The sequence below is a fragment of the Amphiura filiformis genome, chromosome 8 (assembly GCF_039555335.1).
Source record: "Amphiura filiformis chromosome 8, Afil_fr2py, whole genome shotgun sequence".
In the NCBI taxonomy this organism is placed as follows: Eukaryota; Metazoa; Echinodermata; class Ophiuroidea; order Amphilepidida; family Amphiuridae; genus Amphiura; species Amphiura filiformis.
This window is the reverse complement of record NC_092635.1, coordinates 70,557,960-70,662,183: the sequence shown is the minus strand read 5'-3', so window position 1 is coordinate 70,662,183 and position 104,224 is coordinate 70,557,960. Positions and strand designations below refer to the sequence as shown.

Genomic DNA, 104,224 nt, shown 5'->3' with positions numbered 1-104,224 from the left:
GCAAAATAAAGTCAATTGAATTTATTGAACTGCGTCATTGAAACAGTTTGTGCCTCGTTCTTCATTAGCTTTCATCCATATACATGTACAAAGGTTATTTTCGATTGTTTTATAAAGTTCATTTTGGAGTAGAATCAGTCTCAAATGGTTTATGCCAATGACAACCCGTTGTTAAGTGACAAAGGACACAATCAGGCTTGATTGCGCTTCCAGTTCCGATAATAAGGGCAGACAGACAGACTCACAGACAATGCTACCAGTATTATTGTTGAATTATATCTTACCTTGTGCCTTGTTCAAAATGACAGAGAACAGAAAAAACACAAAATAATATTGTCCTGATGATTGTAAAAGTAATAAAACCGATAACGATAACGATTTACACGGTACACTGCTGTGTAGTTAGCGATAGATAATGTGATACATGTAGACAAATCCATGTCAAATCAGCCGTTTTTTACCTAAAAATAATCATTTAGTGTTGTTGCTTATGATCAGGGGGATCAAGGATGTTGAGGTCTTGCAGCTATAAGGATCAATGATGTGAAAGAAGGTATTATAATCTCTTAGTATTGTAGCTGACGATCAAGGATGTGAAGGAGGGTATTAAAATCTGTTCGTGTTGTAGCAAGGATCAAGGATGTGAATGACATTATTATAATATTTTAGTGTTGTAGCTGAGGATGAAGGATGTGAAGGAGGATTTTATAACCTCTTAGTGTTGTAGCTGAGGATCAAGGATGTGAGGGAGGGTATCTCTTAGTTTTGTAGCAAGGATCAAGGATGTGAATGAAATTATTAAAATCTCTTGGTATTGTAGCTGAGGATCAAGGATGTGAAGGAGGATATTATAATGAGTTGCTGCTAAATCAAGAATGTTGAGGTATTGCAGCTATATTAAGGATTAATGATGTAATCTCTTCGTGCTGTAGCTGAGGATCAATGATGTGAAGAAGGGTATTATAATTATTGTTGCAGCTGAGTGAAGGGGAATATTATAATCTAAGGAGGGTAATATAATATCTTAGTGTTGTAGCTCAGGATCAAGGATGTAAAGGAGGGTATTATAATCTCTTCGTGTTGTAGCTGAGTATCAAGGATGTGCAGCAGTAGCGTAGCCAGCGGGGGGGCAGAGTGTCCCCCCCCCCTGACAAAAAAATGAAAGAAAACGTGCCCCTCTGACAAAAAATGAAAGAGAAAATCAGGAGGACAAAGAAAAAGAAAAAGGGCATCGAGCCCCTTTTCTAGCAAAATTCAGGGCCAAAATAGTGTAAAATACAAAATTTGTTCGCGCTACGCGCGCACATTGTAACAATAAAGCCCTTTTTAGCCGGATAATGGGCGAAAATAGTGTAAAATACCATTTTTCCGCGCTACGCGCGCACATCATCCAAATAAGGCCCTTTTCGGGAAGCTCGAAGACATACCGTCTCTATGTATTGTATGATGCAACTGCAATTTTTTCGTCTGTGCCCCCAAAATTTTATTTTGCCCCCCCTGACCAAGAAAGCTGGCTACGCCCCTGATGTGCAGGGGGCATTATCATCTCTTAGTGTTGCAGCTGAGGATCAAGGATGAGATGGAGGGTATTATAATCTCTTAGTGTTGCAGCTGAGGATCAAGGATGTGAAAGAGAGTATTAAAACCTCTTATAAAGGAGGGTAATATAATCTCTTTCTGTTGTAGCTGAGGATCAAGGATGTGAGGGAGGGTATTATAATCTCTTAGTGTTGTAGCTGAGGATCAAGGGTGTGAAGTAGGGTATTATAATCTCTTAGTGTTGTAGCTGAGGATCAAGGATGTGAGGGAGGGTATTATAATCTCTTTGTGTTGTAGCTGAGGATCAAGGATGTGAATGAGGATATTATATATAATCTCTTAGTGTAGTCGCTGGGAATCAAGGATGTGAAGGAAGGTATTGTAATATCTTTTTAATTAATATTGCATCTGAGGATCAAGGATGTGAAAGGGGCATTATAATCTCTTAGTGTTGCAGCTGAGGATCAAGGATGTGAAGGAGGGTATTATAATCACTTAGTGTTGCGGCGATAATGATCAATGATGTGAAGAAGGGTATTAAAATCACTTTGTGTAGTAGCTGATGATCAAGAATGTGAATGAAAGTATTATAATCTCTTAGTATTGTAGCTGAGGATCAAGGATGTGAATGAGGGTATTATAATCACTAGTGTTGTTGTTTATGATCAAGGATGTTGTGGTTTTGCCGCTATAAGGATCAAGGATGTGACGGATGGTATTATAATCTCTTCGTGTTGTAGCTGAGGATCAAGGATGTGATGGAGGGTGTTATACTCTCAGTAATCTCTTCTTGTTGTAGCTGAGAATCAAGGATGCGAACTTGCGAAGAAGGATATTATAATCTCTTCGTGCTGAAGAAAGGATCAAGGATGTGAATGAAAGTATTATAATCTCTTAGTACTGTAGCTCAGGATCAAAGATGTGAAGAAGGGTATCATACTCTCTTCGTGTTGTACTAAGAATCAAGAATTTGAATGAAAGTATTATAATCTCTGAGTGTTGTAGCTGAGGATCAAGGATGTGAAGGAGGATATTATAATATCTTAGTGTTGTAGCTGAGGATCAAAGATGTAAAGGAGGGTATTATAATCTCTGAGTGTTGTAGCTGAGGATCAAGGATGTGAAGGAGGATATTATAATCTCTTAGTGTTGTAGCTGAGGATCAAAGATGTAAAGGAGGGTATTATAATCTCTTAGTGTTGTAGCTGAGGATCAAGGATGCGAGGGAGGGTATTATAATCTCTTAGTGTTGTAGCTGAGGATCAAGGACGTGAGGGAGGGTATCTCTTAGTGTTGTAGCAAGGATCAAGGATGTGAATGAAATTATTAAAATCTCTTGGTATTGTAGCTGAGGATCAAGGATGTGAAGGAGGGTATTATAATGAGTTCCTGCTTAATCAAGGATGTTGAGGTATTGCAGCTATATTAAGGATTAATGATGTGAAGGAGGGTATTATAATCTCTTCGTGCTGTAGCTGAGGATCAATGATGTGAAGAAGGCATTATAATTAATTATTGTTGCAGCTGAGGATCAAGGAAGTGAAGGTGGATATTATAATCTAAGGAGGGTAATATAATATCTTAGTGTTGTAGCTCAGGATCAAGGATGTAAAGGAGGGTATTATAATCTCTTCGTGTTGTAGCTAGGGAAAAGGATGTGAATGAGGGTATTATAATCTCTTACAATTGAAGCCGAGGATCAAGGATGTAAAGGAGTTTATTATAATCTCTTAGTATTGCATCTGAGTATCAAGGATGTGCAGGGGGCATTATCATCTCTTAGTGTTGCAGCTGAGGATCAAGGATGAGATGGAGGGTATTATAATCTCTTAGTGTTGTAGCTGAGGATCAAGGATGTGAAAGACGGTATTATAATCTCTTGTGAAGGAGGGTAATATAATCTCTTAGTGTTGTAGCTCAGAATCAAGGATGTGAAAGAGGGTATTATAATCTCTTAGTGTTGCAGCTAAGGATCAAGGATGTGAAGGAGGATATTATAATCTCTTAGTGTTGTAGCTGAAGATCAAGGATGTGAGGGAGGGTATTATAATCTCTTAGTGTTGGTTGTAGCTGAGGATCATGGATGTGAATGAGGATATTATCTCTTAGTGTAGTCGCTGGGAATCAAGGATGTGAAGGAAGGTATTATAATCTCTTTTTTAATTAATATTGCATCTGAGGATCAAGGATGTGAAGGGGGCATTATAGTCTCTTAGTGTTGCAGCTGAGGATCAAGGATGTGAAGGAGGGTATTATAATCACTTAGTGTTGCGGCGATAATGATCAATGATGTGAAGAAGGGTATTAAAATCACTTTGTGTAGTAGCTGTTGATCAAGAATGTGAATGAAATTATTATAATCTCTTAGTATTGTAGCTGAGGATCAAGGATGTGAATGAGGGTATTATAATCACTAGTGTTGTTGTTTATGATCAAGGATGTTGTGGTTTTGCCGCTATAAGGATCAAGGATGTGACGGATCGTATTATAATCTCTTCGTGTTGTAGCTGAGGATCAAGGATGTGATGGAGGGTGTTATAATCTCAGTAATCTCTTCTTGTTGTAGCTGAAAATCAAGGATGCGAACTTGCGAAGAAGGATATTATAATCTCTTCGTGCTGTAGAAAGGATCAAGGATGTGAATGAAAGTATTATAATCTCTTTAGTACTAGGCATGTCACAGTGGCTGCACAATACTTATGCCACACTGTGCATGCAAGCATAACAGTAAATTGAAAAGCGCGCGCATGAAAGTTGTTCAATTTTGACAAACATCCATGCCGAAAAATTAATTTCCTCATATGTGCTATTTATCACAATTGTTTGAATTTTTGATATATGGTGTGTGAAACCTTTCTGTGACTACCATCGGTTTTTTTAAAATAAATATTGCTTCGTTTAAGAGCTACTACCTGTTTTTATGGATTGTTGAAGATCCCTCATAAATCAATAAATATAGGAATTTTGAAAAATCAAGATCTACCACCATTTAGCTGAAATACTAATCTTTCTAAGCATGTAAATTATTTCCGTCGACAACGAATGGCACACTTGAGGAAAACGATTTGAAACAAAACATTTTTTAAGTGAGTTTAAAGGGAGTAATATTCCAAACCACAATAGCTCTAAGCCATTGTGTGTGTCCAAGGCCACACCATTTATGTATACACGCTATAGTAGAGGGGCTGTTCCTTTTACCGTTTCTATTCCCTTGTTAATCCAGATAACAAAATGTTAATTTAAAGTCTCATTGCAAATGAATTTTTATTTTTACTTTTCGGATTTGACTTTGAGCAATGGTGGCACATACCATATTTACAGAAAAATTTAAAATTCTATTCCAGACACCATCAAAATGTCAAAGTTTGTATTTTTTGTATTATATTAAAGTAATTAACTGCAGATTCTTTACTCAACATCATAACAGGTTCATACTTGACAAATTCATGATGAATGAAAAGACTTTCATTAAATATTGAAAAAACAAACAAAATTACTCATGCCTAATTTACATAATAATATCATGAATACATAATTAGCTGTAATAAGCTAATTTGCATAATTGATTACTTTTTGTGTATTTTTTTTTATCAATTGAAAGAACTTTGTATACATATGTTTGTGAAAAAAACCGCACCCTGATATCATGTACGGTTTTCTTTTGGCATCAATTTTGCATATTAATTAGCTGAACTTAGTCATTTTTCAACTTTTATTTGTCTGCAGATTGGCCGGAATTGCTAAAATAGTATATTTGGTTAATTTATTATAATTATTTAATGATAGATTTTTTAATTTTGTTTTCTTTGGCGAAGTTAAAAAGATAGGCAATTAACCTGTGATACTTAAATTAACGTTGCTTTTTCAAGCAAGTGTCCAAATAAACCTTCAAAATCTCGAAATGTGTCAATTTTGTAATTATAGCAATTTGTGGCAGATTTGCATTCCATTTATGAGCATCTTAAAATTGAGACTACGTCACAATGCATTGACCGATTTCAATTCGGTTTTTGATTTTTGATGCTTTAATAAAGGTCATTCATGTAGAAACATTAAATAACGTGTTTCTGCTGCCCTTATTTTTGAGGTGATATACCTATTAGTACTGTAGCTCAGGATCAAAGATGTGAAGAAGGTATCATACTCTCTTCGTGTTGTACTAAGAATCAAGAATTTGAATGAAAGTATTATAATCTCTTAGTGTTGTAGCTGAGGATCAAGGATGTGAAGGAGGATATTATAATATCTTAGTGTTGTAGCTGAGGATCAAAGATGTGAAGGACGGTATTATAATCTCTTAGGGACCGTTCATAAATACTTTGGTGAGGGGACTGGGTAAAGTGTGGGGGGACACAAAAAGTTTTGAGTTGCACAAAGGGGGGATGGCCAAAAAGTTTTGGTTACTAAAGGAGGGGGGGGGGCAAAAAAGTTTTAAACAAGAAAATAGCAAAAGAACAAGAGCATACAAAACTTTTGCGCGCTACGCGCGCATATGTACCAGTAGGTATATCACCTCAAAAATAATCGCAGCAGAAACACGTTATTTAATGTTCCTACATTATTGAGCTTTATTAAAGCATCAAATATCAAAAAACAGAATTGAAATCGGTCAATGCATTGTGATGTAGTGTCAATTTAAAGATGCTCGTAGATGGAATGAAATCCTGCCACAAATGGCTGTAATGACCAAATCGGCACATTTCGAGATTTTGAAGGTTTATTTGGACGCTTGCTTGAAAAAGCAGCGTTAACTTAAATATCACATGTTAAATGCCTATCTTTCCTGACTTCGTTATAGAAAACAAAATTTTAAAAAATCTATCATTGAATAATTATAATAAATTAACCAAATATACTATTTTAGCAATTTCGGCCAATCTGCAGACAAATTAACTCTCAAAAAATGACTAAGTTCAGCTAATTAATATGCAAAATTGATGCCAATAGAAAACCGTACATGATATAAAGGTGCGGTTTTTTTGCACACATATGTATACAAAGTTCTTTCAATTGATAACAAAAATACACAAAAAGTAATTAATTATGCAAATTAGGTAATTACAGTTAATTATGTATTTATGATATTATTATGCAAATTAGGCATGAGTAATTTTGGGGTTTTTTTTAAATATTTAATGAACGTCTGTTCATTCATCATAAATTTTTTAAGAATGATCCTTTATGAGGTTGAATAAATGAACTGCGGTTAATTATTTAAAAACAATACAAAAAGTTTGACATTTTGACGGTGTCTGGAATATAATTTTCATTTTTACTGTAAACATGGTATGTGTTACCCTTACTCAAAGCCAAGTCCGAAAAGTAAAAATAAAAATTCAGTTGCAATGAGACCTTAAATTAACATTTTTTCATCACGATTAACATGGGAGGACAATCGGTAAATGGAACAGCTATTTTACTGTACCGCGTATACAAAAGTAGTATGGCCTTGGACACACACAATGGCTTAGAGCTATTGTGGTTTGGAAAATTACTCCCTAAAAATATCATTGATTAATGTTTTGCTTCAACTAGTTTTAGGGAAGTGCTTCATTCGTTGTCGACGGAAATAATTTACATGCTAAGAAAGATTAGTATTTCAGCTAAATGGCGGTAGGTCCCTTTACTTCAATAGGCCTATATTTACTGATTTATGAGCGATCTTCAAAAATCCATAAAAACAGGCAGTAGTTCTTAAACAAAACAATTTTTAATTTTGGGGACCTGATGGTAGCCTCAGGAAGGCTTCACACACCATATATTAAAAATTCAAACAATTTGGATAAATGAAGCATATGAAGAAATTCATTTATCGACATGGATGTTTTCTAAAATTGGCCAAATTTGAAGCGCGCCCTTTTCAATTCACTGTTATGCTTGCATGCACAGTGTAGCAGAATTATTGTGCAGCCACTGTGACATACCTAGTACCAGTAAAGCCCTTTTTACCCCGATTATGGCCCAAAATAGTGTAAAATACATTTTTGGGCGCGCTACGCCCGCTCATTACCAGTATCCCATTAAAGCCTTTTTGGAATCTCAAAGACTTTACATGTATTCTAAAGTCGCCATTAGAAAAGGGTATATGTAGGCCTACAGCCTGTCTCAAAAAAAATTGTGCAAGTGAAAAGCGCCCTCTCTGGCAATTAGACAATACCGTTATGACATAATGCTTACATCAACGTCAAGGGCGTAGTCTTAGCTCTCAAATGCCGTTTGTTCTGTTCAATTTGCTTGTTTTAATCTCGAGATATGTTTAGTTAAAGACGAAAGGGTAAAATCACAATTGTGCCACTTTTACTAGGGAAGATGGCTTTACATGTAATAGTGTTAGCATCAAGTTTATCAAGAGTTCCTTCGTAAAATCAAAAGAATGCATCAATTACACAATACAAAATGTTTTTGACTGTTTTTACTGTTTTATCATGATGCAGGAATGATGATTCTCTTTTTCATTTAAAAGAGATTAAAAGATAAATAGATATTTCACATTCTGCTGTAAAAATTAAATACATGTGCATGCCAATGATTTTATCATGGTAAATACTGTTCTCTTAGTCACTTAAGACATGTTAAGGGCAGAGTAATGGGAGAGAACATGGACCTTTTCGAACTTCATTATTTCTGAATTGTATGTCCAAAGTATATAAAACTATACATTTTTGGAAAGGAAATGAGTCAAGGAATCCCATGGTGACGTCAAATTTGTTCAAAAATCTCAAGTTTTTGTAAAAATCACAAAAATCCACTTTTTTACCCCAATTTTTTTGTGACAACTTTGAAAAAAATCCGTTCGGAGTAAAAAAAATTCAGTTAGCTTTTCATGAAGAAGAGACATGAACTTTAGGGAAGGTTTTTTTATTTTTTTTAAATTCGTCTCTTTTTTCGAAATATTGAAAAAAAAAAGTAAAAAAAGCCATTTTGTCACATTATTAAGCTAAAAATTGCGCATAATGGTGTATATTTTTGTTTAAAACAAATATTTTGAAAAATGAAAAACCTTCCCTAGACTTTGATGTACTCTAAAGGATAGTGCAAAAAGTTTACCCTTTGCTTGCATATTTTTCGAGTTATCTTGTCACAAAAATCGCGCAATATTGTCAAAAGTGAACTCTGAGAAATCGACGTTTTAGTAAAAAAATGTCAAAATTATGCATAAAACGTCCTTAAAGTTTAAAACGGTAAGACTTTCACACTTGTAAAAGCTGTATCTGGTGCATGGTCTAAATATGCATCTTTTTGCACCAATGAATCTATAATCTCTGCTTTCAGTGCGCCAAAATTCAAAATAATTAAAAAATCTAAGTGGCATTTTGACTGCAAATTTTTGTTTTGTTTACACCACATTTGCTGGCGTTAACAACATACCGAATGCGTCTTGACTGCGTTGGACATACGCGCAGAGTTGCGCCGCGTCACGCGACGCGAATCGCGCGCGTAATCACAATATTTCGCATTCGCGCATTTCTGACTCATTATTTCCCGCCAATTTACTAAGCTGTCTTGAGCCATGTGACTTTTTAGAGTTGAAAAGAGTGAAATAAATCAAGCAAAAATACGAATAAATATTAGCAAGTTGTATTTTATCAGTTTCAAGTGAAAGAATACATCTTAGTGTTGATAAATATCAAAAAATCTCAAATTCGGTCGTGGACGAATGTGTCTTCCATTACTCTGGCCTTAAAAGACAAACAAATATTGTGCACTTATACATGTTATAGGTTAATGAACGCGTATTACTTGTTGGGAGAGATATTAGACAAACTAATGCACGCGTGCTGATGTTGATGCGTCTAATGCATGCGCCCCGAAAGGGAGAGTACATTAGACGCATCAACATCTGCTATCATTGATTCACATGTACAGCTCTCTTCCCTGGTAAAAGTGGCACAATTCTGATTTTACCCTTTTGTTGTTAAATAACATATCTCAAAATTGGAACAAGCAAATTGAACAGAACAAACGGCATTCGAGAGCCAAGACTGCGCCCGTGACGTTGATGTAAGCATTATGTCACAACGGTATTTTCTAATTGACAAAGAGGGCGCTTTTTACTTGCACAATTTTTTTTGAGACAGGCTGTATGTATCCCACTGATAATACCGGGTCAAAATGATGCAACCAGAATTTTTGTGTGTCTTTGCCCCGAAATTTATATTTTGCCCTCCAGACCAAAAAAGCTGGCTACGCCCCTGATAAACCAGTCTTAAGTATTAAAAATCTTGAATATGTGCCCAGATGTTGCTCTCAATTTCCAGTGGCATAGCGACGGGGGCAGGTGGGGGCATGTGCCATGGGCGCCACTCTTAGGGGGCGCCAAATTGGCCAATTCAGCATCGATTCTGCGTCCCTCTAAGCGATGAAGGTCAAAATTTTCTCGCGCTTCGCGCGCATTTCAGGACAAACTCATTTGAAAGACCGATATTCAACTTCATTATAACCAAAATTAATTAGTGGTAGGCTCTATTAATTTGTGCTCCGGGCGCAATATTTTTTCAAGAATCGGGAGCAACACTTATCCTTAGCCCTGGGTGCCACAAGCCCTAGCTACGCCACTGTCAATTTCCCTTTTTTGTGTTACTTTTATTTATTGGTTGTAAGAATGAAACATAATTTTCAAAAAATTAGAATGCATAAATTGAAATTAAACTTCATGCAAGTCACAGCATGTGATAAACACCTTCAACTTTCATGTTTTTAGGAAAAAGGCCTATTATAAATAAATGTATGAACAAACATGTAGGCCTAAATTGTGACTGAGTTTGCACAAATGGAGTAGCCCCCTCCCCAGACTGTTTTTTAACCTCTTGGGAAGGGGTGGTCAAAAAAAGTTCTGCATGTCGAAAGAGGGGGTCAAAAAAGTTTTAGGTTCTCTGGAGGGGGTCAAATAAGTTTTGACTCAAAAATTTCCAAGTGCCCAGCCCCCCCCCCCCCCCACCACCAAAGTATTTATGAACGGTCCCTTAGTATTGTAGCTGAGGATCATGGGTGCTGGAAATATACCGGTAAGCGTCATAAAAACTTTTGTTTGTTTATTTGTTTGTTTGTTTATAGGCTATGTATGAAACAAACGATGTATGATGATAGAGATGAGCTGAGATGATTTGATTATGAATTAGTTTATTGTCCCCGGTAAGTACACCTGGGCTCCCCTCTCCCCACCTATATAACCTCCTCTTCCCTCTCCCCAATGTCTTCTTTCCCCTACCCCTCGCCTCCCCCTACATTCGGAATCTCCTCTCCTATACACTATTCCACTCCACATCCTAGTTGATGCAATCCTATCCTTATTTGAACTGTTTTATCAAAACGAACACTTTGGCACCTCTTTTGTTAAAATCAGATCACAACGATGTTTCCTTTAACATTGTCGGTTATAACTCAAGAACGGTACGTCCTAGATAGGTTAAACTATACATATTCTGAATCCTTCTGTTTCCTTTAACATTGTCGGTTATAACTCAAGAACGGTACGTCCTAGATAGGTTAAACTATACATTTTCTGAATCCTTGTGACTAGAAGAATACAATGAAATGGTTTTTAATACAAGTTGATTAAGTTTGAAATTTGACCCTGTGTAAAGTTCAAACTATACATTATCTGAATCCTTCGGACTAGAGGAATACAATGAAATGGTTTTTATAATCAATTTGGACCCTGTGTAATTTCAGCTGTAATTTTTTTCTGCAGGGTACCGGTATAGGCCTAATGAATTGATAGGGTATGAGTCAAGGAAGCTACTGGTGACGTTTTATCTCAATAATTATGTATTTGCAGTAAAGCCTACTTGGCCTATTATATGCTATAGTCCTATCCCTATGAAATATTAGGCCAGAAACAGGTGGTGGTCGCCGTGCATTCTCTAAATTCAGTAAATTTCCATCGTCAACCGTGTATAAATTGAATGGGATAATTTTGAAATTTTAAAACGCTTGAAATGTCACAAACAAATAGGTCTATGTTAATAAATAATATAAATACAAGTTAAAACCGTTGGGGTTCGATAATGAGCCCCACAAAACTAACCGAGTACCGGTATATGGAAAATGAATGCCATACGGCCGGGCGGCGGCCGGCCCGGGGGGTCACTCCCATTGGGGCCTGTACACCATCCGCGATAATGAAAACGCGTAAAAAGGGTAGTTTTTCGTGGATAGGCTGTCAAAAACATGAAATATTATAAAAAAACGTAGCAAAATTGCAATTGCTAATACGCGGAAATGAAATTTAGGGTATGAAATTTGATGCAAGGAATAAAATCCCTGTTTAGGGTATTGTTTTAGCCAAGGGTTAAATCCTTGTTTAGGGTGCTTTTCAAAAGTTGATTACCGGGGCGGCCGGGCGGTTTCACACCCGGGTTTCACAAGTTGCCGGCTCTATCATTTTCTCCTACACCTTTGATGACGTCACTTCATTAATATTAAAAACCTGCTTTATGCTGTTGTGTATAAGTATTTATGAAAAGCAAGAATGGCGAGCAAAGAGAACGTTGTTTGTGTCAAATTTCCCGAAAAGGCTGGCCGTTCTCGGCTTCATGGTGTGAATTTCTCAACTTCTGTGAGTGACTTCAAGCAGCAGGTGTCCGAGGCAATTGGTGTACAACCTTCTGAATTACGTGAGTTAATATTTCACTGTCACTCGATTTATAACTTTTTAAGCTTACTCATCACAGTCATGATCATTACTCATTAGTTCACCACGTAAACTTATCATGCTTATCAATGCTTATATGTGTGGCTCAAAATTCGGACCGCTCGCCAATTAGTTTAGGGTACATAACTACCTCTCTGTTTGTAAACAGACAAGGAGGTCAAAATTGTCATCCTCGCCGAACAGGAAAGACAGCGTAATACTAGTACGGCACTACATTGTACATTATATGCTCATGATGATGATGACAATTCATGCAAATGACATGTATACAGTACAAACTACAATCATGACAATCAATGTACTGCTACTACACTGTAATACTATAGAAAAATTATTTAATTTGTGTACATCGTGGACGTGGAACTCTTTGCGTAGCTTTGAATAGTAAGATGTTGTACGCAGATAACCTCGCTATTCTGTCGGTCGGACATCCGGATCCGGGCCGAACCGGCTTGACAATAGCACTGGAGTGAAAACATCAACATTCACATTCACTGAACTCTGGAGTGTATCACAAGCTATCACACTATTGTGCCAGGTTTGACTCTCTGCAAATAAAAGTATGCGATAAGTTGTTTTCACACCAATGCATGAATTCAACATGACGTGGCCCTGACCGAGAGAATTAAATAGTAATATAGATGCGTAGAGTTGCATGGTCACTGATGGTAGCGTTTTACGATCGTGTATTAGCTTGATTAGTCGCGGAGCTAGCGCCGTACGCCCGTACACATGGTACAAATGTACATGCGTAGTTGAATGTTTCACGATGTACATGTACACAAATTAAATAATTTTTCTATATTTTAGTAATACTGGAGCTACTAGAAGGAGATTCCACAAAAAAATCCTAATCCACTCAAAAGGGATAAGCCAATACGCTATTCAAAGCGAGTCATCACTTGAATGGATTTAATCAGTGCAGTCCCTCAAACGCGGCCGTTGATGTTTATGATCGTTATAAATGCGACCATATCGATCATCTATTTTAAAATTTAATTTAAACTGACCCCCAATTCATGTATTGTTTCTGATCATAATTTTAATTTAGTAAATACTGGCGGATGTCTGCGGGACTTTTAAACCAGTGGAAATGATTTGGAAAGGTTTTCCGAGACTGGCAATGTTATTTCTACGATTCGCCAAGCTTGGCCATAAGATTAAGAAATATTGGTGTTATAAAATTACCGGAAGTAAATTGTTTTCCTTGGTTTATGGTCATGGCCAAAATGCTTTGTGGGTAAAAATGACGTTATTCTGCTTAGAAATCGTGATAACGGTGGTTCATAACCAGCCAAGCTCAATAGATAAGAAGCTTAGCAAATCGATAGTGCACCATTCGTACAGGTCTTATTACTCAGGTTCGACTCATAATGATCATAGTACACGGAACTGGGTTCATGGATTCTCCTTCTAATAGCTCGATGGTAATACATTTACATTTTTAAGTTACGTGCACTACTACATGTATGCCCGTACGCAAATTATTTTGCTGTTAGTTAACATTTGAAATTGAATAGAGCCTGTTTAGCTTGGCAACTGTGTACTTGGTGTTCCGCACAATTTATGTATACAATGTGTACATAAATGGAGTGGCACAGGAAGTCATCATGAATTATATTTGGCTTTCTCGAGACTGTACTACTACTAGCGCGTTTTACAATGTAGAGTGGGGGTGGTGTATACTATAATATTTTGCAGTAAAGTACCTTTGTTGATGAGCGCATACTACCGTGATTTTACAAAGTCAGAGCTAACCGTCTCTTTCATCCATTGTTTGACATATTTAGCTGTTATACCGTAATATCTTTCCAAATTTAAATCGCCCCATGGTGAATGCATCCCAATCGACGCTCAAGCCTTGAAATAAGCAGACTGGAACCAGGAGCAATTTGTTTGAACATTGCTCCTGGTTCACTGAGATTTTACAAGAACCAGGAGCAATTTCTGAAGAAACAGGAGCAATTTTCAAATATTATATTTTTTTCTGCATATACAATACAGCATACCAGCACGACTGCATCAAGTGCAAAACTGTAACCAGGAGCAATTTATTTTAGAAAATTGCTCCTGGTTCATGTGAATTTTTCAAGGACCAGGAGCAATTGGTGGCTTTACGAGAGCAAATTTGCTCCCCGTGCCTGCTTATTTCAAGGCTTGTCGACGCTTGCATTAAAGACCATGACATTTCTAGTTCAGATATGGATTAAGGGTGTTTAGTGCATTTTAAAGTGGTAGACTGTGTGTGTGGGAATTTTCATAATTGGTGCAGATATCATGTTTTGACTGAATTATAGGGCTGAGCATGACACCTTCCTATTCGTACCACATGCTGTGCATAAAGTACCTGTTTCATTTTTCCATACCGCGGAAACATGGCATGTTGCCTCAGGGGATCGACGCTAAGTCAGGTACCGCGTGAGCAAACTCAAAAATAAGCGCAAACAGTGCGAAACACAAAAAAAAACTTCAGCAGTAAGATAAGCGATGTCGCCAGGTCTGTACGCTGTACCGGCGTCAGCTGAATTCGAGTACGCTTAGAGGGCACAGGCATGGAAAATTCCAATCTGTGTATTAATAATCTAAGCATTTTTCATTTTCCAGTTCTCCTATATTGTGGCAGAAAACTGCAGGATGCAGAACCATTGAATTCCTATGGATTGCAGGGAGGATGTACGGTGCATGCATTGAGAAAAAAACAACCGGAACCAGAACCAAAGCCAGGTATGGTAAACACAAACATCTTTTGTTTACATGTGTACTTGCACCACATCTTAGCTTTTGGTAGAAGGCTTAACCACGATAATGTTATTACATATGATATATAATATTTGTTGCGATAACGATAAAGTTTCATTATTATATGATTTTTAAATGATCCTAGCAGATCACAATATTGGCAATATTTATATGAGTCTTTAAAAAAATATGAAATTCACCACAGAGTGTAGTATTTTACACTATTTTTATAAATGTAATTTTGCAAGAAAAAATTGTGAAAAAAAACCTGTTACAACTTACATGTACCGTCTTAAATTGTGAGATTTCCAGTTAGCCATATACTTCTGGAGTTATGATGAAATAAGATTATCAGGTGACTTTTATTGGGACAACCAGTATACTATTAGTGCTGTAATCGATTGTCGTAAGTATCGATAGTCGGAAAATACATAGACTTCCGACATGTCGAAACACTCAATGTCAGTATCGATACACAAACGACATGGCACACATGCTTAGATTATCTCAAATTGCGGATTTGCAATACCACTTTCGTTTGTTTGATGCATGATCCATGTAGTTTTAGCTGTTAGGCTTCAATACACTTGTTGTTAACTTGTTTCTGGAACTTACTGATAATAAAATTGGTAAACTCAAATCCGTGTTTCAAACTGCGTGAGTATCGATAATAGTATCGACATGTCGGATGTTTGCCTCCCGACATATCGATACCCAGAAAGCTTATCAATTACAGCACTATATACTATGTTACCGTATTCGTTCCAATAAGCGCCCATGCCCCAATAAGTGCCCACCCAGGGTATTTTCAATTTGCTAAAGGGTACCATTAACGTTGAAGTGACAGATAGATGTCAATACAGTGAAATAGCTGGAGGACTACACATCCTGTGTAAACTTTCAATACATTTTCTGCATCAGAAAAACGTCTCGGGACCCGTTTATAGCATACGTAAATTTGTCTCTAATAAACGCCCCTTACAAAAAAAATTAGGTAAACCAGGTAAAAAATAAGCGCCCACCCAAAATGACTTTGTTAAACTTCATTTTAGTATGTAATGATTTTTGGAGTTGGAAAATAGTAAAATTTGATTTTTCCTGATCAATACCTATTGCTACCATCTGTATTTTGTCCACAGAACCTTTGGATGATCTAGCCATCAGGCAGTTGATCACTGCTTTTCATGCAGCATTATTGAATCCTGCACACAGGCAGACTGTAAGTATACACATTCTATCATCCCAGTAAAAATTTAAATTACCGTACTGAATAGGCAGGGTTAACTTTCCAGCTACATCATCGACACACTTATTTATGACATCTATACCTGTAAATTACTTAATTCTATTATTATTATTTATTTGTAATCTTAGGCTGTGGGCAATTCATCTCACGCCCGGTGTTTAGCAGTGTCCTTGTCCATCATATGTAATGTGTCATGTCAAAAGGAGACACTTTTGGGCAGGATCGTAAATGGAAAAATAGCCAAAAATCTGCCTGGGGGTGATTTTTTTCACAATTTGGGTTTGTTGTGAATTTGTGATGTTAAAAATATTGTCTGATAGTTTCAGACCGAATATAACTGGCATCTTGTATTTTTTGAGACATTTTTCAAGGTAATTCCTACTCTCAACATTGTCAATAATATTTTAAAGGCTGATATCTCAATTTCCAATTTTATAATACCATAACTTACGAACTCAATATCTTCGCTGTCCGATTTCATTGGGGAAACGTCCTTGTGGAGCAAAATTTCTCTCTATTTAAATTGATAACCTGCCCAAAAGTGTCTCCTTTTGACATGACACGTCACATATGTACATCCATATCAAAACGATGCACTTGTCGGGTGCTACATGTGTCTCATTTCACATTATAGCTTGGAATAAATACCAGGCTCATCTCCAAAGTGGAGGTCACTTCAAATCATCCTCAAGTCGCAATGTTCTCTGTATTTCTAAACCATGTGACTTAGAATGATTTGAAGTGACCTCCACTTTGGAGATGAGCCTGGTATTTATTCCGAGGTATTATGTGAAATGAGACACATATAGCAGCCGACAAGTGCATCGTTTTGATATGGATGTACACATATGTATTTTATAATGTATACTTTGAGCTGGCCAATAATTGCTTTAAAATTTGATAATCAAAATATGTCATATGGTTAACTGTATTTCAGGTCCGCAAGATCTTAACCAGCCATGAGACTATAGACAATATCATTGCTGCCACACCAGGGATCTCATCAGATCACATTGCAGTGTGTAAGTAACTTGTTTGGTTTCCTTGTTACAGTCCGCTATGTTGAAGTTTTTGCTTTAGCAAAGATTCGCTATGTCAAATATAATACATATTTTACATAGCAAATCTATTTCTTATTTGACATAGCGAAACTTCAATATAGCAAACCTGGTGGTATATTCAACATAGTATATGAATCTTTTTTTTTAAACATATTTGAAATTACAAACCCTCTGGTAAACATGTAGAAAAATACCAGTTTGACATAGCGGAACTTCGACATAGCCGTCGTGCACAACTTTTTGCAAGGGTTGTATATTCTCTTCTTTAAACAGCCATGTGACAATTATGGACGTGTATACAAAAATTTGTCGGGTGCATTACATAGTGACGGATGTCAAACCCAGGGTGTATTACATACATGTAGTGATGGATGTTGATCGCAAATTTATCAAAAAATGGGGATCGGGAAAACGCTGAGAAGGTAAATTGTATTTGGCATAGATTAATGTTTAGCAATTCATGTGTCTCTTAGTAGACCCTTGAAAGATATTTTCAAAATGTTAAAATGTAGTAATATCATACATCTCACATATGTAATAGATTGCCAAACTTATCCGTCACTATGTTTTTATTTTGAGAGCTCAACATCACTATGGATTTTACCGTAAAGTGCAGATCGGTCACTATGTAATGCACCCGACGAATTGTTGCAACATCAGCAATAGCATCAGATCATGTGCAAGTCACAGTAACTTCTGTTAATGTTCTATTAAATTTAAGTAAAATTTTCCGTTTTACTTTTTCTCTTCTCTCTTTCTCACTTGTCTCTTCTCTTATGATGCTTTTGGCACAAATCACTTTTTGCTTTAAAATAGTATGCAGATAACACCCAGTAATACATAGACAAGACCCCTGTATAATATGCTACATTAAAGATTAGTATGCCGGTCTTATCACTACATGTAGTATCACAAAAAGCACAACCTTTTGTAATCATGTTGGGGAAACATTTAGAAAGTCCTTCCTTTTTTTTTTTTTTTTTTATTTAGCCATGCTGAGGGACCCAGAGTTATTGATACAGATTGCAGATCCCGAAAATGTACATCAGTAAGTATTCAATTGCCTGTATGGTTTGACAGATTTAGTCTTATCAAATTAACTTTCATCATATGCATTACTAGAATCAGGGAATAAATAAAGATTGGGAAGCGTCACTCGAGGATAAATGTAATAAAACTGTGGATGCCGCCATTATCTGTATGCTTCTGTATATCATACCGTAGCGTGCAAATTTGGCCAAATTTGGAGAATCGGCGAATCACTGTCAACCCCTTGCTAGAATCAGATGCACATTTACTGTGTGAAAGTCTGGACTGTATAATGCTTATAGCTTAAATTAGGATTAGCTGCACAGTAATTACGCAACAGGGATCTGGTACTTGGGTTCCGCATGAACAATCCTCGTATCTGACATTACCAAAATGCATATCGGCAAAAGTTGTCTGCGACAGTATCTGTGATGAAGACCAGCTGACAATCTGCGCAAACGCATTCGGTTGTTGAGGTCGAGGGGCTGTATCCGGGAATAACCATGGTCATATCAAATGAATAATTTAGGACACAAGATAATATCTTGGTAGGGGTGAATTTACCTGGGAACCAAGGGAGAACAGTGCCAGTGCATTGATGGGTCACCCAGGTTAAATAATAAATAAATAAGTAAATAAATTAATTAATTAATCTGGTGATGATTATAAAAAGTTTCAACAACAGATGCAGAGGCAGAATTTTGTTTCACCATATATGCACTACAAGTCTGTTAATCCAATTCCACCTATGCATATGCCCAATGGTTGTTTTTGCTCCTATTGTCTATTCTGTTTTCCAGGATCGTAAAGGCTCATCCAACCATTGGCCATGCAGTAATGCAGATAGCTGCATCTGTGAATGAAGAAGGGGCAAGGGCTGGGGCAGCTGGTAGTAGTGGAGGAGCAGAGGGTAGGTATTGTGTGCCCATTGTGGATCTCAATCTTGCACAAAACATGTGGGACTTAAAGTAAAACTGACTACTGGAAAAAGCACACATTCTGTTCATCTACTGACCTGTGATGGGGTTGGAGCAACCTCACGAGACAGTTATCAAGGAACATTATAGATGCCTGCTTGATTTAAAGTCCTGAAAAGGTGTTGAATTTGCATGTTATCTTGAAGAAATTCAAAAAAGGGTTTCTAAATCAAATTACTTCAGAACTGCAAAAGTCACTCAGGAGTTAACTATGTAAATAATAATGTGTTTTGTCATTGGTGCAGGTCGATACCTACCAGACTTTATGTCAGGCGATGAAATGGACACATCAGAGGTGAGTGAGTTGTGTTCCCAACCAGTTGTTTTAGTAAGAAGGTACATATGGGGATGTGTTGCAGATTTGGGTGCATTTTCAGCCTTCTTGTTAATAACTTTGGGTTGCAAATTTTCAGAAAACTGGTTTAGAGAGTAAAGATTCTTCAGCAAAATTTGCAGAAATTTAATTAGATTTGATTTCAAAACAATGTTTAGATCGCATTTAGCAGCCACAAACTCAGCTATAATATTTTGCAGTAAACCTTTGATGAGAGCGTGTTTTAAGCATACATCGTGTATTTAGTACATTGAAATGCACTTGTATTTGATTGGCTAATGACACGATCTGCTGTTGCCGAGTGGAAATTTATGAATGAACTTTGCACCGGATGCATTGTTAGCTCCGACTTTGCAACATCAGGGTAGTACGCGCTCATCAAAGGTTTGCTGCAAAATATTATAGTGAGTCAATTGATGTCAACTACATGTTATTAGCCACATGTGATTGAAATGTGACAAATGAATTGTATTGTTGCCAAAAAATACTGTAAACATTATCTTATGCAGCATTTGCATTCATGAAAATGGCACAAATCAACTGCACTTGCAGCAAAATTTGTGAAAATTTTCATGCATGCAAACATTTTACGCTTTACAGTAGTCTTATATCTTAATATTTAAAAAAATACTGGTCAGGGATGCAATTGCATTCAATTTTGTGTGAATCAAAATTAATTCTCAAGTAACTTACTGTGTGTGGAATAAGCATGATTTCAGGAGAAAGAATGTTGATTCTCACAAACTAAGTTAGAAGAATTGTTGCGAGAATGGATTCACTGATTCTCGCCAAATTTGCTTCCCTGCTGGGTGTCTGATATGCTGATGTTTCATTATTTGTGTGAGTTTTATGGTGATTAGGAGAAAGAGGCAGTGCCAGTAAACATACTTTTGTTTTGTTACCAGGGTGGTGTAAGACGAGGGCAGCAAGCAATCACAGCAACTCAGTTAGCTTCAGCGTTGGCGGCTGCAGGGGTTGGTTCAGGAGGGGTAAGTCACTATTTCTTTCTTCTTTTTTGTTATTTATTTATTTAAATACATTCAAAGGTATAAAAATAACAATAATAATAGGAAAAGGGTTATTTTGAATCTTAGGGATACTGAACAATTTTTAAAATGTACACATCAAATTGAGTGACTCAGCTCATTGTAAATCAGCGTGTTGTTCAGACATTCCTCCGAATATTGCTCATGATACATCACTATGTGGTGTATCTGATGATACATTCTTTAATTATGCAATTTACTCACCATAATAAGTAAACCGCTGAACTATGACCTACATCAGGAAATTGCTTTCATACGATTACAAAATACTGTTTCGAATGTTTGACTAAAATAACAACAAAAATAATGTAATCTCACAAATTCATTATTTAAAATATGTTTAATTAAACCATTATTAGAATAATAATTGAGTGATGAATAATTCAAACAATTTTCCTGATAGGTCAGAGTTCAACTACCAATTCTGTCCCACAATGCAATTGTGTTTGTGAAACTCAGGTTTTACTCCTTTATCTTTGCAGACATTCAGACCATATGATTCACCCGTAGTGGGTGCATCATCAAACCCTTCCACATCATCTCCTGCCCAGGCATCAACAAGTGGTAGCAGTAATTCAGGCTCCAATAATGGTTCAGGGATCATCACCTCGGACCTGTTTGGCCAAGCTATGGCACAAGCGTTACAAGTTGCTACTGGTGGTAGCGTCAGTGGAGGTAGCAGTCCCGCTAGATCATCTCAACAACAGGGTGGAGAAGCGCTGAACCCAGAGAACTTGCAGGTTGGTTTGAGAATTAACCCCATGAGAACTACCTGCCGATTGGCCAAAAATAAGTTTTCATTATCAATTAGCCCAATCAGCAACATTGTCAGAATTATTTCACCACACAAAAAATTGGGGGTGAATTATTTGCAAAGCTCCATTCTGATTGGTGATTAAAGTGAAGATATCATGTAATTGACCAATCAGAGGCAATGTTAGATCGGCAGGTAGTGCTCAGGGGTTAAATGAATTATTGGTTATGATAACAGGGACTGCCTTTTGGAATTTGCAGGAGAGCATTAAATAGCTCTTCTGGGGCCTTCAAGGAGGGCTGTTTAGATCATTTACAATAGAATGCAAGGAGAGAATGGTCAACCTAGGAGAGCTAAAACCTTAAAAGGCAGTCTCTGGTTATGATATGGATTGACATGCTTAGAGACTCAAGCTGAGACTGCTATACCTGAAAAGATGTGAATCACCGCTCGGATATATTGAGACCATTGACTCGCATTGCATCCAGTTATGAAAGCCTATAATAAGAACCCAAACTTTGGTACCGGATGAAAAGCTGTCTTCAAGTAGATAATGTAACTAAATAGATTCAGATTATGCTAACCTTTGTAACATTCAAGTTCAAAGGCTCAAATTATCATTAAATTTTGGCCTCTTATGGATAAATGCCAAGGGTACACTATATTGGTGTCCAAGCATGGTGGATTACCACAGGGCCATTCTGAGCCAGTACTCCTTGGTTGTAATCTCTTCGGTTTTACCAGTAATCACCAGTTTTCATCTTGTTAATATTGGTCTTGTTGTTTTTATTTTTACCTCACACTAGGCCCAATTACAACAACTACGTGACATGGGAATCACAGACGATGCCAGAAGTCTACGGGCACTACAGGTCACCGCGGGAAATGTGCAAGCAGCTTTAGAACTTATATTTGAAGACAGAATATGAACTTATAAATAGGAATGTCTTCTCAAATTGTCTTTATTTATTATTACAAAGTGTGCAAACATGATTATTTCCTAAAACAATAAGAGAGGAAAGTTATTTTTTTCAATTTTGGGGCCACTTTATAGTCTGTTCAGTCCTATACTAGTGGAATATGGAACCTACATCAAAATGAATGGATTTTACACAAATGGGCCAAAGGTGGTGTTGCCAACCTATGGTAGAACATGTGACATGATCCAGGGGAATGAGTCATATGTCGACCCTGGTCAAAAATGAGGTTTACATATGTTTCTAAAGAGGACATTTAGTGCTTTCAGAAACTGAAAACGCCATGTTCATACGACTTTTCTTTGCGAAGTTACATCAATTTATCAATCGCTGAAAACAATATAAAACAAAAGAATTTTAACACTTTCTTTGCCAATATCTTAAAATCAATATTAGCGACATCCAACTCATTTCCCTTGATCGTGTCACATATTAGAAAGATGGAACATGGCTTTGGACCAAGGTTGTGAGATGGGAAAGGACACCAGATCGGGTCATACTAGACACACTACAAAATCCGGGTAGAGTCATTTTTGCAGCATCCGATGTGCATTCATATTCCAGTTGAAATCTATACACCCCTATGGAAGACATTCGACCTTAATTCCCCACACAGTGGGAGTTTCAAATGGGTTTACCTGAATGGGCGACTCCATTTGAAATCTACACCCTTTGTGCAGGAGAAGGTCATGTCTTCTATATAGGGCTTTATGGATTTCAACTGAATAGCCCATTGCATGAAAAGACCTGTCAGGTCATACTAGGTTTTGCAATTAGAATTTGCTTGTTCACTGAATGTTATTTGTTTACCATGTGACACTGCATAATCGAAATAAAAAGTCATGAACATTGAAGTTGTTTTACAAGGTCTTCTTTAATATTGAAATACCTGACATTTCATACAAAGTACTTGAACATAGTGAACATTTTGGAGTGTTTTGGAATATGGTGGAAAACAAGGGAGAAATGTGATGGAGTGTAACAGTGCATCACACAAACTAAAGAAACACTCATAACATAAAATTTCTCAACAGACTCGCCCCACAATTCGCCAGTGAAGTGTAATCTGATTATCACTGTCAACTGGATCACGCTTTTGAGTTCTGCACCACAATGGAAATGATCGCAACACAAAGTCTATAGCATGTACTACCAATTCCAAAAGGTGTGTGATCCAGTTACCAGAGAGTTATGTAACCACTTCGCTGGGGAATATATCAACTGCTCAGTGCCAGAGGTGGGTAAGTGCAATAGCTGCCATGTGTAGATGAGTACAATATACTGTGTGTAATTTGCCAAATGTTCACATGGCAGCTATTGCGCTAATCCACTTCTGACACTGAGCAGTCAGTATAATGAGCAACTTTTCAGTGCAAAGAGCAAATGAAAGTGTTGACCAGAAAGAGAAAGAGAGAAACAACAGAAAACAGCTTGGCTGTGGTGTGAGAAACATCAAACATTCATTTATTAATTCATTCATCGTATTTCATACAAACAAATATGTATCTTGATGGATTAGTGTAAGAATGCCCCATCAGAAATAGCTGCTACATGTACATCTACATGTAATATTTATAGATGTGTATAATATAGAATGCAAAAATAGTCAAATGGGTATATGGCAGCTATCAAAGGCCATTCTTACACTAATCCCTTGGTATATCCACATAATTATTTTGTTCCGGTTCAGGCACTTATTGGCTTCTTAAAAAAGACTTGTGCAGCATTTCAGTTTGCTATATATTCATCATTGTCCATTGCTGACAGAAACTTATTTGAACCTCCCCTCCCTCCACCCCAAGGATGCACACCCACCCACCCATTGAGAACAAAAATTCACTTTACATTCCGCTATTTTTTGGAGAAAATACCAAATTATAGGCATATTTTCTGATTTAGGAAAAATTTTCTGTCCCACATTTCAGTGATTCCACATACATGGGCATAGATAAAAATTCATTCAATCAATCATCTTTTATTTTATACTAACAAACATCTTGATGGGTTAGTGTAAGAAGGCCCTATATACAATAGCTGCCAGGTGTCATATTTTGAGATGTGTATAATATAGAATGCAGAAATTAATCAAATGTTTATAGGGCAGCTATTGCAGATGGGCCTTCTTGCGCTAAACCCTTAATAATAATATGTCCATGTAATTATTATTTTCAGGTCCAGGCACTAATGTTGGCTTTAAAAAAAAGCAACATTTCAGTTTGTTAATATAGATTCATCATTGTCAATCGCTGGCACCAAAGGCATCTCCCCAATCCACCCACCCCATCCACAAGGAGGCATTTAAGGGTATACAATGTATTGTTGGTCGAAGCAGCAACAAAAAAAATGTAGTTCACAGCATCTTGCGAATGGTAGTGAGCATTAAAAAAAATTGCATTGCTCAATTCATAGCGAGCGTGTAGAAGAATTCAAATATCACAGATATACTTTTGTAGGTCCTGTGGTTCTTGAGTTATGTTGTAAAACGTATATAATTCATTAAAAATAATAAATAATGCAAGTTTTCAAAGTATATGATTTGTAGAATGTAAATTGCAAAACACCAAAGTGTTATTTTTCAATAATATATTGATTCAGATAATGAAAATCTATTTTTTTTTTTTTTTGGCTGCTTCACCAACAATACCTCGTGATACCCTTAAACATACCCAGGTAGAACAAAAGTTCATTTTACATCCCATGATTGTGGGGAGAAAATTACCAATTTTAAGTACATTTTCTGATATGGGGAAATTTTCCCTCCACATATTTCACTTGCCCCCTCACCCCCCTTCATCCCCGGTGCTGCCACTAAGAGAGTTGACAGGCTTCTTCTAAGGGAACAAACCAAAAGATCGATGACGTAACTAGTTTCGTTTCTCGGCTGACCCCCTACCTCCTAGCCTTGATTTCAAGGCGTAAGTGCTTCTAAGATAGTGGTTTCTACACAGATACTACTCCGAGATATTTTGTCATTATGCTGATAAACAAAAGCCACAGTTAATCCATGAACTACTAGTGTTTTCATGGTTTTTATGATATTAAAATAATAGCCACAAGTCATCTATGGTAAACCACTATGACTAGGACCATATGTCCAAATATGTCAACTGTCACTCTCTCCTTCAGTTTGCACAACAGCAAGAACTCCTTGAAGGCCTGTCACTATATAAAACAGCTGGAGGGAGGGGAGAACATATCACACCTATTAATCTTCAGCACTTAAAAAGAGATTAGGGCAATTAGCAAAGATAACTAAAGATTATTGGCACACGACAAATATTATAGTATAACCAGCATGATCAGGGACTTTGGACACTGGCTGGGTATACATGTACCAATGGAGTAATTTGGTATGTATATAGGCCTATTCTCGTAGGCCTATTTTAAAGATGTTAAAGAACTGTGGCTTGGCGATGGAGTGACCAAGGCCATATAAACGAAACAAAAGAACAAGATATCATATCACAGACCTCAGGTCCGAAAGGACTTGAGCAAGTCTACCTACCTCCCTGCCAGAAACGTAATAAAGAAATGTTGAAAATTTGACATAATAATAATAATGACACATTCTTCAGACCGATAATTTTGTACAAACGTAATCAAGTATTTTTACCCCCTCCCCCTAAACGAAACTAGTTTCATTTATAAGACGTCATCGATCTTTTGGTTTGTTCCCTAAGAGAGCCTCCATCTGCAATAGCTGCCAGGTGTCATATGTTTAGATGTGTACATGATATAGAATGCCCAAATAGCTAAATGGCAGCTATACTGCAGGAAGGGCCTGCTTGAATCAACTCCTTGAAATGTTTCAGAGAATTGGCTAGGCTTCTTCTAAGAGAACACTAGAAAGCACCATATGGCCCTTCAAACTCTATTTCCTGTTTCCCGATACTTTTTTTTCAGCTCATAATGAGGCAACTTTTTCATTATTCATTATTTGGGCAATTTCTATTTATCGCAAAACATACCCCTTTGGCGCCACCCATACATGTACATGTATCACCGAATTGTTTATTCCCTGCTTCTGAAATGATTTTGCAGTCGAAGAACACTAAAATATTAGTAGTAAAATATTCTAAAGTACAATTTTACCATGTAATGATTTTTTTTTGTCTGATTCTTGGTTCACAAACACGGGCGAGATTTCATAACGCGTGTAGGTGACGGGAAACATGAAATCAAGTTTCAAGGACCCTAGTAATACAAAATAAATTCTGTACTATTACATTATTTGATATAAGACACAGTTAAAAGGCACTTGTTTTGTAGGCACTCCATCCTTCATGTATGGCCAAGTACATCTTTAGCACCATACAGTAGTATTAAATAAATTTATGCTGAGATCAGTGTCCACATTATTTATTGCTGGTATTTGATGTTGCATTGGTGACAAGTTTGTAGGCAAAGTATAGTAGCAGTCCTGCTGCAGCAATTTGTGCCCCTCTTCTCAGGTAGTCTATTGAAGTTGCCAACACTGCACCCTGTATGAAAAACCAATGAAAACAAAAAATTGAAATGATCCAGTGCTTGAATCTGGGTACCAGTTCTTTACATACATTCATTTCATTAAGGTGGTACACCCCTTGATAAATTTGTGACTATTTTTGCATTTTTCTAAAAAATAATAACACACTTCCAGTAACAAAAGTTATGTATATAGGGGCAAGGAATCCAGTTACTACACTGGAATTTCAGTGACTCAAACAAACGGTACGTTATTTATGATAAGAAAAGAGGTACCGCTAGAATCATTTCTTAACAAAATGAACTACTTGTCTTGAATCACTGAAATTTCAGCGAAGTAATTGGATTCCTTGCCCCTATAATATACATAACTTTTGTTTCCAGTGCGTAGTTATTTTTTGAGGAAAATGCAAAATTAGTCACAAAATTTATCAGGAGGTGTATGTAGTACCACCTTAAGGTTAGTGTATTTTACACTCCAGTATGTAAATCTTAATGCTTTTTCATTAAAAATGGACACTATGATTTTTTTTTTTAAAAAGGGTTCTTGAACCATGTGTTGCCTGGGCAACAGACGTTTTACTGACAGTATGAAAAAACATTGTCCCTTACAATTCCCTGAAAATCTTATCTTATATACCAGTACTTTGACCTCAGTTGAGTACTGATAAGCCATGCTAACCATGACATTACAATGTACCTTCTAACTTTTGAAGTGGTTGCGGAAGCATTAAAAAATTTTAAGGAGACTGTGAACAGATTAAACATCTGACATTTAGGTGGGAATTTTAGGGCGATGTAAAATTTAGGGGGAATGGGCCTGCTCTGTTCCCCTCCCCTTTCCGCTACAATTTTGGGCCCCATAATAGTACAGAAATATACACTTTGGCTTATTTTTTACACATCAGGGTCAAAAAATAGTCTGAATTGAATAACATTATTTTGATTGATGTTTGCAGAAGAAAAGAATGCTGGTCAGAGAGTAGAGCTTATAAAATCAAATCAGAACTATTTAACAAGGAGTCATTAGGTAACAGCATACAAAACACAAAACAGGATTATTGGGTGTGAGTAAGTTGAAAGGGGGGTAATTATCAGTGAGTGACCCCTTCCCCTGGCTACTTGAGTATTCAACACAATATTAAATCATATACTTACCCATCCTCCTTGGTTAGCAACCCAGGTGCACACTGTATTTCTTATGTACTGTAACGTCCATCTCACAAAGCGATGGAATAATTCTAGATGGTCCTGTTGGAGCATACAGATGGCCAGATCTGTGCAGAAGAAAAAGAGTACCACAATACGCTCTCGTGTTATGATGCCACGGGGAAAGAGCTCGGAGAGAAGATCTTGGAATTCCCGCCAGCTGATGCTGTCAGCTTCTACCTATATGATGATGAAAACAAAATCAAAATATGAAAGGATAATAATCAAAAAAAAAAAAAAAAAAAATTAAGTTCTTTATGCTTTATTTTTTTGGTCAAAGAAGTCCCAATATTTTAGAAAAGGTCCACTTGGGGGAAGTCCACTTTTTCAAAATCCCCCTTCCCCCCAAAAAAAAAATCCTGGTTCATCCCTGCCTGTGTGCTGTGACTCTCTTCTTTTAGATAAACAACAAGAGTTCTTACCTTACTCTGGTATAAGCCCACCCCCCCTGGGCAATTTTACTTCAAAAATAGGGGTGGGCTTATAACTGGGGAGGGGCTAGTAGTTGAATTTAAAATAAGAACAATCTTCCCCATTTGTATATATGCCTGATATACCAGTAATTTGAATCATCTATGTCAATTTGTTTTTAGGGCTCATATTGAAATTCCCTTACACAGTAAGGTGTGCACCATCCTGCAGCTTTCCTGTGCTAGCCTTCTTTTGTTAAAATCCTGGGCAGGGTGTATCACTGATGCATATAATCCATCCGTTTATGACCGAGCTTTCCTGAGGCGCGCGCTTAGCGAGGGGAATCCTGCCTTCTTTCTGTGTGAAAATGTGGTAGGGTATTTCAATGTGAGCCCTTAATTATAAGTATGAAATGTTAATTTTTAACTGATTTTTTTTTTTATTTGTTCTTAAATGTGAAAGAAAAGCTTTGATATGATTTAAGAGCCTAAATTACTACTGAGCCTATACCCGAGTGTACCCTGGTTCCCAGAATGGTTAGAAAAAATAGGGGGTGGGCTTATAGCCGAAGGTGGGCTCATACAAGGTAGAGCTTTTTAATTGCTAGTTTTTTTTCAGCGAATCAAAAAGGGCATGCGATGTTATCATTGGCATACGGTTTGCATTGAGTGAACGGAATCAAAGCAGCAGCACAGGAGACCATTAATAAACCTGTTGATTTTGTTCACAATCTTTGGTAATATTATTTTGAATATGGCACACAGACTGGTCAGGTTGGGGGATATTGCCAACTTGCAGTTAAGAAACATTGCTTGTATTCAAAGGTACCCTGACAAGGATTCATGTCACCATCCCAGCAAACACAAAAATAGCTGCAAAATATTTTTATTTTTTTTGGTTTGGCCCAAAACATCATCAATCTTTTGAGTTGGTCCCTAAGGTGCTTATATCTGTGATATATACATGGATGTGTAGGCCTATTATATGCAAACATGGCAAAAAATATCAAAAATAATTTTTCTAGATATGTACGTACTCCGCTAGCTTTCTCTTGGACCTTCTTCCTCTCCCTGGTTTGGGCAAAATCATCTGCTAATTTCCTCAGTCCTTTCCCTCTCTTGGCCCACTGGGGATGTTTGTAACCAGTAGGCGTGGCTGTGGGTGGACCTGCTGCTTGCATAGATGGAGGAGGATCAGTCTGGGAGCCTGTGTGCTGGACTCGTGCACTGAAAAGAAACAATGGATACAAGACAATAATATTATGCCCCATCAAAACAGATTTTGTACAGAAATATTCAAAAATTAGCATCTTTTAGAGTCTCTTATCCATCAACTTTGATATATTTTTGGGGTATGTTTTGCACAAATCCAAGCCACATATCCCTACCTTATTCAAAATAGGCCTTGACTTTGATGTATGATAGAAATCACAATTAAAATAGATAAAGATTAGTGAATGGATAGAAATGAAAAAATAAAACCAAAGGGTTTACAAGGCCTTATCTGCAATAGCCACACATTTGACAAGTTCTGCATTCTATTGTTTTTAGTGTGTTTTTGTCTGTGCCAGTTTTTATTTGTTTTCATGTGGTGTTATGAAATGCTGTTTTGGGGTTGTATTGCAATTCTTTATTTTAACTTTGTGCATATTTAATTATAATCGTTTATGTAACCAGTAGGCATGATATTTTGATATTTATTGATATTTTCTTTGTGTCATCTCTGAGTTTCACGCTAATGCGATCATCAGAAACTCAGATTTGTCTGATGATCGCATTAGCGTGAAACCCGGAGTTACAACTTTCGTTCCACAAGTTCTACTCATAATTGAATTAAATATTTAATAAAGAAAACACACACCACACAAACAAATATAGAAACAATTTACATTTGGAGAAAAAACCCACAGTGCATTGCAATATATGTGTGTACACACTGTTTACATGTATGAATGTATACAAACAATTATTGGAAATCTAGCATGTCCTATATTTAAAAGGGATATTTTTAGATAAACATATTTACCACAAATCAAATGTTTCAGAGCACAGGTCTGGACATGTTTTTTGTTTGTTGACAAAGTCCCATTCAATAATTTCTATTATTATCAATTGATATCACATACAAAAAATATGTATCACGAACATTAAACAATGCACCTATGCCTAAGAATTTTATCACCGAATGAATTGAGAAGTTCAAAATAACAGTGATGTGTAAATATTTGTATACAGGGCACTGGCCTGTTTCAAATCTATTGTATTGCATAACAATAGTTCCCCATTGTTCTACCAATCTATTGTTGGATTCCAGACTTGTTAGACAACTGGCTATCCATTGACGTGTGCTCACAGATGCTTGGAATATCCCCAATTATGAAATAAAAAAATGGAAAATTTTCTTGACATATCTACGACATATCTACATCTCTCTAGTGTCCCTAAAGTTGTGAAATTCAGAATGCATCTAGTGTCCCTAAAGTTGTGAAATTCAGAATGCAAATGACATGCCTCTTTCCCTTTGTTTTGCTTTATTATAGCCATTTTGTAGGATATGGAATAACTTCAGCAAAACCAAATTTCCTTCCCCATTGTCAATTTGTTCCTGCTTGTTCAAATTTCTGCCCCCATTTGCCACATTTTTGTCTGATTTTGAGTAATTTTAATGGCATTTTTTATATTACTCTTTTCCGTCCGCATTTTATTCCTGAAAATTCCTCCTGGCTACACCTTTGAATAAAGCAAAAAGCTTTGTTAAATGAGACAACCCTACATACTCAAGTATGGTAGGTTAAATGAGACAACCCTACATACTCAAGTATGGTAGGTTAAATGAGACAACCCTACATACTCAAGTATGGTAGGTTAAATGAGACAACCCTACATACTCAAGTATGGTAGGTTAAATGAGACAACCCTACATACTCAAGTATGGTAGGTTAAATGAGACAACCCTGCATACTCAAGTATGGTAGGTTAAATGAGACAACCCTACATACTCAAGTATGGTAGGTTAAATGAGACAACCCTACATACTCAAGTATGGTACATGTAGGTTAAATGAGACAACCCTACATACTCAAGTATGGTAGGTTAAATGAGACAACCCTGCATACTCAAGTATGGTAGGTTAAATGAGACAACCCTACATACTCAAGTATGGTAGGTTAAATGAGACAACCCTACATACTCAAGTATGGTAGGTTAAATGAGACAACCCTACATACTCAAGTATGGTAGGTTAAATGAGACAACCCTACATACTCAAGTATGGTAGGTTAAATGAGACAACCCTACATACTCAAGTATGGTAGGTTAAATGAGACAACCCTACATACTCAAGTATGGTAGGTTAAATGAGACAACCCTACATACTCAAGTATGGTAGGTTAAATGAGACAACCCTACATACTCAAGTATGGTAGGTTAAATGAGACAACCCTACATACTCAAGTATGGTAGGTTAAATGAGACAACCCTACATACTCAAGTATGGTAGGTTAAATGAGACAACCCTACATACTCAAGTATGGTAGGTTAAATGAGACAACCCTACATACTCAAGTATGGTAGCGTTCACATGAATGACCAACATTGTTGACAACACACAGTAAATGAGTTTTAGCCTACCAAAATGTTGCTCCAAAATTTGCCCCCTATGCAAGTTTTCCACAAAAAAATGTACCGTTTTGAATATTTTGAACAAAATACCCTTTTTTTTATCTCACCAGTGGGGGAAGGTTTTTTTTTTCAAAAAACTCCCAGGCAATCAAACTGTGCGCCCCCAAGCAAAACATATCTTGGGCGTTACATTTTACTGGGGTAATTTGAGAAAATGTATATGCTTTATTCTGATATCAGAATCTCTGATTTGAATGATGAAGACAAATTTGGGACAAGGCTGTCGCTTGGGTCACACCCCTTTAAGACAGTCAGCACTCGAAATGTAAAAGCAAAATTGTAATCTTCATCTTTATCAGTGCATTATACCGTACCTTACTATATCTTCTTGTAAGTCAGGTGGTGGTTGCATTCCATTTCTTTCAATCTCATTGACTAAAAACTCTGTAAAATGTTCAAAACCTTCCTCAGCACATTCTTCCACCTCGGGATCACTTGCAGCAACAGCAGCAGCTGCTCCTGCTGTTGCACCACCAGCAAACTGCTGATTATCAGCGGCTGGAATCTTTAGTGGTGTTAAACTTAATGATGAAGCTCTTCTTCTGGCAAAACTCTCACTGTTAAAAGGTGGGGACGGCTCTGGGGTAGACCTCAAACTATCCGAGCTGGCTGGGCCACCGTTCTCTACCGACTGATGGGTCCCACTCTCTGAATCAGTACCTCCATTTGGGATGGTGAGTCTGTTTATATTTTTATGCTCCATTGTTCTCATGTAAACCTTTGATTGACACAGTCTTTCACACTGGACGACACGTCATCAAAACTTACAGGATTTCATCGTGATCTTCTTCTGTTACTTCTGTAATTAAAAATTTTAAAAATAGGACAAATGATCAAAAATAATTTATTGAAGCATTCAATATTTTGCGGACCATCATTATTGTGTACTAGATATCTAACGTCTTTTAGTTTATTTTGTGATATATTATTAGCACGGTAGCTATTACCTGTAAATAGCAAGTAGTATTTCATACTATGTATGTGTACACACAAAGTATCAATTGCATACCTTTATCCAGAATTATTAAATTGCACTGATCATTATTTTAAAATTTATACATTTTAGTGGCGCCCTGTATACACATAAACACTGATTACAATGTAGATTGTATTCAGTCTGAAGTACACAGTGACAAAGAGACAATATCACAGTTCTGCACAGGCCAATGGGATTTACCGAAAAGGTGTATTGCATCATATAAATGTACATGTATGAACATGCAAATTGTATGTCTGTACATGAAGAAAAATGCTTCTTTTTTTACGAAATATTGATTTTTGAAGACCAAAGCAAGGAGCTAACTTTATGGTCATTTTTACAAGCCAAAAACTGATAGAAAACTGAGTGAATAGCACTAGTTCTTCGTAAACCCTGATGTACTGAGACCATAAATACCTAGGTATTATGGTCTCAGCTGATGTACATGTACAATAACACATAGTTTTTCATACAATTTGCACATTTAATGACATTATGGTTGTTTTTTTAAACATACATTGTAGAGGTATTACAATTTACAATGATTATGTTATGCACAAGTTCGCTATTAAGACCTTAATTGTCCTTTTAAATTATAACATTTGTCATTTGAATATTAATAAATATTATCTAAAAATGATGACTGCTTTTATGTTGGTGTCAAAATTTAATGATGGGTGAAATCAGACCATATTGTTTGATATTTTGATTTTAAATATTTTGACACACCCTGCAGTGTATGTTCCACTGATTGTCTCTCTGACCAATCCTGATCGAACCATTAAGACTGGCAGTCCTCAAACCTTGAAGGAGATACTCGAAGAAGTATTTTATTTTGTGATCCTAGTATAAAAATTAACATCCACGTTTTATGACATTTTCAGTAAATATCCATACAGTTTATTCCCAAAATTTCAGTTAATTCTGATTTTGCGTAAGATTTAGATTAAGGGTCGATTCTTCATGGAATTAGTTCGTGTAATCTAATCCTAACTCTAACCCTCACCCTAATCCTAATCATAACCCTAATCCTAACCCTAACCCTAATCCTAACCCTAATCCTAACCCTAAACTAACCTTAACCTAACCCTAACCCTAATTTCGTGTAAAATTACATGAAGGAATAACCAGATTAAGTTATTTTGATGAGTCAACTTAGTATCTTTTGAGTAAGATTTGCCTATTTTGAATAGTCCAAAATTTTGTCGAAGCGCAATTTTACTATTAGCAATATTTTTGATGCGAACACCCATCATCATCATGCTGTATTTACTTCTGAACTTCCATTGCTTTGTATGGTATCATGCTAGATTTCGAATGCAAATCATGGTTTCTAGCATCGAATGCTGACAGTTTGAATGTGAAGCTCATTGGTGAGTACCGGTACTGTAAATTTGTGGCTAGACTTCTCGAGCAACTATATGGCTTTGACGTTTTCCGGAGGATTTCATCCATTTTCCACTAACCTTTGCTTTGTAAAAAATGTAGACTGTTATTGATGCATGAACAATGCAATGCTGCATGTACATGTCATGTACGGTACCATGTGTGTACAGTTCAATTCAATTCTCTTCTTTTATTCAACAAAATATTTATGCTTGTATTTATCCACAGCTTGCCTTGGTTGAACTTGTGCGTGACTTGTTGACTGATACTCAAGTTGAATCTAAGCTTTAATATTTTACAAATACCCAGCTGTATTGGGTCGGGTCATGATTAATAATTGTTATTGTAAAGATATGTATGTATGACATCACCAATATTTATAATGATTAAATGATTGATCACCACTTCACTTGTTCAAGTTGTGGCAATACAAGCACAACAATAGACTATTATAATAACATGTAGCGTCATTTTTATTTATAGCCTATATGGATGGGCTCTACTACTCAAGTGTCCAGGGTGGTGACTTACTACTTTATGACTCATGTAATCAGCTTAAAAATGCCTATGATGAATTTGATCAGCGTCCCCTGGTGTTGCCCAGAGTGGATGTGAATCACACATACACACAGTCATGACAGTGTGACATACACACACGATGGTGGTATTATATTCCAGGGATTAGCAGTTTACGGTGTGTATATAAATATTAATGAGCTGATGTCATGCAGCGTGAGGCTGTGGCAGGTGGTGACGGGTATGACAAGCCAATGGTATCATAACGTAATTGCTGTAACGCTTCGTGAAAATTCCCCCCGAAGGATTCCCAGCCCAAGAAGTTGCCAAAACAAGTGGTATTACCGTTTCGGTATAGAGTGTATGCAATAAAGCAACCGGAACGGTATAACAATTGAAATGGCAGCCATGCCGGAGGACACTTCTAAGGTAACTTAAAGCAATATTATAACATTATCATACAAAATAGATTAGCAATTCTTTGACATATAATGTAAGTAGTTACTGTCAGATATATCCCCTTTTATTTTTGAGCGAACAACTACGGCAAAGCAAAGAAAATTGGAATTTACTACCAGCGCGTATGTCGCCAATACGTACCACTCCTTCGGTCATGTTATGGTACGACCCTTTGTTGTGTAGATCACCGTCACATACGCCGTGTGCGTACTGTGTGTTGTGAACATCGTGTATGCGTTCGACTAATAATTCCATCGTAATAATAAGACGCCGGTTCCGGCGCTTTATTCAAAATCTCGGATTTTGACAAAACTACAGCACCTAGAGTCTTGATTTTTGCTGGGTATATTGGTTTAATAAAGTACAATATAATCGTGTAAAAAATGAATTTTAAAAAATCAGTGAGGGCGTCCTCAACAGCAAATGTTATAATATGGCTTTAAGATGACAGGGGAACAGGTCTCTAGATCGATTCCACAATCATTCATACCTATCACACGTTTTATTGTATTATCATGCGAATTTTCCCGTGGTACCTTATGGGGGACAGAATTTTATTTAAATGAGAATGACTTTGCTTGTCACGCCTACTCGCACATAATTATGTTGATGTGCCTGGGTCACTTATTTGCAAGAAAAATCCCTAAATATGGGTCCTGATTTGAGAAAAAAATTGTCAAAAACTACCATCAGCCGTTCACTAGTTATAGAAGAATTAAACACGGTCCCAATTTGAGAAAAACTCCACATGTGGGTCCCATTTTGAGAAAAATTGGCAAAACTGTCAAATCAGCCATTTTTAGGTAAAAAAATCCCTAAATATTTGTAGGAGTTTCAGAGCCTCCAGCGGCACACCCGGTTAAAAGGTAATTTGAGTACCCTACCCCTCCCCCCCCCCTACCCCCGCCAACACGGATAGGATTCCGAAAAAACCGTACAGGTCATATATACCCAACAATAATTTGATGGAAGATAATAAAGTATCACGCTTGTCTAACTTTCCGCTATATAGGCCCCCTATTGGGAATTTTGCTCAAAAGATAGCTTATAAAATTGACCAAAATATTGAATATGGCCTCAGTACCGGACTACCGGCTGAGACTAGTCTCAGCAGAGAAGATTCTCATCTTCTCTGGTCTCAGGTACCGGTACTTAGGCCTATCTATGAAAATCTGTTATCATTTATTCAGTACCTTCAAGTTCCCCGGACCCTTTCCATGTTATGTGTTTTGTGGCCTTTTTAATAGGCCTATCAGCCATATATATATTTACGGTCCCAACTTTAAACCCCCTAAAAAAAAAAAAAAAAAGCAGAAAAAAGAAAGTGCTGATATTTAAGTTCAATTTGACCTTGAAAATTGTGTTTCATGCATGGACAGTTTTGGGGAACAAAGGGGATTTTTTTCCCTGTTTTATATTTTAAATAAATGTTAAAAGGATATAATGGTGTTGTTTGTTTGTGTTTTCTATCTTCTTGGATTATTTTTTTAAAACTGAACTGCATTGCACGGCAGGCCTGCTACTGGAAACAATTTTTTTTTCTGGCATTGAGCTTCTTTACTGAAATAGGCCTAATATTTACTTAGTATTAAAAAATACAGTACAAATAACAAATTAAAAGTAGCCTATATGCTTAATGGCCTAAAAAAAGATAATTAAATGTAATAACAATAAAATAAATAGGCCTACATCAGAATCAATCAATCACGATTTTTTTTTGTTCAAACCAATCTCTTGTATCATCTCATGAATATTAATTACCTGCTCCACGTGGTGGTGTAAAGTGTTTACCCACAGATAGAGCCAATGATATAAGAGCTCCCAAGGTCAGTGTTATTTTGCAGGTCGGCAAAGAGAGAAGCAAGTGTTTATAAAAACCCAACATCAATCCTTTCCGTTGCATATCTTACATTGCGTGATTTCGTTATAAAAGCAAGGTGAGGATCACATATTTTGCTTAGTGATATTTGAAATCTTTTGCTAATTTCGTAAATCATAAATGAGTTCTAAAATAATGCTTTTGCCATTTGCTAACGAAACGGGCAACGTTAACGAAAGCGAAACGGCAACAATGTGGCACATGAATGATCATTGCCACATGAATGCAATGCAGCATCATGAGCATCATTCATCACATGCATCATGTGCATGAGGTATATTTGTCCATGCATGCATCATGATGATGATGAACATGTTTTGATCATCATGTTCAATATACCTGATCTCATGTACCAATACCTTGTGTATTGGTACATGATTCGGCGGGTATACTTCAGCAATAGCGAATAAGTGGTCGTTTTTTACTCTTTTCAAAACGTCACATGTACACCAAATACAGCCCCGAAATGGTCTACTTTTAGCGTGCCTTAACTCCGAAACAGTTTAGTCAAAGTTAAAATGCGATCCCCAACCCTTTGCTTACCTTGGCTTGGACGAATTTGCAGTATTTTCCGCTAGCTCCGTGTTGAAAAATGTCCGGTACTTGCCCGGTACAAACATAGAAATGGCCACATTTGCTTCAGTCCTGGTATGAATATTTCTTCCGTAATCCAATGGTTCCAACGTGGGCATCGCGATGATAGTCTCCTACACAACCAGATTGTGTCGGCCTGACGCTCGTCGATCCTAAAAGTGAGGACAGCGTGAGAGCTCTTACCTGCGTAAAAGTCTGTTCGACAAAGGCAATAAGGATGATTGACAGCGCTGTTCATTGGGCGGAGCCATTATATTACGTCATGACAGCAGACAGGTTGCGCTGTTCTCTGACCTTGACTGTTCGTCACGTAGACATACCGTGACCTGGGTACACGTACAAAGCTGGGGGATGCGACTGCGGCCGCCATTTTGACACGCGGTATCTACTCTTCAGAAAAATTACTTTTGGTGACGTTTTATATCAAACAATTTTCGATAACGGATTTCTACTAGGATTTCAATTTTTTATTAATGAAGGTGCATGTAGTTTTGAGGAATAACACGGGATGTTTCGAGTTTTATTTCAACTGGTGGTGTAGGAAGGTGAATGAATTCGTGAATGAGGCCGGGGATTGAGGTTTCGTTGTTTCAACGATCCGATAGTAGGATACGAAACGTAGGCTAAAAATGTCTAATGACGCCATGTTTACATGAAAACATTAGCTGTTGCGAGGTCAGTGTCGTTGAATTTGTTACCTAAATTCCTTTCAGGATATTCTGATTTCACTTATTTATGATGTGTACGAAAATTCACCATATAAACTCAAAAGTGTGAATGCAAGCTGTTATTGCTGACAATAGAAACATTGTTGCAAAGTCATTAAAAACAGGTATGTATTACAGACGTACTTTGGCCGAAACGAGATACAGGCCAGTTAGGCAGTCTACATGATTGAACAGATTCATCAGGATCGGTATAGTAAACTGGTTAACAAAGTTCCTTGTATCTGATCCAGAAAGTTCACTTACTTGTGTACGTTTCAACAACACCTGTTGTCTTTATCAACACTTGATTGGTAGTGACTGCTACTGACAACCGGCGCTAGAAGTAGTTCCAGCGTTGATCTTAGAGTTGCCAGTTGATTTTCCTCCAAGGGATTTTTTAGGTCCCTGTTTCAGAAAGTCATCATATATGTGAGATAGTTGGTACTGTCCTTCATCTCTAAAGGGTCTTATCAGAGAGAGAATCCGTGTGGTAAATTACAAAATCAAGAACTTAAAAGACAAGAAAGATCAGTTGAAAGAAGATGTAAACAACATAATTCCCGCGAAATCGGAGTTGGGACAAAGGATTGAGCGTCACCTAACGACCGTCGCTGAGACTACTTATCAGGATACTAAACGACGTCACCTACAGAAGTTAGAAATTCTGAGTGAGAAAGCCGCCGCGAGAAACAAAAAGTCCCTGGCTTCTAACATCGATTTGTCGGGTTCTCAACTCAAAAAATGGGTCATCAATCTCTCGAAATACAAATTAAATCCTGCACAAACCAGTGTGTTGTCAAAAGGTCTCAATTTTGCTATTTCACCACCAGAAATATGCGCGGAGGAATTTGTGATAGCAACCGAATTGGCGTGCACCCACCTACATGAGGACGATAGAATCCAACTTCGAGGTAAAATAGCAAGCACGTTGAAATCATCGAAAGTACCGGAACAAAACATCACAAAAGAGGAAAGGAAAGCTATTAAAGACTTGAAGAAAGTGGATGATATTATAATACTACCTGCTGATAAAGGCAAATCGACCGTTGTTTTGGACAAAGCTGAATATGAGGAGAAGGTTACTACCATGCTTGGAGACAAGAAGGCGTCGAAGAACTACCGGCAGACCCGACACAGAGGTACAAACGAAATTAGTTACCAAGTTGACAGCACTCAAGAAGGAAGGTAAGATCACCGAATCGAAGTACAAACAGCTTTATCCCACGGCCGAAAATGTGCCAAGATTATATTGTACGCGAAAATTCATAAGCTTAACACCTTTAAGCGCCAATTGTTGACTATACGGCAACCATCGGTTACAGTACTTGAGATGGCTCGCTGATATTTTAGGTGCTTTGGTCGGCAATACTCAACACCATGTTAAGAATTCTAAGCAATTGTCGGAAGATCTTGCAAAAGTGGTTATTGATGAGGAAGACATTCTCAACTCCCACGATGTGGTGAGCTTATTCACTAACACACCCATCGACCAAGTGTTAGACATTGTTCAAAGTAGACTGGAGAAAGAAAGCGTGTTGCGAGTTTACAACAAAGAGACAGGGTTTAAGTTAACAAGTGAGGATGTGGTAGAACTTCTTGAGTTCATACTAACTACCACATATTTTACCTTTAGAGGTAAAATTTACCGCCAGCTGTTTGGTACTGCGATGGGCAGCCCGGTATCTCCGATTGTGGCTAACATATTCATGGAAGCTCTTGAACAGCAGGCGATCGCTACGGCACCCTTAGATTGTAGACCAAAGCTATGGTTGCGTTATGTGGATGATGTGTTAGAAGTTATCAACAAAGATTGCGTCCAACAGCTTACCGACCACATCAACCAAGTTGACAAATCGGGGTCAATAAAGTTTACTTTTGAACAAGAATCCCAAGGTAGCCTCCCCGTTCCTAGACACGCTGATAGTGAAAAAAGACGACGGCACTGTAAAGCTACTGGTCTATCGTAAGCCAACACATACAGACCAATACCTGAACTATCAGTCTCATCACCCGTTACATCAAAAACTTGGTGTGATATCGCACATTGTACAACCGGAAAGACAGCGTTGTGACTGAAGAGGAAGACAAAGTGGAAGAAGAAGAGAAAGTCAACGAAGCCCTTAGAACATGCGGGTATCCTGATTGGACCTTTAAGAAGGTCAAAGACCAATTACAGTGTGTCAAACCCAAGAAAGTTAAAAAAAGACTGATGACAAGACCAGAAGTAAAGGCATGGTTGTGCTTCCCTATGTTAAAGGTGTTACTGAAAGAATTTCTAGAGTCATGAAGAGTTACAACATTTCTACTGCGATGAAACCGCATACGACACTCTCAGAAAACAGCTGGTACATCCTAAAGACAAACGCGATCCTAACAACACCACGGATGCGGTATACAAGATACCCTGCAAGAACTGTGAATTGTCCTACATAGGCGAAACAGGTAGGAAGTTTGGCACGAGACTTGAAGAGCACAGAAGTGAGGCAGAGAAAATGAGCAAAACGGTTACCACCAGAGCAGGTAGAAAGGAATCGCTGTCAACTATACACAAGTCGGCCATCACTGACCATGTCGTCGACAAGAATCACATCATTGGATGGGGGGAAGCTGAGGTCATCGGCACGGAGCAAAATAGATACACTCGCTGGATAAAGGAGGCTATAGAAATAAGAAAGAGGAGGGCACCACCATGAACAGAGATGAAGGACAGTACCAACTATCTCACATATATGATGACTTTCTGAAACAGGGACCTAAAAATCCCTTGGAGGAAAATCAACTGGCAACTCTAAGATCAACGTCTCATCAGGATCGGTTGTCAGTAGCAGTCACTACCAATCAAGTGTTGATAAAGACAACAGGTGTTGTTGAAACGTACACAAGTAAGTGAACTTTCTGGATCAGATACAAGGAACTTTGTTAACCAGGCAGTCTACATGTTCAATCAACAAGGGCATGGCCTGGTTTCAGAAAAGAACGGCAGTCCCTTACACTACAGGCTTCCTCAGATTGTCGTGAACGCCCTGTTAATGAGCGACGTACGGAGAGCTTTGATTTGTGTTCACTTGATATGATATGATTTTATTAACCTGCACAACATCGCGGCCAAACGGCGCCGATCTGTGCCAACCAATGAAATTACTGGACATGTATTAGTCCTGCCAGCTAGTTCCAATAATTGAAACTCACGGCTCTGACCGCGAGTTCCAAGGAGCTATGTGTATGTGCTGCCGCGATTTAGCGTGCATTCATCACCATATTCACATGTACACAATCGTGGAGTGGACTTTTTGCTGCTCATAAAAAGCACTCAAAAATCATCTTTTTAAATATTTTTTTTGGACTAAAGCTGATGCATAGAATAAGTTGAGCAATCACAGATGACATACATCAGTGACACAGGTTTCTAAAGTGAGTATTTTACTAGATATGCAAACTTGCAAAAATAAAACCCTGGACGCACCTTACAGGAGTATCTACAACTTGAGAACAAATCCTCAAACGTTCGAAATTTGTAGTTACTACAACTACCTGCCAGCAAGACTTCAGACTCAGTACACCGGTCGATCTTACCGCTTCCGATGTTGATTAAGATACTTCTTGCATCGATCCCGAGATGCGGAAAAACCAATAGTCATTTTGTCCCACATAAATGAATAAATAACAAAACCCCCGATCCTCGAGTGGACTCACCCATTCGGTGACGCCACACACGGTAATCACCCCTTATCCTCCTTGGTTTCTAGATGAGATAGACGTGTGGATTTTTCTTTACCAACGCTTAAGTATCATTACGAACCAAAGGATCGAGATATACAGTTTGTTTGTTACACTGAGGTAAAAACCAACCAGTATAGTCGCTAGGGAGATAGTTTTGACGACATTTTAGGCAAGAAAAGTGACAAAAACGAAACAAAAACCTAGCTTGTATGTGTGTGTCCGCTCATCTACGGGACACACGCTTTCAAAATGGCACTTTAGGACGCCATTTTATATTTTGTTCTCACGTAAAACAACTATAACAGACTAGTAAGTTACAATAGATGTTTGTACAGTACTGTGTATACATGTATGGTGAGTGATTATCGCTATGTTTATGGTGTGCTCTATCGTTATATCTTTCAGTACGCGTCTGATGACGCCGAGTTACTGCTAAGAGTTCGGTGGGTTTCCGAAGGGACCAGCCTGACAAATCTTCCCCAAAAGGTTTTCAGTTTTTCATCCCTTTGTATATATATTTTTATATCATACCACTACATCAGCGTCAGCCACTGTGCGTGTGGGTCTGTTTATTGGGCTTGAGCTTGTGTTCGGGGGTAGTGCTGTACGCTCCCGATTACTACAATGTCTAGGCCTTGTCAATCATGCCCTTCCCTTGTACCAGAGTGGGACCCGCATCCACTCTGCTACTCCCACAGGGATTGCTCTAAATCAAATAAGTGTGCTTCCTTTTGCATAGGCTTATCGGACATCCACTTCGAGGATTTAGAAAGTAGCGCTCGCTTAGGTCTTCGACACAGACAGAAGAAGACTAAGAAACAGAAGCCTACAGGTAAGATTGATATGGTAGGTACTAGCGAGGCGGCAAGGGCCACGCTAAAAGGTAACCTCTGGGGCTCCGGTCCCGGCAAGCAGGCGGACCCTCCGGGACTGCTAGCGAGCCGAAGGCCTAGCAGCCAGCGAAAGCACTGACTTAACGCCTAAGCTAGTAGCAGGCAGCAGGGCGGTACTTGCCCTAACAGGCGAGTACCAGTCTACCAGTGAGATCTCTAGCGAGCTTCTTGCAGGTGGACACCGCCTATTGCTGGCGAAACGGCGGGTCTAGCACCCGCGAAGTAGCCGGCGGCGGACAGTATGCCAAGGGTACCCGGCTTGCCTGGGTTGAATCCTAGCATACAGCGTGCAGCGGACTTGCCTCGGCCGGTCTGTAGCACGCAGCGTGCCAGTGGAACCCGGGCTTGCCTGGGTTGATCCACGGCACGCAGCACGCCTTCGCTCCCGCAAGGGTCGAATGAAAAGGTGCAGGGGTTTAGCAGAGACGATACCGGGGCTAACGCTTCAGGTGTAGTCTTAGCAGAACCAACTGGGGTTGTCACACGGCAGCGCTCCATGGTGGGACCGCCGAGTGATTCCCTGGGCCTTGGAATGGCTGCCGGCTGTCCTCCGGGACTGGCTAGCGGTTATACCGGGTTGGGCTCGCAGTCTCTCACGGGACAGCGACCCAAGTGCAAACAGTGGCAGCTACCGAGTCGAGCTACGGCTTGACTTCAGTGGTAGCCACTATGCACGCCAGCTTCATAGCTGCCGTGAGTGGTCCGCCACACACAGCGACCTTGGGCAAGGCTCAAGAGGTTAGGGTAGGTAGTTTGAACAGCCTGGCTGATCAACAACCCACTTATGTCCTCGAGAGCCAGCAGAGCGTGGGTGATCCATTACAGTCAATGGGTCAATTACCCCCTTATGATCGATCACTATCTATTCAGCGGAGCATGGCTCCATTGATTGATACTGCCTATTCAGGTAGCGAGGTGACTGATCGGGGTATACACGCCAGCTACCCGTGATACTAGGCAAGCTCCTTTTAGCCAAGGGACAGCCAGTATAGCGGGTACCCATACACACGGCTTGATCCTCTAGCGGGAACGCCAGAGGCATGGGTACAGTGGTACGCAGCCGGCGGGAGCCCTACCGGGCACCTACGCTACAACCACGCAGGTACCGCAGTACTGTCCTGGTTACCACAGTCTCTGTGGCAACAGGGGAGGCGGTACTGGTACTGCTGCTCCATGGGGTTTCCCTGGTGGCGGATCCTTTCAGGGTCAGCTACCAACAGGGTATGCCCCGTGGTATCCGCCGCAGGGTGGTTTCTTCCACGGTGTTCCACCGTGGCAAGTGCCGCCTAGCGTTGGGCAAGCAGTACCACCAGTTGTTACCCAACCCGGGCGGCGAGTGGCTAACCCTGATACAGCTCAGGGTAGGCCGCACACTGCTATGGCTAGGGCGACAGCAGCGAGAGCGTCGCGGATCCCGGGTGCTATAGCTAGCATCTCGGGTCTAGCGGGAGTACTCCCTCTTCTGCTGGTGTTCAGTTGGCTAGCCACACGGTGGCGACACCTCCCTGTCCACCTTCAGATGCCCGTCGTCAGATCTCTTCCTCATCAGAGAGTGAGTCAGAGTCTGAAGGCGAGGGAAAGGAGTCGGAAGATGAAACCAGTAGCGACTCACAGTCTGATGAGACTGTGCAGCTAGCTTCAGGTATCCTTCCCCGCTTCCCGTGAGGAACTCGCTAGCAATGGTCTGCCTGCGGACACCGCTGAGGTGATGAGCCGTGTGGCCCAAGGTTTGGGCCTGGCTTTCTCTCAGGAGGAGTCCGTTCAGGAGGACCAGGGCATCTTTTCAGTAGGATGCCCAGCTAGCGCGTCCACACAAGGGTCGCCTGCACTTGCATTCCCGGCGGACCTCAAGGGTAGGGTTCGTAGGGCTGTCAGGCTCGCTGGAGCTTCGACGCCGCGTGCTTGCACGCTTCCACTGCGTGTTTCGCAGGAGGACTACGAAACCTACCTCAGGGTCCCTGACATGGATCCAGACGTTGCCAAGCGCCTGCCGCTAGCGGCCAAGGCGCACGGGTCGTTCTCCCCCCAGTGGGAGGAGGAGCTAAAGCTCATCGATAAGCGAAGCACGCCGCTTATCAGAGTCTCTAGCGTCGCTACCACGCTTGCCGAGCACCTCGGTAGGAAGGTAGCGAACGACCACGGGCAACGCCGAACTCTTCCGCGAGGTTAATCTGTTAGCGGTGCTAACAGCTAACCTCAACGAGAGTTCTATGGGCCTAGCCCATAGGATGTCATCTCGCCGCCGGGAGAATGCCTGTCTGTCCCTCCAGTCAACTTACGGCTCCGACTTTGCTGATGCAATGAAGAAGTCAGACTCGGTGGGACAGGGGCTACTCTTTGGACAGGCCTTTTGCGCTCCGGTTGAGGACCGGGCAAAGAAGGCCACCAATGAGAGCACTCTGAAGAAGTCGGAGGCTGCCCTGACCAAGGGAAGGGCAGTAAGCGCGAAGAAGAAGCACAAGAAGAAGAAGTCTTCTAAGCGTTCTTCAGCGCCAGCTCCCGCTTCAGCAGGACGCCTTTCACCACAGACTACACCCGAGCCCGAGGCTACTCCAGCACCTCCCAAAAAAACTGGGAAGCGCAAGAGTAGTGCTGGACCAGATGGCAAGCCCCTAAGAAGAGCCGTTCTTCTAAGGGTGGCAAACCAGATCGGTCCTGAGGGCACGGCGGTCGACAGTCCATGCCGGCAGGTTTGGACTTCCACAGGGATTCCCCTGTGGGCGGCCGCTGATGCATTACGCCCAGAGATGGCATGCCATCTCACCGGGCGCCTGGGTATTGTCAGTGGTCAGTGGGGGTTACAGGCTGGAATTTACCAGCCACCCCTCGTGCGCCTGCACGATTCAGAGGTCCACGGTAGTGCCGCCAGACGGCCCCCAGCGTCGGGCACTACTGTCAGAGGTCACTCAGCTTCTCACGAAGCAAGCGATTGTCCCGGTCTACCCCCTTTCACCAAGGGGTTTTGGAGCACGCTTTTTCTGGCTCCAAAGAAGACCGGCGATTGAGGCCATTCTGAACCTCAAGCCGTTGAACGAGTTCATCAGGCCCAAGAGGTTCAGAATGGAGACTCGCTTCGGTGCTAGCCTGCCCCATCAAGGGTATGTGGGCGGCATCGCTAGATCTCTCGGACGCATATCTGCATGTTCCGATCGCACCTCAAGATCAGAGGTTTCTACGCTTCAAGGTACAGGGTCAAACTTACCAGTTTCGATGCCTGCCATTCGGCTTGTCCACCTCCCCCAGAGTGTTTACACTCCTGGTCAGGGCGGTGGCAGCGTACCTGAAGCGCAGGGGAGTCAACATGTGTTGCTACCTGGACGATTGGTTCATTTACGGACGCACCCCGCTGGAGACACAGTGTCTCGTGGAGTTAGTAGTCCGTGCGGTGCGGGGGACCTGGGATTTCTGATCAACGCCAAGAAATCCAATTTGGTCCCGACGCGAGACACCACTATTCTTAGGGGCCCAGATCAACCTCAAGGAGGGGATCGCGGTGCCCTCGCCCGAGAGGGTGACGAACATGGCGAGGTGTGCCCGACTCTTGGCCGAGTCAGAGGGGCACCCGCTGTGGCATGGATGAAGGTTTTGGGCCTTATGGCCAGTATGGTAGACCTCGTGCACTGCCGCTTTCACATGAGGCCTATACAACTACACCTTCTAGCCTTTTACAGGCCCAGTCGTCACCAATATCCCTCGCGTTCCGATGTCGGAGATCGCGCGAGAGAACTCTGGTGGTGGACCCATCAGCCCAATTTGACTCAAGGTGTCAGGTTTCCTGCACCAGCGGTGCGTCCACGTAGTGACGACCGACGCGTCAAAGCTGGGCTGGGGGCCACATCCACGGGACTCAGTCTCGGGCCTATGGTCGGCCACGGAGACGGAGTTCCATATCAACCTTCTCGAACTTTGGGCAGTGGAGAGAACTCTCCAGCATTTCGAGAAGGTGATCGTGGGATCTCATATCGTTGTCCAAACAGACAACACAACCGTGGTGGCCTACCTCAACAGACAAGGGGGCACCAGGTCACCACGGTTAGGCCTGCACGCCCTGCGCCTGGTAGGGTGGTGCAAGGCCAGGCAGATTACGCTGAGAGCGATGCACATAGCGGAGTCACCAACATCCTCGCGGACGATCTGTCACGAGGAAAGGTGTCGGGACCTACAGAATGGTCCCTTGCTCCGCAGGTCGCCCAGACGATCTTCGAGGTGATGTACCACCCTCGATAGATTTGTTCGCATCTCATCGAAATCATCAGCTGCCGGTGTATTGCTCAAGGGTCGCAGACCCACAGGCATTCGCCGTGGACGCTCTGTCCGTAGACTGGGGAGGAATGACTGCTTACGCTTTCCCCCCGATCTCACTGCTCGCAAGGGTGGTGACCAAGATCGGGAGGGAGGATTGCAACGTCATTCTGATAGCACCGTTCTGGCCGCAACACCTGTGGTTTCGACCGATGGTGGATCTACTAGCGGCTCAGCCGCGAGTACTCCCCGAGTTACCAAATCTACTCCGGATGCCCGGAGGAGAGGTACCAAGTCTACCACTAGAGCACCTGCAGTTAGCTGCATGGCCCTTATCAGGGAACGTCTGCGGCGGAGGGAGGCTTTTCATCAGAAGCTGCTTCTCTCATCGCCGGGGTAGACGAGTCTACCCTCCGTGCGTATAGTCAGCGCTTGGCTCCCTACTACGCATGGTGCGATGAGAGAAATACATCTCCCACTAGAGCCCCTGTGCCTCTAGTGGCAGATTTTCTGACAGAAAAGTTCAGGTCAGGACTTCAGCAGGCAACGATAGCCAACTATAAGTCAGCCATTCTCTCGATTCATCGGGGATTTGAAGACGGGTCGACTATCAATTCAGATGGGTCCCTAAGTCTGCTTCTCGACGGTATGTTCAACGAGCGCCCGCCGGAAAGGAAGCTGGTCTCCCCATGTGACCTCAACACAGTCTTAGAGTATATTAAGTGCCCCCCTTTTGAGCCCCTGTCAAAAGCGACCCTTAAATACGCCACTCTTAAGCGGCCTTTCTTCTGGCGTTGGCTTCGGACGGCGCTGCTCAGAGTTGCACGCAGTCTCAAGTCAGCCTCCGATTACTACTAACAACGGAGCGACGCTGTTTCTTCGCCCGGATTTCCTTGCAAAAATGAGCGGTACATTCCGACACTCGCCCTCTTCCTCCCCAATATTGGGCAGGGTTCGTCAATAGCCGAAGACAGGTTGTGGTGCCCGGTGAGGGCGCTACAGCACTACCTTGGCGAACACAAACCTTAAGAGGGGCTCATGACCGCTTATTTATCACTCACGCCAGAACCGCACGGTCCAGCCGCTAAACAGACTCTGGCACGGTGGCTGGTCCAGGTGTTGGTGGACTCGGGCGGCAAAAGACGCCGCCCCAAGGCCCACTCAACCAGATCTATCTCATCTTCGTGGGCCTACCATAGGGGGTCCCCATAGAAGAGATTTGTCAGGCTGTGTCTTGGAAGAACCCGTCGTCCTTTTCCACGGTTTACTACAAAAACGTAAACCAACGACCAGGCGATAAGTTCTCCAGGGCTATTCTGCGGAGATAATATGGTGGTTGGGTATCAGGTGTTTTATGGACAATCAGAATTCCAACATGGTAAGAACCAGTGTTTCTATTCTTAACCACTGAATTTTCAGTTCAGGGGTTTTTGTCTGTTCACGTAGTCTTTCTGTTTCCGGCCGTGAGGGGGGGGGGAAATAGTTTGACCTCGCGATTACCATGCTACCCACTCTCCCGATCCTTATCAGATGCTGGCCAATCTTGTACCTCCATCCGTCGGTTACTTGCTAGATCGATCTTTCAGATGTTGATGCAAGAAGTATCTTAATCAACATCGGAAGCGGTAAGATCGACCGGTGTACTGAGTCTAGTCCCAAACAAAAATGTTTGGTAGACTCATAACCGTGCGATCTTACCTTTCCGATGTTGATAATCCCGGCCCCCGGCCGCCCCCTACAAGTTTGGCCGAGTAGGGGCTGCCCAAGTCGGATAAGGGGTGATTACCGTGTGTGACGTCACCGAATGGGTGAGTCCACTCGGGGATCGGGGTTTTTGTTATTTATTCATTTATGTGGGACAAAATGACTATTGGTTTTTTCCGCATCTCGGGATCGATGCAAGAAGTATCTTAATCAACATCGGAAAGGTAAGATCGCACCGGTTATGAGTCTACCAAACATTTTTGTTTGGGACTAGTCTTTATCATAAACATAGTGACATCTACGGACCTGAAGTCTTGCAGCGGTACATAGAGATGCACTGTAGTCTGTACGTTTAAGAAACTTGGTATGCCAAGTTACAGTTACTGGAACTAGACATAAACTTTGGTTCTAAAATAATGTAATTGAATAAATGCAATGATAATTTTAAATTGTATCTTTAATTTTTAAAACAATTTGTTGTTAATGTTTTAGTTTGTAAGATTCGGGGGTGGGAGGGGGCAGTGGCGCAGCGCAGGGTTATAGCTAGACCAAGACAGTTGAGTGCCGGCTAATTTTAGTATCCAATTAGAATACTGGCTATGGCTCGGAGCACAATCTTTTTCGGGATCGGGGAATAGGATAGGGGCAGTTGTAGTAACTACAAATTTCGAACGTTTGAGGACTTGTTCTCAAGCTGTAGAAGGTGCCATAGGGTGTCTACAGTGTTGATTATTTCCATTATAAATGTCGCAAAATATTAATATTGACAATAATTAACAACCTGTTTCACCTCTCCATATATTCATACATTGCTCACCTGTGTTTTCATATCATATTTTGTGGTGAAAAATGATTACAAATGTGTAATTTGCAATCATTTTTGAGCAACGATTTCTTCGTACCGACGGCTAAGTGTGTATGTGAATGCATTAAACACATACAAACACATACACATACAGCACCTGTTGGAACTCCCCGTCGGAGCGGGGAGTTTCAATTATTGGAACTGGGATATAGGGGGTATACCCCCAAAAATGTTTTTGGTTTTTTACTCCTTTTATGATGAATAAATCATTTGTGGAAAAAAAAGGAAAATAAAAATTTTAAAAGAGATTTTTTTAGTGCCGGTCGACGCCGGTTCGTGCTGGCTACCCCGGCGCCGACCAGCGTGGCTATAACCCTGGCGTAGCATGAATTATTCTGTTGGGGCAACGACCGTGACGCGTGATTGAAGGCGCTGCCATTGGTTGAGTGGGCACAGGCTGTTTTTTTGTCATTTTCCTATGAGATTTTTCAAATTGATTAGGAGGCATGTGCCTCTATGACTCTACACCACGGGGGTGTTCATAATTGAGCAGGAGTGACCCCATTCTGATGATCAAGGGACCTGTTTGGCCCTTGAGTTTCCGCAATGATCTTTGATATAGGGAGCAAATAGGTAGCCAGTGCTCCAAAGAGTATCTGCTCAAAGACATAACTTAAAGCTGGGGGCAGGGGGCTCATATTTGAGCGGGAGTGACGGTCAGTGACCCCATTCTATGTTCTGATGATCAAGTGAACTGGCCCACAAGTATCTGCATGATTGTTGGAATAGGGAGCATGCGCCAGCCAGTGCTTTAAAGGGTGCCCCTCAAAAACATTTTGCTGGGGGTGTATACACCAGTCAGTGCTTTCAGGTGGTACTACACCCCCTGATAAATTTTGTGACTAATTTTTCTCAAAAAATAACTACACAAGGAGTCCAATTACTGAATACTTTGACACTGAAATTTCAGTGATTCAAGACAAGTGATTCATTATAAATATGTTTTAGAAATGAGGTACATTGTAGCAGTAGGCCTACCTCTTTTCTTATCATAAATAATGTACCGCTTGTCTTGAGTCACTGAAATTCCAGTGTAGTAACTGGATTCCTTGCCCTTATAATACCTTCAGTGTGTAAATAGCAATTTTCTCTGGTTCCAACCATGAATAACAAGAATAGTTTAAGGGTCTAAAAAAAATTCCCCTTTTTTTTAACATATGTTTACACTGTAAAACTGACTGGATTGTTGTCTGTTTAAATGGTTAGACAAATAACTGTTCATTTACACCCCTAGTTATTATTGTTTGAGAAAATAGTCACAAATTTATCAAGGGGTGTAGTACCACCTTCTTACATCCAAGCAAAAGTGGACATGACTCCAAAAAATGAAATTGCCTCTACGTATTTGTTTTAACTTTCATATTATTCCAAACAGATACATAATGTTCAAGTTCTAAACTTTTTTCGGCATTTTTCTAACATTTTGTTTTTAAAAAAAGCAATTTTTTCGGAGAGTGTATTTTTAGTGCCAGCAAAGGTAATGCAATTATCACTTAGCAGCAATAGAGGTATCTCCCAACTGCATGAATATGCACTTTTATGTGACCATGGTAACAACTTTCTAGCAGTAGTGTAGCCAGTGGGGGGGAGGTGAGGCAGACTTCCCCTGGCAAACTCAAAAGTGTTTAAAAAACCAATGTTTTATAAAATACAAATAATATGCAATATATGCAAATAAGCTCATTTATGTACGCAAATAACATGTATGACACAAACATCAGGTCACAATATCCAATCACCAAACCAAGAAGTTGATTGGTTATTGCATTTTAAGCTACAGACTGAATTAATGAAAATGTAGACAAAATATGCAAATAAGCTCATTAATATTCATAAATATGCAAATAACATAATGTAACGGAACCCCCAGTAGGCACCTTAGTAGGCCTACTAATATTGAAAACCATCATTTAAACTTCGGCAGCACTAATCATATTTTTATCATATTTTATAATTATTCATTTAAATCTTTATTTCATTTGCTTAGGTATCGCGTGCTTGCTTTGCAGGCGCAGCGCGTACGCAAATTGCGCGACCCAAATTGCTTGCGCGATATAGAAATGAAATGCCGATCGTGTTGTTTTGGAACGGCTGAGTTGCGGCCCAGGCTTTGTACCGGGTGGACGTGTTTTCATGTCTTGCAACTCATACTGCGGTATGACATTCTGAAAGACTCGCTAATCCTTTTAGGATCAGCTACGTGAGTGTTGTAATAATTCGTAATGATTCGTATTTAATATAATATCTGACTAGAAATGTGCTTTTAATTTACTTATAAGTTTTGGATACTTTTGGATCACGGAGACTCAGTAAGCGCGGATTAATTCCGAGTGAGTTCTCGCTTATGGCGTGATCAGGTTTTTGGCTTTTCTATTTTTAACTTCAGTCAGATAAATAAAATACGCATAATCTATAAAACATAAATCATTAATTTCTTTAGTTAATTCATCTCCTTAATTGTCACGATTTTCTAATCAATACTTCGGCCTTTTATAAATAAATATAATATAGTAAATGTATTTGAGATATCGGCGATAGAGTCCGATATACTCTAAATTTCGTCGTCAATTTGAGCGTGGGAAATTACAGCAATCAGCTGTTCATTTGTAAACAAACCCACAATGATTTATAAGTGAAGCTTTTATGCCGAGGCACTCGTGACTTTTACAGGATGAAGTGACTGATTTTAGTGATTTAATAATGTCGTTATTTTACTGATAATTTCAGTGATGAGATTGGAGTTGTAAACTTGATACGTGAATATTGAATATATTGTTGTGCATTGTGAAGCTTACAGTTTATGCTGGGAAACCAGTACAATATAATATTGCTAATTTTATATGTTGTCATGAGTCACCTTTATTGACCTGATTTCTTTAACTAAGTTACTTAAATTAATTAATTCACAATCCGTGGCAAATCACAATCAATTCTACAACCATTTTCATAATTAACGACCAGGTATTTATGCTATTTATGATCCTGACATTTAGGCCTATATTTCAATCGATCCTTTGTTGGGACTTTCACGCTACCATATTTAGTCCACATCTGTATTTGTAGGCCAAGGCACATCCGTTTCATTTGGGGGCAGCGGTGGGATAGAAAGTCTTTTTACCAGATTTTCGACCCGCATAAAATTGGCTACAAATAGTGTTAGTAAAGGATCAAGTAGATAAAAACGATGGATCAGTAACGTAAGCATAAAAACCTCATGTTAAAGAGCAATTAACCTCAACAACTTCGAAACTCGATACGTGACTCGAAACTTGAAAATCCGAATCGAGATCACAACGAGGTGCTCTTGGCGGTATCAAAGTTGGAAGAGCGGGCTACACACATGATTACACATGCCAAGTGCTAGACGCTACAAAGGGTACGGTATTTGACGACAATGCTGTAATAACTTAAGCAGGTCGAACCCTTCATGTAACTGAACCATGGTTAAACTGAATCCGAACAAACTAGTACCAACAATGAACTCCCGGCTTACTTCGAAGATCTTTGGGAAAAATCCAAAGAAGGTCTATCTGAGAGCCAACAGAGTCAAGCCCTAAGATTCATCATCAAAAATCAAAACAGTTTTGCTAAATCCAAGATGATATGGGCCTGACCAACGTTGTTCAACACAAGATACATACCGGTGATGCCGCACCCGTAAAATTCAAGTAGTTCGAAAATTTAACTAATGCGCGACCAGTGTTCGAATTTAGGAAAAATAAATGGTTGTCCCACGGACAACCAGATTACAATTTCTGGTTGTCCGTCTAAGTTTTTGGTTGTCCGTAGGCCTACAAATGTGACTTTTGGCTAGATTTATGGTTGTCCGGCGGACAACCGAATCAGTATTTTTGGTTGTCCGGCGACTTTTTTAGTTGTCCCGGGCAACCGCACAACCAAAATTTCGAACCCTGGCCATGACAGTTACCACTGCTGCCAACGAGTCTCCGAACTCAACAGACATGCAAGAAAAGCATGAACAATGGCACATAGCCTCTTTACACAGTAAAGTTGGTCAAATGGAAGCAGCTATAGAATGTATTGTCAAAATGCTGACTGAGGCTGGTTTCAGTGATCAAAATGTGTCGGCTTCAAGGTACAAAACTAGTAACGAGCAGGATAACATGGCATCATTCAGTGAAGCCACTGCACACTCTCAGTTTAATGACTATGAGCATGCACCAAACAAGCCTGACATCAAACTAGATAAATATGATGGTACAACATCATTGTCCAATTACCTGCTACAATTTGAATTGGTAGCAGACTACTATAATTGGAACGATTATGAGAAAGCTATGCATTTAGCTGCAAATTTAAGAGGTACGGCACAGGGAGTATTGAGTGATGTGGATATTTCAAAAAGACATGACCTCCATTCACTGTTAGCTTCCTTGAACCTAAGGTTTGGTCATGAAAACCAGGAAGAATTATTTTGGATGAAATTAAATAATAGAGTCAGAAATCCTAATGAAACTTTACCTGATTTGGCTCATGATATTCGCACCCAAAATCCTCAAATATTCGCACCCTCAAAATCAATATTTCCGACTAACGACTGATTTTGATTGATCACATATGTTTCATTATTTTGTGTGTGTGAAGAATGTACCACATGATCAAGGACATAGCATGACACAGATGGTAAAGATACCAACCTGTACCATGTGTAAAGTAGTTAACTGGCCTTGGTATTTCCACATGCTATCTCACATGGCCCAAGAAAGATGAATCGCAAAAGTCCAGTGACCGCGCCACCCCACGAGAAAGCAGACAAAATCAAAAGATCTCAGCTTGTACAAGATCATGAGAATGGAGGTGTTAAAATGGCAGACGTTGAATCTCATATAAATGCACTAAAAATAAATTGGATTCGAAGGGTTATTCAAGGTGACAAAAAATGGATAAAATTGTCAAGTCTATGTTTGAATGTAAAGATAACGATATTTGCTGTACAGGTCTACTTCGATTTAATGCAATGAAAAATAAGGTAGACAACAAGTTCTGGTATGATGTATTATTTTCTTGGTCCACTTTCACAAATATTTTTAACTGTGGTCAATTAAATTTCAATCAAATTGCAAAGCAGTACCTGTGGTGGAATGATAAAATCAAAATTGAGGGTAAATCAATTCATTATGTTCATTGGAAGGAAAAAGTGTCCTTTTTATCAATGATTTACTGAGAGAAAATGGGACTTTTATGTCAAAAAAGGATTTTTCGGGAGGCGCGGTTAGTGGATTTTTGTTAGAGTATAGTTGGTAAACGAAGAAAAAAAACAGGTCCTACTCGTCGGACTAGTCCTGACATACAACTGTGGAGGTGTTCTTCAGTTTGTTTTATGAATGACTTGTCTTAAAGGAGTATTTTGTGATCCTAGCATCCTCTTTTTATGACATTTTTCAGTACATATCCACGAAAAAAGCCTATTCCCAAAATTTCAGTTGATTCCGATTTTATGCTTATGCGAGTTATGCATGATTATGTGTATTACACTGCTCCATAGACAATGCGTTGTAATTTCGTTCTGGTGCACCAGAACGAAATTCAAATTTCACGATATCTTTGCTAAAACGAATTAATCTGCAAGAAATATTTTGTACATAAACATTATGTAGCCAGAGGTTTCCAGTGATATAAAAATCTCAACTTTTTTGAGAAAAGTGGGGGATGAGGCTGTGGATCACGAAATGCCCTTTAAGTCCCATTCAGACTCCACATTGCAACACGATGTGATGCTTTTAAAACATCGCAACATTGTGCGATGAAATTAAAAAGTACATTTTAATTTTATGGCACGATGTTGCAATGTTTTTAAAGCATGTAGGGTTGTAGCCACTGTGATCGGCACTGGTCGGCAGTAACCAGTACTCAGCCTGACCGACCGGCACTCAAGGGAATTATAGTTCAGCACTAATATGACAAATTGTCCTCAAATGCCATTACTGTCAAGTTATTGGCATTCTGATTCAATTTTCTCTTAATTTTAGCCGGCACTAAAATTAGGCTAGCTACAACCACAGATCCTGGAACTGTGCTACAACCCTGGTCTGCATCTCATTATATGGTCATTCTACCGACCCTTGATTTTCCAGTAGCCAATCACAAGCATTCAAGGCCATGATACCGCAGCGCAATATGAAGGAAGTTGAATAAAGTTTACATTTTTAAGCCTTTTGACTTTGCTGTTTATTTGTTGGAACTAATCATTTTTAAGATAAACTTGTCCATGGTATGGTACTACAATTCAATTTTGAATTCTGCCTCCGCAATTTTTCAATATGTATGTTTTACTAATTTATTTCCAGAATTACCATGTGACATTTGGCACATTTTAATCAGTATTAATTAATGGAAGGCAGCATATTTTGTGGGAGGATCAAATGCATTTTTGATTTTACTATAAATTTTTACATGTGATTAAAAACAAAATATCAACATGTTAATTAGAAAGAACAAAACAATTTACGTTATGTGAAAATTAATAAAATCAAATGATTTGCATCAGGGAAGCATGGTGGCCCAATGGTTAGGGCGCGAGCTTCATAATCGAAAGGTTGCGGGTTCGAGCCCCACCATGAGCAAGATAGATTAATTCCCATTTGCTTCACTCCACCCAGGTGTAAAATGTACTAAAAACTGTAAAATGGGGAGCTGCTGGGGGTAATCACAATCTTAGTCTGAGCTGAGAGTACCTGCGCATTAGTTGCAGACTTAGTGAAGCGGAAATGATTCTGATAATGATATATCCTATACATGTAATGGCAGCAGAATAATTATTGTTGAAGTGTGCTCACAAAGTGTGGTCATGCCCAGCTGAAGCACACATTAAATCAAATAACATAAATTTATTGTTTTATTTTTTTTTATCAGCTACTCAACCTTGTGATTCTGCTGATGCTAGATGAAAATTAGGCTATTCCGTTCAAAATTCACACCACCCCTGTGGAAGATTTTGGAAATATCTTCCACAGAGGGAGTATCAATTCCAAATGGAATTAACACATTTAATTAGCAGCTCTATTTGAAACTCATTCTCCCTCAGGGGAAGATTCAGGTTGAATCTTTCTTAGGGGGTGTATGAAATTCAAAAGAGCTGCCTAATGTTTCATTCCATCTGAAATTCATACTCCCCCTGTGGCAGATATTTCCAAAATCTTCCACAGGGGTAGTGTGAATTTTAAATGGAAGAGCCTAAATGTCAGTCCAGATGAAAATTAATAGTTGCAAATTATGATCTCAGCAGGTGGTGATAATTAATACACCATTAAGGTGTTGCGATGTTGCAATGTATTGAAATGTTTTACCATAGACAGTAGAGAGATTTACCAATATTGACATGTCAATGTTTTTAGTCTGTTAACATTGGCAACATTGAAATCATCAATGTTTTTGACATGAAACTTACTATACTTTCTTGATTAATATTAAAGTACATGATTGGAAGTATATGTTTTATCTCAAAAAATTGTTTTGTCGACTTTGTATTCATTATGTTAGAGCAGGTCACAAATATTCAATGTAGTCGATGTTTTTATTTCATTGTTTGGGTTTTCTCAGGACACCCTCCATTTTTTCCTTATTTCGGACACTGTGTTATACACAGTATGGATAAAAATGTTCAGTCTCTCAATCTAATTTTGAATCACATCTTATTATTATTGCAGCTTGCTTATGTACGTACAATGGGTAGGAAAAGAGGCAGACGCAAATCAGAACCATGTCCAGCGCCCTCTGAGGCTGCAAAGTGTTGTAACTCAGAAAACCAGTCTGAGCCAGAATCACAGACAGTTGCAGAGTCGGTACCAAACGCCAAGTCTGTTACATCTGAGAAGCAGTCGGGTAGAAAGCTACCGGGACGTGGGAGAAAGAGAAAAATTGAACCAGCAAACGATGCTAACGATGATCATAATGGTTTGAAGAATGATGGTAAGTTACACTTTTCTTCATATACCGTTAGTTAGAAAATTACCGTATTCGTCCGAGTATAGTCCCACGTTCGAGTATAGTCCCATCCCCACCATTTTTCGAAAAATTCCAGAAATTGTAAAAAAAAAATTTTTTTTTTTTTTAATTTGAATTTGAATGCATTTTGAAATCATATTAATAGAGTATGACATGAATTAAAATTATCAATTTTCATATTAAAAACACAAAACATGCAATTTTTTTAGGTCAACTATGAATAATCCTAGCATTTAGGTCTAGGTCCAGGGACACTCCAAAACCGAAAAAATAAATAACCGTTTTTGTTTTATTTTTTGAAATTCAACTATAATCCCACCCCCAATTTTGAAAAAATTTCACCTAAAAAACGGGTGGGACTATACGGACGAATACGATAATTGATGGAATTGCTAGGGCTGCATAGAGTCTTATGCGGCCCATACAAGATCAATTTGATTGGTCAATATTGGGGACCCTAGATGCAGGACTGGATACCAAATAACATTTCTTTTCAATATTATTGAAGAGATCTAATCTAGTTTGATTTTATTGACGGTTGGACAACAGAGGATGTTTAAAGACATTCCCACAACCCAATGGGGTTTCTGACCTTGTATGTCTGGCTTTTGTACACATATGGTACAGTTGATCATGCCTTGCATTGGAATTGTGTGCAAATATCTGGTGTTTTCTTCCTATTATTTAACATTCATAACATCGAGACTTAGGAATAAAATTAATGCAGTGGGACAATATGAATGTTTCCTGTAAGAAAATCAAATATCAGTCCTAAGTCTCAACTATTAGCTCGTTGGCTGCAGTTTTAAAATGACCATTTTGTGTGTGTGGCAATGGGGACTTTGCCTTTAAAATTAGGTTATATTGATCAAATTTCCCAATCATAGTGCATTGTAGGAATGCCTTTAAGCCTCCTCTGGTTGGACAATAAAATCACTATTGATGTTCGTGTGTGCAGTGCACAATGGTAGATTTTGTATCCACTCTTGTATCTAGGGTCTTTGATATTGATCAATCAAATTGATTGTGTATTGGCCATATTAGTCACGACTATTAGCAGTAGTCACGACTTTCGAATATGACTAAGCTGATTATTGTATCGTCCAGTCCATGGAGACCTATAAGTAGCTAACAGGGCTCGAAAAAAGCAAGCTAAATTTCCCATAATTCATAGCATGTTTTGATATACAGAAAAGACACAATTTCCCTCCAAATACCAGAATTTCCCTCCAAACACCAACATTTCCTGGGAATGAGCTTTCCAATTTCCATGGTATCTCAATTCACATTATCGCTGGGATTATTAAGTTTTAAGGCGTGCAAGTGCGATCGCACACCTTAAATCGCCTGTCAGAGTGTGATTTATAGCACACATCAATTCCTAAACTGCTTACCGAGTGCAATTTAATAGCACGCCTGTTATAGTGATGTGGTCGGCACCGTTTTTTATTGTCGACATGTCGATATAATTCGTATACCGACGTCGACAGTGTGTCGACATAAAAAAAAATTCTAAAAAAAAAAAAAAAATTTTTTTAATTTTCAAAAAATATTTTGGCCAGAAAATCAAGTTATAGGCCCAAACTGACTTGTTATTCAAGGTTGAAACCAGAGAAATACTGCTACTCAAAAAAAAAATGCCAATTTTTTTTACAAAGTTGAAAAAGTTGTACATTTTAATTACAGCTAGCAATGCATACTAATTCAACGTGTCCCTGACTGTTCAATAGAAGCAAAGGTAATCAAAATGTACAAGTTCATCCAACTTTTTTTAGTAGCAGTATTTCTCTGGTTTCAACCTTGAATAACAAGTCAGTTTGGGCCTATAACTTGCTATTCTGGCCAAAAATATTTTTTGAAAACTAAAAAAAAAATTGATGTCGACATGTCGGCATACGTGCCGACGTCGACATTATGTCGACATAAGGCATGTCGACCACATCACTAGCCTGTTATTTTCAAAACTCGACACCTGTACAGGGGTTATCAAATCATTTGATAAAATTAGTCCAGGGCTATATTTTAAGTCAATAATGGTTGATACAAGGCTGTCTGTCAAACCCTTTTCAAAAGTATTTTAAAGACACAAAATTTGAAAAGAGAACAATGTATTTTTACTGGACCGGACCGATACTTCAATAGTTTTGTGTTATTAGTGACTGGAGGCGTTCAATATGCATTGAATACAAGGTCATTGTTGACTTGTTTTGGAACTCCAATAGTGTATTCATGAGCAGCATTTAAACGATGAGTGATTTTGTAGCATGTTTCTTGCACTTTCTGTTTAGGGTTGTAGCTAGGATAGTTTTAGTGGCGGCATTTAATGAAAATCTTGCATATTCGGCAATTTTTTGCCAAAATGAACCAAATTCTTGACTAATCCAATAAAATTGTGCAATTTTGGCCCCTGAGTGGTAGGCTCCAGTGCCAAAATTGCAGTAAAAAGTAAATCATTGGGTAATATAAATCATTGTGCTTTTTTTCTTTTCGCCAAAGTCTTTGTACATTGTAGCTATGGCTATTTAGTTGCAACTATTTTTGACTACTAAACAATGTGGATGCATAGACCCTGGAAATTTCCAGGGTCTATGGTGGATGACAATTTTAGAAAGAGGTAGATTGATTCCTTGCTGTGCAGCCATTCTAAAAGTGTTGTTTTTACCTGAAAATCAATTCAAGATAGCATATTCAGGCTCATAATATATGCCTTTAATGGATGGGTCTAGGCATTTTGAAAAAACATGGTTTTTAAACAGATCAATATTTTGTAGAGCTAAGTACACTTTTCATTATGCCTTTTGTTTGAAGCAAGCAAATCAGACAAGCGTTTCATAATGCATGCAGGGGTCAAAATAATTGTCCTTTTTTTAGCCACTAAATATGCCCTCTTAATTTTTTGTTTAGGGGCAATTTTTAGGTTTTAGGGCTACTTTTATTTCACTTTGGAATATGGATATTATGTGTATTTGTCAAGTAATTTATAGGGAAGCGTTCTAAACTGGTTTTCCAGTGAAGTTACAATTCCACTTCCTGGCCATTTTTGACCTCGCTATTCCACGCCTGGCCCGGGATGCCTGGTGGATGTGGTCTAGAAATTTAACATGAGTTTGAATGTGCTCTCTTTAACCTACACAGGTGTGGGTAAAAGAAATTGTTACTTGCAAGCTTGAATATCAAGAAAAAAATGAAACCATCGTGCTCGTGAATGGAAATTCCCTATGATCTCTTCCCAGCAAAAACATTTTATTCATTCTTTTCAATGTTAGTTTTTCAATGAGGGTGATTGTTGGGCTTTTGGGTGTTGTTTTTTTCACCCTGGTTCACCTTTGTTTTGGGGGCTATTTTGAAAAAAATGAGGGGCAAATTGCCCGTCGCCACCATGTGTATTTTGAGTGATTTTATATTCTCTTCAATGTGTTATTTTGCCAATAAATTAGTAAAGAGATAATCAGTCATTTGCCACACACCCCGATATTGAAATTCAGATATTTGCATTTTTGCGTATCCTTTCTAACAATATAGACCTATTTTGTGATTTTTTTAAATTTATGCAAAGCAGTGCTGGGGATTTCCCTGGTGATTTCTACAGTCCATGATATACTATGGACCACAATGGCCTCATCCCAATGGCATAGTTCAATAACCTCAATTAAACAGCCATAGTGCAAAATTTTACCTCAAGTTACAGAGTATGAGTTTTTGTCCCTAAATTTTCAAAGGTCAGTCAATGAATGTACCTGTATGTATTGGGGTTAAAGAACTGTGCCCTGGTGGGTGAGCATGTTGTGGATCCTAGTGATAATAGATACTCATTATACATGGACATCTACATGTATCACAGCTGTTGCAAACCTGTGATACTGTAAACGTAGACATTTTTGCGCTATGTTTCATTTTTGTGCTTTTCGATTCCAAAGCAACTACCACGAAAATAATATCAAGTGAATATATTCCTTTTGTATAATTATCATATATAGGATAGTGTATGGAAGCTTATAAACACAAATTTAAAACAAGGGAAATTTGGCCAACCGCAAAAAATTACACATGCGAAAATATGCATTTTTACAAAAATCAGCATTTTTACCTCATTGTACTGAAACCCAATTGAAAGTGCTTTATAACAGATGTAAGTTCTAAAGGAAGCTGCATAAATTTGTATTATTTATAGACAGGGCACTGTACTTTTATGTGGAATACAATATAAGGCCAAAAAAAAAGGTTTGTCTCAAACTCTCAAAGCTTGCGCGCGCATTTGTAAAATCGCGTGATTTGACAAAAAAGAAATGCAGAAATTTTTTTTATTTAAAAAAAAATTATTTTTGTTTAGTTTTATTTTTCTCAAAATACCATAAAAAAAGTCGGGAATAAAAAAAAATTGCATTTCGCATTTGTTTTCAAACCACTCGTGAGCTTTGAGACAAACCTTTTTTTTTTTGCCTAATAAAATAATTGCAATTGCAAGTATAGTTACTCCAGATTCCAGAAATAGTCTCTAATAATGCAGCACTCATTTTTTGGAATTAATAAAATATAATGAAATATGGCTTTTGAAATCCTATTAAATTGTTTAGGTAGGCTAGCTGGGAATAAATGAAATTCCTTGTTGTTCAGTCAAGTTTTGGATCTAGATTTTCTGACGATAATTGTCACAGAAGTCAGACTTGGCACAGGTCTATGTATTCAAAATCATGTGTACATGCATATTATAGGATAAAATATCTCTCTTAATTTGTGTCTTTATAGCAACAAAATCAGAATGCATAATATAGACTGAAATTAGCCTTTTATTCAAGTCTTTATAGCATGCAATTTACACCTAAAAAAGCATGTTTTGCGCCAATATTTTAAAAAATGTATTAAAAAATATTGACCAAATATAAAAATAAATTGTTTTGGAGGGTCGGTAGGTCAATCCTTTCTACATCTTTTTTTTTTTCATGGGCTCTTCCTCCATTTTCCCTATAGTTTGAAAATTTTGCATTTTTGGACTGATTTAAATGGAAATACTTCTTATTTGTAATTAAATATATATGCATTTAGTAAATAAAATGAGTGAATGACAAATATAAAATGTCCTTGATTCTGTCCAAATTTAAAGTTTCTTCTAAAAAAAAACCACCCAAGATTTCTAATTTTTTTGGGTCGGTCTCTGAGTGTGTGAATGTAAAGTGTGTGTGTGCAGACACACGGTCCTCCAAATTGTCTAATTGTACCCATACATTAAGAATATTGGTCAGTGTAATCTGTTCCATTCAAGAAATACCTTTGCTACCATCCTTTTCATTGAATATCTGTTTTTTCAACAGACTCCAACCAAGCTCAAGACACAACAGCAGTTCAGCTTAGTCCCCGTAGGAGCAGCAGGAAGCGAAAGCCTTCCATCAGGGCAACTTCTGCACCTCCAACAACCAAAAGGTCAAAGGCTAGGTCAAACAAAAAGATCCCTGAAGCACCAGCAGATGTCAAGGTCCCTGAAGAGAACAAGTCAGGAGTTGAAGTTCCTGAAGCTGAGATGGATATTTGTGGACCTCCTTCAAGCAAGAGGCCAAAGGCTAGGTCAAGCAAAAAGATCCCTGAAGCACCAGCAGATGTCAAGGTCCCAGAAGATTGCAAGTCAGGAACTGAAGTTCCTAAAGCTGAGTCTGATACTTCTGCACCTCCAACAAGCAAGAGGCCAAAGGCTAGCACAAATGTAAAGATCCCTGATGCACCAGCAGATGTTAAGATCCCAGAAGATTGTAAGAGAGGGACTGAGGTTTCTGAAGGGGAAGCGGATACTTTTGCTCCTCCAGCAAGCAAGAGGCCAAAGGCTAGTTCAAAAATCCCTGAAGCACCAGCAGATGTCAAAGTCCCTGAAGATTGTAAGTCAGGAACTGAAGTTCCTGAAGCTGAGTCTGATACTTCTGCACCTCCTGCAAGCAAGAGGCTATGCTCAATGATCCCTGAAGCACCAGCAGATGTCAAAGTCCCTGAAGATTGCAAGTCAGGAGTTGAGGATCCAGAAGCTGAGTCGGGTACTTCTGCACCTCCTGCAAGCAATAGAACTAAGGCTAGCTCAAACACAAACATCCCTGGAGTACCAGTAGATGTCAAGATCTCAGAGGATTGCAAGACAGGAGCTGAGGTTCCTGAAGCTGAAGCTGATATATCTGCACCTCCAAAAAGCAAGAAGCCAAAGGCTAGGTCAAACAAAAAGATCCCTGATGCACAAGTAGATGTCACGCTCGCAGAAGTTCATAAGTCAAGAGCTGAGGTTGCTGAAGCTGAAAATTCTGCACCTCCAGCAACCAAGAAGCCAAGGGCTAGGCCAAACACAGCAAAGAACAAACAAAGAAAAACAGGACAACGGAAAAGAAAGAAACAGACGGGGAAGAAAACAGGAAGAGTGGGTAGAAGTCCCCTGCCATCTTTTGATGATGATGATGACGATGTGTTTGTACCAATGGATAATTTGACAACAGGTAAGGGGGGTCTTGAGGGGGGAATGCGAAATTTTTTGTTGAACCAGGAGGGGAATTGTTACATTTTAAATGGAGAAATTCGGGAAAACAAGGGGGGAATCCGAAAATATTGATCGGACGCGAGGGGGGAACACAATTTTTTTGTCGATATTTTCCAAAACGCCCATTCCCCCTGCCATAAATAACAATCGGTCCCTAAGTTTCAGTGATAACCGTTACAATACTGTAAATCATACATTTTCGTAGTACATTCATTTTGCGCTTTTCACGCCCAACAAAGCTACCGCAAAAATAAAACATGCAAATATGTTCTTTTATGCCAGGGTCTATGTAAGAAAATCCAAAATCGCGAAATTTTTGCATTAAACTTTCATTTTAATTCTGCAAAGTAAGCTTGTGAGAATATTCCACAAAACAGGAAAATCACAAAAACTGATGTGCTCTAAAAATAGCAGCATGCATTGTACAATGTATATACAGTTTGTGTGTAGGTGGGTGTTTGTTTTCTGTGACAAATGTAGAGACATCTACGACATTCCACTCATAAAGTGCCAACCCACAGATAGAAGAGCGTTGTGTGTGTGTGTGTTTGTAATTACATGCAAACGAGGACCTGTATATGGATACACACATCACAAATGAGGACACACCTCCAACTGTGGACATCCTCAGTTGCATGGATATAACCAGGACATCACAAATAACGTAAAAATGCATTTAAAATGGGTCCATGTTTAGGGGGTACAGGATCCTTGGTTGGATAGTAAGTGGTCTGGTGTGTGGGGTAGGTCCACGGTGTGTCGATTAAAAACGGGTGTGTGCGTCCTTGGGTAGATAGGGGTAGGTCCACGGTGTGTCGATTAAAAACGGGTGTGTGCGTCCTTGGGTAGATAGGATTAAATCATATGCAAAAGGAGGTCCTCGGTTGCAGGTAATTGCAAGTAGTGGGGTGTGTGTATGTTTGTTCATCTCTATGTTGTAGTATGTTCACAGCGGGGTTCACAATTATCATACTTTGACTTTTAAATAAAGATCAATATGTGCAATTTGAGGCATATTTTTAAATAAATCAAGACTTAAAAATCAAAAATGAGAAAAAAAAAAGGAAATTGTTCTATACACCTATTGAAATCAATAAATAAGGCAACTAAATATTATATTATTTTATTTCCTATTTTTGTTTGACAAACCCAGAAATTTTATTCACGACTTGAGCTTTTTATTTATTATTAAATTTCTCCAATTTGAAAGATAGAATAAATCAGTGGAAAATTAGCAATTGGGTTACAGAATTTCTATAAAGTGCAATTAACTTATGTAATTGTGTTAATATTATGTGTGTTTTTTCCTTCAAGGAAGTTGGTACATATAAAGTAATCAGCCAGTTCCTGTATCGTGCCACAATTAAAGCAAAGTGTAGCTAACAAAGCATTGGAATTTAATGTACTTTTTCAGGAAGAAGCATTTTATTACCAATTGTGTTATAAATTGTCTCAAATTAAATGGGCTTTTCATTTCCACTTTATTGATTAATTAAGGAAACAATAATTGAATAACTCAACCGGAACAAAATTCAGATGCTGACATAATTTGGAACATGCACAACTGTGTTATGTCAATAAGTTACACTGTACATGTGTCAAATGTAAAAACGGTCTGATAAAGACAACATCTGATATTGAAGTACGGATAAAAGTCTATATACTCCGGCAAGTAATTATATTCATGAGCAAGTGAGACTGCAGAATTCGGAAACCATAGCTAGCTAGCACGCATGCCCAAGCTTCTTGTCATTGAGGATAGCCATAGCCACTTACAGAATAGAAGGAATTAGTTGCAGTATTTTATAAAATTATATGCAAAAGCTATTAAGGTTATTAATTATTTTAAACTGTTGTGATTTGGTAGTTCGCAGCATCTTACGAATGGTAGTGAGCTTTGGCAAAAACTGCATTGCTCAATTCATAGCGAGCGTGCAGAAGAATTAAAATATCACAGATTTACTTTTAGAGGTGCTGCGGTTCTTGAGTTACGTTGTAAATAGGGCTGAAACAACAACACTTTTGTAAAACGTACATAACTCATTAACAACAATAAATTAAGGGATCTAAAGTGAGCGTTTATTGCGTTTCGACAGTATTTTTTGTGGGACATGAGAGCACCTCAGACCTATCAAATTGCATTCTGAATACGAATCATGTCTTTCTGATATCAAATAATTTTCATTTTTTGAAAATCACAATATAATACAAATTTTATGACAAATTATAAAAAATTGATATTTTTCAAATTTTTGATATATAACAGTCCTCGAAGTAAATTATATAAATCTAATGACATATTCTTAAAGTGTATGTAGCAGGGAGGAAAAGCCGACGGTCAATTGAAAATTTTGACCTTTCATATTGATGATATGGATTTTTTTTCCAAAAAGACCTAATTTTTTTGGGTGTTTTGGGGAAAAAATCCATATCTTCAATAATGAAAGGTCAAAATTTTCAATTGATCGTCGGCTTTTCATCCCACCTACATACACTTTAAGTATAAATCATCAGATTTATAAAGTTTACTTCAAGTACTGTTAAATATCAAAAATATCAATTTTTAATGATTTACCATAAAATGTGTATTAAATTGCGAATTTCAAAAAATCAAAATTATTTGATATCAGAATGACATTCTTCGTATTCAGAATGCAATTCGATATGTCGGATGTGCTCTAATGTCCCACAATAAATACTGTCCAAACGTTCATACCCCAGCCCTTAAGCAAGTTTGCAAAGTATACGATTTGTAGAATGAACTTTTGCAAAACATCAAGGTGTTAATTTTCAATAATATATTGATCTAGATAATGCCAATCGATTTTTAGGTTGCTTCGACCAACAATACCTCGTCTGCCCTTAAATGATCGAATGGATTGTTAAATGCTTGTTGATCATTTGGTGAAGCAGCTGTCTTTATTAAGACAAAATATTTAGAATATATAATTCTTGAAGCTCTACTTTGGAATTATTCTTAGGGTATAGAACAAGGAAGCCCTATCTGCAATAGCTGCCCTGTAGACATTTGACCATTTGTGTATTCTATGTTGTACATACATGACATCTAGCAGCTATAATTTGTTTTGTATTATACATTGTAGGACAAGACTCCACTGGTGTTCAAGGTGTAATAAGCAACTCTCAATCATCCCATAGGTGAGTAAACAACATTATCATGTGTATGTGTGGGGTGTGTGTTTGTATGTATGTAGGGGTGTATTTATAAACACCGTCAAACGGGGACACAATCAGAGAAAAACAGGAGGCACAAAAATGCACTAAAAGAAATTTTATTTTAAATCGCATCCACTTACCTTTTGTCCATTTGCTCTTAAGATCAAATTTCTTTTTATTTGGCCTTATGGATTTGTTTGAAACTTTTAATTTCCTTACATTCAACTGGCTTCTGAAGTTCTCGGCATTTATTTTACATAAGATTATGTGATGATCCGATAGCCTAGGGCCTCTAAAAAGATGATCATATTCTTTTGGTGACGAGATAAGATCACTTGAAACATACGACCATGAGAGAGGTTAGGCACTCTAACTTGTTGCTGAAAACCAATCTCACTGAAGAAAGCAATTTTGATCAATTTATTGGTATTTTCTGGGGGGAAATGAAAAGGGAGATTTACTTAAAGCCATATTATAACATTTGCTGAGGAAGACGCCCTCACTGAATTTTTAAAATTCCTTTTTTACACTATTAAATTGTACTTTATTAAACCAATATACCCTGCAAAAATCAAGACTCTGGGTGCTGTAGTTTTCTCAAAATCCGAGATTTTGAATAAAACGCCGAATCCGGCGCTTTATTATTACGATGAAATTATTGGTCGAACGCATACACGATGTTCATAACACACACATGACACAGTACGTACACGGCGTGCGGGACGGTGATATACACAACAAAGGGTCGTACCACAACAGGACCGAAGGAGTGGTACGTATTGGCGACATGTGCGCTGGTAGTAAATTCCAATTTTCTTTGCTTTGCCGTAGTTGTTCGCCTCAAAAATAAAAGGGATATATCTGACAGTAAAGGCATTTTATGGCAAAGAAATGCTAATCTATTTTGTTTGAAAATGTTATAATATGGCTTTAAGATTCAATACATATTAGGCCTATATGTTAATTGCACCCACAATTTTCCTTGTAATAATTTCAGCAGTTCTGATATATTCAGCCAGAGCATGGCAGATATAGACCTGAATGGTGTGATGGATCATTCATATGATGATGCAGACTTAGAATCCAACCAGAGTTCTGATGACGACTTGCCAGATGTACTCAGTCAAGAGTCAAACAAAAGTAGGTTTAAAGCCATAATGTACGATCTTATAATATGAAATTTGTTTATTTTTTTCAAACCTGATTTTTTTGCATATTTGTAATGTTTACACATGTCCCATCTTGCACCTAAATGGAATAGGCCAAATTTGTTGTCTTTGTAGGTCAAGAGAGCAAAGTTCGACATATTATCATAATTTAAAAATCATGATAACATATTATCATAATTTAAAAATTATGATAATATGTCCTCCCATAGAACTGCATGTTAAATGGCCAAAATAACCAGTTGGGTTTCTTTCACTTTACCTTGTTATTTCAGCTTAAAATGGACAGCAACCCTTCCCGGCAGTTATTACTAATATTATTTCAACATTTTGAATAAAGAATAAGAAAATTAAAATTTGACAGAAATCGTACATTAAGGCTTTAATAGAAAGTTATTTTTAAACAAAAGCAATTTAATGTTGCGCGTACCTTTTCAAATCAACATCGGAAATGTTCAGTAAACCAGGTGTACATGCACCAGGCATGAACAGGTTGTAATGTGTAAATTCACATTAGTGCTCACCAATGACACTCATTATGCAAAGTGCAACCATGGCAACAGTGTAAGTGCTGCGCCAGAATTATTGGTCATCATAAATACACAGATTTTGATATAAAATTGGATTGATTGAGCCCATATTTATTGGTCGAGGCGAAGTCAAGTCCAATATTTTAAAACTCATAGTGAGACCAATAAATATTGGGCGTAAAGCATCCAATTTTATCATTATTATGTTTTGGATCCAATATTTTCACACACTTGGATTCATCAAAACATAATAATATGAAATATAGAATAGTTGGCAGACATAATTGTGAGATAAGTCCTTGTGAGATAAAAGATGCATATAAAGTGTGGTCACATTTCTGTATTGAGTTATGGTGATGGTATAAATGGTATATTATTTATCAAAGCACAACATCATTTATGAAACTAATTGTGTACTTATGCTAGCCTGATGGTTCGGGTCCAGTGGTCCTGACCTACCTTAGGGCCCCGGCTTAGGTTCTGAGGGGAAAGCTACCAGAAGCCCTTGAAGTTTTAGGTTCTATCAATCAATCACTGACATTTTTTATGTAGATACAGACAAAAAAATTGTGTTTTGTAACAGGATTTTTTAGGAAAAAATTGCAAATTGGTTTTTGTTTCTGAACTGAACACAAACTGATTCACATGTTTGTTTCAGCACCCCATCTGGATGCCCTCCCTTGCCCCCACCCCTCAGCGACACCACTGAAAGTAATGTGCAGTGGTGAGGGTTTTTGTGGTTTGACCACAGTATATATGTCCAACTGTTCACACATACCGTGTTCATGTACGAAAAGCAATTCTGTCTCCAATGTTCAACATTTACGTACGCATGACTGACTGTACTGTATACAAGGGCTAAAAATAAATTGATTGTGTACACAAGCTGTATATCTCAAATTGGCAGTTCTGTGAAGTTCACAGCATGCGATCTTGAAATTGGCAGTTCTGTGAAATTCACAGAAATTGAAATTGGCAGTTCTATGAAATTCACATCAAGCTATAGCAAGTGATATGAATAGCTTGTACTTAATCTAACTTGAGCTATGGTGAGTGACAGTGGCCATAATTCATTCGGTCAGGGTCGGTCTGCATGACATCTCATGGGACAGATCGCGCTTCTTCTCATTGGTTGTTTTTTTCAGGATTTGGCTGTTACATCAAGTGCCCTCTGACACGAAGGGGACACTTACTGTTGCACTCAATATGGAAAATCACAAAACATGCCATTATATACCCCTTGATAAAACAATTCCAAAAGTTCAATTTTTATCAGGAAAGTCAACTTCCAATAAAATTACCAAAGAAAAGGCAAATTCTGTGCTGAGAAAATTGACTGGAACTGATAGGCAGATACAAACCTATATTGATTTCGCAAGGGTTTGTAAGTGCAGTAAATGGAATAACCCCAACCGAGAGAATAAAGGCCTGTGTATATGTATCATAAGATATGGTGTCTTTTTTTTTTTTTTTGCGCTACGTTTATTTTTACGCTTTTCACGCTCCAAGCCGCTACCGAGAAAATCTTCTGTGTAAAATTCAATCTATGGAAGCTTGGAATCACAAATTTAAAAACTAGTGAAAATTAGCAACGTGTGAAAAATTACACACCTGAAAATTTCCATTATAACAGTATATTTTGTGGGAATCATATTTAATAGTGCATATTGATTTCTATTATTTACAGTCAATGAAGGCGATATCGTGTGGGCGAAGATCCGTAATTACCCCTTTTGGCCAGCTGTGGTAAGTGTGTTTGTGTAATGACGTGTACAGTTTCCCATCTCCATATGCTGCTGTTTAGCCGGGGTCAAAGGTTGTACTTTCCATATTTGGCATTGATCTGGGACTGCCTTTGGACAGGTGTTTTTTATTCCATGCAACGCTGCACATCCATATAAGGTCTAGACTATGGTATTGGTCGATTTTTGAGCAATAAAAAATAATGAAAATTATTATACTTAGTTAATATTATACTTGGGTTAATAGGATGAACAAATTGTTCGTCCTATAACCCAGAGAACTAAGTATAATAATTTTCATACTTATGTGACTGTGTGTATTTGTTATAAATATGCAGTACTGATGCCTTCCGCTAGGAATGTGATGAACACCATTCGAACCTAATACCTATAGATTAATATCTTCCGCTCTTCTCCAACATGCCTCTTTAGCTCAGTTGGTTAGAGCGTCGTGCTAGTAATACGAAGGTCGCCGGTTCGAATCCGGCCGGTTGCACTGGGTTTTTTGTGGTTTTTTGTTTTTTGTTTTTTTTGTTTTTCAATGTTTATGTGCACTGGCCTACTCTGGGGAAAGATTACAATTTGTTCAATAAAAAATAATGTTATTATGATGATAAATGCATTCCCCTATTGGTAAGCAATCAAATGTTCTGGGAAATAAGAATCGTAAAAATAAATATGTTTATCACTAGTCCCCATTCCAGAAAACTACAGCACTAATTTTTGGGATTTAAAAAAAAAAGCAAATTCTGCAAAGTGAAACATAGCTCACTCCTAATCATTCATTTAGTACTAACTGGAGTTCACTATTTTACTAATTTCTTGAAAAAAGAGCCAAAAACATGCATTTTCGGCATGTTTTCTGACAATCGAGTTAAAAAAATCAAAGACTTTGAAACAAGATTATAATGTTGAAATTTTGCTCTAATTTTCACTTTTTTGTGTGCCTTTAATTAAATGATTGATTATAAGAATGAAACGTGTCTTTCCAAAAAATTAAAATGCACAATTGGAAATTAGACTTCGTACAAGTCTCTAAACTTGATTGTCACAACATGTGAAAACCCTAAAAATCCATGTTTTTGGCCCTTAAGGTAGGAAACTCGGTTCCCACACGTCGGCAAGGAAAAAATTATAAAAAATATTCCGCCTCCTAGTGCACACCTCTTGATTTTTATGAGTAACTACACACCCCAATGCTTGAAACCACAAAATATTTGAGTTGCTAATCTGCATTAATTAATGAATATCAATTAATTAGTTCAACCTTAATTTTACGACTAATAATTATTGCTAGCAAAAACTTCAACTCTGATTCCAACTTTTACTATTGGAAAAATTGTAAATAAATATTATCTAAAATCTCTCGCCAGCTTTTTCGCCTAAGTCCACTAATTACGTAATAGCACGTGTTTCTAGTCTGAAAATATTGATGTCATTAAAAATTTATTTCTGCTTTTAGAAGCTGAAAAGTAACAAAAGCTGGCGAGAGAATTTAGGTAATCTTGTTATGTTTAACTTTCAATTTAAAAAAAATGTCTACATTAAGTCAATTTTTGTGACAATAATTCTGAAAATCCCCTATTTTATGCATTTTTTACAGAAAACACTTTTGCGTGTGTAAGTGTCCAAATATTACGTAGCAAGTTGCAAATTTCATTCATAAAGAAAGATCTATTTATAACAATTAATCTTTGCTACTTCAAAAGTCTCTGACCAAACACTAATACTTTCACTGGGTGGGAAAACACTATTCAGATAAATCCTTCAAAGGTAAATAAAACTTTTTTCCACTATAACAGGGAGTCTTATTAAATATTGTCGTAATTTTGCTCGCTGCCGTCTTCTTTTTTCTTGCTCGCGTAATGCGTGTTATCGCACTTGGAAAAAAATATTTAGGCGATGCCCGGCGCTGCATGGCTCCTTTAGTTGTAGTTTGTACAGCGTTGAATGGAACAGGTCCATGGCGAAATTATGAAATTTACCCGATGTATGTAAAACCCAATAATAATGGTTCAGTTTTAGAAACATGCATATCTCCACTTTATTTATGACTTTGAGGTATTGGATATTAACCAAATTGACTGGTAAGTTAATTGTGCACGTAAACTAGTGAAACTTTGGAATCAAATAGCTCCGTATATCGTGTGGGGGTGTGTGTGTGTGAGTATAGGAAATGCTCACAGCTGACCTCCCGATCCCGGTGACAATTTCAAGAGGCCGGGGAGTCGCTGTGCACGAGTATGTTGAATTTTGTCGCTCGCTAAATGTTATTTCATATATTCTTACTGTACAACTCATAGCATTCTAAAAATTTCCCAGAAAAATTAGACAAAAATCCGGGACAAAAATGTTCAATGAAACTACGCTACGCAATGTTATTATTGCACGATACTATTGTGATTGCGCAATATCAATGAGACGGCTAAGTTAGTGAAAATTGACATTTAGTTTTTTGCGGATTCAGAACGATTTAAATGATGCCCCGATCTGTAATTTGGGGAAGATATTTATTACAGGATAGGGCACAATTAAGGAAATTTTGAGGGGATTCGGTGCATGACACGATAGCCGACGATCCGACCTTAATTCATAAATTTTATAGTGAAATTTAACATTTGTTGCCAGTTAGAACTAAATGAATGATTAGGATTGAGCAATGTTTCATTTGGCAGAAGTTGATAATATTTTTTAATCACAAAAATTTAGTGCTGTATTTTTCTGGAATGGGGAGTAGTAACATATTCAATAAATGGACATGAAAAGGTTTTTATTACTCTCAATTAAAATGTAGCTACGTTAATGCACATATGTCTGCATAATTATAATGAGGGATCACTTATTGCACAATTCTGATTTCAGAGCTACACATGTAGTGACCACGAAATCCCAAGTAAAAAATCAAATATATGCATTTGATTTTTAGCCAAAAATTAGGATCATTGGGTGGTATTTTCAATTTTTCAAAATATTAAACTTTGCAATTTCAGAATTTATGTCCAAAATCAATTTTATTCTGTAATTTACTGGACCCTTGTATGCAAAACACACAAAAGTTCGCAATTTTACCCTGTTTTGGCCTCAACTATGGTGTTTTTTAGCTAAAAATGAAGATAAAAGAGGGTCATTGGCTGTAGCTTCCATGCATGGCATTGGGTGTTAGCAATAATGAAAAAGGTGGGTCATTGGGTGGCAGATTTGTAGGGAAAAAGGGGGGGGGGACCGGGGGTGCATTAACAGGCACATGTCACGTGTCAATACATGCAAGTTTATGGAAAAAAAGAGGAATAGAGGTTAATTTTTCACAAATACACAAAATATCACTCTCTCAGTTGGGCTCTGAGTCTGATCATTGTGTCACAATTTTATTGATTGTTCATTAAACAAATTGGAATTTGTGAAACGGGCCAGCTTCAAAAAGCAGGTTAATAGCTATCTAGGCGCCAACCCGTCAGCTTTATCATAATGATAACAGCTGTTAATGCCTTGATATGTCTGGACATAAATAAAAAAAGTTTTTTGAAAAAGTTAATTTTTCAGGTAAAAGGCGCTAATATTACGCTCTCAATTGGAATCTCAGTGTCATCATTCATTGTTTCATAATTTTCTTGTTTGTTCCACAGATGATTGAACTTCATTCATAACTTGATTTTTTAACACATTCTGAAGCCACAATGTTGGGCTGGGCCGATTGGCTAGTGGTTATTATTACAGGTCCTGTAAAAAGATGAACAAAATAAACTTGATAAACCGCAGAGCATGATGGGATACACCTACATGTATCAGCTGCTGTGGGTTCAAATAATGCATATCGGGTTGACGCGCATGTGCTTATATTGTAACATATAACATGGCTAAGAACCAATAAAATTGCAGGATCTTCCTCAAATGATTTTAATTAATTGTGTTATATTTGTGTATATTCTCAGTCATCCAGGTAAATAAAATATCAAGTTGATTTAAATTAAATCTAGTCAACTGGACTTACTATTTATTGACTGGCGACGTTTCACATCCTATCCTGGATGCTTCCTTAAGCCGTCTGATTTTTCGGCGGCGATTGGTCAGTGACCCGTGACGGGGTCACAGAACTGAGACGTCGAGGGATCTTTTGGATAGCAGAACTGTAGGCCCCCGCCAAGTTGTGGCGCAGACCTCCTCCTCTGTTCAGAGATGGCTCCTCCCGCTTCACATAAACAGCCTGAAAGAGGCTGTGGGTTCAGTGAAAGAGGCTGTTTATGTGAAGCGGGAGGAGCCATCTCTGAACAGAGGAGGAGGTCTGCGCCACAACTTGGCGGGGGCCTACAGTTCTGCTATCCAAAAGATCCCTTGATCGCTCAGTTCTGTGACCCCGCCACGGTCACTGACCAATCGCCACGAAAAAATCAGACGCTTGAGGAAGCATCCAGGATAGGATGTGAAACGTCGCCAGTCAATAAATAGTAAGTCCAGTTGACTAGATTTAATTTAAATCAACTTGATAATTAATTGTGTTAGTTGCATTTTGAGTGAAAAGCAAAGTTCCAGTTAGAAAGTAAATTATAATTTTAGATTTTTTAAATGTTCAGGCAATTTAAATGCACATTGTAAGTGTAGATAACAAAATCAATATTTGTATGATTTTTTTGCAGGTCAAGAAGTTGTATAAAGCTCATGGAAAGGCATCTGTATTCTTTGCCGGAGAGCTGAATAAAAGCACCCAAAAGGGGTGAGTGTGATGGTTTTCTTATCAATCAGGGATCAGTAATCTACAGCCTTGCTTTCAAAATGTATGGTGCAAGGATGAAAATAAGAGAGCTTGAATCAGGGACCAATTTACAAGAAAAAAGTGGCCCCTGGTTCACCAAGATTTGAAGAAACCAGGGGCCACTTCCAATTACCAAGGGGCCAATAAAAATAAATATATGCTGATAAAGCTGGATGGGTTAAATAAGCACTATTTACTTTAAAATTTGATATTTTTGGTTCACTATCCAGAGGGCAAGTTTTGTGAGAAAAGTGTCTCCTGGTCAACTACAAATGAGATGGAACCAGGGGCCATTGCAGAGTTTCTGGGGGCCAAACGGCTCCCGTCTCCCGCTTAATTTCACCCTTGGTATGGTGTTTTTACAGTGTCATACCGCTGAACAGCATGCTGCTTGGTGAATGCCACCAGCAGTTCTAAGCCATCACTGCAAGTAGCATTCACCAGGCAGTAGTACACCCTGTTGTTGCCCTTTGTTCATTGCTCAAAGATTGTGACCCCTGCTATCATATATCATGGGACAATACATACATACATCGATTTATATTGCACCTATACAATTTTAGCTCTAGGCGCATTACAATGAGAGAAAACAAAGAAAGAAATGGCAATGACAAGAAATGGATCAAATTTGAAAAAGATGGGTTTTTAAAAGCTTTTTGAAGCTGGCCAGTGTTTGGGCCTCCCTGATGTTGCATGGGAGGTTGTTCCAAATTCGAGGACCAAAGGAAGTGAAGGCGTTATCACCAGCTAATGCTCAAAGATTGTGACCCTTGCTATCATATATCATGGGACAATGCTCAACTTGTTTTATTTCACTTGTGCAACACAAAATAAATTGAAAGATACAATATATATGACACGGTCTGGTCCATGGGGGTCAAAGGAGGCATTTTTGAAAATTGAGTTACTGTAATTATTACATTATACATACAATAGGCTGTCATTTACTGAAAACACCAAAGGTCTAGCATACTTGGTTCTAAAGTTATGACATTTTTTATGTCTATTTTCTTATGTATTTTATTGTTTTTTACTCCATATTTTTACCTTAATCTCAGTTTCAAATTTGCCGCCTTTGGCCCCCATGGACCAGATTGTGTCACATATATGATTTGAGTCCTGTATTCTTTATTTTTAGGTTTTAATGTTGTCAGGACATATGAATCAGCTTAATCCCATGAGAACTACCTGCTGATTGGCCAAAATGAAGTTTTCATTATCAATTGGACCAATCAGCAACATTGTTAGAATAATTTCACCACACAAAAAATTGGGGTGAATTATTTGCAAAGCTCCATTCTGATTGGTGATTAAAGTGAAGATATCATGTAATTGACCAATCAGAGGCAATGTTAGATTGGCAGGTAGTGCTCATGGAGTTAACCATGGCCTTCTTTCATGTTTTCAATGGTGAATAGGTTTTGTTTTTTGAAAAATTTTAAGTGTGACTAATGTACATGAGGGTTCTACTGCATGACATGCAGGAGTTTTGACACAAATCAAGGCTTTAGAAGAAGAGAGCCTTAACTCATGATGACCAGCTCTCACAAAATGAGCATAAAGTTTGCAAAAGTAACTTTCTGAGAGATTCCAGATTTGAAATCCTTATTTTATACCCATACCCATTAACTTCATGTCAAACATATTAGGATGGCTCCTTGCTTTGGTTTTTATAAATCAGTATTTCCTTCAGAATTTCTTTTGTTTTCTATTATTTTTTCCCATGATTAATGTAATGTATCTTCTATAGTGTACTTTTGTCTTTAAGCTCATTTTGTGGGAGCATGTGATTGTGAGTTACGGCTTTCTGGCTCTCAACCCTCAAAATGTTTTTTTTTAAATTGGGCTTTATCATTCATTTCAAGTACTCCCAAATTATAGTGTTTTGTTTTTGTGTTCCTTACAGCAAAGGTGTATCAATGAAGGGAATGAAACCCTATTCATGCTCAGAAAAGGACAAATACATCGTAAGTAGACAATATTTTCAATTCATTCATTCCTTCATTCATTCATTCATTCATGCAGTTCATCCCTATCACTAGCCCAGGGCTCTTGATTTTAAATTAGGCTGGGATGTGCGACTGGGACTCAGAAAACTTAACCTGAAAATATCAAGTTATCAAAAGTTGCTGGACTTGGATGAAATTTTTTTTGTTCAAAATTAAGGTAAATGTGCCAAATTCTGAAAAAAAAATTGCAAATAAGTTGTTTTTTTAATTATTGGGGTTTTTTAACAGAAAGAACAGTTTTGGTCCATCGACGAATGTAAAATGAAGTTTGTCTTTTTTTTTGGTTGTTGTTATTTCTTAGGATACTGGGTTAAAACATCCTAAAGTACCCAAAGAAGAGTTTCAAGAGGCAGTCGACTTGGCTGAGAATTACATCACCAAGAGAGGTAAGTATGGAAGATATAGTTTGATCATCTCGTAATCGGCGGGCCTTAAAACATCTCGGATTAGTATCAATATATTTTATTTTGAGAATTGCCTTGTGACATCTTGCCAGAAACATCACAAATTATTAATTGAAGTCCTGGACTTTTGAATACTTTAACAAGCAAAATATAGACCAGACAGGTCACTCTTAATGCCGGTCTACTTTTCAGCGTAGTGGCAAAAGCTAACAATTCCTGCCAATAACAAGCTGATCAAAGTATAGACTGAGATGTGAGAATAAACCTGGGATCAATTACATTTAATATTCGACCCTTGGTACATGTATAATATTTAAGCCGGCATATAATGCACATTATCATACTAGGTAATCGCAAGGAGCGTGACATTTCTGTTTGTTCATCAGAAAAAACAATTGCCGATATATCAGTAAGAAATATCACTAGCATCAGGCGCCAAATAGCAACTTCCGAGGCAACTTTGTAGCATCATTGGTAGCTTTGAGTAAATGTTGTCTGGTATAAATATCATAAAAATGCATTTCAATTTGTTGTTGTTTATTATATTTACAGGTCTTGGAAAGGCACAAGGTGCCAGCTTTTTTACCATCAAAGGTGAGTATTCAGTGATTTTTTTCTTACAAATTTGTTTTGAACATAGAAGCAGCTTATGTTGAGGTTTGGAGGGGTTCCGATATTATTTAAGTATATACCAGCAGCCTCAAGAAATTTAATTCATTTTGTCTGCAAAAATGTGCTCTTTTGTTGTGGTAGGATAGTGTGTGAATAAAGAAAATCATGATAATAGCTTAATAGGTGTTGAAGGGAATTAGCAGGTAGAGAAAAAAAAAGAATCATTTTTGGCATTGATGAATAAAAGAACCCGTAACTCATTCTACCTTGGATCTTTTTAAGTAGAGGCAGTTGGTCGGTATTTTTTTCTTCTTGTTGTTGTTGTTGTCGGTATTTTTTTTCATTGTTGTTGTTGTTGTTGTTGTTGTTGTTGTTGTTGTTGTTGTTGTTGTTGTTGTTTTGTTTTGGTTTTTTGCAAAAAGAACTAAACTTAAATCTGTAACAAAACTTTTTAACTTGCTCTGCTCAATGTTTTATTACTCAAAGTAAAACCACCATCCATAAATATTGTTTGTTGACATATTGTAGCGTCTCATGTGCATAAAACTTCTTTTTCATATTATTTACCCGGATTATTTATTTTTTACAGATTACAGTGATACTACCCCAACCAAATCAACTCTATCGCTTACCTGCACACCATCAATGAGGGCTGGATTACCTCTTCATGATACCCCATCCTCTCCACTCACTCCACCATGTGACACCCCTGATAAGGGCCTAATGGATTCACCCATTTGGAAAACTGGTAGAGCTCTAAGTGAGAATCTGGACCAATCCATTGAAGAAGAGGGGGATGATAGCTCCTCAGATGTAGATGAGGAAACAATGGAAAGGTAGACTTTTGTCAGTTGTATTTAATGCTTTGAAATAAAACAAAGTCATGGTTTTTACCAAGACTATTGACCCATGGCATGGATCTGCCATCTTGCTACAAAAATTGCATGTTCAACTTGTACATTTTTGATTTCTGGAACTAATATTGATCGGGGATCAGATGACTGTATCTGGATTAGGCTTTTGGTAAATTCATGTTACACATGCATTATTTTTTAATTAGAGAACAAGGGGTCAATGCTTTACCTATAGAAGACAGCATATCAATTTTTGTCTCGCCTGATAAGGCAGGAGACTATATAATCACTTTTCCGTGTGTATGTGTGTAGGGGTGGGTGCGCTTGTTTTCACCTACAAACGTGGACTTTAAGTCCACACTTATGTAGTGAAAAACCAGAAACTGCGAAACGTGTGTGTGTGTATGTGACAAATTTGGTTAAAGTTTGCTTTCCGCCTATTTTCTCGGAGACTATGAGTCGCACGTTCCTCAAACTTGGTGGGTGGGTGCATCTTGAGCCGAGACAGAACCGGTTTGTACCCGGGTTTGTATCATCTAGGGGTCATCTGAGGTCAAATTTGTAAAAACTGTCATATGGCCATGAAACTTGGTGGGTCCAGTCAACATTTAAAGCCAAATTTTTGGAACGTCATTTCGAGGTCACCAGAGGTCATCTGAGGTCAAACTAGCAAAAACTGTCGGATGGGCATGAAACTTGGTGGGTACAGTCAACATTTAAAGCCAAATTTTTGGAAGGTCATTTCGAGGTCACCAGGGGTCATCTGAGGTCAAATTAGTAAAAACTGTCGCATGGGCATGAAACTTGGTGGGTACAGTCAACATTTAAAGCCTAATTTTTGCAAGGTCATTTCGAGGTCATCAGGGGTCATTTGAGGTCAAATTAGTAAAAACAGTCGTATGGGCATGAAACTTGGTGGGTACAGTCACCATTTTAAGCCAAATTTTTGGAAGGTCATTTCGAGGTCACCAGGGGTCGTCTGAGGTCAAATGAGTAACAACTGCTGGGTGGGCATGAAACTTGGTGGGTACCGTCAACATTTGAAGCCAAATTTTTGGAAGGTCGTTTCGGGGTCACCAGGGGTCATCTGAGGTCAAATAAGTAAACACTGTCATATGGGCATGAAACTTGGTGGTTACAGTCAACATTTAAAGCCAAATTTTTGGAAGGTCATTTCGGGGTCACCAGGGGTCATCTGAGGTCATATTAGTACAAACTGTCGTATGGGCATGAAACTTGGTGGGTACAGTCACCATTTTAAGCCAAATTTTTGGAAGGTCATTTCAAGGTCACCAGGGGTTGTCTGAGGTCAAATGACTAACAACTGCTGGGTGGGCATGAAACTTGGTGGGTACCGTCAACATTTGAAGCCAAATATTTGGAAGGTCATTTCGGGGTCACCAGGGGTCATCTGAGGTCATATTAGTACAAACTGTCGTATGGGCATGAAACTTGGTGCCTACAGTCTACATTTAAAGCCAAATTTTCAGAAGGTCATTTCGAGGCCACCAGGGGTCATCTGAGGTCAAATTAGTAAAAACTGTCGGATAGGCATCAAACTTGGTGGGTACAGTCACCATCAGCCAGATAATCGTGCCCAGCCAATAACCGCCCAATTCATTTACCTCTACCAAAAGTAATTGCAAATACAGGCGGTTGCAAAAGCAGGCGAGACTCGTGGTTCGAGAACCGCCTTGTTTAGTGGTTATGATTGTCGACCGTACTGTGATGCGCCGCTAGCTAACCCTGTATGCCGCCCTCTTTGATTATTATTATGCTGTTATCCTCTGATCTCCATTAAAAAATTGATAATCTGCCCTCTATTATGTACAGCATTGATCCCTTGTTCTCTAATTCAAAATTGATGCATGCATAACATGAATTTACCAAAAGCCGAATCCGGATTCAGCCGTCTGCCAAATTCATAACAATATTATGTATTGATCCAATCAAAAATGTGGAAAGAATAGCCAGTATTAGCCTGAAGGGGTTTAAAATTGCTGAGAGATATGTAAAGCTCTCTATTTTGATTGGTTACTCAAATAATTATATCATGCAGTTATCCAATCAGATTAACTGTTTCATTTGATTATTGCAGAAGGAAATCCTTGAACAAATTTCAAGATCGCCTGGTGCGATATATTACCAAAAGACCACACGCTAAGGTAAGTGAACACTGAATCACAGACACAACACGTTTCACCAAAAAATATTCAAATTTCAGGTTATGTAAAAAATATTTTTTTGCAAAAATGTTTGTTCAAACTGTTTTAAAATAGTATTAGCATGAAAGTTCATCTGTATTGGTAATCCATATATAGAAAGATTTAAACTCTTGATCTCAATACAAAATATTTACCTCCGTAATTTTCAGCTGTTGCTACTACAGCCCGATCGTGCACTCTAGAAGTGTGACGTAATGACCGGGTCATAGACCTTTGGTAACTTGTAGCACCCTCCGTCTTTGTTCAGAGATGGTTGGTTGGCCCTGATGTGGATGGCCTCCTTGACTCCTCTCTCAAACCAGCGAGGTTCCCTATCCAAGATTTGGACTTTGTCCAGGTAGACGTGATGGCCCGGTGACTCTATGTGGATATGTTTGGAAACCTCAGACGAAGTTGTGCTAGGACGTCTGTGTTCGAGAAATCTGGTCAAGTTACCAAAGGTCTATGGTCATTCCGCTGACGAAGGCTGTAGTAGCAACAGCTGAAAATTACGGAGGTAAATATTTTGTATTGAGATCAAGAGTTTAAATCTTTCTATATGTTTTAAAATAGCATTAGATTAAAGACTCCAATGAGGAATTAAGCAACTTATGGAATAAATCTGTGTAATCCTTCAATATCAGTTTTCTGTGCTATGTTAATTCCGTGTTCTTTAACAGGAAAGATAAATCTAATGTACTTCCGGACAGTGATGATATAATGATTCATATATTTGGAATGGATAATACCATGCATAAACAGCCATGTCAGAATATCTTTGGAGGAAAATCATAATTTATTTGATATTCTTTTTCCTATTTTGTAGGAACATTTGGTGAACATATTCCACAGAAAAGTAAAGTCCTTGAGGCATGAGTTGTATTTCACTGCTGGGTCGGAGGCACAAACTAAGTTGAAATACCTGAGAGGATTTGGACCAATCACAGATGATGATAAGGTGGGTTTAGAGCAAAGAGATTAGACCCAGAGAGTACCAACTCTGCCATGTCACTCATGGAGGGCAAAATAGTGTACCACCTGATTATTTGTGACCGTCCCACGGCGAATGAGCCGTAAATTCCTCCCCGGTCAATTTTGTTTTATTTCGTGTTTAAAAATAAACATCATAAACTTAAAAATGGTATATCATTTGACTTCAAACGATATCCAGAAGCGGGGTTATGGTTTGTTAAACTTTGCTCCTTCAACAAAATGATAGCTTTTTACATTTTTACATGTGTCTCTTTTTCCACATTGTTGGCAATAAATATCAAACAGTCATAATTGGCGGTCATTTCAAATCATCCCCAAGTCAACGAGGTTTAAGAAAGTTCTCTCATTGTTAATTGTTGGTTATGCATACCTGTACAAAATACAATGCCTGGTAACCCACCACTTGAACAGGATTTAGCAATATAAGCAAACAAAGACCAGAGCTATTAAAAGTTCTATAGCCATCTAAGGTAGAAGCTTATTATCCACTTCAACAATAGGATTATTGATTAGTTTTTGACTATCGAAATGAGACGGATGTCGGGCCAGCTTAAGTTACCGATGAATCTGACCTTCGTACACATTTTACACCGTAACTCAGAATACAATTTAGGGAATTTACGGCTCATTTGTGCTGCCGGGTCACATTTTGCCAGTATCTCCCAGTAAACTTCAAATTAAAGTATGTTTTTGTTTGCATTCTCTGTATAATACCTGTGCTGGTGACAATGTTTGTTCTACTTTGTTCCATCGAATGTTCTATGGGAATGCTCCTGAGTTTACTATGCCAACTATACTGCGCCAATAAAATATCTTCACACTTAAAAATAATCACAATTTCAGAATTGAACAATATTGGGGTAAATCTGTTTTTTAATAGATGCACTATCTAATCCTGCACATTATGACACCACATTGAATCCAATGTGACCTCAAGAAGTAAAGTTACAAGCAATTAAATAGATGAAGGTCCAGTTTTAAAAGTGAAAAACAAGACGCAAAAAGATTCTAACAAGCGAAACAAAGAGACAACACAGTTTCTTAATTGAAGCGTTATTTAAAGCAGTTTTTGTTTCAGTTTTTGCTTCTCTGTACTTTTTATAACTTTCACTTTATTTGTTAGTTCTTTTGTTTCAGTTTTCTTTCGTTCCTTTTGTTTTAAATTAAAGCCAAACGCATAAATTAAGCCATTCACCACTCTCAAACCAGATATCTAGTCTATGGAGTTTTGAATAAGCCAGTTTGTCACTTTTATAACTGGACCTTCATCTAATCAAATGCTTGTAACTTTGCTTCTTGAAGTCACATTGGATTCAATGTGGTGTCATAATGTGCAGGATTAGATAGTGCATTCTATTGTTCAGTTTGGAAATTGTGATTATTTTTCCAAGTGTAAGGATACTCTATTGGCACAGTAAACTTCCTGACCAGCTCCAGACTGACCCTTGTCTTCGCCGCTCAGATCACACAACCTCGCAGATCAAATTACAAGATCTAACCGTGTTAGTCATGAGCGGTCCTTCATTCCATCTACAGCCCGCACATGGTATGCACTCTCGCCTCACATTCCAGGAATTGTGAAACGGACCAGCTTCAAAAAGGAGTTTAACAGCTATTTTGGCGCCAATCCGTCAGCTTTATCGTAACGATAACAGCTGCATCTGCATCTGCTGATATACTGCCCAACACTCCTTGTTGCTGTATGCAGGTGGAGTAATCCGAGCAGGGTTTAGTGTTATTGCCTTAATATGCTTTGACATTTAAAAAAATGTGTGCACAACCTTTGTAACACTTAAGCATAAAGAGGCAAATTATTGATATAAAATTTGATTGATTGAGCCCATATTTATTGGTCTCGCTATGAGTTTTAAAATGTTGGACGAGACCTAGTCAATGTAACTGGCCAAATATTCAGAAAATAATAAGAAAATATGTGCTACTTTTGATCATATTTTCAAATATTTATCTTGAAATTTTTAAAGTAGGGTGTCAATTTAAAAGATGACGTTTATCACCTTTTGCATTTGAACATCAACAAGGGGAGATTTCTACTCACCTTTTTGCATGAGGTCCCAGGTTCAATCCCAGGCTGTGGTAACTGGTTGTCCCTGTTGTCAACAAAGCAATTTTCACGATTATCGACAAGCATGGACCAATTGTCGACAAAAACTAATCATGAAAAAAATTAAGAGAAAAGCTAAAGATATGCTTAGCATCACAATTATTAACCATGAAATAACTGCATCAGTCTTCTATTTCATTTGTAATTCTCACGTTTCACAATATGATGCACCGCCAGCAGTTGCTCTTGGCAGTCAAATTTTTGACTCCAGAGTCGGCATCGCCGTTCTAGCTGCTATTGAATTTTCATGTGAGTGTGATAATAATTATGTTGAAAACAGCTCACGAAATATTCCCTGTGATCAATAGATAGAAAATGGATCTACTATAATTGTAAATTGTTGTTTTAGTGTGCATTCGCATGTAACATCATTATAATTACATTTAAACCCTGTTTTGTGTTAGTATGCGCGCTTTGGATTTCGGCATTTTCTCATAATGCACTGCATATTTTGGCCTCGACCCAGCGACCGCTGGAGGCGCTTCGTATTGTGAAACGCGAGAATTGGTGCAGATTATCTTTCCATTAAAAATTCCAATATTTTGATGATGGGTAATTGCATATATGTAGGTACATGTATATGGTAATATTTTGAACTTAATATTTTACTTTATTGATGTATTGCATTGTCGAGAACTTGTTGACGACGTCAGATCATGAGATTTGACGATTGATGAAGATGTAAATTCTACTCGACAACAGCCCTACTGATGTGGAAAAAGTCTGAATTTAATTGGCAACATCTATAGATTAAATTCGGACTTCCGCTCCCGTCCGTGGTCCATTTAGAATTGGGTAAATGAATCATGAGAGTGCTCATTCCTTTGGAGGGGATGTTAAGCTGTGATCCTGTTTATAGATAGTCACATCTATATCACAGTCAGTTTCTAACAGAGTAGAGTGATTCCCCCTGGCCATTCCCATTCTGTCCCTTGGCACAGTGTTTTTTGTGGGACCTGAGAACACATTAGACACACCAAATTGCAATCTGAATTTGAGGAATGTCCTGATGATGTCTAATAAATTAGATTTTTTGAAATTTGCAATATTATACAAATTTGATGGCAAATTATTAAAAATTGATATTTTTTAACATTTGTGATGCGATCAAGCAAAATCAGTCGGAATTCGGAAGTATTGAATTTTCAGTTTCTTATAGGATAGTAAAAAGCATTTACAAAGCTGCATTTTGCAGTAAACCGCATTGAAATTGAACAACCAGTTCTAAAGGTAAGAGTTTCCAAAACAACAGGAAACCAAAGGAAATGTTTTCTCTGTTTGGCTATATATCAAAATCAATATATCAGAGTTTCAACTGATTTTGCTTGATCGCGTCACATTTAACAGTCTGGGATGAAAAGCTGAAATATTGATCTTTCAAATTTTGTATTGCAGACACATTTTTTTCCCAAAAGACCTAACATTTTTGGTCTTTTTGGGAAAATATTGTATATTATGTGCTCTCATGTCCCACAAAAAATACTGTGCAAACATTGCTATTCGAGCCCTTAAGCAGTCAAATCAAAATAAATAAATAAATAAATCTAATCATAATATTCATAATAACTTGATTTTCTTTTATCATTACAGCAAGATGAACTTATCAGGTTTTTAAGAAAAGCGTATGAAGAAAACTGTTCTCAAACTGACAAAGATGATTGTGTAGTACTGACAAGTTACTTAATTGATGTATGGTTCCCAGAGGTAAGTACTCGCATATATATAATGTATACAGGGATGTGTCGCTCTAATGGGTCACCTTTTTGCAAGAAAACCCTGATTTGAGAAAAAAATCCCTAAACATGGGTCCTGATTTTTTTTTAAATGGGTAACAACTGTCAAATCAGCCATTTTTTAGGTGAAAAAATACCTGGGCACTGTCAAATCAGCTGTTTTTTAAGGTAGAAAATCCCTAAACATGGGTATGGGTTTCAGCAGAGTTCCAGACACCCCTGTCAAAATGTTATTTGAGTACCCCTTGCTTTTATATATTTATCATTATTACGTTCAGAGGTACAATAAAAAGTAATATATGGATTACTGTCTTGAGGTAGTAGGCATACAGACAATATCAGCAATATCTTTCACCAAAATTTAAGAACTGGGAAAAGGATTCTTTTGATCTTTACTGTTTGTACAAAGAATACTTAAGTTAATTTTGATAGTGATTTAGCCAGAGAATCTTTTGAGTGCAGCAATTTGAAAAAGACTTTTCTTTTAACCCTAATGCCCCAGTTGCTTTTTGGCAAGGGGAAAGGAAAGGAGGAAAGAAAGAAAGAAAAAGAAGAGAAAACTTTTTTTTCTCAGGTGTGGTTTTGAACCCCCGACCCTTCTGGTGCCACGCCCGTACACGGCCTACCTTGCCACAGGGGTGTAGCTTGCCCGGTCAAGCTTACCGTCGCCATATGACAGTTTGCATGATGACGCAACAGTATCATGTGGGATACCTGCTTGTGCCTACGCTTTCTGAATTGAGGTTTTTTGATGTTTGGTACGGTTAGGGTTAATGCAGGAACACACCTGTTAAAAGTGCTTTATTTTAAAGTATGATTCCAAACATGCGGAAGCCAGATTTATTTGTGATTGGAATGCAGATTTTGATTTATAGACCAGATTTAGATTGGATTAATTTTCAGCCTTTTCACAAGTTGACCTCAAATGACATTTGACCTCAAATGACATTTGACCTCAGTATATGGGGCCTTCAACACCATCATTAAAATGAAGATTCCCAAGGGCAGCTATGAAAGTGATAACTAATATTTGTCAAACGACCTTCAATACAAATTTTAAACTAAAAGAAGAAATGCACCTAAAGTTTGGTTACAGCTTCACTATGGTAATCAGATGACATATTGGGACCCCTATGCGTATTTGTTTAGAAATATCCTGCCAGACCCAAGCAGTTTCAGGTCGGGTTTATTGTTGGCAGGGATTTCAGGGCACCCCGCAAGACTCTTAATTTGTATTTGCTCAAATACAGTTGTTTATCAACTTTTTAATTTTTTTTCCTTCACTTTCCTACAGGTTATAATATTTGCCTTACAGAAGACTCAGCGTGTGGGGCACAAAAGGGCCGAACAACTCTTTATTACAGAAGCCAAGAATGCCATGGAAATAACGGGTGGACTAGATATTCATATGCCGTCTTACCTTACGGAAGAGGAAAAGAGAGAATTGCTGGATAACGTCCCTAAGAGAGCTGCACGCCAGCTGGGATTCGATCCGGAGCAGCTTGGCCTCTCGTGATATGGGGGGCTCAATTAATTACGTACCCTATTGTCCGTAATAAATGCCCGGGGATGTGCAATTTTTCGATGGGGGGGTGTTTATTATTAGAGGTTAATTTTGAAAATCGCTATGTAAGCTTAACCACCTTTGTTTCAAATTCAAAATGGCAGCCGATATATATAGTGTTGGCTACAAATATCGGTAGTAATACGGAATGTTATCACTACCAAATTGCATTTCATCACTGGGCGGGAAAAACCTCTTATGTACTTTTGGCCCTTGAACTTGGATAAAGCCTTGTAGGTGTAGACTTTATATTGAAGAGGTTGCTTCTTCCATGTTCAAGGGCCAAAAGTACATGCAGAAAACACCTCATATTTACTTTTGGCCCTTGAAAATGGATAAAGTCTTATAGGTGTAGACTTTAAATTGAATGGCTTGCTTCATCCATGTTCAAGGGCAAAAAGTACATACGAGGTTTTCCCCGCCCAGTGACGATTTGGAAGTGCATTTTCATGAAAAAATGCAATTTACTTAGTTCTACTATAATTTGGCAATGAACTAAGTGGAAGTATACAATAGGTTTTGTCCATGCAATTTGGCAATTGTGATGTCCAACAAATGCCAGTTTTAAGCTTACTCCCATGATGTGGCATACAAATTGCTGCATTTCAGTCACTTTGTCATGAAAAAAATATAGGAGGATGTTTATTAGAGTGGACATTTATTACAGACAATATGGTTAAGATGTTTAATTAAAATCACCAAAGTTACAATATATTATATACTTGAAATTTCATTCCATGTGTAAGCCAGTCTAATCAATTCAAAATCGCACCTGTGTGACTTGTTTTAAGTTGATTTAAGCCTCCAGCATACTTTCCTGCCGCTTGCAAGCGGCAGGGAGTTTCAACCAATGACAAGCCTTTATTGTGTCCGTTTGTCTGCAATGCGCGTGCGCCACGCCGCTCAGCGGCAAGCGGCAGGGTAGTATGAAACCAGCATTAGGCACCAGAGCCAAATATGTTTGATCTTGGGATGGACCATCGATGCTGCTTTGATACTCGTTATTAATGACCTTCGACTAATTGACCTTTTCGGTAAATCCCATAAGCCTTTCCGAGTACACCTGAGATGTCGTCATTTGACGTCGCACCGACTTGCAATGCGCAGTATTGATGTTCGATAAGTGATGCGTGCATCGGCACAGATCGGCGTGAGGTCAAATGACAACATCTCAGGGCTTTTGGGATTTACCGAAAAGGTCAATTAGTCATAATGGCAAGATTAAATTGGTTAATACATTACATGCAAAGATTAATTGTAATATCATAATTAATAACAGTCAATTACTTTATATACCCATAAAGTAATATGGATCAACCAATCATCGATGGCCGATCGAAAGATGAACAAATTTGGCTACCATTGCCTTAGATGGCGAATGGGTAGCACTCATTAGCGTAAGAAATTATCATATATTTATGTTATACACAGCCTTATGTCACTTTAAAAGGTATATACAATGTAAGGGGGACTCATCAAATGTCGTCTGCTTAATATATCAAGGCCATGAGTATGTTGCAGCGCCATTTTAGAAAAACCTATTACATGTATGTGATTGAAGAAAAACCCAGATTGTCCATTTACACTGGGTTTTTGTGAAGAATTTGGCAGCACTGTACGCTGATCAGCTCGTAATTGGCGGACTCATAACATTGTAGATTGATATAGAGTGGTGTACACAAAGCTGGGCGCAGGACCTTCTTGAGCGTGTTACGTGACTGACGCATGCTTTTGTGACCTTATTGACTCACACAGGAACAAAAACTTAGCTCGCCTATAACGAGCTGATTAGAGTATGTGTGGATGCTATAGTTGTATTATATGCATTGTTTTTGTGGTCTTAAGCCATATCTGCCTTTAGATATACACATGCAGAAATTATAAAGGAAATGGATCCATCACCAACGGACAAAGTGTGCTTTGTATGCAATGGGAATTCTCGCATATTCATGAGGACCAATCACCTGTGTCTAATAAATCCCACAGGGCAATGTGTGCCTTTAATGTGTTTATACGAAAGATATCTAGGTTGAGCTTTTACAAAAAAGACGCCGTAATGGTGCCTTGCAGATGTTTTAATTTTATCTGTCGCTCTTCGTGGAACGATTGGCACTCATGAACCGACAACTTCATACATTGTATGCTTAATGTCTTCTATGTCTTCAAAATTTGGTTGCCTTCAATATTTCACGCACAAACAAAAATCTGTTATTTTGATGAACATGTATTTAAGTTGTATTGCTATTGCAAGCACTGAACAATTTTTGTTTTGTGAAATGAGACCTATTCCAACAAAACATGAGGAAAGTTACAAATTTTATTCTTCAGTGACAGACCAGATTCATAATATCTTGATCACAAGCTTTTAATATATATATATATATAATGTCTCATGGCTCCTCCCTCACTTTTTATCAAAAGTCAATATTTCAAAGCAGAATTCTTTTGTTTTTTATTGTTTTCTGCCATATTCAATGAGCCAAATCTCCTTTTCTACCCCGTAGCGACTTCCCATTTGTTTTGTGTGAACAGGTCTCAAATGAAATGTAAAGCTGGACTGTGTCTGTTGGTGAAGGATCTGTTCCCTTTATAATGGGTTATCTCAGTTGAAATCCATACAACCCCTATGGAAGACATGACCTTAATCTCCCATGCAGGGGGGGGAGGAGATTTCAAATGGAATCACCCATTCAGGTAACCCCATTTGAAATTCACACCCCCTGTGAAAGACAACCTTAATCTCCCACACAGGGGGTGTAGATTTCAAATGGAGTCGCCCATTCAGGTAACCCCATTTGAAATTCATTCTCCCTATGTGGAAGATTAAGGTCATGTCTTCCATAAGATGGGTATGGATTTCAACTGGAATAACCCATTCTGTGTAGTAGTCTGTACACCTGTGCCTTTTTTATATTATGTCAATCGGCACAAGTAAACAAGACAATGTCTATACCTCAATCACATTTTTAGGATTTATAGTTATGAGAAAGGTCTCAAACACATGTTGATATGTAAAGCAATGTCTGTATAGAAAAGTGCAAATCTTGTTTATGCATGCAATTTCATAAGTCGGTGTGTTTTTTGCTTCAAATGTTTTCAGGGAACAGAAAAAAACCTACTCACTTGATCTTCAGTGTATGCTCCACACTTTAAAACAGGAGAATTAGTTCAGTAGTTTTTGTTGTAGACACTTTATATTAAATTAAACGCAACAACATTTACACTCAATGTATGTTACTCAATGCAATAGAGAAATTTGTAAACTTTTTGATCTCAAAAATAGAGGTGGAAGTTGCATTTTCGAAAGTTATTGTCACAAAATGCATGAAGGACACAATTTATCATCAAGGAAAAATATAGGTCTGGGAAGAGAAGACATCAAGGTAAACATGTTACAAATAAATATGATCATGGAATTTCTTGCTCTACCCCAAACTAACTGTGTGGACATCTGTCTCATTTGGTTCTAGTTGGCTCATTATTGTCATGATCAGTTGATCACCGCATACTGACAGCAGACAATAATAATAAACTGTCCTCGTCCTCACCACTTATTATCATTCCAAACACAAAAGGGCTTCATCATCGTCAGTAGATAGTATATTGTTATGAACGCAGCACACTGACGGATAGCAGACAATTTAAACCATTTTCGTGTGCACCACTTTGTTTTATTCCAACCACAGATGTCGATGTTATCTTCAGTAGATAGCATATTATCATGAACACTGCATACAGATGGACAGCAAACACTTATAAACTGTTTCGTCCACACCACTAACAGATAGCTAGACTGGCCCCCAGTCTCGGTTCGGTTCCATCTCTGGATAATGTAACAATAAATAATTACGTAATGCCTTATGAAAAAATGCCAACTCCCCCTTATTTTCTTCAATGCCAAAACCCATTCCTCTTCATCCACAAATCGACGCCACTAATTACACCCACCACAGTCAACCATGCAGCAATATAGAAATATACTCGTATTATAAGTGAACGCAAAAGTCCATTGAGCGCTGATTCCGAGACTGGTCCAATCTGTTAGAGATCTCACTTCCAAATATTCGTTCAACGAAGCACGGTGATCCCGATGTCAATTACGAAAGCCCCTCCCCAGTTTCAATTCAAATATGGTAGCACCAAGCTATGCCGCGGGATGTGACGCAAGATCGGATGGGACACTTGTCAACAACTGAGAGGTATTGAGCTCAAGTGGCACGCAGCGTCTGATAGACCCATGGTACAGCGCAATAATAAAAGGCAACCACTCGACTCGGACTTAGGCCTATTGTCCATATTATGCGTACATTATCGCGGCGGTTTGCAAATGTTTGCACATTATTTAGCTAGGGAAGCCTTTTCAAATATCCCCGCTGCCAAGCTGAGTTGATTGGTCGGATACAATATCGTTGTTTAGTCGCACACAAGCGTTAATGTAGTGAAAACATGGACGTGGTATATAGAAAGATTGCGTGACTCCAAATCCGTAAAAGTGAACTTCCAGCAGTTTGTGGGAGCTGGAAGTCAAATTGCCTACAGACTGGGAGGGTCCGTGTATTGGGTTGATTTTTAATGCTATGTAATCTACATTACCAGTCGTTCTCCACGGACCCGAGGGAGGGTCTAACAGATAGCAAACAAATATATACTGTTCTCGTTTGCACCACTTTGAATTATTCCAACCACAGAGGGCGACATAATAATACACCGCATACCGACGGATAGCAGACAATTTTAAACCGTTAAAGCCGCATCACTTTGTATTATTCCAGCCACAGATGGCCACGTTATCTTCAGTAAATAGCATATTTTTATAAATACCGCATACCGACAGATATCAGACAATTTTAAACCATTTACGTCTGCACCACTTTGTATTATTCCAACCACAGAGGGCGAAGTACTCTTCAGTAGATAGCATGTCATGATATTGTCATGAACGCCACAAACTGACGGATAGCAGACAATTTAAAAGCGATTACGTACCACTTTGTATTATTCCAACTATGGATGGCGATATTATCGTCATGAACACTGCATAATGATGAATAGCAGACAATTTTAAAAACTCTTGTCTACATCACTTTGTATTATTCCAATTATAGAGGGCAGCATTATCATAATGAACACTGCATACTGACAAATAACAGATAACTATAAACTGTCCTTGTCTGCACCACTTTGTATTATTCCAACTATAGAGGGCGACATTGTCATGAACACTGCATCCTGACGATTATAATTGTAAACTGTTCGCGCCCGCACCAGATTGTATTATGTTGTCTAAATTAATCACAATTTTTGTACAGTGCAAAATCATTTTTTGCCATAGTCGCAACCCATGCTCCGCGATTTACTTAAAGCACTTGCTCTATGGGGTAATAGTAATGAGCTAATCCAGTTGAAATTCATACACAACATTGGGAGGGCATGACCTCCAACACTCGGGGTGTAGATTTCAAATGGAGTCGCCCATTCAGGTAATCCCATTTGAAACTCCCTGTGTGGAAGATTAAGGTCATGTCTTCCATAGGGGTGTATGAATTTCAACTAGAATAGGCCAATGTGGTAAGATGCGGAAATTACGAAGACACAATCAATTGCAATGAATGTACAAAACCAAATCAATTTGTTCGTGTATTTTGGGGATTTAACCCTAAGGGCACTACTAGCCGAATATCCGCCTCTAAGAACTATTCTCATTGGTTAATAAAAAGGACTATATCATGTATAGAGCCAATCAGTATTCAGAGATAAGATAAGAATAGTCAATATCAGTTGCTAAGAGATCTATTACAAATTTTGATTGGTTATTTAGATGATTGTATAATGTAATGAACCAATCAGGGGCGCTGTTAGAAGTAGTGCCCATGGGGTTCAATTCAGTACAGTGCTGAAGAAAAATTATAATTAATTGATTTTATTATGATGAAAAGATATAACAGGCACAAGCAGTGAATTGCGACCAGTGACCTCTAAAACTGGGAAAATTTAACAGCTATATTAGCATGGTTTTATATTTTGTACATTGTATTAAGAAAAGAGAGATATATTTATGCAAAGACATTTATGTTGCAACTTTTGATTTTGAATTGAAGCACTAAGGACCATATTAGCATTAAGTATACTAAATTCCCCTAGACACAAAGAAGCCCATTCTACAAATGAGGTACTATCCTCATCAGTACTATCTGTTGATTGGGTAGGAGAGGGCTATTATGATTTATTGAGCCAATCAGCAACATGGTCATGGTAAGAATGGTGGTAGGGCTGAAGAGGGTTTGCGATGAACTTTTGCATGATGTAGAGTGCAATACCCTTTCCTGGTAAAGCAGATTTTCTGAAATTGAATATCAGTGCCTTTTTTGTATGAAACATCAGTACTGACTTTCCAAACTTGAATTGGATAGTATCAATGAATTGTGTGTAAGCATGTTTTACCAAATTCAGGTATTTGATTGTGAAAGAATTGATTTATTTAGGTTACAGGTCTATACTAAAGGGTCATAAGTCCGAAAACCCAACAACCTTGTTTAGGGACCCTAACCCTTCCCTAACCCTAAACATCACCCTAACCTTCACCTAAGCCTTAATTCTTAAAATACCCCTAACCGAAAACCTAACTATAACTCTAATCCGAACACTTGCCCAAACCGTAACCTAATCCTAACTTTTATCACTTTTTGTACGAATGACCCTGAAATCTGATGGGCTGTTTCTGTATTTACTGTATACCTGAGCAACTTACTTTGATCAACATAATACTTGTGCTACAAAAGTGAATTGGTTGAATATGTATATGGGTACTATTCTGTTCATCAAACATATTTCAAATGTTTTCCTTTCACTTGATTGATTAAATCACACATTATATATTTGTTTATGTCCAATGCACAGTTCACAATTTCATCCATAAAAGTCTATACTGAGAAGCACATGTAATCGGACTTATAGTATAGTAAGGTGAAATTCCTGATCAATGTCAGCAAGTATCCAGAAGTGTTCTAATGTAACTTTTAAAGCATTGTTTTAGGTGTGTAAACTAATGTGTAAGGAAATATGGACTAAGTTGAATTGATTGTTGTATACAAGGTTTTGATATACATTGATGAGTAGTACTTATAGAGACTTTGTTACATTGTTTGTTCAAATTTCATATGAGGAGTTCAAATGCAAAACACAATGGGCTGTTCCATTTGAAATCATTCATCCCTCTGGAAGACATGACCTTTATCTTCCACACGGGGAGTATGTATTTCAAATGGGGTTACCTGAATGTGTGACTCCATTTGGGGTTTACACTCCCTTTTTGGGAGATTAAGGTCATGTCTTCCATAGGGTGTGTGTGTATTGGAATAGCCCAAATACTAACGTCAAACTAAAGAATAGAGGCCGTCAGCGTGACGTCATATGGCGCCATCTTGTGGGTACACGCTGTAATGGTCGTTCAATCTCCATGCGTGAACAGCAAAGTCACCGTGTTGATGCGCGATAACAGCTGCGTGGCAAGCTGCGCCCTGCGCGTAGTGTCCGACGCATGAACACACAGATCATTTGTACCCACAAGATGGCGAAAGGCTGACGGTCTCTATTGACATACAGTACCATAAAGAACTACATGTAGCAGGAATGTGAATGTCGTAACTGATAACTGTATATAGACGAATCCAACAAGCCAAAGTGATGGTCAGAATTCATTCGGCCAATACTGGGGTCCATCCACACCAAACAGGCATACGTTGTAACTGCCCAATTGGGTGGATAAATGCCGCTTTAAAATCAATCTTGTTGTATTTGCATTGTAAACTTTCATCATTCTTATGTCTATGTGTAACACAGGTGATGGTATGCTGTTTTAAATCCCCGCCATGCCTGCATTATTTCACATTTCAGGTGGGACGGATTGACCCTGTTAATGTCTGCCATTGAGGAATAGGAATGTGTAAAATTGTATTTATCTATTCACTAATGTAGTGCACATTAGTGTCCATTGGTTGCTGGTTCAAGCCTAGGCTCATACACATATTCCGTATTATGATATGCCATAGGCTTTGTGTTGGGATCATTTTGATCAGTGATTTGTAACCAAGAAAGTGTGAGCCAGTTGACCTAGTAAAGGTTATATTAATGTGCACTACGCCAGCGAATATGATCATAAAAGGAAAATCAGAGAGATGCTGAAAAAAGTGTGGGGAGAATGCAGTGGTATATAGTATGCTATGCACAGGCTTAAACCCACAAGCCTCAGCACACTTTGCAGGAAATCACTGATCGCACAATTTAAGGGATCTAAAATGAGCGTTTATTGCGTTTCGACATTATTTTTTGTAGGACATGAGAGCACCTCAGACCTATCAAATTGCATTCTGAATACGAAGCATGTCTTTTTGATATCAAATAATTTTCATTTTTTGAAAATCACAATATAATACAAATTTTATGACAAATTATAAAAATTTGATATTTTTCAAATTTTTGATATATAACAGTCCTCGAAGTAAATTATATAAATCTAATGATATGTTTTTAAAGTGTATGTAGCAGGGAGTAAAAGCCGACGGTCAATTGAAAATTTTGACCTTTCATATTGAAGATATGGATTTTTTCCCAAAAGACCTATTTTTTTGGGTGTTTTGGGAAAAAAAATCCATATCTTCAATCTGAAAGGTCAAAATTTTCAATTGATCGTCGGCTTTTCATCCCACCTACATACACTTTAAGTATAAATCATCAGATTTATAAAGTTTACTTCAAGTACTGTTAAATATCAAAAATATCAATTTTAATGATTTGCCATAAAATGTGTATTAAATTGCGAATTTCAAAAATCAGAATTATTTGATATCAGAATGACATTCTTCGTATTCAGAATGCAATTCGATATGTCTGATGTGCTCTGATGTCCCAAAATAAATACTGTCCAAACGTTCATACCCCAGCCCTTAACATCATTCAGTGATCTATATACAGGCTCAGTACCATAGTAAGCCTACATCTATAATAACCATCACAGCCAGGTTCAGCTCCCTGAGTTCTTGTATGGATAAGTGAGACAATGAGCAATTACTTGTTTGCCCAGCGGAATTTCAACTTAGCTCAATTATTGTACAAGAACAAATGAGTAACTGTGCCATGGATTCAAACACGCATCACCACACCAATGCACCAGAGTGTAATGTCGTATCGATTGCACTAAGTTGACCGCTTAATTACTTCACCAAATGTGATGCGATCAAGTTAAATGAGTCTGATGTCGGTCAAAATCAAAATTCAGTTTTCAATTTCATAAATGAACCATTCTCAGACCTTTATTTTGATGAAAACCCCATCATAATTAGACTTATGATTCCAGAGATATGGTAATTTTAGTGTTGCTCAGAGCAATAAAATACAAAGGAAATTGAATACTATCATTGGCTATATCTCAAAGTTAATATTCCTGACATCCGACTCATTTTGTGTGATCACATCGTAAATGACCAGCAAGTATAATAGAGGTCAATTTGATCATAACAACTTGTGCATATGCACCTTCATGTTAAATGCCGTCTTTATTTTTTGATTACTTTCATATATATGCTACTTAAACACAGTATTAGCAAATTTGTGTTGTTCCAAAATTGTGTCCTTTTTATTAAGGGTTTGTAACCCACCTTTGCACAGTATTTTCTCATCAATACACACATCGCTATATCATTTTCAAGGAATTATGCGCATGACACCGCAGCCGATAACGCCACCTTAAGTACATATCATTCCATTTTATTAAGTTTACTTCGAAGAAATGTCAAAAATGTCCAATTTTAATAGCTTGCGATACAATACAAATTATTTGATATCATCAGGACATTACTGGTATTCAGAATGTGATTTGGTGTGTCTGATGTGCTCTCAGGTCTCACAAAAATACTGTGCAAAGACGGGTTGTTGAGCCCTTAATGTGATGTATATATAATCACCATTGTGTTTTGCATTGGAATTCTTCACAAAATAGTGCAATTTATTAAATCATTGATCCAAGTTGTGTGATTTTTTTCGGAATCTTTAAGAATTTTTTATTGTGCCTTTATTTGTATGTTTTGAAAGACAGTCATGTACAGTATGCAAAACTATGTAAGTACTGTAGATTTATAGGAATTTTCATAATACACTTGTCATTTTTCGACTATGTGATTTGTACAGAGTAAACTCTTTGGTCCAATTTCTCGAAGCTTGGCTAGTGCTCAGGCTTTGTAAGCCAGCAAGCAGGCTAGCCCTATTAGTGTGAATCCATTTTATTGATTTATCTTTCTAAGTGATTTACAATGTGAAATGTAAGCACAGGTATATAGGACTAATTGGGCTTATGGCTTAGGAAGCCAGACCACTAGCCTTGCTTTGAGAAACAGGCCCATTGCATTGGTTCATGCACATTGGAAATCAAATATGTGGGCAGGTCTTGATTAGGCGATTCCAGTTGGAAACAATTATACACCCTCTATGGAAGATGTGACCTTAATCTCCCATACAGGGAGTGTGTATTTCAAATGCGATTACCATGGGTGAATCTATTTGAAATCTACACCCCCTGTGTGGGAGATAAAGGTTATATAAAGGTTCCATAGGGGGTGTATGGATTGCAACTGGAATAACTCAATATAAGAAAAGGGCACTATAATTTACTTCCAATAGCCATAATATCACCTTTAATAGCATAAGATGCAATTGTGCAATTTTGTCATTGTCAGCACAAATAGCAGTGCTATTTTCAGAAAGTGCTATTTGCGCAATTGTCAGCATTATTTTTGAGACTTGAAATAAAAAATTGCTTCTACCTGACTGTATGTGTTATTAGCGCAGTTTTACTCTCTTCATTGCAATTTGCAGTTTTTGAATTTGAAGTGACAGTTGCGCTAAGTTGAATGAAGATTGTGGTGGGAAATGATACAATAGCAAATTAGCATTTCATGTGCTATTGTGGGATATCATGGCAATTGTCAGTGCTATCGCATTCAGGCATATACTCACAGACGGCAAAGAAATATGCACTGTGTAAATAAGTACCTGTTAAGTTCTCTTGTTTCCATATACATTGTATGTGACGTGTCATGTCAAAAGCAGACACTTTTGGGAAGGATCATCAATGGAGAAATAGCCAAAAATCTGCTCGCGGGTGATTTTTTCACAATTTGGGTTTGTTGCAAATATGTGATGTTATTAATGTTTAAAATATTGTCTGATAGTTTCAGACTGGAATACAACTGGTATCTTGTATTTTTTCAGACATTTTTCAAGGTAATTCCTACTCTCAACATTGTCAATAATATATTTAAAGGCCGATATCTCAATTTCGAATTTTATAATACCATAACTTACAAACTCAATATCTTCGCTTAGGAATGTCCGATTTCATTGGGGAAAACAGTGTTGTGGAGCAAAATATCTCTATATTTAAGATATGTAAAAACCTCAAAATTGATAACCTGCCCAAAAGTGTCTGCTTTTGACATGACACGTCACATATAGAATGATTGATTCACATTACTGCCATTAGGCGACGTAAAAAAAACTGCCTGTCAGACCAAGTTTTGGGGGAATTTTTTTTTTGCTAAAATCATTTAAAACCAGAAATTTTTTTTTTTAATTCAGGACATTTTCAAAATGTTTGTAAAAAATCATCAAATTTTTTTCAGATATTTCATTCTTTCGTTGATATGTTTAAGGGTCATTTGAGCTAATCCCAACCAACTGACCCAATTTGAAAAGTCTGTCCGCCTGTAAAACAGGGTTTTTTTGAGCGCCATATGCTGCAAGAGAACAGACTCTGATATGTCAATGATTAAGTTGTATACATGGGTCAAAAATCCTGTTCCAAAACTTGAAAAGAAATGGAAGGATTCTCCATTAGTGAAAAGTGCTCAATCACTACCTATGGGGAACACTTGGTCTGAAGTTTGTTAGGTGGAAATTATTCTGCTTTTGTTACTGTGTACATCGATAAACTCCCAACTCACGCTCGCGTAAATTCACATAAGCGTGCGCCAGTCACACATTACGCAACACACAACTAGCGTAAGCATTGAGCCCAACTGCGTGCATGCCATTCTATATCAATACACAGTATTATGAGTCTTATTTTTTCCACCTTATATATGCCAAACAAACTTTAGTGTCCGCATGTTGGTGTGCACCAAAAAGATTCAATTGCATAGTTATCTACGTCTGGTGCCAAAATTGTGCATTTTCAAGCATATGTTTGTACGTTCATTGTTATGAAAATTGAAAAGAATTATCAAATAATTTTGTCTACAATGGGAAATGTGTTCCAATTTGTAATTTTATCATTGATAATTACAAAGATGTGATTTCAAAATGTGAGTATCATTGTACGACATCAGATTTGTTATATTCACATCCTTATAGTACACTTATGTAAGTAAGTATATGTAAGTGGGAATTTTTGTGGCACATTTATATATCGCTCAACACAGCTGAGAAAATGAAACATGTGAATATGTTGATTTATGTATAGGTCTATGAAAGAAAACTCAAGCGAAGTACCATATTCGTTCCATTAACCGCCCATGACTTTTAAAAAGAAACCACCCAGTGACTTTTTATCTTGCAAAGCAAGAAATTATTAAGCATCCCCTCCAGTGCCGCCGAGAGCCATTACGGGCCCGGGGGTAAAATGAACGCCAGGGCCCCCTTTTTACGGGCCCCTGTGGCCTGAGGTCTCTTTTCTTTGCTTTAATTGGGCCCACTGAGGTATGTTTTCTTTATTTTTACAGGACCCCGGGCACAGGGGTAACGCACCCCCCTTAACCCCCTTGTCGGCGGCACTGATCCCCTCAATTCTCGCTATTCGCAATAAGGGCGCCGCCAGCGGTTTGCGATGTATCATGGGAAAAATCGTGATGTATCATGGGAAAAGGTCGACATCAAGTCCGCATAATCTGAATATTACCATGCTATTACATAGGAACACGTGACAATATTTTTTAGTTTGTCAAAATAAAGGTGTTACGCGAATCGATACTCAATAATACTTAATAATGTGATTTGAAATGTGCACAATTAATTTTTTCTCTATCGATTTGGCGTGTAATACCGTTATATTGACAAACTAAAAAATATTGTCACGTGTTCCTATTTAATATCATGGTAAAATTCGTATGGCGCGGACTTGGATGTCGACCTTTTCCCATGATACATCACAATTTTTCCCATGATACATCGCAAACCGCTGGCGGCGCCCTTATTGCGAATAGCGAGAATTAATTCTGTTTAAGTTTACCTGCTGAGTGGTCATTCGGCATGAAAAAATACCAAAACTCACTGCTAAAAATTCTTAATAAGGCTATTTTCTAGTGGTGATTTCTTTCATCAGAGGATCTTTATTAAATGTTTTTATGACTTTCATGTCAAAATGCACATTTTGCAGTGATTTTGACCTTCTTTATTGTGTGTCATCTTATCAATAACACAAGTTCATTGAATAAGTCTATATACTTAGCTATTGGTGGCACCCTAATTAAAAGGAAGGTAGGTCAGGACTTGTTAATGGAACGAATAGAATACTTCAAAATAGGCAAAAGCACCAAAAATCCCTATTCTAGCAAAATACAGTACTATATTTGGAGAATTAAAAACAATTCTGTTTTGCCAAATGAAACAGCTCAATCCCAATAATTTTAATATTTTATGTTATTTTTGATAATTGGTTATAAAAAGAATTGAAAATGTGTTTCCCAATCCATAACCTGAAATTTCCAAAAAATTTGACTCTCATTGCCAGTTAGAACTAACTGAAGGATTAGGATATAGCTATGTTTCATTTGGCAAAACAGGATAATACTTTTTAAATCCCCAAAAAATAGCGCTGTATTGTTCTGGAATAGGGAGTAGACTTGTGCTAAAATCTCCACTTTTACAGTAGATCAGTGTGTTTTTTGCATATTGATGAACCTCAGATGACTATAAACCGTCCATTTGTATCATACTGTAGAGGGCAACATCATTTTATGTTCCCATTGCAAAGCTAGTGTTGTCATGTTTGTAACATGCACACTACAAATCATGTAAGGGCTTCACAGGTTAATGAAAGCATGACCTGATGGTTAGGGTACTTGCCTCTGATGCACAAGGTCCCGGGTTTGGCTCCGTTGGTAGAGATTTGCTGGGGTATTGACATTAAATGCTATACCAGTTTGTTGTTGTTATATGGGGATGGTTCATAGTAAAAGGGTATTCATTAGTTTGTAGAAATTACAAAGATATACCGTAAAGATTCGCCTAATGGCGCTATAGGGTCATTTGATAGAAGTAGAATTTTAGGCACAACCAAAAAGTACCCACCCCTAGAATTTCCACCAGCAAATAAGGGCACAGGACCTTAATTCTTGTTGGGTTTTCAGAGGAGGGAGCTCTCTATTTGCACATGAAATGTACCCCAAGGCAAAGGAGCCCAAGTGTGTCATTAGGTGAATCTTGACGGTATTTGAAGTAATTCCACTATAAGGCAACGAAACAAAAAAACCTGTTCTACAGGCCTACGGATCTTTTAAATAGGGTTTGTCGGTCAGGCATGTTTTTTAGGGCCAAAAAATTTTCGCCCCAAAATGACTGATTTGACATGATTTTGATTATCCAAAATGCAAATTCTGGATCGTTCGGGCCATAGAACAGGGTTGGGTTTTTTTCGTCGTCTGAAGGGTAATTTCACTACAGTAGATTTATCAGCTAGATTTGGCATCTTTTTTATTCCCCTCCCTTTTAGCCATACATGTGATCTTGCGATACGGTATTCCTTGTGTGAGTGTAGGGGTGTGTCTGTGTAATCTATAGTAAGGTTTTTGTTTATATATCTAAAGTTTCTCACACATTTATCTCAGGTCATGGGTTTATCAGAGGTTTAATAAGTAAAGATTTATATTTCTTGGTCGTTTGGGGTCATCTTAGGTCAAGTAAGTCAATATTGTAAAAAAATATCTTGTTACGCAAAGCAACTAGGCCTAAAACTTATTTGATGTGCCTTATAAGTCACACACTTTAAGGCACTACTAGTGATCACAGCTCCATGGCTTCAAAGTAAAGGATCCATCAATAAAATTGGCATTAAGTGTTTTTTCATATGCGACCTTTAACCCTTATTAGGTCGTGTTTCATTTGCAGTATACTCTTTACAAAAAATGTTGAAAACAATCTGATTTTCGATTTTTTTTTTTCATTAATTAAGTGAATCACTGATAGGGTCTTACTAATACTGCAATGGAGCTATTCCAGTTGAAATCCATACACCCCTATGCATGACATGACCTCAATCTTCCACACAGGGAGTGTGAATTTCAAATTGGACTACCTGAATGGGTGATTCCATTTGAAATTCACACCCGCTGTGTAGGTGATTAAGGTCATGTCTTCCATAAGGGTTGTATGGATATCAACTGGGACAGCCCAGTGTCAGGTGGTAGCGTCATTCATCACGTTGTATAGCATTTGCTGCCATTAAAACATTTGATCTTGTGCCATAATTGGTTTTTCATGAAAATCAAACATTGAAATATATTAATGAAATACAAACGGAATACCCAGTAAAAAGGATGAAATCAAAACTTGACCCGCAGACGACCACAGATTCCGGGTGGTTCCGTCCGGTTGGAGCCAGTTTCTATTCTAAAAAATGGTATGCGTTCAACCGCTAACTGGTAGTCAACTGGTGGTCGAGTTTTGATTCCATCCCTAAGCTGATTTAGTTTACAATGATTTGATATACAAGTTAAAATAAGTACTGGTGTACTAAAAAAAATACAGTACTGATTTTTTTGGATTACAAAAATATTATCCTTTCTGTT

At 38.2% G+C, this 104,224-nt stretch overlaps 4 protein-coding genes across 5 annotated transcripts; 3 read left to right on the top strand and 1 right to left on the bottom strand.

Annotated features, from left to right (window-relative positions):
- Positions 1-11,977: 11,977 nt before the first annotated feature.
- Positions 11,978-21,589, top strand: LOC140159408 (ubiquitin-like protein 7). The gene is made up of 9 exons (XM_072182871.1): positions 11,978-12,155; positions 14,798-14,917; positions 16,072-16,151; positions 17,116-17,200; positions 18,230-18,287; positions 19,069-19,178; positions 19,491-19,540; positions 20,485-20,568; positions 21,108-21,589. Exons 1-9 carry the CDS (start codon positions 12,011-12,013, stop codon positions 21,522-21,524), a joined length of 1,149 nt encoding a protein of 382 aa, XP_072038972.1. The 5' UTR covers positions 11,978-12,010; the 3' UTR covers positions 21,525-21,589.
- A 3,409-nt stretch (positions 21,590-24,998) lies between these two features.
- Positions 24,999-32,915, bottom strand: LOC140159407 (uncharacterized). Its single transcript, XM_072182870.1, has 5 exons — positions 32,435-32,915; positions 29,477-29,666; positions 27,979-28,209; positions 25,862-26,837; positions 24,999-25,249 (listed from the first exon to the last, which is right to left on the bottom strand). The coding sequence occupies exons 1-4, from the start codon at positions 32,830-32,832 to the stop codon at positions 26,712-26,714; spliced, it is 945 nt and encodes a 314-aa protein (XP_072038971.1). The 5' UTR covers positions 32,833-32,915; the 3' UTR covers positions 24,999-25,249; positions 25,862-26,711.
- A 4,394-nt stretch (positions 32,916-37,309) lies between these two features.
- On the top strand, positions 37,310-63,930 carry LOC140158416 (uncharacterized). The gene is made up of 4 exons (XM_072181507.1): positions 37,310-37,397; positions 57,732-57,993; positions 63,339-63,893; positions 63,926-63,930. The coding sequence occupies exons 2-4, from the start codon at positions 57,750-57,752 to the stop codon at positions 63,928-63,930; spliced, it is 804 nt and encodes a 267-aa protein (XP_072037608.1). The 5' UTR covers positions 37,310-37,397; positions 57,732-57,749.
- Positions 63,931-63,946: 16 nt separating this feature from the next.
- LOC140159414 (uncharacterized) lies at positions 63,947-88,512 on the top strand. Of its 2 annotated transcripts, none has more exons than XM_072182885.1 (13): positions 63,947-64,493; positions 67,639-67,693; positions 68,712-68,851; positions 71,095-71,153; positions 75,781-75,857; positions 77,803-77,863; positions 78,207-78,291; positions 78,862-78,903; positions 79,511-79,757; positions 81,874-81,940; positions 82,806-82,937; positions 86,685-86,798; positions 88,122-88,512. In XM_072182885.1, the coding sequence occupies exons 1-13, from the start codon at positions 63,968-63,970 to the stop codon at positions 88,341-88,343; spliced, it is 1,827 nt and encodes a 608-aa protein (XP_072038986.1). In that variant the 5' UTR covers positions 63,947-63,967; the 3' UTR covers positions 88,344-88,512. The 2 variants fall into 2 exon arrangements, with proteins under 2 accessions (XP_072038986.1, XP_072038985.1); XM_072182884.1 differs by having other exon boundaries at positions 68,709-68,851.
- The last annotated feature ends 15,712 nt before the right edge of the window (positions 88,513-104,224 follow it).

Bases quoted from the DNA above. Each gene is read 5' to 3' on its own strand.
- LOC140158416 (XM_072181507.1), top strand. From the start codon at position 57,750: ATGGGTAGGAAAAGAGGCAGACGCAAATCAGAACCATGTCCAGCGCCC. The intron at 57,994-63,338 runs GTAAGTTACACT...TTTTTTCAACAG, and splicing joins TAATGGTTTGAAGAATGATG to ACTCCAACCAAGCTCAAGAC.
- LOC140159414 (XM_072182884.1), top strand. From the start codon at position 63,968: ATGATCCCTGAAGCACCAGCAGATGTCAAAGTCCCTGAAGATTGCAAG. The intron at 77,864-78,206 runs GTAAGTAGACAA...GTTATTTCTTAG, and splicing joins CAGAAAAGGACAAATACATC to GATACTGGGTTAAAACATCC. The intron at 78,904-79,510 runs GTGAGTATTCAG...TATTTTTTACAG, and splicing joins CAGCTTTTTTACCATCAAAG to ATTACAGTGATACTACCCCA.
- LOC140159408 (XM_072182871.1), top strand. From the start codon at position 12,011: ATGGCGAGCAAAGAGAACGTTGTTTGTGTCAAATTTCCCGAAAAGGCT. The intron at 18,288-19,068 runs GTAAGTATTCAA...TCTGTTTTCCAG, and splicing joins GATCCCGAAAATGTACATCA to GATCGTAAAGGCTCATCCAA. The intron at 19,179-19,490 runs GTAGGTATTGTG...TCATTGGTGCAG, and splicing joins TAGTAGTGGAGGAGCAGAGG to GTCGATACCTACCAGACTTT.
- LOC140159407 (XM_072182870.1), bottom strand. From the start codon at position 32,832: ATGAGAACAATGGAGCATAAAAATATAAACAGACTCACCATCCCAAAT. The intron at 29,667-32,434 runs GTACGGTATAAT...GTTTCTTTTCAG, and splicing joins TTACAAGAAGATATAGTAAG to TGCACGAGTCCAGCACACAG. The intron at 26,838-27,978 runs GTAAGTATATGA...TTTTTCATACAG, and splicing joins TTGCTAACCAAGGAGGATGG to GGTGCAGTGTTGGCAACTTC.